The sequence below is a fragment of the Schistocerca gregaria genome, chromosome 1 (assembly GCF_023897955.1).
Source record: "Schistocerca gregaria isolate iqSchGreg1 chromosome 1, iqSchGreg1.2, whole genome shotgun sequence".
In the NCBI taxonomy this organism is placed as follows: Eukaryota; Metazoa; Arthropoda; class Insecta; order Orthoptera; family Acrididae; genus Schistocerca; species Schistocerca gregaria.
In genome coordinates, this window is record NC_064920.1 from 368,428,620 (window position 1) to 368,572,798 (window position 144,179).

Genomic DNA, 144,179 nt, shown 5'->3' on the forward strand with positions numbered 1-144,179 from the left:
GTTCCCAGAACCTCTGAAGATAGACGTTGACTCTGGATATTGTATCGCAGACACAGTCCCTTTGACTGTTCATAGATGTCACTAAAGCCTCCCAAAGATATAACAACCATGCATGAGCAGCGCCTACTAGAAGGAGGGCCCGCATCTCGTGGTCGTGCTGTAGCGTTCTCGCTTCCCACGCCCGGGTTCCCGGGTTCGATTCCTGGCGGGGTCAGGGATTTTCTCTGCCTCGTGATGGCTGGGTGTTGTGTGATGTCCTTAGGTTAGTTAGATTTAAGTAGTTCTAAGTTCTAGGGGACTGATGACCATAGATGTCAAGTCCCATAATGCTCAGAGCCATTTGAACCATTTTTTGTTAGACGGAGGGCGTCCGGCAGCCGATCAGTTCCAGTCGTTCCATCTGCAAGGTGTTACACAGCTCGTGTTGTCTGAAGTTCGACCATGCCTAGACGTTCAATACCGCGGTTCGTTCGAGTCCGCATTGTTATTTTGTACCAGGAATCGCCCTCGACAATGAAAGTGTCCAGGCGTCACGGAGTGAACCAAAGCGATGTTGTTCAATGTTGTTGGCAGTATCAAAATATGTGATACAGATTGCCGTGTCTTTTGACTGCATTGATTTTGAAGCTTACATGTTTTACACCGCTAATGGCCCGTACACATTAGTATGTGACATGAATTTCAGCTTGATATGTCTACCAGTTCCTGGGGAAATGGGTTCTGGAAAGTCGGACGGACAGACAGGCAGACAACCAAGTGAACCTATACATGCGCCCATAAGTATTCGGACATTCCCAAAACCATACGTTTTCCATATTAGGTGCACTGTGCTGCCACCTACTGCCAGGTACTCCATATCAGTGACGTCAGTAGTCGTTACACACCGCGGGAGAGCAGAATGGGGCACTCCGTGGAACTCACGGACTTCTAACGTGGTCAGGTGATTGGATGTCACTTGTGTCATATGTCTTTAGGCGAGATTTCCACACTCCTAAACATCCCTGGGTTCACTGTTTCCAATGCTATAGTAAAGTGGAAGTGTTAAGCGACACGTACAGCACAAAAGCATACAGGCCGACCTCGTCTGTTGACTGACAGTGACCGCCGACAGTTGAAGGGGATCGTATTGTGTAATAGGCAGACATCTATCCAGACCATCACACAGGAATTCCAATCTGCTTCAGGATCCACTGCAAGTAGTATGACAGTTAGGCGGGAGGTGAGGAAACTTGAATTTCATTGTCGACCGGCTGCTCATAAGCCACACATCACTCCAGTAAATGCCAAACGACACCTCATTTGGTGTAAAAAGCGTAAACATTGGACGACTGAACAGTGGAAAAACGTTGTGCGGAGTGACGAATCACGGTACACAATGCCTCGATCAGATGGCAGGGTGTGGCCATGGCGTATGCCCGGTGAATGTCATGTGTCAGCGAGTGTAGTGCAACAGTAAAACTTGGAGGTGGTGGTGTTATGGTGTGGTCGTGTTTTTCATGGAGGGGGCTTGCACCCCTTTCTGTTTTGCGAGGCACTGTCACAACACAGGGCTACACTGGTTTTTAAGCACCTTATTGCTTCTCACTGTCGAGGAGCAATTCGGGGATGACAGTTGCATGTTTCAACACGATCGAGCACCTGTTCACAGTGCACGGCCTGTGGCGGAGTGGTTACACGACAATAACACTGCTATAATGGAAGGCCAGCACAGAGTCCTGACCTGAATCCTACAGAACACTTTCGAATGTTATGGAACGCCGACTTCGCGCCAGGCCTCACCGACCGTCATCGATACCTCTCCTCATTGTAGCACTCCACGAAAAATGGGCTGCCATTACTGAAGGAATCTGATTGAACGTATGCCTACGAGAACGGAAGCTGTCATCAGGGCTAAGGGTGGGCCAACACCATACTGAGTTCCAGAATTGCCGATGGAGGCCTCCACGAACTTGTAAGCAATTTTCAGCCAGGTGTCCAGATACTTTTGATCACATAGTGTATAAGGATTCCATTTTTACCTATTGAATAAGGAAACCCTAACAAAAAGCTTTATGAGTTGTTGTATCTCATGTTGAATACCAGCTGTTTTGGTTCTAAATTTAAATAAATCTCAAGTTGTAATGATATTTTATGCAGTGATTTATTAATTTTGGTAAGTAGTACCCTCTGTCGCGAAATTTATTTTAGAAAACCATTTTATTAAGATATATTTCAACCCTCCGAAGAAGTTTTTTTATTTATTTTCATTATTTTTTCTTGTACATTGTTTTTTAGTTAAGTCACAACTTTCGTTGTATTTAATACGCTGTGTCACAGGGAATTCACGGAGTGAACAGCCTAACACGAAGGTAACGCGCCAGGCACGTGCTAGCGGCTTTTTGAACTCCCTCCTGATTGTGTACGATGGACAAGCCCGATACCGTTAGACACACACGCCTGCTCACAACGGTGGCGGAAGTTCGGTGCGTTGTTCCCTTTCACGCAGCGGCCCTAACTTTCCAGGAAACCGACACACTGATGACACGGTCAGATGTCGTTCGCCATTGCAGATCACGCATGCTGCTCTTCCGAACTGTATAGTTATGTAACGAACCTCTGAACAACTTGTTCCCACTTCCGCTCGTTGTGAATAGCAACGTAGCACGCTGATTTTAACGCGTGTAACACCAAGAACTGTCCTCTGGGTTCGTTAGCAACAGCTGACAACACAATTACGGAAGAGGAAGCAGAATTCTACGAATTTCCTCCTTTGTTTGAATTTTTTCTCAGTCTTCCGTGTACCTCAGCCACACTGACTTACAGGTGCTATTGCTGTATTCCTTTGTAGGTGTTTGCTCCTCATTTTCCTGGGTCTCTCAAAATGTAACTGATGTGTAGAAAATGATGTATCAGACATGAATATAACAGTTAAGGCTCCAGGTGCATCAGGGACTGAGGAACGAAGAACTTTACCACTAGAGGAAAAGAGACTGTGGTGTCTGCAGTAGAGTCAGCTGTTTCCCTCCGTCGGTTATTCGAGTCCTCCCGAGGGCAAAGGTGTGTGTCTTGTCCTTACATAAGTTAGTTTAAGTTAGATTAAATAGTGTGTAAGATTAGGGATCAATGACCTCAGCAGTTTGGTCCCATAGGATCTTACCACAAATTAAAAAAAAATTAAAAAAGCAGCGGTTAATAAACTGGTCAATGGAAAATGCTGAGGACGATACGTAACTAGACTCATCGAAAGACAGTTTGAATCATATATATTTATGGGGGCGTAAGTCAACCGATACACACTTGTGGGAAATTGCGAAAAACTGTTTAATTTGCATAATAATAAATTATGAGCCCCTTCAGTGGCACTGTTATACACGGAAGCGCCTAAGAAACTGGTATAGGCATGCGTATTCAAATGCGGAGATATGTAAACAGGCAGAATACAACGATTGGCAACGCCTAGATAAGAGGACAAGTGGGTGACGCAGTTGTTAGATCAGTTACAGCTGCTACAATGGCAGGTTACCGAAATTCAAGTGAGTTTGAACATGGTGTTACAATCGGCGCACGAGCTATAGGACACAGCATCTCCGAGGTAGCGATGATGTGGGGATTTTCCCGTACGACCATTCTACGAGTGTACCGTGAATATCAGGAATCCGGTGAAACATCAAATCTCGGAATCGCTGCTACCGAAAAAAGATCCTGCAAGAACGGGACCAACGACGAATGAAGAGAATCGTTCAACGTGACGGAAGTGCAGCCCTCCCGCAAATTGCTGCCAATTTCAGTGCTGGACCATCATTAAGTGTCAGCGCACGAACCATTCAACGAAACATCATCGATAGGGGCTTTCGGAGCAGAAGACCCACTCGTGTATCCTTGATGACTGCACGACACAAAGCTTTACGCCTCGCCTGGACCGAGTCTCGTTTCAAACTGTATCGAGCTGATGGGCGTGTACGGGTGTGGAGACAACCTCATGAATCCATGGACCCTGCATGTGACCAGAGTACTGTTCAAGTTGGTGGAGGCTCTGTAATGGTGTGGGGCGTGTGCAGTTGGAGTGACAAGGGACCCCTGACACGTCTAAATACCACTCTGACAGGTGACACGTACGTAAGGATCCTGTCTGATAATCTACATCCATTCATGTCCGTTTTGCATTCCGACGGACTTGGGCAGTTTCAGCAAGACGATGCGACACCCCATACGTCCAGAATTGCTGCAGGGTTCCTCCAGAAACACTCTTCTGAGTTAAAACGCATCCGCTGACCACTAAATTCCTCAGACATGAACATTATTGAGCATATCTGGAATGCCTTGGAACATGCTATTCAGAAGAGATCTCCACATCATCGTACTCTTACGGATTTATGGAGAGTTTTGCAGGATTCATGGTGTCAATTCCTTCCAGCACTACTTCAGACATTAGTCGAGTTCATGCCACGTCGTGCTGCGGGACTTCTGAGTGCTCGCGAGAGCCCTACACGATACTGGGCAGCTGTTGTTGCCTCTTCGGCGTATTATATAATGCAAATGTGATTGTGAGACAAGACAGGGGTTTTTTAAGTTATACACTCCTGGAAATGGAAAAAAGAACACATTGACACCGGTGTGTCAGACCCACCATACTTGCTCCGGACACTGCGAGAGGGCTGTACAAGCAATGATCACACGCACGGCACAGCGGACACACCAGGAACCGCGGTGTTGGCCGTCGAATGGCGCTAGCTGCGCACCATTTGTGCACCGCCGCCGTCAGTGTCAGCCAGTTTGCCGTGGCATACGGAGCTCCATCGCAGTCTTTAACACTGGTAGCATGCCGCGACAGCGTGGACGTGAACCGTATGTGCAGTTGACGGACTTTGAGCGAGGGCGTATAGTGGGCATGCGGGAGGCCGGGTGGACGTACCGCCGAATTGCTCAACACGTGGGGCGTGAGGCGTGAGGTCTCCACAGTACATCGATGTTCTCGCCAGTGGTAGGCGGAAGGTGCACGTGCCCGTCGAACTGGGACCGGACCGCAGCGACGCACGGATGCACGCCAAGACCGTAGGATCCTACGCAGTGCCGTAGGGGACCGCACCGCCACTTCCCAGCAAATTAGAGACATTGTTGCTCCTGGGGTATCGGCGAGGACCATTCGCAACCGTCTCCATGAAGCTGGGCTACGGTCCCGCACACCGTTAGGCCGTCTTCCGCTCACGCCCCAACATCTTGCAGCCCGCCTCCAGTGGTGTCGCGACAGGCGTGAATGGAGGGACGAATGGAGACGTGTCGTCTTCAGCGATGAGAGTCGCTTCTGCCTTGGTGCCAATGATGGTCGTATGCGTGTTTGGCGCCTTGCAGGTGAGCGCCACAATCAGGACTGCATACGACCGAGGCACACAGGGCCAACACCCGGCATCATGGTGTGGGGAGCGATCTCCTACACTGGCCGTACACCTCTGGTGATCGTCGAGGGGACACTGAATAGTGCACGGTACATCCAAACCGTCATCGAACCCATCGTTCTACCATTCCCAGACCGGCAAGGGAACTTGCTGTTCCAACAGGACAACGCACGTCCGCATGTATCCTGTGCCATCCAACGTGCTCTAGAAGGTGTAAGTCAACTACCCTGGCCAGCAAGATCTCCGGATCTGTCCCCCATTGTGCATGTTTGGGATTGGATGAAGCGTCGTCTCACGCGGTCTGCACGTCCAGCACGAACGCTGGTCCATCTGAGGCGCCAGGTGGAAATGGCATGGCTAGCCGTTCCACAGGACTACATCCAGCATCTCTACGATCGTCTCCATGGGAGAATAGCAGCCTGCATTGCTGCGAAAGGTGGATATACACTGTACTAGTGCCGACATTGTGCATGCTCTGTTGCCTGTGTCTATGTGCCTGTGGTTCTGTCAGTGTGATCATGTGATGTATCTGACCCCAGGAATGTGTCAATAAAGTTTCCCCTTCCTGGGACAATGAATTCACGGTGTTCTTATTTCAATTTCCAGGAGTGTATTTAAGTAATATGATTAATCGTTAAAAGATGGATACTGATGCCTTAAAAAAATGCATAATATTGTAAATCGAATATTCCTTGCTGTTCACATAAACGTTATATCGACTGCATACAATATAACATACACAGTTCTATATTTCACAATACTAATGCATCGTTCGTAGAGCTGTGGAACTACTATAGGCTATCGTAGACTATCATAAGTAAACGTAGAATACGATAAATTTTCTAGTAGACTTGGTCAGTCAATTTCGTTACCGCATTACCTGTATATTAAGTGTACTGCATACAGTTTGAGCGTTACCTCACTTTTATCGCTCAGTTCACGTTTTCGATCAGTCTTACTACACTTCACCTCAAAATTAAGGAATCACTTTTTCGAAACCGTGTAACTGTCACCCATTGTGATGCGTAAGTCTGAAACTTACCTCGAACTTGCCTACAACCTCCCTCTATAACGGCTCGGCGACGCTACAAACAGCAAGATGTCGAGACACAAGAAAGATCACCACTACTCAGAATCTCATGTGAACTGGAAGGTAGGTTAATTATGTCACATTCTCAACAAAATTCACCCCAGTTCTGCTCAATTTCATTGAGTTTTCCAAAATCAGTTAGGCACAGCAGAAATCTGCTGAGAGTGTGATTCTTATACTCTGTTGAGCAGCAGTCTGAGAATGGACGACGCTCGGTGTATCCTTCTGGTACACTCTTCGAAACACTCATTGTCTTGTAGATAATCGGTAGACACTACTGGGAACCTATAATGCAAAGCACATTTAACTGAGTGTGTAGCAAAGAGAACGTATAACACTCCAAACGATTGCAGCATACTGTTTACTTGTGGCAACTACTGGTACGTAGGAGTGCGAGTAGAAAGTATTAAATGATATGCAGCATCGTTGGCGCTGCTATCTGAACTTCATTTTCAGAGGGGAATGACATAGCTAATGCCTCTCTTCGCTTTTAATAGGGCATGAGTCATTGACTGATGCCCCTATAAAAACAATATTGCTTATCAGAATCCTATATAATGTGGTTGTCTTTGGTGCGTAAAACTAGCCAAGTGGACAGCTACTAACACATTTGCGGATATAAGGAGTGTGGAGGTCGCAGGATGGCATTACGTACCGTACAGCCGTTACGGCGCCTTCCATGACCACCCCACATAATGCCACCCCAAAACGCCAGGGAACCTCCACCTTGCTGCACTCGCTAGACAATGTGTCTACGGCGTTCAGCCTGATCGGGTTGCCTGTAAACACGTCTCCGACGATTGTCTGGTTGAAGGCACATGCGACACTCATAGGTGAAGAGGACGTGATGCCAATCCTGAGCGCTCCATTCAGCATGGTGTGGGGCCCATCTGTACCGCGCTGCACGGTATCGTGGTTGCAAAGATGGACCTCGCCATGGGCGTCGGGAGCGAAGTTACGCTTCATGCAGTTTATTGCGCACAGTTTCAGTCGTATCACGACGTTCTGTGGCTGCACGAAAAGCATTAATCAACATGGTAGCGTTGCTGCCAGGGATCCTCCAAGCCATAATCCATTGGTAGGGGTCATCCATTGCAGTAGTAGCCCATGGGCGGCCTGAGCGAGGCATGACATCGGCAGTTCCTACCACCAAGAACATTTTACTAAAAGCATTTATAAACACACATCACAAAAGGTTTGTATCACCCCGGTTCCCAGAACTCCTGAAGATACACGTTGACTGTCGATATTGTATCACAGACACAGTCCCTTTGACTGTTCAGAGACGTCACTAAACCCGGACTAAGATGTAATCAACCATGCATTAGCAGCGCCTATTAAACGGAGGGGGTCCAATAGCCGATCAGTTCCAGTCATTCCACCTGAAAGGAGGCACACGGCTCGTGTTGTCTGTAGTTCAACCATGCCTAGACGGTCAATACTGCGGTTCGATAGCGTCCGCATTGTTATTTTGTGCCAAGAAGGGCTCTCAACTAGTAAAGTGTCCAGGCGTCTCGGAGTGAACCAAGGCGATGTTGTTCGGACATGGAGGAGATACAGAGACGCAGGAACTGTTGATGACATGCCTCGCTCAGGCCGCCCAAGGGCTACTACAGCGGTGGATGACCGCTACCTACGGATTATGGCTCGGAGGAACCCTGACAGCAACGCCACCATGTTGAATAACACTTTTCGTGCAGCCACAGGACGTCGTGATACGACTCAATCTGTGAGCAATAAGCTGCATGATGCACAACTTCATTCCCGACGTCCGTGGCGAGGTCCATCTTTGCAACCACGACACCGTGCAGCGCGGTACAGATGGGCCCAACAACATGCCGAATGGAGCGCTCAGGATTGGCATCACATTCTCTTCACCTAAGAGTGTCGCATATGCCTTCAGCCAGACAATCGTCGGAGACGTGTTGGAGGCAACCCGGTCAGACTGACCGGCCGCGGTGGTCTAGCGGTTCTAGGCGCTCAGTCCGGAACCGCGCGACTGGTACGGTCGCAGGTTCGAATCCTGCGTCGGGCATGGATGTGCGTGATGTCCTTGGGTTAGTTAGGTTTAAGTAGTTCTAAGTTCTAGGGGACTGATGACCTCAGATGTTGAGTCCCATAGTGCTCAGAGCCATTTGAACCAACCCGGTCAGACTGAACGCCTTAGACACATTGTCCAGTGAGTACAGCAAAGTGGAGGCTCCCTGCTGTTTTGGAGTGGCATTATGTGGGGCCGACGTACTCCGCTAGTTGTCATCGAAGGCACCGGCACCGTAACTGCTGTACGATACGTGAATGCCATCCTCCGACCGACAACGCAGACATATCGGCAGCATATTGGCGCGGAATTCGTCTTCATGGACGACAATTCGCGCACCCGTCGTGCACATGTTCTGAGTGACGTCCTTCAGGATAACGACATCGCTCGACCAGAGTGATCAGCATGTTCCCCAGACATGAACCCTATCGAACATGCCTAGGATAGATTGAAAATGATTATTTATGAACGACGTGACCTACCAACCACTCGCCGAATCGCTGTTGAGGAGTGGGACAATCTGGACCAACAGTCCCTTGATGTATGTGTGGATAGTATGCCACGACCAATACAGGCATGCATCAATGCAAGAGGACGTGGTATTCGGTATTAGAGGTACCGGTGTGTACAGCATTCTAGACCACCACCTATGGAGGTATCGCTGTATGGCGGTACAACATGCAATGTGTGGTTTTCATGAGCAATGAAAAGGCGGAAATGATATTTATGTTTATCTCTATTCCAATTTTCTATACAGTTTCTGGAACTCACGGAACCGAGGTGATGCAAAACTTTCTTTGATGTGTGTATTTACATATATTAACGCTCATCTTTCTGTGGTGACATTCGGAACATAAAGTAGCACGAAAATTGCGGCTAATACTAGAAAATTACGAGCTGTGTTCAGGAAAGGTTATTTTCAGTTGCTCGCTTGTGACTGGCGGATGGATACACTTGCAGGCTGAATGGCTATACAAACCAATTCAGCCAGGAACAGGTGCCCTTTCACACACTGACTGCAGCTTCCTGCCACAACAAATTCAATATGGCTCGTGAATACACGAATAGAGCCCTCAAAGCTGGCAAGTGTGGCCGAGCAGTTCTAGGCGTTTTAGTCTGGAACCGTGAGACCGCTGCGATCGCAGGTTCGAATCCTGCCTCGCGCATGGATGCTTGTAATGTCCTTATGTTAGTTAGATTTAAGTAGTTCTAAGTTCTAGGGGACTGATGACCTCAGATGTTAAGCCCCATAGTGCTCAGAGCCATTTGAATCATTTTTAGAACCCTCAAACTACGGGAAGGTGAATAAAGAAAGATAGAAAGTAGAAGCCACCACACTTACACTGACTTTTTCGAAAGGAAACTGAAAGGATTGTAAGAAACAGCATTGCACCATTTACCTGCTCACATAGCCGTAGTCTGTAGATCAGTGTTGACAGTCGTGTTGTTAGTAAATGAGGAACTGTGAAAACCCCAGCTTCCTCTTCCCTTGCCCACCCCCCTCCAACCACCTGCCTCCCCCATCCTCTCTAAACCCAATCCTCTATCCACGCCTATAATAATTAATAATCGGCGGTCAACCGTAACAGCTAACATGTTTTCTCACAGTATTAATTTTTTTAAAGTTTGGTTTGAATGCACTGAACTATACAGACAACAGTTTGGTAGAGCTACAAAATCATGTATACAGATAAAATTTAAGATTTGATTACAGGGCCGACATAGGCATAATACTAATAATTAAAGAATATTGACGTGATATCGACTATAGGCAAAACAATATAAAAAGGAACTCAACAGAGTCTTGAAAGAGTACACCTGGAGATAACAGTGTTTATGTAGCAACAGATAGTACACCCAATTTCGGAAAAACGTGTTACTGCCCCATCTCAAATTAAAATGGGCTTTGCATATTTGAGTTCTTTCACGACACAAGAAAATAGAAGCACTTGCTGGAAGGACTACGTTCATTTTTCACAAGATTTTGCATTCAGCATTTTAACTGTGGTTCATAGAAACTACAGAAAATCAGCAAGTTGTTTACATTTCCTCCTCCTTTCCCCCGAAACTAGCAGAAAGGATTACTCTTAATACATATCCAATGTAAGTGGGTACCACCAATGTAGTTATCAGCTTTCTGCTCGACTGAAATTTTCTGTACCTCAGAGAGCTTCTAATTACTCGTTGGATCGCAAGCCATTATTGAGTTTTATGGCAGCATCAAAGCGCTAATGTTTTGCCCATTCTTCTTCGACCATTTTCCGTATCCATTACTTCAAATCGGAGGATTGTAGACTGACACTGACGTTCATTACACGCCAGCTGATCAACCCTATCATTGTAAACCATTCCGATATGAGCTCGGGCCCACAGAAGCAGGATTCTCATATCTCTTAATTTATGGTTGTGTACAAAGTAAACACGGGTAGAGAAAGACTAGAGGCGCAGCAGTTAATAGAGATTTGTGACAACAGAGTAGCCTATCGTCCACACTTTTTTAAATGTGTTAAACGACGTTTTTAGACTGTGAGAAGACAAAGCCAACTGAGACATTAAAGCAGCAACAGTAAATGAATAAATGTCATGATGTTCGCTGATGTCAAAAACATTTTACAAGAAAATGGAGGCGATGTGAAATAAGTGCGCTGTACTGCTTGGACCAGATATGCAAGAAGGACAGTTTTAATATTTCTCAGAGATTGACTAAGATTACTATTTAAAGAACGAGTACGTACCAAAACAGTTCTAAGTTGTTTTTGAGCATGTTTCCTGTTTCAGTTTCTTAGGTATCGACGTATGTTAACAGACCGAAAATGGCACCCATACGTCCATACATATCAGACATAGGTGGATGTATGTATGTTCCACATTTCCTCTAAATCTCTCCCGATTTGAACCAAACGCGCTACATATAACTCTTACTGTCTGGAAAGAATCACTTTGTGAATAAGTAGTAGTTCCTCTCAATGGGGTGGAGAATGGGAGTGAAAAAGTATCGTAGTTCTGGACGTGCAAATATTCAGACTAAATTCATCCAGTAATTGAGAATGAGAGCACTTAGTAACTTGTAACAAGCTTAACGTATAATTTCAAGCACTTAGGAGATTTTTTTCTCTCTGACACCCGCAACAAAATGTTAAAGGATAAACGTTTATCATTTACTGCATTTTCGCTGTACATCCAGTTAAACTGCTGCGTCACCCCTAATGTTTTAATTTATTACATCTTTACTATTAACTCTATTCACTACAAATTTCGTAGACAGTGTCCAAATAAGCTACTGGATATAGTTGCAAAATTATGCCATTGTACAACACACAGTTCAAGAGATATGGCGTCAAAAAAATTGAACTGCGTCATAACGCAGCTCCAGGGCCAAATTCGCTAAAAATAAAGGTGACATATGCCTAAATTATGTGAAATACATGTGAAAAACGCTTACACGATCAAAGCTGGAGGTGAAAAGCTCCTTGTAAACACCTGGATCGATTTCAACGAAACTTGGTACAAATATTACTTACTGTCTGGAAAGAAGTACTGCGAGGGTAAGAACCAGCAGCCTCCTATTGGGATTAGGGTAAAAGCGTGGAGAGAAAACGAGACAGAGAGGGAAAGGAGGAAACTACCACAGATACGAAGGAGGAAAAAATGTATAGAGGATGGGGCGGAGAAGATGGACAGAGACAGGAGAGGGGTGATGGACAGGATGAGAGGGGAAGAGGAGATGGACAGGCAGAGGGAAGAGGAAGAAATAAACAGAGAGAGCGGAGGAGAATATGGACAAGGAGAGAGAGCAACAGGAGATAGACAGGGAGTGGCGAGGGTTTAAGGTGATGAAGACGGCGAAGAAGAAGATGGGCTAATAGATAGAAATAAATCCATACCCGAGCATCACCGGCTTCTCAGCTAGTACAGAGTAAATTAAGGTTAGGAACTGCAAAATACAATACACAGAAGCACTTATTTTTATTTTACTGTCGCTTTTGATCACAGACTGACCCTTCTCAGGCCATAAAATACGTATTTAACCGTACGTTTCAGAATTGCAATAATTTATAAAATTCTTGAAATGCTGCGTTATGGTCATACAACTAATCATGTACTTTTGTCTACGATTCCAAAACATTGACACTCTTGGAACACCTCTACTGCCTTATCTAGCACTCGTATGTCTAAATTAGGATAGCCGTAGACAAGGCACAAGGGTTTTTCCAAGTATGTCAACAGTCTGCATTAGAAGACAGTAGTGCGTTATTAGTTACAACCTAAGTTACACTGCAATACAACATTTCAAGGTTTTGATCAATTGCTGGAATCTTGGAATGCACAGCTAAATATGTCTTTTATTGGCCAAAAATAGTCAATTTTCACAATCAAATAAATCAGCCTTGTGTTGCATGACTCTGTTCCCAACCGTTATTGAAGCTGTTCAACATCGCTTACACAAAATACAGTCGGGGTTGGTGGTGTAATGATAAAGAGCGAGCCTTCATCTCTCAGTGATGCGAAGATATGTCAGAAATGATTGGTAGTTCGAATTCTGCGTTAAGGTATAGACCTCTTTCCCCGGTAGCATTATGGGTTACTTAAAGGGCGAGCAAATCGCTGAAATGGCGTCAAATTGAAGGAACTTGCACACAGACGGCTGAATATCCCTCTTGGTCAATCATGTTGTACGAATTTACTTTTTTACACAAAATATATTGGAATAAATTAATAAATATCAGATTGTGAATGGTACATACATAGAATAATGGGCAACAAAGTGCGGAAAGAAACAAAAATAAAATTTCATAAATAATGATTAAACCTCTCTTGACATACGTTTCAGAGTCTTGGACAATAAGAAAGCAAGACTAAATGAGTATACAAGCCAGTAAAATGATATTTATAACATACACGAAAAAGTACCTGTCTGAGGGAGCAGAAAAAATTGCCTACATTTGCCAAAATGAAGACTAACAAAACAAGGAAATCGAGATGCCAGAAGACCACGGAAGAGATCGCTGGACTGAGACCAAAAAAGATGAGGGGCCCACTCCTTGAGGAGAATAAGAACAAGAAGGAGAAGATAAATTCTGACAGCGTTTAAACTAAGTTGATGTTCATATTAGAGGGAATGAAGGTGCAGATCAACTGGCAAAAATGGTGCAGTATCTACTGCTCACCTTCGTACCGCTGTCGTATAATGATTTTCGTAGTATACTCGCCACCCAAGCAAAAATGGAATTTACAGTGATTGTGAACATGGACCGAAATATCAAAGGCACATGGTACAGAGCAGTTCAGCAACACAGGCCACCATTCATTTCTCTACTTGGCGCTCATGCAGAACGAAATGGTTACTTCTATCATATAAGGAGCAGGGGCATGAACACTACTAATTAAACGATACCAAAATTAATACCGTCTCCAAGCTCTGATCCCTATCACTTGGAAGAGGTTATTGTATGAATAGTAATAGAATCTGATAAAGACAGTTTCCTAAGAGCAATTACCACAATTCAGCTGTATAGCTGTTGCTTCCATTATGCAACATGATAGTATCTGGTGAGACTAACAACAAACAAAAAAAATCATACAAAACTTGGGGTGATGTTGGTGGGTAGTGCAGTTCTCGATGAAGCAGGGGAGGACGCGAGGTGGGGGAGGGGGGGCTTTGAGGCAGGGGGCGATGGCCCTACTTTAAGACTATCGGGGCGCCTATGGAACATGGAGCAGGATTTCGGTTGACAACTCTGCTCTCTGGGATATGAAAAACGTGTGGAGGAGTTTATATTAGGGACTACGTTTAGCGCTGAAAAGACCGCTTTTCGACTATACCGGTTGTCTCCACGCTAATTTAACCTGGTTGTTAAAACCACTAAAAATAACCGGTCTCTTAAGTAATCGAGTTTCGATTTTTTATTCCTATTATTTTCTGTAATTGGACAAAGACTGAAAAATTTTGCCTACCTCAGTTTCAAAATTGAATCAAAATATTAAATTTAATAGGCAAATTAAGGAAAACTTAGTCCGTCCACCGTTCGCTGTTTTTTTCCAAAAGCAGTAAATGATCGAATATTACAAAAAAATCAACGGTATTCTCTTCAAGCTTCTAATTTTTTGAATCTCTGCTCAGTAATTACGTAATGTGGGATAATAGCACTATTTGGGCATTACGATTAGTCACTAGTTGAAGAACTCTGTTTTTCGTATTAATTTGTCCGTTCCCAAGAGCTGCAAGCAGATAAAGGCATAATTTGTAGGCACAGGAAGCAGATCAGCTACTTTCTATTTTTATTGTGTCCTTCCAATGAATTGCCGTCACCTTTTAAATGTAATACACTTTCCATAATTTCTTTCCTCTTTTATCATTTTATAGAAATAGCAAACAGATCTTTCATCTTCTAAAGCAAAGGAAGCATTGTACTTCAGTTTCTCACCAATTCGTAAAAATATATTTCCAGATTAGAGTTGGTGCCACTCTGTAATACATTGGATGTCAAGGGGCGACAGAGAGAAACTAGCATATAGACCAGGTTGGGACCAGTGTTGCATACTACACATACTCGCATGCCTTAAGCTACGACGAACGGCAACAGGAAGATAAGTTCTTATGCAATGTGTTTGTTGCTTGTTTCTGTCGGTATTGTTATTAAAATAGCGCAGATCGCTTTTTCCATTTTCTATAATAAAACTATATTTCAAACCAGTGCAAATTTTACAAATAAAATTTATTCAATATTTGAAAAACGTTTATGTAAAAACGAAAAAATTTTTCCTGCTGCTATGACTAACTAATATTTTGCGTTTTTACTCATTTATCAGTACAAAATAAAAAACACCTGTTATAACCGAGACCGATCAAATACCGCAGAATACAGGTTCTTCAGAACTAAAATGCCGGTATGGATTTTAACCGGACAGTTTTCCCCATCCCTAGTTTACAATGATAAGCCAGAGCGTTTAACCACTGCCCACCACGACGTTGGAAGCCGCCTGCTGGCGTTCCGGGCACGTGACGCGGTAACAAAAGTACGTAAGCGGAGCAGACACGGACGGGATGATATGGGCAGCAAATGGCGAAATCCATTGACATAAGCTACTTAGACGAAGGACAGATTATTATTACGCAAAGCCTGTGAACGAGTATATCTAAAACGGTGAAGTTCGTCGAATGTTCACGAGCTACTGTCGGGAAATAGGTAGAAGGGCAGTGAAACTACAACTAGGCGCTAAATGGTTGGACGTCCACGACTCTTCACCGAACGTGGTATTCGGTTGCATGTCTGCTCTGTAAAGGAAGACGGATGGTGATCTATGACATCTCTGCCGAAGAAGCACAATGCTGATGCACGTACAAGTGTTTCCTAGCTGAAACGTCCTTCGGATCTTCGGCCTTGGCTAACACTCAACGGTAGAGCAATGAGATTATTATTTCTTATGTCTCGGTATCGACGTTACAAAATAGAACATTTATGAACCAAACTCGCGAATTGTGCGAGATATTTACTTCACCAAATGTCGTAATTAAATCGTTTATAAACGATAGTTTATCAGTTGCTATTTAAATATTAATGATAAGTTCAAATTAGTTCCAGCGACACCATATTCCCTATAAACTGGATGTAATCTCAAATCAGCCATAACAGTGTTATTAATTCTTAACGTCAAGGAGTTTCTATATAAGCGCCGAGCGCTTCGGTCAAATAATATCGCAGCACGTTATCTCTACAAATAATATTGTAAAACTTAAATGCGTGAATTGACACGATATGCTGGTTTATTACACAATATTAGTCACTTTCTAACGGAGCCGTGAGGAAGAAGCTTTCCCAGGTGTTGGTGGGAATTATAAATTATATGTTTCGTAACTATCGCCAAGTTCTATAGTCCATTTGTTATTGCTAATGAAATTGTCTCTCTGTGTTCGCTTCCTAAATAGTGTTAACTTCAGATTATCTAATTAAAAGTCACATTTGTCTAATCTATGCAAGTAATCTATCTGAATTCTAAATAACGTAATATTTGAAGTCAAAATATCGTTTCACTGCGTCATAGTAGATCGCAATAATTAATTCTGAAAAAACAATCTAATTGCGCCTACATATACGAGAATTCAAAAGTATGACCTGCTTCGGCTAACTCTTGTAACGTAGTGACAATGGGTTCAATTATGCTTAGCCATTACTCACGAATCTCAAAGAGTACTCACACGGAGTATTCTTTGAGAACGTTGGTTCTACTTTGCTAATTTTAATTATAATGTTTTTGTGATTTACTATGATTTTGAATTTTTAGATTGATTTTACTGGAATCCTACCTTTCCTTCATATATTAATAAATTACAAAGTATTATGTTCCTGATTCAATTACTGGTTAATATCCAAATAATAGTGTTAACTGGAAATTTGTTTGCTTGTTCATTTTTCATGGAATTTGGAACTTGTTTTGGGGAAACCTTTGGGAATTTTGGAGCTAATTTTTTATTTTCATTTCTCGTCCGAGGAAGTGGCATTACAGAGCATACCGTTCATCGTACATTGTTGGACGTAGGGTTCCGCAGCAGACCACCCGTACGTGTTCACGTGTCAACTCAACGATATCGCCATTTACGATTGGAGTGGGTACAGAACCTACGGAACTCTACTGTCGATCGATGGAAATGTGTCGGCTCTTGGGATAAATCACATTTTTGTTGTACTAGGTCGATGGTCGTTGCCGCAAACGACGTAAATGTGCAGCGCGCCACGGACGAGGGCTGGTGTGAACAGTATTTTGCTATGTGAGACATTTTCCTGCGGTAACAGCTGCGACCCACCTGCACCCCTTCGCGCTTGATATTTTCCCCGAAGGCGATGTCATCTTTCAGCAGTATAATTGTCCATGTCTCGAGGCCAGAACCGTGCTACAGTGGTCTGAGAAGCGTTACGGTGAACCCGATGTAAATCCTATGAAACCCATTTGGATCGCTATCGGGCACCATCAGCGCATGCGGCCACTCCGCGCGGTTGACTTTGGATTAAGAAGAGAGTCTGAGAAAAGTAAGAGGCACACGAGTGTGTGTGTATGATAGTATAGAGGGCAGACAGCGCAGGTGAGGTGAGGTGAGGTGTGACTTTGTATTAAGAAGAGAGTCTGAGAAGAGTAAGAGGCACACGAGTGTGTGTGTGTATGATAGTATAGAGGGCAGACAGCGGAGGTGAGGTGAGGGACCGCTTGCACAACCAACCGGCCGCGCCCGGGCTGGCCCGGCGCCTTCACCTCGTGTTGTGCGCGGCCCGGGCCACTAACCGCCGATACCAGCCTCAGCAGGCCTTAGCCGCAGCGTGTGAGCCATCCCACGCCTGGCGGAGCGCTGTCAACAGCAGACCCGGGCGACCTGGCCCGCCGGCGGCTTTCGCGGAGTTCTATCAGGTGCGGCCGCACTCAGGCTGGACGCGCGCCACGTCACCTGCTGGCCGGCAAACGATCAGCATTTCGCACAGAGTGGCATTTGTTACAAGTCATCAGCCAGGGAATGCTGTTGTTGTCGTTGTCGTCTTCAGTCTGAAGACTGGTTTGATGCAGCTTGTGGCGTCCCCGCACTCCCACCGCGTCCTGATTTTGTCGACGCCGTAGAGCTGCTACTGCCATAGCTCTCGCAGTGGAGTTGAGACACGATGCGCGATGACGTAGGTCCCCGTTGGTGAACGGGCGAAAGGAATACAAACTCTTACGATGGATGCTTCTTCTGATCTAAGATTGAATGTTTCATTGCCCGGATATACAGTAGTTGTTAATCCTCTAACGGTAAGGTTGGGGATGGATCCGACCCCATCGAGTCTGTTTTGTTTATAACTCCCCACTCCCTTTTCTGAGAGCGCTGTGGTTCCAGTTACCCTTCCAGGCCGAGGAGACCATGTCAGTCTCGCGAGTGACCTGCAGCTTCCCTCTCTAACCGAAACCTACATTACCCGCGCTCGGGTTGGATCCGACCCCACCTTACTGTTTAAGTCACAGTTATCAGTTACTTTTGTGGGGAGGATTCAACCACATATTGATGTTTATATTACACCAAGTTTTGTTTTTCTTCTAGTATCTTACTAAAATTGCACATCAACTCCTCAGACCTCCTGAGGAGATATACAACGAGTTTTCCCGAGGAGGCTGAGTCAGAGGATGGAGACAATATAGATGCAGAAAACTGTTCAGAAACCGAGGATGATGTATTATCTAATACTGATGACGAGGATGATGTATTTCATTGTGCGGCAGGAGCAGTCGAGTTTGATAATTTTCAGTCAGATGTAGATGATAAGAGAAATTTTGAGCTAGGCTAAAAAATGGTTCAAATGGCTCTGACTACTATGGGAATTAACATCTTAGGTCATCAGTCCCCTAGAACTTAGAACTACTTAAACCTAACTAACCTAAAGACATCACACAACAACCAGCCATCACGACGCAGAGAAAATCCCTGACCCCGCCGGGAATCGAACCCGGGAGTGGGAAGCGAGAACGCTACCGCACGACCACGAGATGCGAGCAGCTAGGCAAAGACATAGAGACAATGTGGACCACAAACCCATCCATTCAAAATTAGTCATCTCCCTGGTCCACGTGGGGAAGCAAGGGGGGTTACTGGTGAATTGGAAATATTTATAGATTCAAAAATTATAGAAAAAATTGTTTTGTACACAAATCTTGAAATCGAGAAATCTAGGCATAAGTACAATACGCTCCAGTGGTTTCATTCACCAACAGAGAGTGCTGAAATAAAAGAGTTGATAGGCCTTCTCTTCATGAGTGGTGTTCTAAAAAATTCTATGCTCCGTGTAGATGAGATGTTCTCAGCAACCTATGGACCTCCGGTATTGATAATAAAACTTTTTCCCATTATTCACTTTTTATTTTACCCAGAAAAATCGATTTTTGGAGGGTGGTGTCTGATCCGACCCCACCTTACCGTTTATGTCAGGAAACTTCACCTTACCGTTGGAGGGTTAAATCTCATCCGCATCGTACACACCACCAATTGCGAGGAAACATTGTAATTATCAATCATCTCGTACGTTGTTGGTTGCTATGGAGTTGTTGAACCTGTATGAAGCGAGATCCACAGATACTCTTTGATCACGTCTGGGTGAACCTACGCCGTAATGTTAAAAAAACGCTCAAAAGTTCTCTTTTCAGTTAATGAAGTAGGTATTTTGGTATTCTGATTAAATTGTCACTGCTGAACAGTCGTTGGTCAACTATCATTGATTAAATCACTTAATAATGTAGTCCACACTTGATATTTCACTTGGAATGAACAGTTTATTGGCGTTTTTTTTAATTACTCTGAGCACTATGGGACTCAACTGCTGTGGTCATTAGTCCCCTAGAACTTAGAACTACTTAAACCTAACTAACCTAAGGACATTACACACATCCATGCCCGAGGTAGGATACGAACCTGCGACCGTAGCAGTCACACGGTTCCGGACTGCGCGCCTAGAACCGCGAGACAACCGCGGCCGGCAGTTTATTGTTCCTTGGCCACTAAATACTTTGTAACTTTCGTACCACACGCATACACGGCTGGTTGGTAAAATCAGTTCTATTAAAATTAAGTTTCTTGACAATTACGACAACTTGACTCTTCAGCGTTATTGTATTATCTTCGTGAAGTCGCGTAATTGTGTCCTACTCGAGACTAATTGATTGTTGTCCTTTGATGTGCTATCCACTGTTCTTTTAGTTCCAACTATTTCAAAGTCAAGTCCAATATTCACTAGTTTCGTCAATTAAGTTCAATTAACCCGTTATGCACGGTTAAAGGCGTCTATCAGTTCCTGTCTCTGCTTAGAAAATCAGTTTCAGAAGTTCGTGAATCACGTCACGGAAAAAAAACACTTCTGAACGCAAAACAATCTCGTCGCGTTCCGTACTCTCAATAACTAAGACAAGAACTGTTCTCGCACGTCCTTACAGGACGAGAGCCAGCAAGCGACTTCTTCTGTGAAAGAGCATTGTAGGCGCATTGAATTTCTTCGTTGCCCTTACAATTCTCTTCCACATAAAAGTTATCTCTGACCAACATCACCTTGGACTTAGCTTTCAAGATATTAATTGCAATTATCGCTTGGATATTTGTCCATTAATTAAATCTGAATTTTCTTCCTCCTCTTTTCACAACAAAAACTCTCAGTGATGTATAATGTTGTTGTTATCAAAACTTATTGGTGTTAGCTTATCGGCAAAGATGTCGTATTTGCCAAGATAACTCTTCCCTACTTCATATTATGATATTCTGTCTTAATTGACTTTAAGGGGGTCGTTGTGGTGTTATAAGCTCTCCTAGCTGTCCTGTCGTGTGAAAACCTCTTCACTTCCGAATAATTACTGCAACCTACGTCCTTCTGAATCTGCTTACTGCATTCATCTGTTGGTCGCCCTGTACGATTTCTACCTCCCACCCTTTCCTGCAGTATAAACTGCTGATCCTTTGATGCCTCAGAACGCGTCCTATCAACCCATCACTTCTTCTATTCACTTTTTTTACAACAAATTTCTTGTCTCCCCAATTCTGTTCAGTATCTCCACGTAAGTTACATGTCCTACTCATCTGATCTTCAGCATTCTTGTTCAGCATCGCGTTTCAAAGGGTTCTGTTCTCTCCTTGCCTGAACTGTATATCGTCCACGTTTCGGTTCCGCACAAGGCTACACTCCAGACAAATGCCTTCAGGAAAGACTTGCTGACATTTAAATCTGTATTCGCTGTTAACCCTGCATTGCTACTGGTGGGTCTCCCGTACCCTGACTTGTGTGAGCTATTCGTTTTCTGGAGGCTCACAACACTGCACACGAGCAGCGTTTCTTGTTGCTTCCACCTTACACAGCTGTGCCATATGCTCGTCAAGTGACGGCGGAAGTCCACTGTCTAGAAGTGTTTGTAGAGTGTTTGGGTCTGCCAGACTGACAGTAGCAAGTTGATAAGTTCTTGTTGGGGCTATAGGATACAGAGTAGCAATGATGGTATCGTTTAATTGGACCATATATTCCTGATAACTGCTGTGGCCGAGCGGTTCTAAACGCTTAAGTCCGGAACCGCGTTGCTGCTACGGTCGCAGGTTCGAATCTTCTCTTGGCCATTACTGTGTGTGATGTCCTTAGGTTAGTTATGTCCAAGTGGTTCTAAGTCTAGGGGACTGATGACCTCAGATGTTAAGTCCCATAGTGCTTACAGCCATTTGAATTTGATGGTGTCGCGTGGGATTAGCAGAGCGGTCTAAGGCGCTGCAGTCATGGACTGTGTGACTGGTCCCGGGGGAGGTTCGAGTCCTCCCTCGGGCATGGGGGTGTGTGTTTGTCCTTAGGATAATTTAGGTTAAGTAGTGTTTAAGCTTAGGGACTGATGACCTTAGCAGTTAAGTCCTATACAATTTCACATACATTTGAACAATTTGATAGTATCGTTTGTCCCAACACAAATACGTTTGTAGCACACAAACCGACCTCTAAAAAGATCTGTCGACAGACTGGCGGGGGTCGAACAGCATGACGATAGGAGTGTGAAGCACAGTACGGTGCCTAATAGAGGACGGTGCTATGGGTGTGAAGATAGAAAAACGCTATATATTTGTTAGAAATGCTCCAAGTTCGTGTGTCTCAAAAAACACTCATGTAGTGGTCTGGTGTGGTAAAACGACATGTGGAAACAGTACGTTCAAAAGACATTGTGGAGACTCTCCGTTTACTTACAACGTTTTCGAGCATGTTTTATACTCATTTGTTCATAGTTTGGTTTTCGTAGCCTTCATTGTTCTACTTCGTGTGCCATAACACACGACAGTCACATTGCGAAACAATTTTTGTCCTGTACGGTATGTAAATGTTAGAATCACTGTATAATTTCGTTACGTAATAATAAAGGACAACAATTTACTCAAACCTGAGGCAAAACGCGTTTGTTTACTTCATCTAGACAACATATGTGAATGTGAAACCCTTTTGTGCTCTTTATCCTTGCTGAATTCAAAAGGTCAGTATTTTTCTTTGAAATTGCGTCTAGCGTATTGTGCAAGCGTAGAGTATGAGGCATTTTACAGCTCCATTGTTAACACACTGCTGTGAGCGAATGGTGGTAAACGCATTGCCGGCACGGTAGCTCAGCGTGTCCGGTCGGAGGGTTAGCTGTCATCTGTAATAAAAAGAAACTGAGTGAATGGATCAACGATGAACTTGAACAAGTGCCAGGGAACGTCCGTCCCACACAAACACAAAGACCAATAACGAATAAAATGAGATAAAAAAGAAACGCTAAGACATTGACTAGTAATTCGTGGACACAGATTCGATTCCTGTAGAGTCCATTTTCTTTTTTTCTTTTTTTTTTATATGTCGCAATGATAACTGTTAATTGTAAAATTTAAATATTTTAAATAGTTTAATTAATGTACATAAAATTTATACATTCAGTTTGATTATGATTACTACCGTAGTAAATCAGAACGCTATACGCCACCATACTGGGGCATAATATAATGATTTTACAACAGCCACCACTGCAAAAGAGCGAAAGACGTAATACATTGTCGACGCGAATGCGCTGGAATAGTTAACTCAAGGTCTTCGTGGTGGCTTTAGCCTAAGAGATGTAGTACTGCAGCAGGCGAAGCTGGGAGTTCATAAGCTAAGGCGCAAACAGCTGCAGCAGGACCGGTCCTTATTTACGCGGCCAGTAAGGTCGGTCGGACGCGAACTGGCCGATAGCCAGACCATCGTGCTTGTCGTCGGTGGCGTCGTCGCGGGCAGTAATTTCGCCAGCGATTATTTTCGCTCTCTTCAGCGCCAGCGCGAAGAGGGAGGGGGAAAAAGGGAGAAGAGCGAGCTAGCCGGTTATAGACCTCAGAGCGCGAAAATGGTAGCGCCTGTTTCTATTTGCGACGTCGTAAACAATGATGGACCGTACCACCGCTAGTACTACGATCGTCGCGATGCGAAGATGCGGCTCGCAGCGCGTGCCATGTCGAGCAGATAAACAACTGGCTGCGTGAGGCGAGTCGGCGGTAAAAAATAGACGAGGAGGAGTAGGAGTAGGAGGAGGAGGAGGAGGAGGAGATGGAGATGGCAAGAATAGAATAGGCAGCGCGGAAGAGAGGAGAGTAATTTCTGGACCAAGGCCGGCGGCCGCGTGTTGCTTTGACGCACTCGCAGTTGGCAGATTTGTGAGCCCCCCCCCCCTCTAGCGCCGCTCGCAGTTCTTTGTTCTCGGAACACTTGACAAGTACCCTAGGCCTTCGGCACGGAGTCAGGAATTCCGTTTAACTTGGCACTTTAAAGAGTCACTGCCGTAGAGGCCTACGTCATTCTTTTGTTAATGGTTTGGCAAAAGGACCATTTCACGAAGAATAATTACGTCACATAATGAAAGAAACATTTGTTGTGACTTCTTCACAAATTATAAAACACGTTGTGTTACACAATCAAATTATGTAAATATAAGTCAACGATTTTGCGAGATGCATTGATGAGCTAAAACAGTATGAGCACCTCTTTAATAACTTGTTGGTCCATCTTGGGCGGCCTTGCTGCAGTCGATACAAAAAAAAAAAAAAAAAAAAAAAAAAAAAAAAAAAAAAAAAAAAAAAAAAGTTCAGATGTGTTAGAAATCTTACGGAACGTAACTGCTAAGGTCATCAGTCCCTAAGCTTACACACTACTTAACCTAAATTATCCTAAGGACAAACACATAGAACCATGCCCGAGGGAGGACTCGAACCTCCGATGGGACCGCAGTGGATACACCGGTTCCCGTCAGATTACCGTAGTTAAGCGCTGTCGGGCGTGGCCGGCACTTGGATGGGTGACCATCTGAGCCGCCATGCGCTGCTGCCACATTTCGGGGTTCACTCAGCCTCGTGATGCCAATTGAGGAGCTACTTGACCGAATAGTAGCGGCTCTAGTCAAAGAAAACTAGTATAACGACCGGGAGAGCGGTGTGCTGACCACACGCCCCTCCTATCCTCATCCTCAGTTAAGGATGACACGGCGGTCAGATGGTCCCGATGGGCCACCTGTGACCTGAAGACGGAGTGCTGCCATCTTGGGAACTCAATACGTCACCGATTCAGCGTATCATGGATTCGACAGTTTGTTTCTAGGTTTGTGGATATATGGCGCACCAGATATCCATGTGCAAATCGTGAAATTTCCCCAAACAGTGGGCCACTGATTCGTGTACTTAGTGACAGCGCCTGATAGCGACCCAAATAGGTTTCACTGGATTCATATCAAGCAAATATCGTGTCCAAGCCGCCAGTATGGGTGCACTATCTTGCTCCTCAAACCACTGCAGCACGGTTCTGGCTTTGAGACACGGACAATTGTCGTGCTGGAAGATGACATCGCCAGCGGTGAAGATATCAAGCATGAGAGGGTGCAGGTGGTCCACAGGTGTCAGCTTGTCTTAGATTACCATCACAGGTCGCATGCGAGCGCAACGGAATGTTTTCCACACCACAATACAGCTCCCAACAGCGTGCATTCTTGGCGATGTGCAGATTGAGAACTGCTGTTCGTTTGGATGACGGCGTTTATGGAGATGTCGAACCACTTTATTCATCCGACGAGACGACACGTTTCGATTCATCCACGATCCAGTCTCGACGATGCCGAGGCCACTGCACTCGTAATTGCGATGTCGTTGGGCCAACAATGGAACACATAGTGGTTGTCTGCTGCAGTGCCACGTGTTGAACAACGGACGATGAACGCTGTGGTCCGAAACACTTGCGCGTGCACCAGAATTCTACTCTTACAGCAGAGATGCCAGAGATCGCCACCTATCATGCATTACAGAGCAGGCAAGCCTCTAAATCACACGTTCTGTGAAGAGTCGTGGACTCAAGTCATTTATCGCCCAATGGTAGTTTCACTGTCGTTCTACCATATTCCATAGATGCTCACTACAATAGCACGTGAGCATTGCATCAGGTTCTCAGTTTTCGAGATACTAGTTCACAGGCTCTTCGTAATCATAATACTATCATTGTCAAAGCCGCTTTTGTCAGTAGATTCCCGCGTCCTCGCTAGAATGATTCCCCATCCGTCTTGTTCCACCAGGCGATATCTACCCACGCGCTGGGCAGTGCTCATAATGTTTTGGCTCGTCAGTTTATTTAGTCTACAAAGTACTTTAGTCTGACTGCACGATTGCAATAAAAGCTACAGATCAATGTGTACGTATAATTTGAAGTCCCCCAACGCGTTTGTCAGTCTGAACGTGAAGGCTGATCGCACAAATATGGGAACGTCACGGGAAATTCGTGGCTGAATACGTAGATGCTAAGCAATCCTGCAGGGTGCACTGTTATATTTGACCACGAACGGCACATCTGCAACGTCCTCAGTACGTTGCAACTGACAACGGTGATCTGAACAGTGTTCTGTGTAGTCGTGAGGGCATTATGCCGGAGATAAGTGAATTCGGACGTGGACAAACTACACTACTGGCCATTAAAATTGCTACACCAAGAAGAAATGCAGATGATAAACGGGTATTCATTGGACAAGTATATTATACTAGAACTGACACGTGATTACATTTTCACTCGATTTGGGTGCATAGATCCTGAGAAATCAGTACCCGTAAGAACCACCTCTGGCCGTAGTAACGGCCTTGATACGCCTGGGCATTGAGTCAAACAGAGCTTGCATGGCGTGTACAGGTACAGCTGCCCATGCAGCTTCAACACGATACCACAGTTCATCAAGAGTAGTGACTGGCGTATTGTAACGAGCCAGTTGCTCGACCACCATTGACCAGATGCTTTCAATTGGTGAAACATCTGGAGAATGTGCTGGCCACGGCAGTAGTGGAACATTTTATGTATCCAGAAAGGCCCCTCCAGGACCTGCAACATGCGGTCGTACATTATCCTGCTCAAATGTAGGGTTTCGCAGGCATCGAATGAAGGTAGAACCACGGGTCATAACACATCTGAAAAGTAACGTCCACTGTTCAAAGTACCGTCAATGTGAACAAGAGGTGACTGAGACGTGTAACCAATGGCACTCCATACCATCACGCCGGGTGATACGCCAGTATGGCAGTGACGAATACACGCTTCCAGTGTGCGTTCACCGCGATGTCGCCAAACACGGATGCGACCATCATGATGCTGTAAACAGAACCTGGATTCATCCGAAAAAATGACGTTTTGCCATTCGTGCACCCTGGTTCGTTGTAGAGTACACCATCGCAGGCGCTCATGTCTCTGATGCAACGTCAAGGGTAACCGCAGCCATGGTCTCCGAGCTGATAGTCCATGCTGCTGCAAACGTCGTCGAACTGTTCATGCAGATGGTTGTTGTCTTGAAAACGTCCCCATCTGTTGACTCAGGGATCGAGACGTGGCTGCATGATCCGTTACAGCCATGCGGATAAAGTGCCCGTCATCTCGACTGCTAGTGATACGAGGCCGTTGGGATCCAAGCGAGCAGCAATGTCGTGATACGATAAATCGCAATCGCGATAGGCTACAATCTACCTTTATCAAAGTCGGAATCGTAATGGTACGCATTTCTCCTCCGTATACGAGGCATCACAACAACGTTTCACCAGGCAGAGGCAGCGCCGGTAACTGCCGTTTGTGTATGAGAAATCGGTTGGAAACTTTCCTCATGTCACCACAGGGGCCAACCTTGTGTGAATGCTCTGAAAAGCTAATCATTTGCCCATCACAGCATCTTCTACCTGTCTGTTAAATTTCGCGTCTGTAGCACGTCTTCTTCGTGGTGTAGCAGTTTTAATGGCCAGTAGTGTAATAGTGCTCGTACGCTAGGTGTTTCCGTAACGAAGGTAGCCTAAGTGTTCGGTGTTTTAAGAGATTTATACTGCGTATTACTCGATCGAGTTACCCACTTCGATGACGCAAGTTGCAAACCCTCCTCCGCTAGAGAGCTCTACATTGTACCGTGCAACATGCGGTGTGTAATGTAACTACATCATGGTGAGTGAAACAGCACACTGTAATCAAGCTGCTAACCGTCCACACATGGAGCGTCCTCTCCTTTGACCTGATAATGCCACACCACACACGGCCGTTCCGACATCTGCCCAGTCCGACGCCTTGGGTTGACTTCATTCGTTTCAAAATCTTAAAGAATGCCGTCGAGGACATCACTTTGATTGTGATGAAGCGCTGCAAGCAGACGTGAGGTTGTGGTTCCGTCAATAAAGTCGAACATCTACAGCGACGTAATCAAGAAGCTGGTCTCTCGTTGGGTGAACTCTGTTCATCGCTATTACGTTGATAAATAAATATGTAGATATGGAGAATAAAAATATACAATGTTGATAATGTTGGTTTTGTTTAAAAAGGTTATTCACATAAAAAATTGAGAGGCGTGACGTTTCACCACGAACGGCACCTCTACAATGTCCGTAACACGTAGCAAACGTCAGTTGTGGTCAGTACAGTGTTGTATATAGTTGTGAGTGCATAACGTCACAGCGAAGTAAATTCGAACGTGGGCAAATTGTTAGTGCTCACATGGTGAGTGCTTTCATGCAGAGAGTAGCCGAAGTGTTCGGTGTTTCAAGAGTCATCCTGCCGAAGATTTATACTGCAGGCAGGGAAAGAGAAAAATCGTCATCCACTAAGTTGCAACGCAAAGTGTGCGTTGAGTGATCGCGACGAACGAAAAATAAGACGACGACAGCTGCAATAGTCGTTGCAGAATTGAATGTAGAACTCTCGAGTCCTATCAGCACGAAAACTACACGGAGGGAACTTCATAAGCAGGGAACCACAGGGCGAGCTAGAACTCTAAAACAACTTCTTAGAGATGCAAATACCTGCAGCAGGTAAACACGGTGTCGGAGCCACAAAACCTGGGCTATGGGGCAATGCTAGAGTGTCATCAGGTTGGATGAGTCTTGTTACACAGCATTTCCAACTTCTGGCCCCAAGAGTGAAACACAGTGAGAGCTCGACGATAATTTGGGTAGCCATATCGTCATCTTCCATGGGCCGCGTTGATACTGGTGCGGTGGTGGTGAATTCCTATAGGACCAAACTGCTGAGGTCATGGGTCTTCCTTTACAATTTCCCCCCCCCCCCCTCCCCGCCCCCATTTCCCTTCAGTGCTAAATTGGAAATCCCTTGATGCTCAGAATGGTTCCTACGAACAAATCCCTTGTTCTAGTCAGGTTGTGACACAAATTTCTTATCTCCCCAATTCTATTCATCATCTCCTCATTAGTTACACGATCTACGCCTCTATCTTCAGCATTCTTTCTGTACCACTACATTTCAAAATCTTCTATTCTCTTCTTGGCTGAACAGTTCATCGTCCATGTTTCACTTTCATACATGGCTACTGTAACATTACAGGACATATTGGGACATATTGAAGTATTCGATACTGTAGACTTTTAGGGGATGTCGATATAGATATGCAAAATGTAAAGGGAAACTTTGGTGATGTTTAAATATTGTACTGTGTCAATATTAGGACATTTTGCACAGAAAGAACAAAAATAGAATTAATGTAAATATATATTAGTGTTAGTAACCTATTTTCATTCAATTTTGTAATTATATTTCATTTTGTAAACGAAAGACTCACTGTTTGCTGTAGCTCTGATTAATTGTATAAATTATCAGTTTTGAGCTACATTATTTCGTATAATATGGACAAGATACTTTTAAAAACTCACCAGCTAAAGAGAAAGTCTGTAAATGAACTTTTAATGCACACTTCTGGAACTTTCTATGGAGAAATTCTATATTATGATCGCAAAAATACGAAAACTTGTGAAAACTGTTTCATAACCTAATTTCGAAAGACGATTTGTATCAAGAAATATTGCTAAAAAGATTTATTTACGTTTTGAAACACGATTTAAATCATATTACATATAAATAGTTGTTCTAAATCACTCAAGAAATATCCAGAATCAAATGTCAAGATATTTCTGGAAACATCGGTACAAATCTGGTGAAGGTTATCCAGAAGCTGGTAGAAAAATGTTATAAAATCTATTTGGAAATTATGCTTGTAAGAATTTATATGTACTGATCCTTTTACTTACTTTAATCTGTACTAAAAAGACCTTTTGCACGAAGCAGACACCTCCTAATGCAACGTTTTAATTTGGTTGAGGGAGCTGGGATCGCTATAAGTGCAAACAAATTGAAGTGGAACGTTTTAATTTGGTGTTGAGGAGCTGAAATGTTATACTACACTCTTTCAGAAAAGATTCCTAACACTTAAGTGTATGTTTAATATTAACAAATTTCTGTTCTTCAGAAACGATTTTCTTGGCATTGCCAGTCTACATTTTATATCCTCGTTGCTTTGGGCACCATCATTTATTTGGCTGCCCAAATAACGAAACTCATGTACTAATTCAAGTGCCTCCTTTCGCAATCTAATTCCGTCCGCATCACTTATATCCACCTTTCAAGACTGTCTGTAGCATCTACATCTACATTTATACTCCGGAAGCCACCCAACGTTGTGTGGCGGAGGGCACTTTACGTGCCACTGTCATTACTTCCCTTTTCTGTTCCAGTCGCTTATCGTTCACTGGAAGAACGACTGTCTGAAAGCCTCCGTGCGTGCTCGAATCTCTCTAATTTTACATTCGTGATCTCCTCGGGAGGTATAAGTAGGGGGAAGCAATATATTCGATACCTCATCCATAAACGCACTCTCTCGAAACCTGCCGAGCAAGCTACATCGCGATGCAGAGCGCCTCTCTTGCAGAGTCTGCCACTGGAGTTTGCTAAACATCTCCGTAACGCTATCACGGTTACGAAATAACCCTGTGACGAAACGCGCCGCTCTTCTTTGGATCTTCTCTACCTCCTCCGTCAACCCGGTCTGGTACGGATCCCATACTGCTGAGCAATACTCAAATACAGGTCGAACGAGTGTTTTGAAAGCCACCTCCTTTGTTGATTTACTACATTTTCTAAGGACTCTCCCAATGAATCTCAACCTGGTACCCGCCTTACCAACAATTAATTTTATATGATCATTCCACTTCAAATCGTTCCGCACGCATAGTCCCAGATATTTTACAGAAGTAACTGCTACCAGTGTTTGTTCCGCTATCATATAATCATACAATCAAGGATCCTTCTTTCTATGTATTCGCAATACATTACATTTGTCTGCGTTAAGGGTCAGCTGCCACTCCCTGCACCAAGTGCCTATCCGCTGCAGATCTTCCTGCATTTCGCTACAATTTTCTAATGCTGCAACTTCTCTGTATACTACAGCATCATCCGCGAAAAGCCGCATGGAACTTTCGACACTATCTACTAGGTCATTTATATATATTGTGAAAAGCAATGATCCCATAACACTCCCCTGTGGCACGCCAGAGGTTACTTTAACGTCTGTAGACGTCTGTCCATTGATGACAACATGCTGTGTTCTGTTTGCTAAAAACTCTTCAATCCAGCCACACAGCTTGTCTGATATTCCGTAGGCTCTTACTTTGTTTATCAGGCGACAGTGCGGAATTGTATTGAACGCCTTCCGGACTGCTCTTCCAAGTCCTTTTGCTGTCTCTGACAGAACTAGAAAGTCCGCGGCAAACCGCAAAGTTTTTCTTTCTGCTCCCAGAACTTTAATTCCTATTCCTAATTTTCTTTCGGTTTCATTTACTACTTGTTCAATGTACAGATTGAATAACATCGATGATAGATGACAACCCGGTCTCACTCCCTTCTCATCCATTCCTTCCCGCTCATACTCCTCAACTCTTGTGAATAGCCTCTTGCTCCCTGTGTTCTACCCGTGCTAACTTTAGAATTTCAAAGAGAATATATCCCAGTCAACATTGTCAAAAGCCTTTCGGTAACTTATCTTCTAAGATAAGTAGTAAGGTCAGTATTGCCTCGCGTGTTTATACACTTCTCCAGAATCCAAAACGATCTTCCCCAAGGTCGGCTTCTGCCACTTTTTTCATTCTTCTTCTGTAAAGATCTGGGATTAGTATTTTTAAACCACGACTTATTAAACGACAGTTCGGTAATATTCCCATCTCTCAGCATCTGCTCTCTTTGGGATTGGAATTATTACATTCTTTATGATCTCTGGGGATATGACGCCTGTCTCGTACACGTTTGACACCAGATGGAGGAGTTTTGTCATGGCTGGCTCTCCCGATGCTATCAGTAGTTCTGGCGGATTGTCGTTTACTCCCGGTGCCTTGTGTCGATTTAGGTCTTTCAATGCTCTTTCAGATTCTCCTTTCAGTATCGTATTTCCTCTCATCTTCATCTACGTCCTCTTCCATTCCTATGATACTGCAGTCAAGTTCATCTTCTTTGTATAGAATGTCTGTGTACTCCTTCCACCTTTCAGTTTTCCCTTCTCCGCTTAGGACTGGTTTCCCATGTGAGCGGAGCGTTTGATATAAAATACAGGTGGTTCTCTTTTCTTCAAGGCCTCTTTAATTTTAGTGTAGGCGGTATCTGTTCTTTTTTTGTGGTAAGTTCCTATGGGACCAAACTGCTGAGGTCATCGGTCGCTAGGCCTACACACTACTTAATCTAACTTAAAACTAACTTACGCTAAGGAACACACACACACACACACACATGCCAGAGGGAGGACTCGAACCTCCGACGGGGGAAGCCGCGCGAACCGTGGCAAGGCGCCCTCAGACCGCGTGGTTACGAAACGCGGCCCAGTTGTTACTCTGCAAGGCCGCATACCTATGACCATTTACGATCATCAGGTGCTTCCCATGGTACAATGTTTGCCCCCAATAGTGACACTATGTCCAAGACGGCAGGGCTAATGTTCATACAGGTTACATTGTCGAGAAGTCGTGTTTTGAGCACGAGGCTGAATTCCGCATCTCCCCTGGCCACCAAAATCACCAGATCTCAATGTTATTCAGCCTTTGTGATCCACTTTGGAGAGAAGATGCGTGAACTCCGTCTACCTTCATCATCGGTACTTGCACCCACCACTGAATTGTAGGTACAATTGTATATCAATCCCTTGAAAACCATAAAGGACTTGTATTTACCCATTGGCATACGACTGGAAGCTGTTCGAATCCAATGGATTTCTTACACTGTATTAGTCATGGTAATGTGTTGCGCTTGCGTGTTTCAGTACTTTGGCCCACGCCTTGTGTCTTGTTCTTGTTCTTCTTCTTCATATATCATAAATTGTAAAGTCCCTCCATAGCGTTTATCTGTCTACAGGTTAAGGCAGATCTCAGGAACTATTGAAGGGACCTTGATACGATTTTCACTAATAGATGGGCTAATCCATGAAAAAGGTTTGTCAGTATAATTTATTATCGCTACACCAGCCAAGTTGTCAGGATGTACACTCAAGCTCTTAAATTAAGGATAATTGCAGAATGTGGTGCCACACAACGTGGCACTACACAAAAGTGGCGCTAATAGCATAGGCACATAGGGAACGCACACGACACGGGTCCGTAAGTCTATGGTATTGGTGTTCAGTTGAGAAAACGCCACTATTTCCTGCGCATGTACCCCGACATCAATACGGGATATGATCACCGTGCACAGGTACATAGGCCGCACAACGGGTTGGCATACTCTGGATTAGGCGGTCGAGCAACTGCTGAGGTATAGCATCCCATTCTTGCACCAGTGCCTGTCGGAGCTCCTGAAGTGTCGTAGGGGTTTGAAGACGTGCAGCGATACGTCGATCGAGAGCATCCCAGACCCGCACGATGGCGTTTAGGTCTGGAAAATAGGCAGACCACTCCATTCGCCTGATATCTTCTGTTTCAAGGTACTCCTTCAAGATGGCAACTCGGTGGGGCCGTGTGCCTTATCATCCATTAGGAGGAAAGTGGGACCCACTGCACTCCTGGAAAGGTGGACGAACTAGTGCAAAATGACGTCCCGATACACCTGACCTGTTACAGTTCCCCTGTCAAAGATGTGCAGGGGTGTATGTGCACCAATCATAAATGCACCCCAGGCCATTAAACCCTTTCAAAAACATTATGGGGTTGGTATCTGTATCTGGTCCCTGGTTCACGCCAGATGAAAACCCGGCGAGAATCACTGTTCAGACTATACCTGGACTCGCCCGTGAACATAACCTGGGACCACTGTTCCAATGACCATGTACTGTGCTCTTGACACCAGGCTTTACGGGCTCACCTGTGACCAGGGGTCAGTGGAATGAACATTGCTGGTCTCCGTCTGTTCTGTCGTCTGTACTCTGTGTGTGTGGAGACAACTGTTCCAGTGGCAGCGGTAAGGCCCCGAGCAAAGCTACCTGCAGTACTCCGTGGCCGTCTGCGGGCACTGATGGTGAGACATCGGTCTTCTTGTGGTGTTGTACACTGTGGACGTCCCATACTGTAGCGCCTGGACACGTTTCCTGTCTGCTAGAATCGTTGCCCATAAGCTTTAGGTCACACTTTGTGGCACAAGGAGGGCCCGTGCTACGACCTGCTGCTTTTGAACAGCCTCCAGTCGCCCTAGTATTCTACCCCTCATAACGTCATCAAAATGTGTTCTTTAAGCCATTTTAAACACAGTCACGATTAGCACGTCTGAAAACGTCTGCACACTTACTCGCTGCACCGTACTCTGACATGCACCAGCCACCTCTGCATATGTGGATTGCTGCCAGTGCCACCGCGCGACGACCGTCGGTCAATTGCACCGCATAGTCATGTTCACATTTGCCACTTGAAGTAAAAATCTGAAACGCGATGATTTTTCTGTTATATAGTTATTGAGAAGCCGCATAAGCCACTGTAATTTACGTCAAGTTAGATAAGTAATTAAAGATTATTGAGGATCACTGTAGACCATTTTGATAGTTTTCTCTTTTGTGAAACTTAATTTTAAGCTAGATTATAGATGTGATACGGCATAGGTCATCCTTCGATCCATTGTAGAACTTGGAAACCCATTCAGGGAATATTCGTTCACATTTTTGTTGAACGCAGTTGGTTTTTATCATCCTGTATTAAAACACTTCCTTTTATCAATAGTGCAATTTATAAACAATGTTTTGTGAGTAGAATAAAATTTCCAATGGTAAACTTAACTGTCTTTTCGACGTTATTTTACCAGCTAACTAAAAATAGGAAAGCCTTGAACCGCTTGCACTAAATTTAGTTAGTATTAAGATTCTTTTACAGGGACTGCAGTGGAGCTGACGCTGAGATCATTAAGTATTTGGTTATATCATCGCTAGTCTCACTGAACTCTTCTGAATTCTACATGTCATGTGTGGTCTGGCGTCTCCTTACCAGCAACAGGTCCCAGGTTCAAACTAGTTAATTCCCTAAAAAACACGCTCAGAGCGTCGTTGCGCGAAAGTGGTAGGGAGACACGATATAGAACAAACAGACACCACCATGAATGTTTAGAATATATCAATGGGAAGTATGTGTAAATATTGCATCATTTTTGGTAGTTGGTTTTCACGTTCTTTGTCCCTAATAACAACTTGCCGCGGTATCCAATGTAGATGAATCAGTTGATGCAGCTCCTTTGCTCTGTTTAAACTTGTCAGCATATCGTGTGCCGTATGATTTACAGCTTCTCCTTCGGTTACCCTCACAAGAGACTGTACGACACTTATCGTATCAGTACGTATTAAGACTTCGTCACCTTGTAAATCGACTGTGTAAGAACAGCTTGATGAATGACAAGCATCTCCACACTTCATAGCGGAGCTTCTGCACGCAGTAAGGATTCTTCCCACCATGTTTAGTCATAAAAAATACGAATCCTGCTGCGACATACATTTTGGAATCATCCGTGTACAATGTGTACCACTCATGCCATTTACGATCCAGTTTTGACAGAGTAGAGCCTCTCAGTTCACTCGAACATTGAGCTCAGCCAAACAACCCTTTGTCGATACAAATTTTATGTAAAATGAAGTTCACTTTTACAGGATGTGCCTGCTAAGAGTCGTCAAGGGCATTTTCTCTAGTGTTTCAGCAGATATTTACAATTTCGGTTTTGCAAAAAATGGTTCAAATGGCTCTGAGCACTACGGGACTTAACTTCTGAGGTCATCAGTCCCCTAGAACTTAACAACTACTTAAACCTAACTAACCTAAGGACATCACACACATCCATGCCCGAGGCAGTATTCGAACCTGCGACCGTAGCGGTCGCGCGATTCCAGACAGTAGCGCCTAGAACTGCTCGGCCACCCCGGCCGGCTTCGGTTTTCAAAATATTACGCATTACTAGTTAGGAGATAAAACCTTCATGTCGAATTAATAAAATAAATGACTTTCTTAATTCAAAAATTTTGCCACATTTCACGCCTTCATAACAAATACATTAAAAATATGCTGCTCATTTTCTAAAACTGAGTGAGACGACGCAGTGCGAAAAGGAAATTAATTGTTTTCCGGAGGACCAGTACTGAAAACCTCCGTCTAACCATTTAGAATTAAGGGTGCCACAGTTTCCCTAAAACACTAGATACAAACCTAAGATTAGTTGTTTCGGAAAGGCCGCAGCAATTTCCATTGTCATCCCAGTTCGGTCTGAGCCTCTTCTTCCGTTATTCATTTTCAAAACATAAAAAACTATAAGATTAACTAATTATAGTCGAATAGTCAAATTGTTTTTGTAAGAAAAAACGGCAACAGTAATATGCACCGAAAATTTGCAAGATAAAAGGAATAAAGGCTGCGTAAATTCGGACTGAAAAATAATTTGAGATACAAAATAATAAGTCGGTGTTAAAATGCAGCATGTAAAGGAAAATTTAGACAACATACCTTTTAGGTTCTACGCCTGTCGATGGATACAGCGCAGTTTGTATGGGCTCTAACAATTTCAGTCTACTCCTTACTTCGAGAGTCGATAAATCGATTTTCTCGATAAATCGAACTCTTTGCCTAGTCCATGTCAAAGATTCCATAAATGGAAGAAATTCTGTGTGTTCTGGTTTCTCTGGGGCATAAACCTAAGCAATATTCACGACAGAACGCCCCACAGGTAACTGTTTCGTCATTCAACCTTCCGCGGTACTCCTATGTTTTCTGGACAATGCATAACTAACCACAATACATAAATCACTTGTAAGTACGACTTCATAGAAGTGCAAGTGTTCGACTTCCGCATAAAATACTCCGGTTACGGAGCTCGTGGAAAGTGAAATGGAAAAAAGAAAGAAAAGTAAAGGATGCAGAACAAGATTTAGAGATTTCATCGTCCATACTGACAACAATCCCGAAGCAGAAGGTAAGACTACTGGAAACGAATCATAAAACCGCCATCACACGGAAGGCGTTTCTCTCCGTTAAGCACGTCAGACGTGATTTAAATCGTGGTTGGTGCACGCTTAGAAACGAACTGCAGCATCACGTGGAACATAACGTGTTCCTCATCGTGATCTGCAACCGCACCGCTCTCCAGGGCCCCTGTCACGTGCACCTGTCACATAAATCACACACTTTCTTTATGGAAATGGACACGAGCGAAATTGTTACGTTAGCTTTATGTTTCTCGTGATGAAGGAAACGTCCGTTCATATGCTCGGTGCTGTGTGAGTTACAGTTCGAAAGCCGAACATCAGCTTCCAAATCAGCAAGGCGAGGACTCACGTACAGCACTAGCTAAAAACTTTGCTGCTGATGATGCCTAAAAAAAAAAAACGGAACATGTATATCACGATAAAATGAGGTATTATTCAGCTGTACATAGGCGAAACTAACGTGGCGATTATCGACATGAAATTTACCACCTTCCACATAATATAAAAAAACTGCAATTTCTGCAAGCTCTCTTGTACATAAAACCAAAACATTCATTTATATGCTGCAGTATTACTTTTTAATATTTTTTACTTTGACTAAGCGAACGCGCTGTTTGTGTGTGTGTGTGTGTGTGTGTGTGTGTGTGTGTGTGTGTGTGTGTGTGTGTGTGTGTGTGTGTGTGTGCGCGCGCGCGCGCGCCACTGCTCGGGCGGGCGTGTGTTAGAATTGCTACTGAATCAGGCTGTGTCGTAGAAAACAGTCTTGCAGTCTGTTGGTCCATATTCCCTGATATTTTCAGAAAATCTAACAAACTCGTGCCTGAGAAAAATCACTCTTACGTATACATAATATTGAATATTACTGAATATACTTATATGAATTTAAAATAAGGAAGTCCCCAAAACTACTAGCAAACGCTAAGATGGAAAAGGCAGGATGTGAGCGATGTATATGTGGTTCTACAGTTCCATGCTTCTTTCTATACACTATACTGCTGCAAGGCCCGCCAAGTACAAATGAAAAATTCGCCACAAATCATCGTTTCACGCCATCGGACTAAAGGACTCTCCACTTTGTTCCATTTGCCACCTCGTGGATGACGATGTCCATCAACTGACTTGTGCTGCCACCAGTGAATTCTGGAAATTTGCCCGACAGTTCGTTGCCTGTTACCTCCGCGTTCCGCCGGACTCGATTGACCCATGGACCTTTATCCATCCTGAGAATACTTATTTCCCCGCCACCAAAAATCATGCGATTGTATGGGTCAAGGGATGGACGATCACCTACATGTATAATGATGGCGACAAATCACGCCTTGATTTCTGGCAGTACTTACAAACCGCCCACAGTGAAGTCGAACACCGACCGCGCTACCGCGCCTTCTTCGCCGATTACCTACATGCGATCTTTACGTCCCCCCCGCTCAGTTGGATGGTGCCACACGCCACACGCCGACAGCACCCCCCCCCCCCCCCCCCTCGCCTGCTGACCCCTCGCGCTGCTTTCTACATTGTAACCCATAGTGTAGTACGCGCATGGACACGCGCCTCCTTTCTTTTATGCACTACACCAGATAAACACTGGTTTTTCCTTCACTCCACAGTATATTGCTTTACACCTCTTAGCTTCCATCAGCATTATTAGTTTTTTTTCCTACACCTTGTTCATACTAAAAAACTTGCTCACCTTGTACGAGTATCATATCTTGTGTTATTTTCGCCGGAAGGATGGCATTTCTGTTGTATTTAAGTTTGTACCAATAAAGATCTTTTGCTCATTTACCCTGTTGCTGGTGAAAAAAACATAATAAAAATAATAAAATAAAAAAGTTAGCTGTGCAAGCTAACGCACGGCTTTCCGGAGTCGGAAGGAGCGCCTGGTCCCCGGCACGAATCTGCCCGGCGGACTTGTGTGGAGGTCCGCCGACCTGGTCAGTCTGTGGATGGTGTTTAGGCGGTTTTCCATTTGCCTCGGCGAGTGCGGGCTGGTTCCCCTTATTGCTCCTCGGCTACACTATGTCAGCGATTGCTGCGCAAACAAGTTCTCCACGTACGCGTGCACCACCATTACTCTACTACGCAAACATAAGGGGGGGGGGGGGGGGGGGGTCCATCGGGGGCCGAACCGCACAATAACCCTAAAAATGTGGTTCGGTGTGGGGCGGCGGAGGGGTGAAGTGGACTGCGGTAGTCGTCGTGGGGTTGTGGACCACTGCGGCTGTGGCGGGGACGGTGTCTCTCCGTCGTTTCTATGCCCCCAGACGACTGTTCTTTTACGATATGATGTTGTGAAGACTTTAAGTGTCGATATGTCATTAACAAACATTTAATTACAACAAATCGTTATAAACACGACTCGTTTTTGATAAATGTTCAATGCGCCGTTGCTTTGAAAAGCATACTTCCACAAGAGGATAGTCATAATATGGGAAGAACCAAATACGAAAATTCTTTAACAACGAATGTAACATTTCCCGTCATTTTTTGGAAACAAATTATGGTAGAAAATGACACATTCTCCAGAGTATGTGAATGTACTGGTGCTCTGAAACAGCATGAATTAGTAGGGCGTAAATTATATCATAAAACTCACCAATTATGGCGTAAAAGTGAGAATAACATAATCCAATATGGCGTCTCCGAAACTCTGTGGCGTAGAATATGATCTTGCATCTCATTGACCACGTTCCTATCCACGATTCAAAAATCTGATTTGCGTTACTCACACTTTCATGAGACGGGAATGCCGTTGAACGTGAAACTCCTCACTGTAATGACACAAAACTTGACCAACTGCTATTTCACGGATGTTTTCACGTCGCGTGTGAGGAGGGCTGAAGGAGGAAGACAGCGTACTTGGAGAGGTGAAGTTAAGATCGCTTGAAGAATACTTATTGAAGTGGCTTAATGAATGTAGAGAGTAAAGCATACCTGTGCAGGGTATGTGCTTTAAAAAAAAGCCCTAGTCTTTCACCGTTAGTACCGGCATTGACAGATTCGCTGCAGCTGGGGAGTGGCTCACTTGCTTTAAAAGAGGGACATAACCCTGTTTTCCAGCTGATGTGTGGACAAAATGCGAGCGTTTATGACATAAACGGGTCAGCATTGAAAAATGAATGAAACTGAAGTTTCCTTTTGTATTCTTGGAAATGTATGTTTGCCTTTCGTTCGAAATATTGAAATAAAAAAATTAAACTTGTTAAAAATTACACTTTGAGTTCCAGCTGTACCTTTCTGCTTTCCATTTAAAAGAAACAGGCATGTTATTACTCTTTAGTACAATTTTTTAACTTATCCTCTGACGTAGACTTTATCCTGATTCCGCCTTGAAGAGTCTACATCTACGTGATTACTCTGCTATTCACAATGAAGTGCCTGGCAGAGGGTTCAGTGAACCACGTACAAGCTGTCTCTGTACCGTTCCACTTTCGAATGGCTCGCGTTAAATTCTCCCATCAGTTATTCGAAAGTTTTGGTATGTCTCTTCAACTGCGAATTACCAAGAGTCGACTACCCTGCAAATTTGCTGCTGCGGAAGTGCCTTAATAGCACCTACAGTAGCAATACTATTTACGGCATTAAACCATTGAGGGTAATCGACGCCACTAGTTCGCTCTTGTAATAGGATTTTGTCTTCACCCTTTACAGTTCAGATTGTAAATTCCAGTTTATAGGCCATAATACCAATCGAGATGCCCAAGCGATGACCGTTAATGCTTCCGCCAGAGCAAGGTCTGTTGTGCATCTATTCGGAGAGGAGAATGCGGCGTCCCATCGCCGTGTTTACGACAGAAGGCGTTGGCCGGGAAGCTGACCCCGCCATCTGGCATCGGACAGCGGGCCGATTCAGCCCGCACACAGCGCGCCTTGTCCCCAGTTATTGCTGGCAGGGCTGTTGCTGTTGGCCGAAGCTGAAGCCAGCTGAAGGAAGTCGGCAGCGCACGGCGCCAGGTCCATCCACCTGGCAACAAAATGGCATTTTCTGTGCGAAACAACTTTGCTGAATCAACAAGCAAAGGCTAGCAGTGCCTTCGGGAAAGCAATTTTATCCTAAAGAGCGTATAAACTAAGCACAGTAAAAGGGTTATTTCTGACCACAGCAGTTGGTGAAAAATGTTCCGGCTGTTGAACCGTGCCAGAGAAAATACCTTCGTTCTAGGTAATCAGCCATATTCGTGATTGTACGCACAACTACCGGAATGAATATTGTAGTTATATGAACATCTATTAGTGAACATTAATATGGTGTGTTGTCCACTCTTTCCTTTTATAACGGCTTGAACACCGCTGGGAACACTGCCATTAGGCTTCCTAATATCTACGGAAGAATGATAGCCCAACTGGAGAAGGTACTGATGATGGGCGCTGGGGTCTGAAGCGCAGTCCACCTTCTAAAAAATCCCCAAGGTGCTCGACCGGGTTCAAGTCGGGTTTCGGGGCTAGCCAATCGATTTCAGGAATGTTGTTTTCACAAACTATCGCCTCACTGGTGCTGTTTTATGACGGGGTGCATTGTTATGCTGATTCAAACAGTCATCGCCTCCGAACTGTTTTTCTACTCTTCGCAGGCTTTTTTTTCCGTCAGTATCGTTCTTCTGACTGGTTTGATACGGTCCGCCACGAATTCCTCTATTACAGCGCCATCTATCATAAAGCGAAAAAAGTGGTCCAACTAAAACATTCATATTTCTTTACGTACTAAAGGAATATGTAATAAAAAATGAGGGTTCCTATTTTTAAAAAAAACGCAGTTGATATCAGTTTGACCTATGGCAGCGCCATCTAGAGGGCCAACCATAGCGCCATCTGGTTTCACCCTTCAAGCTAGACGAGATTCGTTCTTTGTAGTCTGATGCTTATTTCGTGAGATATTTGGCCTGGTCACTATCAATGTACTACCCTGTATATAGATTGAGCCTATGCATTTCCATTTTCAGCTTTCCTAGTTTCCCTACCACGTTCAGGCTTCTGACATTCCACACCCCGATTATTAAATCTTTCTATCATGGTAACCTCCCCCTTGGCAGTCCCCTCCCAGAGATCCGAATGGGGGACTATTCCGGAATCTTTTGTCAATGGAGAGATCATCAAGACACTTACTCAACTACATACCACGTGTCCTGTCAATACACGTCACGTGTCTTTAACGTTACCCCTTCCATAGGATTACCACAGGGTACACCGTGATTCGCCACTACAAATCACTCGTTTCCAGTCATCCACAGACCAGTGACGTCACTCTTTACAATGTCTCAAGTGTCGATTGGTGACTCCATGGAGTGTTCTGTGGACCACGACCAAGTAGTGGATAGAATTGGGAGGAAAATCAGCATTGGCCGTATTTTGTTTTATTGTCAGCAAAATCGATTTTCGGTCACTTAGTGACCATCCTCAGTGCTCTAATATACAACTGAAATTGGTAGGCACTGGTATCAAGCTATAACCACAAGCTTAGAGCAATTTTGATTGTATATTACAGCACTGAGGATGGTCACTAAGTGACCGAAAATCGATTTTGCTGACAATAAAACAAAATAAGGTCAATGCTGATTTTCCTTCCAATTCTGTCTCAAGTGTCGCTTACCATGGGGTACAGAAACGTATGGCCTATGAGAAGCTGCCCAACCATTCTATCCCCCTTTTCTGTTTTACTCCGTACGCGCAGCCATTATGCTAGTTGGACTGATGGCAGCACTTTGGAACCCACGAGTCGCACATTCCGATAGCTTCTGCGATTTCTTACATCCATTCTCCGCAGTAGTCGAAGAATCCTGTCCGTCGGTATGTGAGGCCTACCTGGTCTTGATTTGGCAGCAGTTGTTCCTCCGTGTTTCCACTTCAAAATCACAACATCAACAGTCGTCTGGGGCAGCTTTAGAACGGTTGAAATGTCCCTGAAACGTTTCACTACGTTGACTAGTCAACGTTCGAAGTTTCTGAGCTCTCCTGGACGATCACTCTGCAGTTACTGCTTCGCAACTGAAAACTCCCGTCCTCCTTTTATACTGCTAGGTCCTCCTCTAGTGACATCTAGTGCTCAATACCGCATTGTATATGGGTGTCTGGAAGCTTTTCATTGGACAGTGTTTTAAAATTGAAGTGCGCTAAAGCCAAGATGATAATCCAAAAATTGCTACTCCCGACATTGCCCCACAGAAACAAACACGTTCAACATACATACATACATACATACATTTAATTCTTGCTTCATAGATCATGAATGCGACATTTCGTAATGATGTGGAACGTGTCCCTTTAAAATAAGTTTCGTTTACACAAAATAATATTTTTTTTTACATACTACTTCATATCTAAGAATTCATCTATTCAGTAGAAGGAGTTATCATTCAGAATATAATCTGTGCTTTCGGACATGTCCGAAAGAAGAGATACCATCGGTGACCATACAGCTCGTTAGAACGAAATTACAATGAAATGAATACTCTTAGCTGCATACAAGCGTAGATATAAAGTCAACGGGGACAGTTGAAAATGTGTGCCCTGACCGTGACTTGAACCCGGGATCTCCCGCTTACATGGCAGACGCTCTATCCATTTTTCCCCTCTGTTCATTTTGTCTGGTATTGTTCGTTGTGCTTGGTCTGTGCCGAAGTCACAAGACACCCGTTAACGTTGATAGTTGATTCCTCTACTCAGTTTTTTATTACAGAAGGCTCACCGGCCATTAGACCATCTTCTTCTAACTCTTACGAGAATCGGCAGTAAGGCCGAGAGTAATGAGTACGGGAGGAAGGGCACTATGAATATAGTGCGGTACAATAAGTTGCGAATGTGGGTCTCACGGGAGGCGTTCCAGAGATAAGTCCCCATTGTCGGACTATCCTCTGTGTCCTCGGTGGCTCAGATGGATAGAGCGTGTGCCATGTAAGCAGGAGATCCCTTGTTAGAGTCCCAGTCGGGGCACACATTTTCAACTGTCCCCATTGACTTATATCAACGCCTGTATGCAGCTAAGAGTATTCATTTCATTGTAATTTCAGTCTTGTAATACTATTTGGCAAATGACCAAAGATTTTTGTGGCAGCATATTTCACCCCTTTCTGTGCCACAGTGAGATTTAATCCAGAATAGTGAAGATAATCCTTTCTTCTAGTGTTGTAGCTATGCACTTCGCCGTTATTTTTGAATTGTGATGGGTTATTAATGACAAATTTCATAAGTTAATATATGTATTGCGAAGGTACTGTGAATATCCCGACTTCCTTAAATAAATGTCTGTAAGGTGATTTTGGGTGGGCTTCAGCAATTATTCTGATTGCACACTATTGTGCAAAGAATACTTTCTCTCTTAATGACGAATTGCCCCAAAATATGATGCCATATGAAAGTAGTGAATGAAAATAGACATAGTAGGCTAATTTACAGATACGTTCATCACCAAAATTTGCAATAACCCTAATAGCATATGTAGCTGAACCTAACCGTTTCAGCTGATCATCGATCTGTTTCTTCCAATTCAGATTCTCATCGGTGCACACACCGAGAAATTTTGAGTATTCTGCCTTGGCAACAGACTTCCGTTCATAGTTATATTTATCAATGGTGTTATACCATTTACTGTACAGAATTTTATAAACTGTGTTCGCTCAAAATTTAGTGAGTCTATTTGCAGAGAACCACTTAATAATTTTCTGAAAGACATTATTTGGAATTTCCTCAGCTGATTATTGCTTATTGGGTGTGCTTACTACACTTGTATCATCAGCAAAAAGAACTAGCTTTGCATCTTCATGAATACAGAATGGAAAATCATTAATATATATTAAGAAACAATAAGGGACCCAAGACTGAACCCTGTGGGACATGCAACCACTTGCAGACTATTACTCATGGTGCCACAAATGACTCAAGACGTTCTGCTTCTGAGGCAATCCTTGCTTCCTTTATCTTTTAGACAGCTTGCTGGATACTTGAATGCAGCTAGCACCTCTTGTTATTTGGAACTACGGTTCAATACTAGCAGCATAGTACTCCGAGCCGATAGTGGCTCCCTGGATTGGAGCCAAGTAGACCGTCTAAACCCGTGGCTCTGATGATTCTGCGACGATCTCGTATGTGCATTGTCGACTTCTGCTACCGGGTGGCCGATTTTAGAGTTCCCTCAATACGTCAGGCGTGGTCTACACAAGGAAGTGGCTGCTCACCACATGGGGGTTTTTAGGATAGAGGAAACCGCCCCTAAATACCTGGCACTGCAATCCGACAAATATCAGCCACGTTACTCTCGGAAGAGAACATTCATCCTTCCTGATCATCACGAGAAAATGTCGATGTGATACAGGAGCATCCACGATAAAGTCCCAAAAGTTAGTCTTGTTAGCTCCGATCTTACTGAAGCTGTGAGTAAATCCAGGCTAAGCCCTCGAAAGCGTGACGTATTTTTCGGTTTTTCTCTTATAATTTTCGAAGCGCATTCGTTGTACACAATTCAAGTTAGCGCCGATTTTTAATCACCGTTACAATATTTCATACGTTTATGTGTCTATATCTTCCGTTTAGTTTATTTGGGATATGATTTGCATTCGATGGTTTATATGGTCATGCATTATACAGAAGTATATATCATCTGAGTATAGTTTCGTTTACCAATGCATTTTCGATTTTTCCATATCTGAAATTATTTGCTTTCATTATAAGGTACTGTCCGTCAATTTAGAGTTATTTTTAGTTCGAGTGTTAGTGGCTTTGGTCACTACTCTGTAGCCAGTAGACGCTATTGCGGGCTGTTTATTACTCGTGCAAACAAAGTTGGCCGTCGGCGCGGTGGATGATGGGAGAGACTGTAAATAGGAAATACCTTTGCGGCCGCTCCCATCAGCCACCGCGCCGAGTGTCAACTTTGTTTGCGCGTATCCTATGTCGGCCATTACGGTTTTAACCAAGCAACCTGCTCGTTTGTTTCTCTTTCTCCAGTTTTTTTTCTTTTTTAGATTTGGGATTTCTTTGACTACCCAGCCTGTTTAACATGCGGGTGTAGTAGGTCTACGTGTCACGTTCATGACATGACCCGGAGTAGGATCTTATATAAATGACAAGATGCCGTACATATTTCTACAGTCCGATTAAAATTACTTGATAGCTGACGTCTGTCACTTGCCACATCGACAGCCGGATACCGATCAGTTTTTTAGCGACGCACAAACACGAGGAGTCGCTTCACAAGGGCTATTAATGTGTAACGCGGAGCAGTGTTGTAAGCTGCCGCCGCGAGGTAAGAGGGAAATGCGAGATAGTCCGTCGTCAGCCGATTTTGAGTCACCAATGACTGAACTGCGGTTTTGAACTCATGAATTTAGTTTCCTGTCCTACGCTACCTGCAATCTCGTGAAATGCGTTGTATGGGGAAAACGGCGATCAACAATGTGCGGCAGAACCAAAATCACGATTGCTTTGTTCAGGGCGATTAAGGCTAACCTCTACGAACAAACTCAAGGCAGAAAAATTTAGGTTTTAATGCTAAAAGCAAACTGTAATTTCTCGCTATCACTGGTTACCGGAAACTATCCTGACACTGGCTACCCGATTTGCTGCGTTAAAAACCGTTGAATGGACTGTGCGGCTGGTCCCGGCTGAGGTTTGAGTTCTCCCTCGGGCGTGGGAGTATCTGTTTGTCCTTAGGATAATGTAGGTTAAGTAGTGTGTAAGCTTAGGGATTGATGACCTTAGCAGTTAGACTTCAGACACATTTGAAAAAAAAAAAAAAAAAAAAAAAAAAAAAGAACGATGAGCAGGCCCAGTTGACACTTTATTGCAGTTTCCAGGCGACACAGGTAGATTCTAAAATAATTATAGGAAGAAAAAAATGGTTCAAATGGCTCTGAGCAATACGCGACTTAACATCTGTGGTCATCAGTCGCCTAGAACTTAGAACTAATTAAACCTAACTAACCTAAGGACATCACACACATCCATGCCCGAGGTAGGATTCGAACCTGCGACCGTAGCAGTCGCACGGTTCCGGTCTGAGCGCCGAGAACCGCTATAGGAAGAAAATAAGAGTAAATAAAATGTCAGTACGATTATGAAAATGACACGGCAACATATCAGAAATAACAAAAAATATCATTTAAACCAGTTAACTGAATAAAAATAATAAAGTCTTTTGATTAGATTTGTAAATAAAGAAACTCGGTGTATTTGACGAAATTCGAACATATAACCTTCTACGCGTCAGATTTAAGCACTAGACACGGCGCTACTCCACTCCATTGCGTAAGCATTGATGTGTTTATGACTCTGATGACACAGTCGCAATGATGAATTGCAGCCTTCAAGTCCGCCCCGATAGCTGAGCAGTCAGGGTGATGGGCTGCCGTCCTACGGGCCAGATTTCGATTCCCGGCTGGACAGGGGATTTTCTCTGCGCAGTGACTGGGTGTTGTGCTGTCCTCATCATCATTTCATCCCCATCCGGCGCGCATGTCGCCCAATGTGGCGTCGCACGTAATAAGACCTGCACCAAGGCGCCGGACCTGACCCGCAAGGGGCCTCCCGGCCAATAACGCCAAACGCTCATTTCAAATGTGCATCCTCACACAATGTTGTACGGAGCTTTTCTGATCCAAGACGATCTTTGTGATTATAACAACTCTGTACGTAGCATCTTGTACGGAAGGGTCCCGCAGTATTTGATTTGAGCTGCTTATGATATGTGTGTATGTCGTTAGCATGGTTGAGTGAGTGAGTAAGTGCGCGCGTGTGTGTATGTATGTGTGTGTGTGTGTGTGTGACAGACAAAGGATTCAGGATCGAAAATCATCAAGAATGAAAGATAGGAAAGGAATATAAAGTGAACGGACCAATTTTTATGTGGCAATTTGGCAGCGGCAAAAGTTCGGGGCTGACGTTACCGCTCTGATAGGAGGAAACCAGCTCAGACACGTGAGGTGTCAGCTATTAAGTAATTTTAATTTGACTATAGTTTGTTTCATTGTATATGTTGCTTGTATTTTTGCTTGTTCATTACTACTTGCATTTATGCTATGAAGACTAATATAAGGGTGATTAATATGTCACCTTTGTTTTCTGTTGGCACCTGATGATGAGGCTATACAGTTTTCTGTCGATTGAACATGAATTGGAAATCAAAAATAACTTGTGTTATACAACTGTATGGAGAAACTGACATCGTTGAAATGAACTACTGAACAACAGCTGATAAAAGCCCATGCAGATGTCCAACCAACAATGGACTCCGTAACAAGTAAACTTACAATGGAATTATTGATTCTTCAATCACTTGTCGAGATGCATCTGAGAGGCGCAACAAGTGCAGGGATGTGTATCTGCACTGTTGATCCGATATTAATCTTTCTTTTTACTTCTTTGCTTGAGGCAAAGTTGCAAGTCCACAAGTTCAGTCGTTTGATATCACGAGTAAAGCTGATTGATGGTAACATATCGATAAAAAATACGTTATAGATACAATGTGTTTATCTCATAAGCAAACAAATACACATACCCAGAGCTTTCATCAGGATGACGAGCACTTTCCCAACCCAGCGCTGTAACTACGGTGACAGCTTGAACTAACAACTGTAAATAGCAGATTTCTACTCTATTAATCAATTGTGACCAGGCAATGTTAGGTTGTGGAGGTGCGATCGGCATTGTTGTGTCGCAAACCGCAGTGGAGCAACATCAGTAGATCACGTGCTCAAGACATTCTCCAGAATGTTTTGAAGAATGAAAGTATGAGAAAAGTCTGCCCCCCTCCCTTGACTTCTACTGCCACTGACTGGAAAGAAACACGAACAATTCTTTTCTGGAAAAATGGTGACTTCTGACTAGACTTGGTGTTATCAATACCACAGAATGCCAAAGTGTAGATATCCATATGAAAGGCCAACTTTTTGATGACGTAACCGATATTCAAATTAATGTAACGCGCAAGCTGAACAACATGTCAAGCAAGGACTTTTCTGTATGAACTTCCCGAGCATTGTACTCACGTTGGGAGAAGACGATAGAGAAAACATTAAGCATTAAAGCCACCATCTTAACGGTTCTGTATTTTTTATTAGTCCAGTCTCCAAACGTTTTGGTATGACTTGGTATATTGTGTTCGAAGATTATGCGATAGCTACGAGAAAACGGCCTGTTGAGAAATAGCACGGTTTCAGAAAATATCGTTCTTGGGAAACACAACTGTCGCTTTATTCACACGAAATAATTAGTGCTGTCTACAGCGGACCTCAAACTGATCCGATATTTCTAGATTTTTCAGAAAGCTTTTAACACCGTTCTCACTAGCTCCTTCTAATCAAATTTCTTGCCTATCGAGTATCGTCTCCGTTGTGCGCGTAAATTCGCGATTCCTTGTCAGAAAGGTGACAGTTCGTAGTAACAGACGGAAAGTCATCAAGTACATAGGTGTCCAAAATTAAAGCAACAGAACAGTATAATCAGGTGATAGTAACATATGAACAGTATAAAGAATACAGAACGTAAGCAACTGCAACAAGCATAACGGTAGACAAAAATGTTCTCCGTTTTTTCCAAAGTAACCGATTTACACACACATTCCGACAACTGGTTAATGCGTTCAGTATGAGGTGTGACTACCTCCGGCAGCAACAGCAACACAGGCCTGACAAACGACGGGGCATGCTGTGAATGATGCCATGAATCTCATGTTGAGGCAATAACGCCGATTTTTCTTGCAGTGCTGTTACCAAGGCTTGGAGAGTGGTTGGTGGATGCCGACGTTATGCAACCCGTGTCCCTCGTGCATCCCAGACGTGCTCAGTGGGATTCAAATCGGGAGAACGGGCAGGCCACGCCATGCGTGTAATGTCTTCCGTTTCCAAGAAAATATCAGCCACGAATGCTCTATGAGGTCGAGACCTATTGTCCAACAATATGATGTATGGACCCACAGCACCTCGCAAGAACCGCACGTGAGGTTCTAAGACATCACGACACCTGACAGCAGTTCAACCTTGCCGATTTAACAGTACAATTTCATGAAGAGGTGTTCGAGTGGTCAGCATAATCCCTGCCCACACATTTGGGATCATCTTCGATATCAGTCTCTTTCAAGAATGGTTGGATCGCGAAATCGTGTTCCACATTCCCTCCATATGCGAATCCGTGGAGAATCTCTCTCCAGACCAAATCGGAGCTCCTCTGTGAAAAGAATATTGCCCCACTGCCCGGCTGTCCAGAAGGCATCGTGATGGCTCCACTCCAAACATTCCCTTCTGCGAAGACGCGTCAGAGACACACATACAGTTGGTCTCCGACAGGAAAGGCCACTCTTGCGAAGCCTTCTGTACACCGTTTGCTTCGCTATAACGAGTCTAGTGCATACTGCGAGTTTAGACGCCAGTTTCCGTGCAGTACTAAGGCGGCTCCGTTGTGCCCTTACAGCCAAGTAATAGTTCTCTCTTTGTGACGTTACACGTGGTCGGCCCCTCCTGGTCTTTGGGATACAGTTTCGATCGCTATAAACTGTCACCGCACCTGAAAAACAACAGAATGACTCACATTAAGCCATTGGGCCACATCAGTTTGGAGCCTGCTTCCGTACATCCCACGGCCCTCCACAGCAGAGAGCCTGGTAGGTGTCTTTTCTTAGCCATATTGCACCAACGGTGACTGTTACACAGCGATTGTGGATGTGAAACTACCCGGCAAACGCTATCCCGTTTTATAAGTGTCCTGATGTCATAGCTGGCGTGGTTGTCCTTTGACCGGAGCGCCATCTTCCGAGCAAGACACGGTCGTACGGATATCTGTTAACAGTATGTATGATTCTATCGTGAATTAGACACAGGACGGGGAAACAATGGTTTCTTGCTTTAATTTTGGACACCAGTGTATAAGGGAAGTGATACTAACACGTCGAATCAAAACACCTTTCAACCGCCTGTATCTCAAATAATCTTATTATCTGAGCAAACAGTTTCGACGCTACAGTACGCCATCTTCAGGCATCATGACCGACATGCAGGAAGAATACCACCTCTGGTCGGGGCCAGCATTCACTGACTCGTCGGCTAGTGACGATCGAAAGGATCGCTGTGTCCTAACTCTATGCGTATCAGTAACTGAATGTTGGGCGCTATTTTGACTGGACCAGAGATGGAAATCTTCCTACATGTCGGTCAGGGGCCTGAATATGGCGTAATGCAGCGCCGAAACTTGTCGCTCAAGGAAAATAACACTTGGAAATTTAGACGTCTAAAAGATGTTTTGTTCCGACATTTTAAACTGAACAGCCGCATTCCCGCAAACATCTGTATAAAGATGGATTTACAGAGAAGTTACATCTGGCGTTCGCCAAGGCTATGTGACAGGACCCCTGCTAGTTCTAATCTATACAAACGATTTAAGAGACAATCTGAGCGACTCTTTTAGATTATTATGGAAAAGATTATGCCATTTCCAGTCTAATAAAGTCATTCAAAGATCAAAACGAGTTGTGAAGTGATGTAGATAACATATCTGCATGGTGCGAAAAGTGGCAATTGACGTTTGACTTTAAAAAAAACTGTGATGTCACCCTCGTGAATACTAAAATTTCAGTTACACGATAAATCACACAAAATTAAAGGTTGCCAATTCAACTAGATACTAGAGATAACAATTACAGAAAACTTAAATTAGGACTGTCACGCAGAAAATGTGGCAGGGAAGGCGAAATAAAGACTGGGCTTTATTGTCAAAACAGTTAGAAGATGCGACGAATCCACTAAAGTGGCTGCCTACAATACGCTTGTCCGTCCTCTGCTAGAGTACTGCTGTACCATGTGTAATCCTTACCAGATAGGGTTGACGGAGGACAACTATAAGGTTCAAAGACAAGCCGCTGATTCTGTGTAATCGCGATGTGGGGTAGAGTGTCATGGAGTTGGGGTAGTAAGCGTTAAAACAAAGGCGTTTTTCGTTCGGGGGAAACATTTTCACGAAATTTCAGTCACCAGTTTTCTGCTTCTAATGACAAAATATTTTGCTGACTGCCACCTACATAGGGAAAAATTTCCGTTATAATAAAGTAAGAGAAATCCGGGCTCGCTCGGAAAGATTTAGGTGTTCGTTTTGCCCACGTGCTGTTTTTCGAGAGTGGGACGGTTGAGAAATGGTCTGAAAGTAGTTCTATGAAACCTCTGCCAAGCACGAAAGTGGGAGCCGCAATGTAAACATGTAGACGTAGATGTAGGTTTGGATGCCTGGCGCAAGAGCGCAACCGAAATGTTGGAAACTCTTGACTAGAAGGAAAGACGCTGTACACTTCTCTATGGCCTATTTAGAAAAGCACAAGAACTTTGGGACCACAAACAGAAGATTTTCCTCATCCGTCTCCACTTGTCTGTCGCGTAGAGATCGTTCGTACAAAATTAGGCGAAGAACAGTTCGCACAGATGCATACAACAAGCGGTCTTTTTCCCACGCTCCATCCGTGAAAGTATCAGGAAGAAATTTAAATTTAGGAGGGGGAAGTAATAAAGTGTTATTTATCGCGTAGAAAAAATGCAGTTAGTTGATCAACCTTTCGTTACTTGCAGGTACATGTCTGTCGCCCTGGTACATTTTGAAATTCGCGCGCCTCAATACTATAGCTCACTGCTCCTCGAACCAAAAACAAATGGCACAGTCCGTCGTCACTATAAAAAATTGCGACGTGTTTGACACAATAAAAAGTACCCTCTACCTCGAATTTTCAGTGATTATCAGAGTATACATGAGCAAACGGAAAATTATTTTAAGAACAAAATAGATTCCATTCTGTAGCTTGTACATGAAGTAGATCCTTCAGGCGTGTAGGCATAATTCAGCAGATAACTAGAATTATCAGCGAACATTTTTAAACCTCAGGTGCCAAAAAACCGTTCCAGAAAAATAATTTAGTTAGTTACAGTTTGATGCATGATCACGGTAAAAGTATAGACAAGTTTGAAAAATCGGAAATATATAAAACACACTGTTCATGCTTTGATGCAAATTGTACAGAACAGATCGGAAGAACATTTTCGACCAGTTACACGGAAGATGAAGACGCATCCAGTCTAAGAAGGCGAGACCACAACATTGGGATCATGGGTATTCTTCAGACATTGTACACCTTTAGTAGGAAGGCGTACTACGTAAGTAATTTGGAGAAAGTCAGAAGAGAAGTTTTACGCTTGAGTGATCTATCACTACCTTTGCATTGTGACCCTTATCGCGAGATGGCAGCACTCATGTGGTTAGCATTCAAGCTCCGTCATTGCTGGATCGAGTCGCGCTCATGATTTTTTTTTCAACACTTATTACATCGCTTCTCACATGTTACATTTGAAAGATTACACAATTAAAAGAAAAGTGTATTTGCGTGAACTTTCATTAACTTTCCAATGTTATTTCGTTGTCTGCTAATTTTTATTACCATAACAAAGATTATAACTATTGGCAAGTAAACGACCAAATATATAAAGTTTTCCTGAAAATGTATGTCTCTCGTGATTTCCGAAATCCCTTATACGTGCGTCGGGTAAGGTTCCGAGAACTGATTTGCATCGTACGCTTTGATCTGCAGACACACGTTTCAAGGACGAGGGACAGGCTTCGAAAGCCCAAGTGAAACATCGATACATAAAGGTATAAACAACTTTTTCAGTAATATAATGAGTTACAACATGCCAGAACAAGAGGGCCATGAACGATTAATCGTCGGATGCGCTTCCGACATTACAGGTTGTAGGATGATATTTTTCGTACAGACACGGAAAACATAAGTTAAAATTGCATCTTCTACATCGAATGACTACAGTTTTCCGTTATGCATAAGGGCTGTATAGAATTTATAAAGGAAAGCAAGCTCGTTGACAATTTGAAAAATACTCTTTCTTCCGGCAATTATAATGCAAACAGTGCGCAACGCAACATTTTCGTAAATATCAGTGCCAAAATTAGCCATGTATGAGTGAATGTATATTAATAGCATCTTCACGAGAAGCAATTTCTCGTTCGTTGTCAATCATATATGAACAACTCTGAAGGCCCCCCGTGCGGGTCCGGGGTAAGAATAGGCCCGAAGTATTCCTGCCTGTCGTAAGAGGCGACTAAAAGGGGTTTCAACCGTTTCTGCCTTCCATGTGATAGTCCCCCTTGGGGTTTGACCTCCATTTTTCAAAATTCTACAGAAGGACGAGCCTTTTGGGGAAGGACGCCTTACGTGGTGTATCACTGGTCCTCAGTGCACTAAGACCTTGGCACTCAGCATTGTAACGGCGTTGAATCCGCACCTGCTATTCCTCAAATTGGGCCTAAACGCCTGGTGGGTTGCACAAGTTACGCCCATAGTGCGTCCCCATCTGCACCTACGATCATGATGGACTTTCCATGGCACCCGAAATCCAGCACGGTAGGCAGCCCGTTGTGGTGGGGTCGTCATGCACCCTCTAGGTTGTAGCCCCCTGACAACACAGGGATCGTACTGCCGATACCTGAGCTGCACCCTCCCCACGCCGGCCAAGGAGTAGATGCCCGTCTCCTTGGGGATTCAGGACTCCCGGCAACAGTCATCGTGCCAGGTGGCCCTTGCTGAGGCTGGGTGGCGCCCGTGGGGAGAGCCCCTGGTCGGAGTGGGTGGTATCGGGGCGGACGTTTCGCAGATGAAACGTCAACATGTATCAGGTCGATCTGCCGCCGAGTCTTTTAAAAAGAAAGGCACTGTGTCTGGTTCTGGTTCTCCTGCTCTTTCCCCCTTGGCCACTCCCTGGGAGGAAGGACAGGCCCGCCGGCTTGGGGCGAAGTACTTCCCCCGCTATTTAGTCTGTTCTCGGACCGATGGGTGGACGTTCGCCACCTCCAAGCCCATGTTCTTTGTCCAGCACATCAGGGACATCTTCGGGGAAATCGAGGCTCTCAGTAAAATGCGTTCAGGGTCCGTTCTTATCAAGACCACCTCCGCCACACAGCCGTCAGCGCTCCAGGCGTGCGACCGACTAGGGGACATCCCAGTGTCCATTGTCCCGCATCTGGCACTGAATAGGACGCAGGGGGTTATTTTTCATCGGGACCTCCTGCTGCAATCTGATGAGGAGCTCAGGGCAAACCTGGAGCGCCGAGGCCTGCATTTCGTCCGGCGAGTCCAGCGCGGCCCCAAAGACCGTCGCATCGACACCGGGGCCTTTATCCTCGCCTTCGAGGGGGACGTTCTCCCAGAGAAGGTAAAGGTGATGTGCTACCGGTGCGACGTGCTACCTTACGTCCTGCCTCCTATGCGCTGCTTTCGGTGTTTGCGCTTCGGGCACATGTCGTCACGGTGTGAGGCTGAGCCCCTTTGTGGCGATTGTGGACGTCCTCTTCGTGAGCAACATACATCCACCCCACCACTGCGGTGTGTCAATTGTCCTGACCTCCACTCGCCTAGATCTTTAGACTGCCCCGCGTATCAGGAGGACAAGAAGATTCAAGAATTAAAAACTTTAGACCGTCTCTCTTATTCTGAGGCCAGGAAGAAGTATGACCGCCTCCATCCCGTGACGTTGACAACTTCGTTTGCCTCAGTCGTGTCCACTCCTACCACAGTATCCTCACCCCTATCCTGTCCCCCCTCCACCTCCTCACCCCATCCAGGGTCTATGCCTCCACCTCCCAAATCCCTCCCTTCCAAATCCTCCGCCCTCGCGGCCCCTGCCCCCTTGCCCCAGGGGCCACCCTTCCTCCTCCTCCCCCTCCGCCGCCTGAGAAGCGATCCTCTTCTCAGGCGTCCATCGGGGAAACGTTCCGGACCCTGGATTCCGAGATCCGGCGCTCCAAAACGGACCCCGCGCGTGTGGACCTTCTTCGGGTCCAGCCCACCATCCCCGTGCCTAATCAGACTTCCAAGAAGGCCTCCAAGAAGAAGTCTTTATCCCCCTCTCCACCCCGGCGCGTTTCGTCTGACGCTCCATCCGTGAGTCGCTGCTCCCGGCCGTCCTCAGTTTCTCCAGGACGCTCTGCTGCCAGGCGATCAGCTGGCCTGTCGTCGGCGAATGATGCTGCCCCTCCTACGCAACCCAGGAATGCGGCCGCAGCTGGCGACGATTCGATGGAACAGGATCCGACTACCGCCGGTTGTAGCGTTGTTCCCTCGAAACCTGGCCCTCCGCGGCCGTCGAGGTGACCAGCTCTTCACCCGTTTCGTTCCTCCTTTTTTCTGACTAGCGATGGCTTTGTTACATTGGAACATAAGAGGTATTCGATCTAATCGGGAGCAATTACAACTGCTCCTCCGCCTGCACTGTCCGCTCGTCCTTGGTCTCCAGGAAACCAAGTTGCGCCCAACTGACTGTATTGCTTTTACCCACTATACCTCGGAGCGGTCTGACCTCACCCCTGTGGACGGTATTCCAGCACATGGTGGGGTCATGTTGCTCGTTCGGGACGATGTCTATTACCATCCCATCCCATTGACCACCCCACTCCAAGCAATAGCTGTCCGTATTACTCTTTCTGCCTTTACTTTTTCTGTTTGTACTGTCTACACTCCATCGTCATCCGCAGTTAGTCGGGCTGACATGATGCACCTGATTGTTCAGCTTCCTCCGCCGTTTTTATTGTTTGGCGACTTCAATGCCCATCACCCCCTTTGGGGCTCTCCTGCATCCTGTCAGAGAGGCTCCCTCTTGGCGGATGTCTTCAACCATCTCAATCTTGTCTGCCTCAATAGTGGCGCCCCGACTTTCCTCTCGGACTCTACTCGTACCTACTCCCACTTGGACCTCTCGATCTGTTCTACCACTCTTGCCCGTCGGTTCGAGTGGTATGTCCTTTCTGACACCTATTCGAGCGACCATTTCCCCTGTGTCGTTCGTCTCCTGCACCACACCCCATATCCACGTCCTTCGAGCTGGAACATACCGAAAGCTGACTGGAGACTTTACTCCTCCCTGGCGACCTTTCCGGACCACGATTTTCTCGGTTGTGACTGTCAGGTCGAATACCTCACGGCTGTTATCATCAATGCCGCCGAACGTTCCCTTCCTCGTACTACCTCTTCTTCACGTCACGTTTCCGTCCCCTGGTGGAATGAGGCTTGTAAAGACGCTATCCGTGCTCGACGACGTGCTTTACGCACCTTTCGCCGCCATCCTACGTTGGCGAATTGTATTGGATACAAACGACTCCGAGCGCAATGCCGTAGAGTCATCAAAGACAGCAAAAAAGCTTGTTGGGCCTCTTTTACCAGCTCCTTTAACAGTTTTACTCCCTCTTCTGTCGTCTGGGGTGGCCTGCGCCGGCTGTCGGGCATTAAGGCCCACTCCTCGGTACCTGGCCTGACTTCAGGTAATGAGGTACTTGTTGATCCTGTGGATGTCTCCAACGCCTTCGGCCGCTTTTTCGCGGAGGTTTCAAGCTCCGCCCATTACCACCCTGCCTTCCTTCCCAGGAAAGAGGCAGAAGAGGCTCGGCGACCTTCCTTCCACTCGCTGAATCTGGAAAATTATAATGCGCCCTTTACTATGCGGGAACTCGAACGTGCACTTGCACTGTCCTGGTCCTCTGCTCCGGGGCCAGATGCCATTCACGTTCAGATGCTGACACACATTTCTCCGGCAGGCAAAAGCTTTCTTCTTCGTACCTACAATCGCGTCTGGACCGAAGGTCAAGTCCCCATGCGTTGGCGTGACGCCGTCGTTGTTCCTATATCCAAACCCGGGAAGGATAGACACCTTCCTTCTAGTTACCGCCCCATTTCTCTTACAAGCTGAGTCGGTAAGGTGATGGAGCGTATGGTTAACGCTCGGTTAGTTTGGATTCTTGAATCTCGACGGCTACTTACCAATGTTCAATGCGGCTTTCGTCGCCGCCGCTCCGCTGTTGACCACCTTGTGACCTTGTCGACATTCATTATGATCAACTTTTTGCGAAAGTGCCAAACGGTAGCCGTGTTCTTCGATTTGGAGAAGGCTTATGATACCTGTTGGAGAGGAGGTATCCTCCGCACTATGCACAGGTGGGGTCTACGTGGTCGCCTGCCCCTTTTTATTGATTCCTTTTTAACAGATCGAAAGTTTAAGGTACGTGTGGGTTCCGTATTGTCCGACGTCTTCCTCCAGGAGAACGGAGTGCCTCAGGGCTCCGTCTTGAGCGTAGCCCTTTTTGCCATAGCGATCAATCCAATTATGGATTGCATTCCACCTAATGTCTCAGGCTCTTTTTTTTGTCAATGACTTCGCGATCTACTGCAGTGCCCAGAGAACATGCCTCCAGGAGCGCTGCCTTCAGCGTTGTCTTGACAGCCTATACTCTTGGAGTGTGGTTAATGGCTTCTGGTTCTCTGAAGAGAAGACGGTTTGCATCAACTTTTGGCGATATAAAGAGTTCCTTCCGCCATCCTTACATCTCGGTCCTGTTGTTCTCCCATTCGTGGAAACAACTAAGTTTCTAGGGCTCACTCTGGACGGGAAACTTTGTTGGTCTCCGCACGTCTCTTATTTGGCTGCCTGTTGTGCACGTTCCCTTAATGTCATCAGAGTTCTTAGTGGTTCATCTTGGAGAGCGGATCGCACTGTCCTGCTTCGCTTGCATCGGTCCATAGTCCGATCAAAGCTGGATTATGGGAGCTTGTCTACTCGTCTGCTCGCCCATCCCTCTTACGCCGTCTCAGCTTCATCCACCATTGGGGGTTACGTCTTGCGACCAGAGCATTCTACACTAGTCCCGTCGAGAGCCTTTATGCTGAAGCTGCCGAATTACCATTGACCTACCGGCGTGGCGTACTGCTTTGTCGGTATGCCTGCTGGCTGTTGTCAATGCCCGACCACCCCTCTTATCAGTCCTTCTTCGCCGATTCTCTCGACCGTCAGTATCGGTTGTACGTGTCTGCCCTGCTGCCCCCTGGAGTCCGCTTTCGTCGCCTGCTTCGACAATTGGATTTTGCCCTCCCTACCACCTTTAGAGAGGGTGAGAGCCCGACACCACCTTGGCTCTGGGCTCCGGTTCATATTCATCTCGACCTCAGCTCGCTCCCGAAGGAGGGTACTCCGGCTGCAGTGTATTGCTCACAGTTTGTCGAACTTCGTGCGCGACTTGCCAGTCACACCTTTATTTACACTGATGCCCGCCGCCACCGCCATTCATCGTATGTACTCTGCTCTGATTCACTCAGTGCTCTTCAGAGCCTTGGAGCTCCATCTCCGGTCCATCCCTTGGTGCAACGGATCCAGCAGTCCCTCCATTCTTTTGCTGATGATGTCTCTCCTGTCAGCTTTCTGTGGGTTCCCGGCCATGTAGGAGTGCCTGGGAATGAGGCTGCTGATGCTGCAGCCAAGGCTGTAGTCCTCCTGCCTCAGCCAGCCTCCCATTGTGTCCCGTCATCTGACATTAGTGGGGTTGTTTGTAAGAGGCTTGTGTCATTGTGGTGGGATACTTGGTCATCACTTCAAGGAAACAAGCTCCGGGCCGTAAAACCGTTCCCAACTGCTTGGACATCCTCCTCCCGACTATCTCGGCGAGAAGAGGTCCTTCTGACCAGGTTGCGGATTGGGCATTGCCGGTTTAGCCACCGCTACCTGCTCTCCGGTGACCCAGCCTCGCAGTGCCCTTGTGGTCATGCATTGACAGTGCGCCATGTTTTATTGTCGTGTCCCCGTTTTAGTCAATCTCGTGTTGTCCTGTCTCTGCCATCTACTTTACAGGATATTTTAGCTAATGACGATCGAGCAGCTACTCGTGTTCTTCGTTTTATTAATTTGACTGGCTTGTCCAAAGACATCTAACTCTTTCACTTATTTTATCTGCATCTTTGTAAGAACTTTCTGGTGTTCCCCCCCCCCCCCCCCCCCTTGAGTTTTACTAACTTCTATGTGCTCTTACAGTTGTGACTGGGCACTAATGGACTCAGTAGTTGAGCGCCCTTAAACCCCAAACAAACAAACAAAAAAAAAACTCTGAAGGAGTTTGATAAGGATTTTGACTTGCCTATAGAAAAGGTGGGCACACACTATTTGTTGTAATAATAAAAATTAGTGGACAAATTACATTGGTAATTCAATAAACGTTTATGCAAATACACGTGTCTTTTCGTTATATTACCTTTCAAATGTAATATATATGAAATAATATAACTATTATTGCAAAAATATAAATAAAAAAATGATGATCGGGGTTCCATCTAGCGATCCACCGATTACGAAGCTCGTACTCTAACCGCATGACCGGCTGCCAGCTTGTTATCAAGGTCCCAACGCACCGGTACACCACTGACGCGCAAAAATTCTCATCCGATTTTCTGGAAGCCGTCTAAGCAGTACGCCTTACTACTTGCGCGTTATGTTGTGCTATTAAAAATGTACCAAGTTTGAAGTAAATACGTGATCCAAGCGTCGTGACCTCTCCTTGTACTTAACTACGACAATAAAACTGTTGCGAACCATGTATCCACTTAATATAATAGAAGATGACTTAGAAATCCCGCACACATAAAAGACGGCAGGAAAACTCGTCTTGCTGAAGAAATGGAAATTACCATCCCTGGAAAAGAACATAACAACATTTTTAACGCCCAAGTGAAAGATAACGGAACGATACTTATTAACGGCTTTTTAGACTTACTTAAAAACAAATACTTACTTGGAATACTTGTCTGAGGAAACAGCTAGAGGCTGACGATCGTAGACAACATGCAAGTAGCGTCTTTGGAGACCAGGAAATGTAGGGGAACAATAGAGGAGCATTGTTTTTGAGCCATTATCTGCTCTCACACAGTTGGACCACGAGCATGTCAGTTCACAACAAACACCGGACAACTGGAGAGGCGACAACTGTACACTTTTCGAGCCCACAACTAGGCAGGAGGTAGCGGCCTGTGCAGTGAGAGATGGGATGGCTACTGACACAAGTAGACGGTTTTAATGAAAGACAAAGGCCAACAGTCTAATGTGTTTTGGTTCTATTTTATTGCATGAACGCATCTAATGTGTTGGTAGGCTTTTTAGTGAATACGTAGGCCTGTCCGGCGTGATAACCGAGAATAATCTTCTCAGATCTGCAGCAGGATCAGGACGTTATCTTACACAATATTCTCGCGGTACACCTGGCCTCCATCTTCTTTATACGCTGCGGAAGGCCAACAGCGCGTGAGTAGGAAATCGTCGTAACAGCCCTCTAACGCAAGCACTGATGACTGAATCAAAGAACCGTTCTTTTTAATGACTAGTAAAACAGGGTTCCAAATCTTACTTATAGGTTAATCCTTGTCTCTGTTTCTAAGGTTGACCGATAGTCAAATTTCAATGGATGCTTTTAAAGGATAGTCCCAATAGTGAGATGCAGGGGCAATCATTTGCGTCTCTTCATACAACATTTTATGTCCCTCAGTATGACAGTGCTCTGCTACCGCAGATTTATGAATCTGAAACAAATGTGCCTGGCGCTGGTGCTCAATTCATCGGCCTTGAATAGTACGAATTGTTTGGCCAATATAAGCTTTCAAAATGGCTCTAAGCACTATGGGTTCAAAAAATGGCTCTGAGTACTATGGGACTTACCATCTATGGTCATCAATCCCCTAGAACTTAGAACTACTTAAACCTAACTAACCCAAGGACAGCACACAACACCCAGCCATCACGAGGCAGAGAAAATCCCTCATCCCGCCGGGAATCGAACCCGGGAACCCGGGCGTGGGAAGCGAGAACGCTACCGCACGACCACGAGCTGCGGACTATAAGCTTTCTCACAATGGCAAGGGATGTGTAGACATCGCGCTTTTGACAATTTCATGTCATCCTTTACTGAGCAAAGGAGCGCTCTAATCTTTGACTGGCGGAGCAAAAACACTTTTGATCTCATATCTTTTCAAAATTTTTCCTATTTTGGAATACATGCATCCAGAAAAAGGAAGGAAAATTGTCGATTTGCTTATGTGCTCTAATGGTTCCCGCGAAGGTCCAAACTGGAAAACACAACGAATTTGTTTGTCTGTATAGCCACTCTGGCTGAACACAATTTCAAGAGGCTGTAGCTCTCGTGTCAAGCTTCCTGCGTGTGAAATGGCATAAACTGCTCTTGCCAAAGTTCGCGTGACCACCGTGCATTGGAACGATGGATGACAACTCGGTGCAAGCAGGTAACGGTCCATGTGTACAAACGGAAGATTTCCCTCTCTTTCACCCTCCACCGTGAACATAGCGCTGGAATGAATGCACTTGAAATGATGCACTAAATGGTTAGGAGCGTTTCTCCCACGAGGCCATACTATGAACGTATCGTAGACGGACCTCCAAAAACAAGTAGGTTTTAAAAACGCCGTCCTCAGCGCTGTGTCTTGAAAATCTTCTATAAATAACTGGCGACTATTGAAGACAATGGGTACATCATAGCCACTCCGTCAGTTTGTACAAAAAAATTCCGGCAAGTTTGTGCAGCAGCATACTCACCTGAAGATAGCAGTCAGATGGATCGCGGAAATATTGAAATTACAATGAAATCCAGACCATTAGCTGCTTACAGGCGTTGATGAATGTCAACGGGGAGAGTTGAAAATGTGTGCCCCTCCCGGGACTCGAACCTGGGATCTCTGCTTACATGACAGACGCTCTATCCGAGTTTTTGTTGATTTCATTTAGTTCGGTATGTCTGGTTCTACTTGTTCGGGGCGGACGTTCCATGACGCTTGTTCAAGTTCATCGTTGTCCGCCCCCGGTAGCTGAGTGGGCAGCATGACAGAATGTCAATCCTAAGGGCCCGGGTTCGATGCCAGGCTGGGACGGAGATTTTCTCCGCTCAGGGACTGGGTGTTGTGTTGTCTTAATCATCATTTCATCCCCATAAACGTGCAAGTCGACGAAGAGGTGTCAAATCGAAAGACTTGCACCCGGCGATCCGTCTGCCCGACGGGAGGCCCTAGTAACACGGCATTTACATTTTTTTAAAGTTCATCGTTAATCCGTTCACCCAGTTTTCTTTTTTCATAAAGAGGGCAGTAACACTCTGACCGAACATGCTGAGCTACCGCGCCGGCCACTGAGCCATCGATGACAAGGAGGATAGTGGGATTGCAGGGGCTTACCTCTGGCACGCTCCCCGTGACACCCACATTTGTAGTGTCCCTGCCCAATATACTCTTTACTCGTTGCATTCAATCTACCAAATCCTGTAAAAAGTCTGAGCAATGTGAGTGCATGCTCATTGATGAAGATCATCGGCCGATAACCCTTACCCAAATGAACATGGTATCCGTCCTTTCGGACACGTCCGAAAGAACAGGTACTATCTTCATGCGTAAATATTGTGTCAATATGGCTTCATGATCCGGCTGCAGACCCAGGAAAAATATTATCAGGCTTTTTAGTGATTTAACCTCGAGAGCTAAGTTTAACAACCTGATGATGAAACCATTGTTTCTCGAAAAGCGTTGTTGTCTCGTGTATGACAGAAAACCGTTGAATGCTGTCAGTAATTAAAACTTTTACGTGGAATTATGTGGCAGTGTTTCGGATGTGGACGCGTTCGCAGGCGCGGCGCTGACACCTGAACGCCGCGAAGCCACACGTGGTTGTTTGGCCACGGCCGGCCTGCCACTGCTCAACGAGATTAGTGGGCCAGGAAGAAGGGGCCCGACTGCCCATGCATCACCCAGAAATACCGCCCGTGTTCACGCAGTTTAAAAGCGGTGGCCCATTAGTTGACCATCTGTTCGCCGTTGCCGAAACCGTCATGGATAATATCCATCAAGACGGAGTCACATGCTAGTGAAGCGCGGCGTTGAGTCCATTCACGTGTAAACATATGACAAACTGAACTAATTGTACACTACTGGCCATTAAAATTTCTACAACACGAAGATTACGTGCTACAGGCGCGAAATTTAACAGACAGGAAGAATATGCTATGATATGCAAATGATTAACTTTTCCGTGCATTCACACAAGGTTGGCGCCGGTGGCGACACCTACAACGTGCTGACATGAAGAAAGTTTCCAACCGATTTCTCATACACAGACAGCAGTTGGCCGGCGTTCCCTGGTGAAACGTTGTTGTGATGCCTCGTGTAAGGAGGAGGAAAGCGCACCATCACGTTTCCGACTTTGATAAAAGTCGGATTGTAGCCTATCGCGATTGCGGTTTATCGTATCGCAACATTGCTGCTCGCGCTGGTCGAGATCCAATGACTGTTAGCAGAATATGGAATCGGTGAGTTCAGGAGAGTAATAAGGAACGCCGTGCTGGATGCCAACGGCCTCGTATCACTAGTAGTCGAGATGACAGGCATCTTATCCGCATGGCTGTAACGGATCGTGCAGCCACGTCTCGATCCCTGAGCCAACAAGTGGGGACGTTTGCAAGACGACAACCATCTGCACGAGCAGTTCGACGACGTTTGCAGCAGCATGGACTACCAGCTCGGAGACCATGGCTGCGGTTACCCTTGACGCTGCATCACAGACAGGAGCGCCTGCGATGGTGTACTCAACGACGAGCAACGACGAACCTGCGTGCACGAATGGCAAAACGTCATTTTTTCGGATGAATCCAGGTTCTGTTTACAGCATCATGATGGTCGCATCCGTGTTTGGCTAGATCGCGGTGAACACACATTGGAAGGATGTATTCGTCATCGCCATACTGACGTATCAAACGGCGTGATGGTATGGGGTGCCATTGGTTATACGTCTCGGTCACGTCTTGTTCGCGTTGACGGCACTTTGAACAGTGGACGTTACATTTCAGATCTGTTACGACCCGTGGCTACACCCTTCATTCGATCCCTGCGCCCGCATCTCGTGGTCGTGCGGTAGCGTTCTCGCTTCCCACGCCCGGGTTCCCGGGTTCGATTCCCGGCGGGATCAGGGATTTTCTCTGCCTCGTGATGGCTGGGTGTTGTGTGCTGTCCTTAGGTTAGTTAGGTTTAAGTAGTTCTAAATTCTAGGGGACTGATGATTATGGATGTTAAGTCCCATAGTGCTCAGAGCCATTTTTCGATCCCTACGAAACCATGCGTTCCAGCAGGATAATGCACGACCGCATATTGGAGGTCCTGTACGGGCGTTTCTGGATACTGAAAATGTTCGACTGCTGCCCTTGCCAGCACATCCTCCAGATCTCTCACCAATTGAAAACGTCTGGTCTATGGTGGCCGAGCAACTGGCTCGTCACAATACGCCAGTCACCAGTCTTGATGAACTGTGGTATCCATCCAAGCTGTGTTTGGCTCACTGCCCAGGCGTATCAAGGCCGTTATTACGGCCAGAGGTGATTGTTGTGGGTACTGATTTTCTTTGTATCTGTGCACCCAATTTGCGTGAAAATGTAATCACATGTCAGTTCTAGTATAATGTATTTGTCCAATGAATACCCGTTTATCATCTGCATTTCTTCTTAGTGTAGCAATTTTAATGGCCAGTAGTGTAGTGTGCAGTTTTTCACGGCCCTTGATGACACACTTTTTAAAATTTAAGAGGCGTTCAAATGAAAACAAGATACGTCGAAAAAAGTAATGTTTTTTATTTTAAAAGTAATCGCCATAACAGTCAATACATTTATCCCGCTGTGAGAGAAGATGGTCAGTGCCTTCGTGTAAAATTGTTTGCGGTAGCCTTCGGAGCCATGATTGACCTAGCCGTGAAACTCTTCGGCCGAAGGAAGTCGAACTCCACGAATGTTTCTCTTCGGAGCTCCAGAAATATGGAAACAGCATGCGGAGAAATCTGGACTGTATAGAGGATGGGTATGGGCTTCCCAGAGAAACTTCTGCAGAGTAGTTGAAACAACCTTGGCAATATATGGATGGGCATTATCCTGCAACAGAATGATACCTTCCATCAACATTCGGCTTTTGGCCTTTTGGGCTTTTGGAGTTGATGTTGCGTTTTACTTTTTTCGAAGTATGTTAATTTTGGCACCGTGTTCCAGAAAGTCAATGCGCAGCGGGCTCTCACAGTAAAAGAAAAAGCTCGTCATTACTGGGTTAGTGCACAAGTTCTCAGCGTTTTATCCCAAGTTTAACAAATACAAACAGATACACATAACAGAGACTTTAATCATCAATATTATACTTGCCTTCACTCTTCACTGCAGTCTGCCGATTCTGGGGTAACTTTTCAATTCTGTAGCCAGTCTGCCGATTCTGAGGTAACTTTTCGATTCCGTAGCTACAGAGATCACGAAGTTTTGAGGTGAAGAACTGTTCGAGCCTTTTTCGGAGCGCATTTTCTTCCGGAAAGCAAGTTCCTTGAAGGTTGTTCGACAGAGAGCGGAAAAGGAAAAACTCTGTGGCCACAGCAGCAGACGAATGAGGTGGCTTCCGACCCAACTAGACTACAGTGCTTTTTGTCAGTCTACCAGAGTTGTGTCGTGGAGTTGCGTCACTTCACGCAGTCTTCCTGCTCACTGTTCTTGTATTGCGTCTGCAGGACGTCTCTGTTGTTGAGAATAAATTCAGCAGTGATGGTTACACCTCGGGGAATCAGTGCGTAGTACACCGTGAGTTCGCTCTTTCACCTGATCCACGACATCTTTTATGGATCGCGCAGGTCTTTGTATGGGAAATTGTAGCTTTTTTTGGGCTCGGCCATTCCTTTCTTTTCTGTATGTTAGCAAAGGGACATAATTTTAGCCGCGCGGTTAGAGGCGCCATGTCACGGATTGCGCGGGCCCTCCCGCCGGAGTCCTCATTCGGGATGGGTGTGTGTGGTGTTCTTAGCATAAGTTAGTTTAAGTAGGAGGTAAGTCTAGCGACCGATGACCTTAGCCGTTTGGTCCCACAGGAATTCACACACATCTGAACATTTTAGACCACCATTTCTCGTCCCTAGCAACGATACGGGATAGGAGTTGTCGACGTTGTATATGAGACAATTAATGTCGAGCAAACAGAGGTGAACATATGGCCACCAGCTGATTTTTGTGATTTTCGGCTAGAGCGTGTGGTACCCATACACCATATTTTTGAATCTTCCCTAATACATGAAAATGTCACACGATGGTGGGATGATCACTGTTCATCAGATTTGCCAGTTCTCGAGTACACTGACGCAAACCACTGTGGATTAATGCGTCTAAAAGATCTTTATCGAACAGGGAATGGTTACGTTAGCGTGGGGAGTTACTAATGATCCTCCTTAAAACGAGAAAGCCGGTTTCTTTCCGTGCTCTGTCCAGTGGCATTATCCCCATACACCGTACAAATGCTTGTGGCTGCCTCCGCTGCTGTCACCCCTCTAGTCAACTCAACAGAAGAACGTCAGAAATGTTCGTATTTCTCTGCTTCATTTTCTAGCGTTCACAGCTCCATTCACCATCTCCAGATGACGAAAAGTCAATAAATTAATTCAAATAGCGTTGGCCGGTGTGGCCGTGTGGTTCTAGGCGCTACAGTTTGGAGCCGAGCGACCGCTACGATCGCAGGGTCGAATCCTGCCTCGGATATGGATGTGTGTGATGCCCTTAGGTTAGTTAGGTTTAATTAGTTCTAAGTTCTGGGCGACTGATGACCTCAGAAGTTAAGTCGCATAGTGCTCAGAGCCATTTGATCCATTTTTTAAAATTCAAATAGCAATAGTGAGCTACAAATAGAAAATGAAAATCGATAAACAAACACGGATCAATTCCAATAGCAATATGCAAAACAAAAACGTTACGAAATTATACACCAACCGAATAATTTCACGGTCTTGGATTCGTTCAGTGGGGGTGTCACTTCATGCGCTTCCATTATTGGCTCTACGCATGTTTTCGGTTGAAAATTGATTTATCTTCCGCAACAGTATGGGACAGGAAACGATATTCTTCATCGTTATATCGTTCCAAGAGCTGCAGTGATGTCGACATTGTGTTCAACTCCTGCTACTCCGTCAGGCTGAGAGGAACCCACTGCGCACACATTTCCCGCAACTACAGACTCTCTGTCATGATGGCGTGAGCGGTACCGTGACTGAAGCCCAACGTGAACAGAATGTCTTCCTCTGTCCACCGTCCGCCGTCGGTCATTTCTGACGGCAGCATTCAACGCAGCAACGACAGAAGGGCTAGTGACACGATTTGCTGTTCTGGCGACTGGTGTATTTTAGCGACTCCTGAGTTTCTTCCCGAGATCGTTCATTCCACGAAAACACTCGCACACGTGACGGTCCGCGTTCACCATACACAGCAAGGCCTTTACTTTTACGAATGGTACAGTGGTGTCTCATTTCATTTTTCAGCCGCTTATACACTGAAGCGCCAGAGCAACTGGTTTAGGCATGGGTATTCAAATATAGTGCTATGTAAACAGGCAGAAGACGGCGCTGCGGTCGGCAACGCCTATATTAAGACAACAAGTGTCTGGCGCAGTTGTTAGATCCGATACTGCTGCTAAAACTGCAGGTCATCAAGATTTAAGTGAGTTTCAACGTAGTGTTATATTCGACGCACGAGCGATGCAACACAGCATCTCCAAAAATGATCAAATGTGTGTGAATTCCCAAGGGACCAAACGGCTAAAGTCATCGATCCCTAGACTTACACACTACTTAAACTAACTAATGCATAGATCAACACACACACACACCCATACCCGAGGGAGGACACGAACCTCCGGCGGGAGGGGCCAAGCAGACCGTGACAGGACGCCTCTAACCGCGCGGCGACTCCGCGCGCACAGTAACTCTGAGGTAGCGATGAAGTGGAGATTTTCCCGCACAACGGTTAATATCAGGAATCTGGTAAAACATAAAGTTTCTGATATCGCTGCGGCTGGAAAAAGATCCTGCGAAAACAGCAGAAGTCAACCCTTCAGCAAATTGCTGCAGATTTCAATGCTGGGCCATCAATAAGCGTGAGCCTGCGAACCATTTAACGAGACATCATCCGATCTGGGCTTTCGACCCGAAGGCCCACTCGTGGACCCTGGATCACTGCACAACACAAAGCTTTACACCTCGCCTGCGCCTGTCAACACCGACAGTGGATTATTGACGACTGGAAAAATGTTGCCAGGTCGGACGAGTCGCTTTTCAAATTGTATCTAGCGAATGAAGGTATGGAGACAACCTCATGACTCCATGGCCCTGCATGTCGGCAGGGGACTGTTCAAGCTGGTGGGGGCTCTGTGTAATGGTGTGGAGTGTGTGCAGTTGGAGCGATATGGAGCCCTTGATATGACTAGATACGACTCTGACAGGTGATACGTACGTAAGCATTCTGTCTATCACCTGCATCCATTCATGTCCATTATGCGTTCCGACGGACTTAGGCAATTCCAGCAGGACAATTCGGCACCCCAAACGTCCAGAATTGCTACAGTGTGGCTCCAGGAACACTCTTCTGAGTATAAACACTACCGCTGGCCAACCCCCCCCCCCCCCCACACACACACACACATAAGCAAAGCTGGGATGCCTTACGACGTGCTGTTCAGAAGACATTCCCCCCCCCCCTCCCCCATATGTATATAATGTGTGTGTGTGTGTGTGTGTGTGTGTGTGTGTGTGTGTGTGGGTGGGTGGGTGGGGTAGGTGTGTGTGTATATGTGTGAGAGAGAGAGAGAGGGAGAGAGAAAAAGAGAGAGAGAGAGAGAGAGACTGAGAGAGAGAGCTGGAAAGAGGCGTGGGGAAGGAAGCGAGAAATCAGGAGTTTTTATTTATTTTCCGATATTTGAGACTGTTTCATTGTTACGTTTTTAGGTGGCTAGGTGCCTTTGTATGTTTCACTGAGTGTTCCAAACGGTGTTTTATTGCACAGTGTTGTATTTTCATTCAGGACTCTCTTTCCTTGTTTTATTTCTTTTTGTATATGGTAGTTCTCCTCCATTGTGAGTTTTTGATTGAAACTGTTGCTTCCTCTGAGCATCTTAAGATCTGTCTCCGTGTATTTTGGATAGTGGTTTCCTTGTCTTAGATGATTTGCAAAAGTCGAGTGTGTTACTATTACTTCTTAGGCTCTGAGGTTTTCAGAGTAACTCGTCTTAAAATAAGTCTTTATACCCCATTGGCTACACCACACTGGTTCTGACGAAACATTCAAAGTTAGCGTCACAGTAAACACAAGACGTAACACCTCTCACTGAGTATGGAGTCAGAAGTGTATTCTGAGATCTCGTTTCGCCGCATTTTGTGGAAGTGTAAATGAGCTGAACTAGAGAGCGAAAAATTTTGTGAAAAACTGTTTGGAAACAGTTCATTGAGTACCAGCTGATCGAGACATCAATCAGAGGCAGCAATAGGACGAAAAATTCATGGCTAGTTTGCAGATTACATGTAAAAAAAAAAAGACAAAAGAAGGGCACAAAAACCAATATATAACAATGCACTTCATTTAGCGATGTAATTTTAAGGTGAGCGTATAAACAAAACGAAGCAAAATGCACATGTCATAATTCTTAGGAGTACAATAGATAAATTATTATAAATTTGACATTGTACTTTACAGAAATAAAAATTTGAGGCACAGAAGACGACACATACTTATCGAAACATGTCTGGATAAATATAAAAATAAAAAAATTAATTAATTGTGTTTGCACAAGGCTGATTTTCAAAACAACCCAATTTTGAAATCGAAAACACGGAAAAACATCAAGCGGAGCCTCTTACCTAAGTAAAATGAGATGTCGTCCATTAAACATCAAGCGGAGCCTCTTACCTAAGTAAAATGAGATGTCGTCCATTAACTTTTAGGATTTTATCGCACAGTAATCCATTTGAGGCGCTCAGAACCATAAAGCACATAATCGTCTATTGTGAGACTGTGTTATTTATTTATGTTTGCAAGCTCTGTTGATCTTTTGCTGGATCAAGTTTATCTTTGCTGTAGGCCCAAACTGTGTATATAAACATTCACGAAGAGCTGACTCACTGATTTCTCTGCTATTGACTTAAATGTGGGATCGACGATGGTGTGCTTTAGGCCCTTATGGTTCTCAGCGCCTCATTTGTGTTCTAGTTAAGTGACCATGTTGCCATGTTGGTAGACAGTACTGCGCGAATTAAATAATTTCCACGAACGGCAGTTCGTGTTTGGAGTTGGTTTTTTGGTGTGCAGGGACTGACTTGCATGCGCAGCGTCAACATGAACTCTGTTGAATCTGTTTTAAGTGCTAAATCACCGTGAGAAGTTAACCGCAAAGGAACTAGAGCCTTCCACACCAGGTCTGTTGACTGAGAAAGTCACGAAATCAAATACAAATGACTACAAGCGAACATTTAACAACGAAGTGTATAATGAGCGTGCCGGCCGCGGTGGTCTCGCGGTTCTAGACGCGCAGTCTGGAACCGTGCGACTGCTACGGTCGCAGGTTCGAATCCTGCCTCGGGCATGGATGTGTGTGATGTCCTTAGGTTAGTTAGGTTTAAGTAGTTCTAAGTCCTAGGGGACTGAGGACCACAGCAGTTGAGTCCCACAGTGCTCAGAGCCATTTTATAATGAGCGTAAGTTGTTGTATGGGTGCAACTTAAGAATGTCTAATTTTCAGCTCGGAATTTCATTGTTTAATTATTACCTTCTTGCACATTGTCTGAAAAAGCACAAAAATCCCCACTTCCAAGAAAGTGCGAAATGGAGAGTAGCGAAAGCTTAATTATTACTTCGTTCTTAATTATGTGCAAAACAACAAAATTCCACAAAACCAATTCTTTCTTTTTTTGAGGGAAGCTATGCATATTATTATTATTATTGTTATTATTATTATTATTATTATTACTGGTATTGGCTGTAGTTGCGTAAATATGTTGATAAGTGTAACTGTTATACAGCAGACGCTATTAAATTCACACTCTCATACTTAAATGAACATAAAAATTTGTGAACATTCAGAATGTATACTCACGAGACCACGAGACACCACTTTACACAAGTGCTCGATGGGAGTTACATCGGGGGGGGGGGGGGGGGGGGGCAGGCCAGCGAATTTGCTGAACATCTTTTCGTTCCACGATCACCTGCACTGTGTTCGATGCGATCGTGCATAAAAATGAAGTCAGGGCAGAATACAGCCCCAAAAAGGCGGATATGGGGAATGAGTACAGTGTCGTAATAACGATGCCGTGTTCAAATACTTGGCCAGTCTGCCCATGCAACATTATGCCTCCCCATGCCATAACACCTGGAACACCAGAACGATAATCAGTGTTCCTGGATACATTACGTGTTCCCACTTGTCGCCATATGAATGTACACTTCTGGAAATTGAAATAAGAACACCGTGAATTCATTGTCCCAGGAATGGGAAACTTTATTGACACATTCCTGGGGTCAGATACATCACATGATCACACTGACAGAACCACAGGCACATAGACACAGGCAACAGAGTATGCACAATATCGGCACTAGTACAGTGTATATCCACCTTTCGCAGCAATGCAGGCTGCTATTCTCCCATGGAGACGATCGTAGAGATGCTGGATGTAGTCCTGTGGAACGGCTTGCCATGCCATTTCCACCTGGCGCCTCAGTTGGACCAGCGTTCGTGCCTAACGTGCAGACCGCGTGAGACGACGCTTCATCCAGTCCCAAACATGCTCAATGGGGGTCAGATCCGGAGATCTTGTTGGCCAGGGTCGTTGACTTACACCTTCTAGAGCACGTTGGGTGGCACGGGATACATGCAGACGTGCATTGTCCTGTTGGAACAGCAAGTTCCCTTGCTGGTCTAGGAATGGTAGAACGATGGGTTCGATGACGGTTTGGATGTACAGTGCACTATTCAGTGTCCCCTCGACGATCACCAGAGGTGTACGGCCAGTGTAGGAGATCGCTCCCCACACCATGATGCCGGGTGTTGGCCCTGTGTGCCTCGGTCGTATGCAGTCCTGATTGTGGCGCTCACCTGCACGGCGCCAAACACGCATACGACCATCATTGGCACCAAGGCAGAAGCGACTCTCATCGCTGAAGACGACACGTCTCCATTCGTCCCTCCATTCACGCCTGTCGCGACACCACTGGAAGCGGGCTGCACGATGTTGGGGCGTGAGCGGAAGACGGCCTAACGGTGTGCGGGACCGTAGCCCAGCTTCATGGAGACGGTTGCGAATGGTCCTCGCCGATACCCAGGAGCAACAGTGTCCCTAATTTGCTGGGAAGTGGTGGTGCGGTCCCCTACGGCACTGCGTAGGATCCTACAGTCTTGGCGTGCATCCGTGCGTCGCTGCGGTCCGGTCCCAGGTCGACGGGCACGTGCACCTTCCGCCGACCACTGGCGACAACATCGATGTACTGTGGAGACCTCACGCTCCACGTGTTGAGCAATTCGGCGGTACGTCCACCCGGCCTCCCGCATGCCCACTATACGCCCTCGCTCAAAGTCCGTCAACTGCACATACGGTTCACGTCCACGCTGTCGCGGCATGCTACCAGTGTTAAAGACTGCGATGGAGCTCCGTATGCCACGGCAAACTGGCTGACACTGACGGCTGCGGTGCACAAATGCTGCGCAGCTAGCGCCATTCGACGGCCAACACCGCGGTTCCTGGTGTGTCCGCTGTGCCGTGCGTGTGATCATTGCTTGTACAGCCCTCTCGCAGTGTCCGGAGCAAGTATGGTGGGTCTGACACACCGGTGTCAATGTGTTCTTTTTTCCATTTCCAGGAGTGTATGTTCAAAATCTCTAATCAGACTGAAACTTCTGTCATCCGATAAGAGCACGCGAGGGCCGACTCCTCGTTGGCCCAGTCCTTACGGTCCTTGGCACCATCTATGCGGGCGTCAACCAAACACAACATACTGGTCGTCGGCCGAACAGGCAACCCACGTATAGTCTCCGTGCACCTATGGAGCGTGAGATTGCGTGCGTTGCTACCCTTTTAAATGCTGTTTCAGTTGCACTCGCTGGTTCCCTTATTGCCTGTTGTACAATCTAGCGGTCACTTGCTGCTCAAGTTGATCATGGTCGAACACCTCCTCTACTTCGGGCAGCAGTGCCTGTGTTTCCGATAGCTCCCCGTGCATGTCAAAAAATGCTGTGAGCAATACCACACTCTAGGCTCTACAGTCTGGAACCGCGTGGCCGCTACGGTCGCAGGTTCGAATCCTGCCTCGCGCATGGATGTGTGTGATGTCCTTAGGTTAGTTAGGTTTAAGTAGTTCTAAGTTCTAGTGGACAGATGACCTTAGAAGTCCCATAGTGTTCAGGGCCATTTGAACCAATACCACACTCTCGGGCGACACTCGTCACACTTCGTCCTTCTTCCACTTAACTGACGATTCTTCCCCGTCTGAAGTCATACGAATACTGTCTCTGGGCCAAATTGTAATGAAAAACATGAGGACAGTGCACCGTAGCTGCTCACTGATGGACACACGGTTCTTTTCCCGTTTCTCTATTTGCATCGTGTGTGCGGGGAGGGGAGGGGGGGGGGGGGGGAAGCATATAGTCACGTTGACCATACGCTGAATGACGTCCAACTTTATATGCACGACTCGGAGACCTCTGGCAACGTGCTACCACACTTCAATTTGTTTCCTCCGAGTAGTTAATATAGTACATTGACCAAAAGAACCAGAAGTAGGCCGCTGCAACCATGGCCGAAACGTTGGTTTTTCTCCAGCAGAAGTAGTTTTATACGTTATGAGCGGTACCACTCCCAGAAAACTACTTTTATGTCTACTATACTACATTACTTTATCCAGCTCGTCCTTAAGTATTACATAGCAGTGTAAATATCTGCGGCTGTGACAAAGTCTAAAGTTATCACCATGCAATTCAAATATTACGATATTTACCAGTTACTGGCCACATAGTCCATGGAATCTGTACTTTCCTCAGGGCATCTCAACAGAAAAAGAGCGAAAAGGAAAGGAAACAAGAGAGAGATGACTGGCTAGTCACGCGATCCCGTGAGTCCCACGATGGGCAGGTTGCCCTTGGACCTGCGCACTCTTGACCGACGATGTAAAGGAACCGAAGTGGGAAGAGAAAATCAAACCCAGACTAATTGCAGCGGTTACTGTTTCGTTCTCGATAATAGGGTGCTTTAGGGGTCAATTATTTTCGTGTTAGAAAGTTAAATTATAGGTAAGAGACAGACACAAAATTAACAGGTCAGTGTCACAATTTTGGCTTCCTGCGTATCGCAACGTTATATTTACTGACTAAAGTGCAATCAGAGGCACGAAACCGCTGTTGACATCTGCATTAAGTGACACGAAAGGGAGTATAAAAAGATATTCTCCTTCTCCTCGCACCATATTTTCCCTATACTGCAAATATGTAATATCTAGACATAAAATTGCGTATAAAGTTAGGTGAAACGATCACATTTAAAAAGGACAGGACAATGGCTTCGATTTCTGTAGAGAAATCTAGGATAGGATGGCTAAGGGGACCGTGGCATAAGACTCTAGACTTCCAGAGTGACTTACTTTTCGGTGATAGTTCACATTCAGAGTACATCGTATTACAGAAAAAAATCTATGTGATTCAGTGCTAATAAGATTGGTTGGTTGGTTGATTTGGGGACAGGGCATCAAACAGTGCGCCCATGGGTCCCATCGTTTAGGGAAGAATGGGGAAACAAGTCAGTCGTGTCCTCTCAAAGGAACCATGCCGGCATTTGCCTGAAACGATTTAGGGAAATCACAGGAATCCTAAATCAGGATGGTTAGACACGGGCTTGAACCGTCGTCGTCCCGAATGCGATTCCAGTGAGCTAACCACTGTGCCACCTCACTCGGTGCTAGGAAGAGAGAGAAATTTTATGATGCATGATGCTGAATCTACGAGTTGTGCCCAAAGAATGTGGTGAATAATTTTATTAGAAACAAAGTAATAAGCTTAAATGGACGTTGATTTGATATCCTTCAAAGTAATGTATTTAGCTAGCAATACACTTACCCCAGCGTTGATCCATGACTGGAAGCATTTGTGAAAGAGCGTTCAGCTGCTCTGTCGTGGCCGTCTCAGTGTCAGGAATGATTTTAAAACATTTTCCTTTAACCACGGTTTTCATTGTTGGGAAGAGCCTGAAGTCTCGCATCGTCCTAAATCGGGTAAGGCGGATGTGGACAGACATAAACTCGTGAATCAAAAGCGAGGTGTGGCAAAGCGCGTTGTCGTGATGAAGAAGGAAGCCATTGGCCCATTATTCTAGTCTCTTTATTCCTACATTATTTCGCAAACGTTGCAGTACGTCCTTGTAAAATTCGACGTTTACAGATTTTCCACTTGGAACGAACTCTGATCGAACTAAGCCCTCAATATAAAAAAAAGAGCTTTACTTTGAAATTCGATTTTGACTAACGCGTCTTTTTAGGGCTAGAAGATTCACTGATTTTCAATTGGGAACGCTGAATTTTCGTCTCAGGTTCATACGTATACACCCAAGTTTTATCTCCACTTAAATGGCTCAAACGGCTCTGAGCACTATGGGACTCAACTTCTGAGTCATCATTCCCCTAGAACTTAGAACTACTTAAACCTGACTAACCTAAGGACATCACATACATCCATGCCCGGGGCAGGATTCGAACCTGCGACCGTAGCGGTCGTGCGGTTCCAGACTGTAGCGCCGAGAACCTCTCGGCCACCCTGGCCGGCCATCTCCACTTAGGATTTCCTACATTATGTCTGTATCTGAATAAACACGATCCTTCGAGCCCGTGCCAACTGACACACGATTTCCCTTCTGTTTATCATTCAAAAGTCTGGGAACAAATTTTTCATCCAATCGTCTCACTTGCAAATTATCGGTTAAATGGGTTTGCACGAACCAGTACGAGATGCTACAGTTCTTCGGTAAGCTCTCTAATTGTTATTTACTTGTTTGAACAAACAATCTTTGCCACCTTTTCCACGTTTACTTTTGTTTTTGAGGTTAATGGATGTTCCGAAGGTTGCTCGTCTTCTACAGACTCATTTCTGCTGTCAAATCGCTCATACCGCTTGTGAACAGTCTTCGGAGTTACAGCATTATCGCCATATACAAATTTCAGCTGGCCATGTGTTCCCTCGGCACTCTTTTACAACTTGAAACGGAACTTGATGTTCACTAGTTGTTAGAAACCCAGGATGCGCGACACACACGGTAAACACAACCTCACTCTAGCATCTCTTTACGCTAACAAGTCAGAACGTCTTCCAACTATTTGCCTGTCTCAAGGGATCAGGCTATCGCATAAATTACATCGAATGTTTGCAGCGACAATAGTTGCTGCAAAAGAAATTCATTCAGCGTATTTTTTGCTCACGCCCCATATACATCGATGATTAAATAGAAAAGGGAAAATAAGGTCGAGTTTAAAGTCGCCTCGGCAAAGTCAGAAACGGTACTCTAGGTCAGGTGAAGAAGAAAGCCGAGAGGTAACGAAATCGACCGTGACCGTACTGCAAGAACAGTCCCGGAATTTGCCTGACATGATTTGAGGAAACCACTGAAAATCTCACGGGGATTTCTCCCGCATTTCTGGCATATACGACAGCAGGGGCTCAGTCGCTGCTCCACCTCGATCGGCATCCGCTCGGTACCCAAGGTTCGTGTCAGTTGCCTAATTTTTTCTCAAGTAATTGGATGTCAAATCTCCACTCGGCTATTGAGATTTAGATTGTCTGTGATTTCTCTAACTCGCTTGAGGTGAACGCGCGGAAAGTTCATTTGAAAGGGTTCGGACGATTTCGTTCACCATCGTTCTTTCCAGTCTGAACTAGTCCACCGTCTCTAGCAACTTCGTCGTCGGCGTTAAACCCTGATCTTGCAACCTTCCATCTCATTTACTGCCACTCCGGGATTTTTCATTTGTAAGTACGCGACCGAGACAGACACAGCAACAGGGAAGTAACCGCTTTTGTGACATTTACGAGCCGGCCGCTATGGCCGAGCGATTCTAGGCGCTTCAGTCTGGAACCGCGCGACCGCTACGGACGCAGGTTCCAATCCTGCCTCGGGCATGGATTTTTGTGATGTCCTTAGGTTAGTTAGGTTTAAGTAGTTATAAGTTCTAGGGGACTGATGACCTCAGCAGTTAAGTCCCATAGTGCTCAGAGCCATTTGAACCATTTTTGACATTTACGAGTTTCTAACCAGGAGCTAATTTTATTATATCATCTGTGTGCTTTAATAGTTTAGTTTCTTGAGTATCTGCGTGTAAATTTGATATCTAATAGCCACAGTTCTCGCGTTTTCGTTTGCGTGTGAAAGTGAACCGATTTTGTGACATTGCAAGTTCCTAATCATGGACGAATTATTTAGTATCACCTGAATGCTTCGGTAGTTAGGTTTTTGAATATCTGCGTATTATTAGACACAGTTCCTGCGTTTTCGTCAGGATCTACAGTAGAGCTGCGTAGCACGTGCCGATAGTCCGTTTTATCTGCATAGTTTAGTTTTCCAATGTCTTTAGTATGGACAATGACTGCGATTGTTGTGTGCGGATGCGAGCCGAGTTGGTGACACTTCGCTCTCACCTTCAGGCTATGATGGCTTCGGTTACACAGCTTGAGGCTGCAGTGGATGGGCACCACTTTGGTGGGCCGGCCGTGGGGAATCCATGGGACGTCCAGCACGTCCGAGTCCTCCGATCGGTCCTCACAGGAGGCAACCCAGTTACTGCTCGCAATGAGGTTGACCCCTCACCTGTGGTCGAGTGGGAGGTCGCCCTGGGGCGAAGCAGGCGGCGAAAGACTTCACAGGCGGCCGCGCGTAAGGCCACCTCGGTTTGCCTGACAAACAGGTTACAGGTGCTGTCTGTGGCTGACACTGTCGCTGAGCCGGATGCTGTCGCCTGTACTGTTTCAGAGGAAACCATTCAGCCTGCAATATCCGGGCAACCACAGAGGGTGGGATTATTGGTAGTTGAGAGCTCCAACGTTAGGCGCGTTATGGGGCCCCTTAAGAACTTGGCAGACAGGAAGGGAAAGAAAACTATTGTGCACTCCGTATGCATACCGGGTGTAGTCATTCCAGATGTGGAAACGGTCTTCCCGGATTCCATGAAGAGCACAAGGTGCAGCCAACTGCAGGTGGTTGCTCAGTTCGGTACCAATGATGTGTGTCACTTTGGATCAGAAGAGATTCTCTCCGGTTTCTAGCGGCTAACAGAAGTGGTAAAGGCTGCGAGTCTTGCTTCCAAGATGAAACCAGAGCTGACCATTTGCAGCATAGTCGACAGGACTGATTGCGGACCTGTGGTACAGAGCCGAGTGGAGGGTCTGAATCAGAGGCTCAGACGGTTCTGCGAACGTGTAGGCTGCAGATTGCTCGACTTGCGCCATAGGGTGGTTGGGTTTCGGGTTCCGCTGAATAGGTCAGGAATCCACTATACGCAGGAGACGGCTACATGGGTAGTAGCGGCTGTGTGGCGTGGACTGGGAGGTTTTTTTTATGTTAGAGGGTCTCTGGAAAACACAAGATGGGCTTTAGGCAAAAAGGGTGCAGGCCGAACACAGGAAGAACGTAGATACAGGCGCCATTGGTATAACAGTTGTAAATTGCCGTAGCTGTGTTCGGAAAGTACCAGAGATCCAAGCGCTAATAGAAAAACTCTGATGCTCAAATAGTTATAGGCACTGAAATGTGGCTAAAGCCGGGTATAAGCTCAGGCGTAATTTTTGCGAAGAACCTAACGGTGTTCCGAAAGGATAGGCTAAACATGGTTGGCGGTGGCGTGTTTGTTGCTGTTAGAAGTAGTTTAAGTTGTCACGAAATTGAAGTAGATACTTCCTGTGAGTTAGTATGGGCAGAGGTCATTGGTGGCAACCGGAATAAAATAATAATAGGATCCTTTTACCGACTTCCCAATTCAGATGATAAAGTTGCTAAAAGATTCACAGAAAACTTGAGTTTGATTTCAAACACTACCCGACTCGTACGATAATAATTGGTGGGATGCTTTAATTTACCCTGGATATGTTGTCGAAAACACAGGTTTAATTCCGGAGGTATGCATAAAATATCATCCGAAATTGTGCTAACCGCATTCTCTGAAAATTATTTGGAGTAGTTAGTTCTTGAGCTCACGCGAATAGTAAACACTTGTGAAAACACACTTGACGTCTTAGCAACAAATAATCCTGAGTTAATAACGAGCATCAAAACCGATACAAGGATTACTGAACACAGGGTTGTCGTAGCGAGATTGAATATTGTATTCCCCAAATTCTCGAAAAATAAGCAAAAAATATACCTATTCAAAACAGCAGATAAAAATTCACTTGACGCCTTCCTGAGAGACAATCTCGACTCATTCCAAGTTAATAACACAAGTGCATACCAGAAGTACCTTAAACTCAAAGAAATAGTATCGGTACCAATTGAGATATTTATACCAAATAAATTAACAAACGACGGAGCTCATCCTCCTTGGTACACAAAACGGGTTAGAAGACTGTTGCGGAAACAACGAAACATACATGCCACATTTAAACATACGCAAAATCCCCGAGATTGGCGATCTTTTACAGATGCTCGAAATTTAGCGCGGACTTCAATGCGAGATCCTTATAAGCTTCCACAACGAAACTTTGTCTCGATACCTGGCAGAAAATCGAAAGTGATTCTGCTCGTATCCGAAGTATGTTAGCGGCAAGAAACAACCAATGCCTTCTCTGCACGATAGCAATGGAGACACTATCGGAGACAGTGCTGCCAAAGCAGAGTTACTAAACACAGCGTTCCGAAATCCCTTGACAATAGAAAACGAAGTAAATATTCCAAAATTCAAGTCGAGAACAGCTGCCAACATGAGTAAAATAGAAGTAAATATCCTCGGAGAAGTGAAGCAACTTAAACAACTTAATAGAAGCAGGTCTTTTGGCCCAGACTGTATACCAATTAGGTTCGCTTTAGGGTATGCTGATGCATTAGCTCCATACTTGACAATCATATGCAACCGTTCGCTCAACGAAAGATCCGTACCCAAAGGCTGAAAAGTTGCACAGGTCACACTAATATTTAAGAAAGGTAGTAGGAGTAATTCATTTAATTACAGACCAATATCATTAACGTCGATATGACAAGGAATTTCTGATCGAGCCCGTATTTCTGGATTTCCGGAAGGCTTTTGACACTGTACCACACAAGCGGCTCGTAGTGAAATTTCGTGCTTATGGAATATCGTCTCAGTTATGTGACTGGATCTGTGACTTCTTCTCAGAGAGGTCACAGTCCGTAGTAATTGACGGAAAGTCATCGAGTAACACAGAAATAATTTCTTGCGTTCCCCATGGTAGTGTTATAGGCCCTTTGCTGTTCCTTATCTATATAAACGTTTTTAAGACAATCTGAGCAGCTGTCCTAGGTTGTTTGCAGATGGGCCTGTCATTCATCGACTAATAAAGTCATCAGAAGATCAAAACAAATTGCAAAACGATTTAGAAAAGATATCTGAAAGGTGCGAAAATTGGCAGTTGACCCTAAATAACGAAAAGTATGAGTTCATCCACACGAGTGCTAAAAGGAATTCGTTAAACTTCGGTTACACGATAAATCAGTCTAATCTAAAAGCAGTAAATTCAACTAAATACCTGGATCTTACAATTACGAACAACTTAAATTTGAAGGAACACACAGAAAATGTTGTGGGGAAGGCTAACCAAAGACGGCGTTTTGTTGGCAGGACACCTATAAAATGTAACAGACCTACTAAGGAGATTGCCTACACTACGCTTGTCCGTTCTCTTTTAGAATACTGCTGCACGGTGTGGGATCCTTACCAGATAGGACTGGCGGAGTACACCGAAGAAGTTCAAAGAAGGGCAGCACGTTTTGTATTATGGCGAAATGTGGGAGAGAGTGTCACAGAAATGATGCAGGATTTGGGCTGGACATCATTAAAAGAAAGGCGTTTTTCGTTGCGACGGAATCTTCTCACGAAATTCCAACCACCAACTTCCTCTTCCGAATGCGAAAATATTTTGTTGACACCGGCCTACATAGGGAGGAACAATGAAAATAAGGGAAATCAGATCTCGTACGGTAAGATATAGGTGTTCGTTCATTCCGCGCGCTATACGAGATTGGAACAATAGAGAATTGTGAAGGTGGTTCAATGAACCCTCTGCCAGGCACTTGAATGTGATTTGCAGAGTATCCATGTAGATGTAGATGTAACAGCTACTGCCACTGGCGGACTACGTCAGTCTGTTAAGACGTGGAAGTGAACTGAGCAGCGGGCAGGCACCAGCGGCGCCAGAGCTGGGCGTCAGCTGTCCGCCGTGGCGGCCGGCGACCCCGCAGTGGGCGACAGATCACTGAACCCGGTAACCGAGATCGTCTGGCAACGGTGCGCGACGCGATTCGGCCCATCTTAAAAGCAAATGGCCGGCGGCACGGCAGTTTAAAATACATAAGCTAGTGGCGACCGACATGGTGGCGTAACGCCGGTATCAAAAGGAGCGGGCACCTTCATGTGTCTTTATGTCCCTTCCGGGTTCGTCGAATAGTGTCCCACAAGAAGACAGTGCCGTTTCGGACGGCTAATGAAGCTTCGATGACCTACAGGCTTCCTGAAAAGTAAGAGGGGTGGATAGTAAAGGGTTTACCGTTCGTCAATGAAGACGTCTATAGAGACAGAGATTCAAACGATTTGCATCAAACGACTACGCGTGATAGATTACACGATGGGGAACAACTCTTGCTGTAGGCAGATTGGTCGCCGGCCGCTGAGGCCGAGAGGTTGTAGGCGCTTCACTCCGCGCTGCTGCTACGGTCGCAGGTTCGAATCCTGCCTCGGCCATGGATGTGTGTTATGTCCTTAGGTTAGTTCGGTTTAAGTAATTGTAGGGGACTGATGACCTCAAATGTTAAGGCCCATATTGCTTAGAGCCATTTGAAATGACACAAATTGGTTGCTGACGCTAAGCGTCCTTACATCGAATTTGTCGGCCTTGGGAAGACGAGATATCACCGAATTAGCGGGGTCTGATAAGCAGGTGTGTTTATGTGCGTACTACCTACCACAATAAATCGATAGGGTGATTTTCAGCAAGGAGACCTTAGGAATGAGTGTCTCTAAGCAGAGAAGAGTATTTTAGACGTGAATCAGGAACTCGCCCGACCCCTTTCATGTTTATACGAAGGACATTCCGTAAGCAATGCAACACATTTTTTTTCTGAATACAGATAGGTTTTATTCAAAACTCCAATACACCTCATCATTCTCCACTCTCTTGGCTCTAAAACTCTATTTTTTGACATTCTCTCCGCTCAGTGTGATGGCGTTAATCACTTTACTAGGAGACCTGTATGCCCGCATTATACCACTTTACATCTCGAAGTCGGAACTAACGTCTTTATGTATCAGTAACCTGCCTGCCCATCATCTACGTAATGCTGCCCACGCAGTGCATTCTTCATTGGGCCAGACAGGTGGAACTCGGGAGGTTTGAGATCCGCGCTGTAGGGTGAATGAGGAACGACATTCCAATGAAGATTTCTGACCTCCTCTTGGACGTTTTGTCATGGAGAAGGAAAAGTTCGTTTGCATTTTTGTGCCGACGATCAAGCTGAAGTTGTTCCTTCAACTTCCTGAGGGTAACACACAAGTTTCAAAACTGGTCGTTGCACCATGAGAGAGGACTCAAACATAATAACTCCTTCACAGTCCCTGAAGAACAGCGCCATTACCGGCTGCGCCTTTTAACTACTTCTTCTGAGAGGTGGTGTGCTGCCACTCCATGAATTGCCGCTTTGTTTCCGGTTGTAAGAGATGAAACCAGCGAGGTATTTGGTTGTGACGTGACGATCACCTCGAGTGAGTGTGTCCGCACGTTCCAACGTTGCAGCAGCTACAGTTGTGTGCGGCCGGCCGGCACAGGTGGAGACTGGACAGGTTTCTGCGGCCTTGTTACGATGATGAAAGACGCTTCGCCAACGACTCACCGTGCTTTTGTTCACTGCTAGGTCTCCGTAGACATTTTGCAAGCGCCTGTGAATATGTGCGAGCCTCTGATTTTCCGCCAAAAGAAATTCAGTGACAAGTCTATACTTGGAAAACACCTACGATACAGAGCTATTGGAATTTCATTAAGTATAGGGGCTGAAACGGAAATATTCCCCGAGGTCCTCCAACAAATTCCGCTTTTCTTCAGCCGAAACTGGCCGAGAAAAAAATCCTTTCTTTACTTATTGAATGCTCCTCGTAGAAAAAAAATCCGTTTCAGTAGCCTGTAATTTCTTAATTTATGACACGACCTATTTCGAAGCTTAAAGCTTTATCTTTATGTGCCACTAACTGCTACTGAAGTACAAGTGCTGTAGGATTTAAACACGAAATGAAAGGCAAAATCGTGAAAAGTGTTGCAATCACAAAATTACAAAAACATAAATTTAAGAGGCTACATTGAGGAAGGGAGGGCTCATTGCCACGTGGAGCAGATGGCTGGGTTATAATCAATACAGACTGCATACGCATGCTGAAGAGTACCTACATCCTTCAGACTGTCATGGCGTCAGTATTAAAATGCGCTTAGCTTCGCTGGAAAAAGTCAGCGAACGTTTTGTATCTATGAAAAATGGTTGCTCATAATATCTAACATAAGAATTTTGAAACATGGTTTAGGTGGTAGTAGTGTTTCGAATAAAACATTTCATATAATCTCTCTAGAAGACGAATGGATAGCTTTGAGAGAAGAAATAGTATAGTGAGAAGAGAATCGTGTAGGTAAAAAGATATGGCCTAGTAGAAATCCTTGGATAACACAGCAGATACTAGATTTAAATTATGAAAGGAAAATATATAAAAATACAGGCAATGAAGTAGGGAAAGGGAATACAAACATCTAAAATATATTATCGCTGAGCGTGGTAGCCGCGCTGTCTCAGGCGCCTTGCCATGGTTCGTGCGGTTAGATTAAGTGTGTATAAGCCTAGGGACCGATGATCTCAACAGTTTGGACCCACAGGTACTTACCACAGAAAAAAGAGATTGACAGGAAGTGCATAACGGCTAATCAGGAATGGCTAGATAAGAGATGTAAGGATTTAGAAGCATATTTCGTTAGCGGAAATACAGATACCGCCTACACGAAAATTAAAGAGGCCCTTGGAGAAAAGAGAACCACCTATATTTTATGTCGAATGCTCACATGCAAAACAAGTCCTAGGAGGAGAAGTGAAAACTGAAATGTGGAAGGAGTATGTAGAGGATCTATAAAAGGAAGATGAACTTGACGGCAGCATTATAGGAATGGAAGAGGACGTAGATGTAGATGAGATGGGAGGTACGATACTGCGAGGAGAATCTGAGAGAGCATTGAAAGACCTAAATCGAAACAATGCACCGGGAGTACAAGACATTCCGCCAGAACTACTGACAGCATTGGGAGAGCCAGCCATGACAGCCGGCCGCGGTGACCTAACGGTTCAGGCGCTCAGTCCGGAACCGCGCGACTGCTACGGTCGCAGGTTCGAATCCTGCCTCGGGCATGGATGTGTGTAATGTCCTTAGGTTAGTTAGGTTTAAGTAGTTCTAAGTTCTAGGGGACTGATGACCACAGATGTTAAGTCCCATAGTGCTCAGAGCCATTTGAACCAGCCATAACAAAACTCCTCCATCTGGTGTGCAACATGTATGAGACAGGCGACATACCCCCAGACATCAAAAAGAATGTAATAATTCCAATCCCAAAGAGAGCTGATGCTGAGAGGTGTGAATATTACCGAACTGTCGTTCAATAAGTCGTGGTTTAAAAATACTAATCCCAGTTCTTTACAGTAGACTGAAAGAACTGCTAGAAGCTGACCTTGGGGAATATCGCTTTGGATTCCGGAGAAGTGAAGGAACACGCGAGGCAATAATGACCTTACTACTTATCTTAGAAGATAAGTTAACGAAAGGCTTTTGACAATGTTGACTGGAATATTCTCTTTGAAATTCTAAGGATAGCTGGGTTAGAAAACAGGGAGCGAAAGACTATTTACAATTTGTACAGAAACCAAATGGCAGTCATAAGAGTTGAGGAGTGTGAAAGGGAAGGAGTGGTTGAGAAGGGACTGAAACAGGGTTGTCAGCTATCACCGATGTTATTCAATCTGTACATGGAACAAGAAGTAAATGAAACCGAAGGAAAATTATTAGGATTGCATTGGATTGTTTGGGGGGGGGGGGGGGGCCGAGACCAGACAGCGAGGTCATCGGTCTCATCGGATTAGGGAAGGAAGTCAGCCGTGCCCTTTCAGAGGCACCATCCCGCCCTTTACCTGGAGCGGTTAAGGGAAATCACAGAAAACCTAAATCAGGATAGCCGGACGCGGGATTGAATCATCGTCGTCCTGAATGCGAGTCAAGTGTGGAAAATTAGGAGTAGTAATCAAAGTTCAGGGAGAAGAAATAAAAACTTTGCGGTTTGCCGAGGACTTTCTAATTCTGTCAGAGACAGGAAAAAAGACTTGGAAGAGCAGTTGAACGTTACAGACAGTGTCTTGATAGGTGGATATAAGTGATGTCGAGGGAAGTAGATTGTGAAACGAGGCACTTAAACTAGTAGATGAGTTTCGTTATTTGGACAGCCACATAACTGATGATGCCCGAGGCAAAGCGAATGTAAAATGTAGGCTGGCAACGGAAAGAAAATCGTTTCTGAAGAACAGTAATTTGTTAGTATCAAACATACACTTATGTGTTAGGAATCTTTTCGGAAAGTGTATTTAAGGAGTGTAGCCGTGTATGGAAGTGAAACATGGACGGTAAACAGTTCAGACAAGAAGCTTTTGAAATGTAGTGGTACAGGAAGAATGCTGAAGATAGAGTGGTAGATCACGTAATTAATGAGGAGATAATGAATAGAATTGGGCAGAAAGATATTTGTGGCACAGCCTGACTAGAACAAGGCATTTGCTCGTAGGAACCATTCCGAGCATCCGGGAATTTCCAATTTAGTACTGGAGGGAAATGGAGGGAGGGGGGGGGGCAATTGTAAAGGAAGGCCAAGAGGTGAATACAGTAAGCATATTCAGAAGGATGTACGTTGCAGACTGATACAGGATAGAGTATCATGGATAGCTGCAGCAAACCAGTCTTCGAACTGAAGACCACCACCAGCACAGCAACAACAAAAGGTAAAACACGATGTGGCGACTTTTTATCGGTTACAGATATACAGCTCTTAGAATGTAAACGAAACTTATACTCACAGGAGGAAGTAAGCAAAGGAAAACGATCTACTTTAAAACTTATTTTGGTAACTTCCACCTCCTTTCGAATTCCATTCACAAACTACGCGTAGCTCTTCCGCGGTATTCTCGGCGTTATTTTATGAGGGAATAACTATTCGTAATCCAAACTATCAGTTCATCACTTCTGTTTTCTATGTAGAATTCACAATTGAATCTTACCATCAAGGAAGAATCTGAAGGCACCCTCATGGCCAAGAAACGAGACCATTCCTACAAGTCCATCTTCCGGGGAGTGTTGAGTATAGATGACGCGCCACGTGAGTTGCTGAACACGCAGCGGCCCTTTCATGCTGGAATATACCCATCCTCGCAGTCAAAGTAACCTCTCCCGCTAACGTTGCGTGCTCGTTTTCAAGAGATCCTCGGTGACGGTGCCCAGTAAGACGATGCGCTGCGACAACAGGCCCATTCAACTGATGTCTATCTTAACACGCCACACATTTACAAAAATGGTTCAAATGGCTCTGAGCACTATGGGACTTAACTTCTGAGGTCATCAGTCCCCTAGAACTTAGAACTACTTAAACCCAACTAACCTAAGGACATAACACACATCCATGCCCGAGGCAGGATTGGAACCTGTCACTGTAGCGCCTAGAACCGCTCAGCCACCCCGGTCGGCAGCTGTTCTTCGTTGAACTCTTCCGATGTACTCCGTCAGTCCTATCTGGTAAGGATCTCACACCGCGCAGCAGTATTCTAAAACAGGACGGACAAGCGTAGTGTAGGCAGTCGCCTTAGTAGATCTGTTACATTTTCTAAGTGTCCTGCCAACAAAACGCAGTCTTTGGTTAGCCTTCTCCACAACATTTTCTATGTCTTCCTTCCAATTTAAGTAATTAAGTAGTTGTAATACCTAGGTATGTAGTTGGATTTACGGCTTTTAGATTCGACTGATTTATCGTGTGTTGGTCAGACTGTCCCATTCCTCAACGGCGATTCGGTGTAGATCCCTCAGATTGGTTGGTGGGTCACGTCGTCCGTAAACAGCCCTTTTCAGTCTATCCCAGGCTTGTCCGATAGAGTTCAAATGGCTCTGAGCACTATGGGACTTAACTGCTGACGTCATCAGTCCCCTAGAAATTAGAACTACGTATACCAAACCAACCTAAGGACATCGCACACATCCATTTCCGAGGCAAGATTCGAACCTGCGACCGTAGCGGTCACGCGGTTCCAGACTGTAGCGCCTAGAACAGCTCGGCCACCTCGGTTGGCCACACATTTACAGAGAAGTGTTCTTTAAAACGCATTCTCCGGGCGTGCGTGTTTTCGTCGGACTACCTCTCTGTGTTGTTAGTATTAGTATTATGGGAATGAGGGAAAGTGCCTTGGTCTGCCAACAGTACGAATTATTCGAGATTCTCAGTTAACGACAAAATTCCAGTCGCTTACCTTAATCTCCTTCTCACAGGTGTTGAATCCGCTGATAGGTAAGTATAGGGGCCGTGCATACGTAATGTCCGCCATACTCTTGTGCGTGGAACACCGACACATGCAGAAAATCTGCATGTGGTTGTTGAAAAAGTGTGCTCGACAAACTAAATAATGCGTTCTACTTTATTCACACCCTGTTCAAGTGCACGTTCAGAGCAGATATGACTGGTGGACACAGTGTCAGTCTCGCGCAGTTTAGTGTAAAACCCACTGGTACTCTGTGATTAGGAAACCGTCTACCGTGTTTTCTACAAGCAGCGAAAGCGATTCCGTTACGAAACCCGTGCACAGTTACCAAAGCGGCGTACTCACAGTTTGTAAATATTCATGGCACTGTTATACGATACTGTACAATTTGCCATCAAATCACTTCAATTACATACTCAAGAACTATGTCATAACCTGAGCTTCAAAATAACAATGACATCCGGTAAAGAACACCATAGCAAATGGAGCAGCAAAACGAAAGTTAAAAACCTATCTATGTAACTGGGTGTATCCTTGTAGCCTTAAAAAATTGGGCACATGGTACATGGAATGTTTTATTCGAGTTAGTCTATGCCACCACCTGTAAAATATTTAGTATTCCTCCTGAAATACCCTACAGAGGCGGATATCAGACTCTGTTCAGAAAATATTGGGAATCACAAGACGGTCGTACTTATTTCAAAGAAACCATTAAATTGATTCAGGAAAGCCATGGAAAATTGAAATATGTGTCGCCGGTCGAGTATTTGAAATCCAGTCGCCCGAATGGAAGTCTGCACCTGAAGTACTGCGGTATCTCGCTCGATTTATTTTAGCAAACTTGATCGTTTTTCGAAAGCGATGGTAAAGTTCTTCGTCGATGCTAAATCACATGACCAGGAACGATTCAACACAATTCGTTACATGTGTTATTTTATTTTTTATTTAACTAAGTCTGGTTAGGGCTTCAGGCCCTTGCTTACATCGGCCCAAGGCTTCACACATACAGTATCTTTTTTACATCGCACTTTCCTAAGAAATAATTTTAATACAATGAATAGTACTAAAATGATTTCAGTGTCTGAAGTGGCAATTTCAGTAGGTAATACTGACTACGAGCTCATAAAATTAATACTGACAGTATTTATACTACTGCAGCTACTGTCCGGCCGGTCGCAGGTTCGAATCCTGCCTCGGGCATGGATGTGTGTGATGTCCTTAGGTTAGTTAGGTTTAAGTAGTTCTAAGTTCTAAGGGACTGATGACCTCAGATATTAAGTCCCATAGTGCTCAGAGCCCTTTGAACCAATTTTTCAGCTACTGCCGCTAATAATGACAATAATAACAATCGTGATAGTGAAATATATAAAAAAATATAAGTGTACAAAATAAATATTTCTTACATAGTGAGTTCTGGAGAACGAAATTGATAGAAACTGCGCTAGCAAAGAATACTGGGAAAAGAAGAAGATCCGATTGAAAAAATGGATGTACAACGGTAACGACTGCGTACAGGGACAATGGTGATGCTTATTGTTGCTTTAGTACATATGTCGCTAACTGTGTTTTGAGACTAGAGATATTATTCAGTTCTCTAATATAAGCCGAGAGGAGTCGAGTTCCTGTTACTGAGAAGGGCTTCGAGAAAGTGAACGAACGATGGAGTGGACAGAAAGAATTTTGCTCTCGATGGAAACTGGTATTTCTCCCATGTTCAGATAAGAGCGTTAAGGACGAGAAGAGATATGAGAGAGTTTTCATTGGTAAGTGAGTAGAGAAGACAAAGGGTACGGAAATATCTGCGCTTGTCTGCATGCAGGCAGGATAGCGTTGCATATGATGGTGAAATATGATCAACGAATCGAACCTCACAGATGTGACGAACACTGGTTTCATAACCGGTTCCAGGCGACCTGAAAAATGCTTTGCAGGATAACATCGCTCTAATGAATGATTGTAAGCGTTTGTACAAGTTTCTTTTTCAGATCAGGAGGAAATAGCTTTTTACATTTTTGTAAGGCATTGAGAGATGTTAATGCCTTCTTGCACACTGCTGTTACTTGCTCAGTCCATTTTATATTTTCATCTATGATTATTCCTAGACTCTTTGCTGAAAGAGAGAAATTGATATTTGTTTCCATTTTGGTTAAAAATGATAGGGCTTCCCGATATTTGTGGCTAATGAGCCTAGAATAACCAACGAGTTCCGATTGGGTTTTGGATGGGTTGAATATTAATCCTATTCTCCTGCGCCCTTTTGATAGTGCACACGGGTCTCTATTGAGATTTTCGACAGCTCTCTTCAGGTTTATTGTGTCTGCACTTACGTCCAACGGGAGGACGTCAGCGTACTTGTGGTATTTGTAGTAGAACAAACCTGATGACACATCATTCACGAACAATGAAACAATGAAGACCTAATACCGAATCCTGGAGGACTCCTGATACTGCCTGTCTTCATTGTGACTTTCTGGTGCCGGCTTTAACGTACTGCTGACTGGCAAGACGTGAGGTACGAGTGGAGTCATTACACTACACATGGCGATAAATTTAGGCTGTTGAGTTTGGCAAGTCGACAGCGTAAAAGGCTTTACTGAAGTCTAAGAAGCACATGATAGTTACCTTTGTGCATCCGTGGCAAGCTTCTGGCCATCTAATAACTTTATTAAGGTAAATTTTGTTCTACGATATTTGCGGTAACTGACTAGAATTCGTCTTGCAGGTTGTTTGTAGGTAAGTAGTTTGTTAGCTGGTCGTGGACTAGACATTGTAAAGCCTTGGGCAGTACAGGAAGAATGCAATAGGATGGTAATCGGAGGGTGCTGTGATAACGTCCTTGTTAGGCAATGCCTTAAGTAGTTTCTGTTTCGAGGCCTCAGGGGAAATATTTAAGGTTAAGTAGGTATTGAAGATACCTATTATAGTGGGCCGTAGAGGGTCAATAATAAGCTTCTTTGTTTGGACTGCGATGCCATCATATCCAATAGATGTTGATTTGATACGTATGATGCCTTATTCGATGGTACTGCATGAAACGTAGTAGGTACGGACGTGGAGAACACATGGCTCGATGCTCTTGACAGGATGTTGGAACGACTTCCGCCCATTCCGATTTGACTTTTACATGATTTCCCAGAACACTAAAGACAAATGCCGAGACCGTTTCTTCGAAAAGAACACGGACGATTTTCTTTTCCCATTCTTTTGCATTACGATTTTGTGTTGCTTCTCTAATGAGGTTTCTGTCGACGGGATGTTATACTTAATCTTCCTTTCTTTCCTCTTTCATTGCACAAAAACAGTTAACAATTTTCAAAGAACAATAATAGATTTTTATTCTGAAATTTCTTATCATTGCTAATTAAAAAACAGATGGGTGGAAAAATCGAAAATATATGTTATGATTGGTCCAGATGCAAGTTCGAATTCTACGATATAAAGTGCAAACATTACACTATCCAAAAAGATGGCGATGTGGTGTAAAAATGCTCTCGTGTTGTCTTCCATTTAAACCAAACAACACAGAGAAAAACCGACAAAGCTTTAACACCAAAACCGTCAGTTTCCGAGAGAATACGATGATGCACGAAAAACGGACGCTTCGTTTTCTTTCGTTTTCGTTATCGATTTGGTGCCTCTAGGCAGCGGTATTTTACCACTCAACTTTATTGGCGCTCAGGCCTTCGGACAGGAATTGCTTTTACTTCGCTTTCTTACTGCCACGCTTTCGAAGCCGACAAGAAAAATGCTGTTGAGAATCGGTGATTCGATACGCTATTGTTCGCTTCGCACCAACTCGCCAGGCGTCGGCAGTACCCTGGTGTAAACATGTGTAAGAATCGCCTAATAAGAGCAGCTGGTGCCTCCTTTTTCCACACCAGTATTATTTCTTGATACTCGTTAGAACTTCCAGCTCTGCCGAGACATTTAAGTGTGTAGAACATTTAAGAAAAAAAAATGGAAATGCGTGATAAGGTCTTATGGGACCAAACTGCCACGGTCCCTAAACATACACACTACTTAATCTAACTTAAACTAAATTATGCTAAGGACGACACACACACACACACACACACACACACACACACACACACACACACACACGTCCGAGGGATGACTGGTACTCCGAAGGGGGGAGCTGCACGGACAGTGACATGACGCCTGAGACCGCACGGCTACCTCGGGCGGCAAAATTTAAGAGATACAGCTATGTCGTATTTATACAAACACTGTTGCTGCCTCCCACACGGTAACAGCTAAAGTCATGAACAACGGGGAGAAAGGCAAGCACACACTCCCTCCAAAAAGTGTCGAGTGAAACAGTGCTGTGGTTAAGAAACTGGAATCATAATCGGAAGCACGGGGATTCAAACACACGTTCGGCCATCCTGACTGAGATTTTCTACAATTTCCCTAAATTCCTTACAGATGTTTTCTTTGGTTTCCCTACATTGTTCAGGGGAATGGTGGGATAGTTCTTTTAACTAGACTTAGCGCCTTATTCCTCCCCCTTGCCGTCTGACTGACGTCGTGTCCCCTCTCTACTGACTTCCATTTCCACATAATGCTAATAAAGCAACTTAATTATTTTATTTCACCAAGCAAGATTACATCTGTCAGGAAGTTCTTAGCGAGTCAAAATTACAATGAACAATGTATTAGTAATACTTGTACTACTATTTATAACAATAATTATTATTATTGTTATTATTATGATAATAATTATGACCATGAAAATATGTATAGTGATGAAAATGTGTAATTTCATAAATGACAGTCTTATTATCATTAAGCAATTTCTTCATTACGGTAGTGTCGGACGTGAGTAGTGACATGTGACAACAGTGCAAAAGGAATGGCTGCGGAGAAGAACGTGAAGTATTTGACATTGATCGTGACTGGGCCAAATATCTCACGAAATAAGCGTCTACCGAAAAAACTACAAAGAACGAATCTTGTCTAGCTTGAAGAGGGAAACCAGATGGCGCTATGGTTGGCCCGCTAGATGGCGCTGCCATAGGTCAAACGGATATCAACTGCCTCTTTTTAAATAGGAACACCCATTTTCTATTAGATATTCGTGTAGTACGTAAAGAAATATGAATGTTTTAGCTGGACCATTTTCTTCGCTTTGTGATACATGGTGCTGTAATAGTCACAAACATATGGCTCACAATTTTAGACTTACAGTTGGTAACAGGGAGGTTTTTTAAATTAAAATACAGAACGTAAGTACGTTTATATATTTTATTTCGAATGTTCCAATGTGATACATGTACCTTTGTGGACTTATCACTTCTGAGAACGCATGTTGTTACAGTGCGATTACCTGTAAATACCACATTAATGCAGTAAATGCTCAAAAGGATGTCCTTCAACCTCAATGCATTTGGCAATAAGTGTAACGACATTCCTCTCAACAGCGACTAATTCGCCTTCCGTGATGTTCGCACATGGATTCACAATCAGCTTACGCATGTTGTCAGGCGTTGTCGGTGGATCACGATAGCAAATACCCTTCAGCTTTCCCCACAGAAAGAAATCAGGGGACGTCAGACCCGGTGAACGTGCGGGCCATGGTATGGTGCTTCGACGACCAATCCACCTGTCATGAAATTTGCTATTCAATACCTCTTCAACGGCAAGTGAGCTATGTGCCGAACATCCATCATGTTGGAAGTACATCGCCATTCTGTCATTCAATGAAACATCTTGTAGTAACATCGGTAGAACATTACCTAGGAAATCAGCTTACATTGCACCATTTAGATTGCCATCGATAAAATGGGGGCCACAATGCCGCGCCATACATTAACCCGCCAAGGTCGCTGATGTTCCACTTGTCGCAGCCATCGTGGATTTTCCGTTGCCATAAAATGCATATTATGGCGGTTTACGTCACCGCTCTTGGTGAATGACGTTTCGTTGCTAAATAGAACGCGTGCAAAAAATCTGTCATCGTCCCGTAATTTATCTTGTGCCCATTGGCAGAACTGTATACGACGTTTAAAGTCGTCGCCATGCAATTCTTGGTGCATGGAAATATGGTACGGGTGCATTCGATGTTGATGTAGCATTCTCAACACCGACGTTTCTGAGATTCCCAATTCTCGCGCAATTTGTCTGCTACTGATGTGCTGATTAGCCGCGACAGCAGCTGAAAAATCTACTTGGGCATCATAATTTGTTGCAGGTCGTGGTTGACGTTTCACACGTGGCTGAACACTTCCTGTTTCGTTAAATAACGTAACTATCCGGCGAACGGTCCGGACACTTGGATGATGTCGTCCAGGATACCGAGCAGCATACATAGCACACGCCCGTTGGGCATTTTGATGACAATAGCCATACATCAACACGATATCGACCTTTTACGCAATTGGTAAACGGTCCATTTTAACACGGGTAATGTATTACGAAGCAAATACAGTCCGCATTAACGGAATGTTACCTGATACCACGTACTTACACGTTTGTGACTATCACAGCGCCATCTATCACAAAGCGAAAAAAGTGGTCCAACTAAAACATTCATATTTCTTTAGGTACTACACGAATATGTAATAAAAAATGGAGGTTCCTATTTAAAAAAACGCAGTTGATATCCGTTTGACCTATAGCAGTGCCACCTAGCGGACCAACCAAAGCGCCATCTGGTTTCGCCCTTCAAGCTACAAGAGTTTCGTTCTTTGTAGTTTTTTCGTTTGATGCTTATTTCGTGAGATATTTGGCCCGGTCACTATCACTGGACCACCCTGTATAATGAGGTAACGTCAGCAGATTCGATGGAAAGAAGAAACCTGAAATTGACAGGAACGAGAAAATCATAGATTGCTTACAATGTGACAGAGGTAATGATTCCCTATCGAACAGAAAAAAGCCAGTTGTGGTATAGCAAGGAGGCAGCTACACTGATGATAAAAAATGAAGCTTTAGTATCATCTTCAGTGCAAAGTGGTTGTTGATACAGTCTACAGAGTAATTTACTCCATAGTCGTATGACAGTAATAGAAAAGGAAGTGTAGAGAGATTTAGTGTTATGCAAATGTACATCCAAGATTATGGACGTATCCGATTTGGTATTGCAGTTATGGAATTGTAATAGGCATATGATACACTATGTGTTTAAAAGTATCCGGACACCTTGATGAAAATGACATACAAGTTTGTGGCGCCCTTCATCGGTAATGCTGGTATTCAATATGGTGTTGGCCCACCCTTAGCCTCGATGACAGCTTCCACTCTCACAGGCATACGTTCAATCAGGTGCTGGACGGTTTCTTGGGGAATGTTTCAAATGGCTGTGAGCACTATGGGACTCAACTGCTGTGGTCATTAGTCCCCTAGAACTTAGAACTACTTAAACCCAACTAACCTAAGGACATCACACACATCCATGCCCGAGGCAGGATTCGAACCTGCGACCATAGCAATCGCACGGTTCCGGACCGCGCGCCTAGAACCGCGAGACCACCGCGGCCGGCTCTTGGGGAATGGCAGCCCATGCTTCACGGAGTGCTACACTGGGGAAAGGTATCGATGTCGGTCGGTGGGGCCTGGTACAAAGTCTGCGTTCCAAAACATCCCAGACGTGTTCTATAGGATTCAGGTCAGGACTCAGTGCAGGCCAGTTCATTACAGTGGTGTTATTGTCGTGTGACCACTCCGCCACAGGCCGTGGGTTATGAATAGGTGCTCGATCGTGTTGAAAAATGCAATCGCAATCCCCGAATTGCTCTTCAACAGTGGGAAGCAAGAAGGTGCTTAAAACATCAACAAGGGGTGCAAGCTCCCTCCATGAAAAACACGACCACACCATAACACCACCGCCTCTGAATTTTACTGTTGGCACCAAATACGCTGGAAGATGACGTTCACCGGGAAATCGCCATACCCATACCCAGCCATCGGATCGCCACATTTTGGACCGTGATTCGTCACTCCACACAACGTTTTCCCATTGTTCAACCGTTCAATGTTTACGTTCCTTACACCAAGCGAGGCGTCAACTTGGCATTTACCAGCGTGATCTGTGGCTTAATAGCAGCCACTCAACCATGAAATCCAAGTTTTATCATTTCCCACCTAACTTTCATAGTGGTTGTACTGAATCCTGATGCAGTTTGGAATTCGTGTGTGATTGTATGCTTAGATGTCTGCCTATTACACATTACGACCCTCTTCTACTGTCAGCGGTCACTGTCAGTCAACAGACGAGGTCTGCCTGTACGCTTTTGTGTTGTACGTGTCCCTTCACGATTGCACTTCACTATCACACCGGTAACAGTGGACGCGGGGATTTTTAGGAGTGTGGAAATCTCGCGTACAGACGTATGGCACAAGTGACACCCAATCATCTGACTACTTTCGAAGTCTGTGAATTCCGCGGAGCGCCCCCCTCTCATAGCTCACGACGTCTAATGACTACTGAGGTCGCTGATATGGAGTACCTAGCAGTAGGTGGCAGCACAGTGCACCTCATATGAAAAAGTATGTTGTTGAGAGTGTCCGGATACTTTTGATCACATAGTGTTTGTGAGTAAGAAACCGACGAATTAAACAGAGCACGTGACAATCACGCCACCTATACGTCGCATCCAGTCTGAGTACAGAAAGAACTGGTATGATCAAACAACCAAATATTGCACACATACCTTACCTCAGCGTTCATCTACATCGTAGAAGTGAAGACGTGGCTGGACTGGAGACTAGACTGTATTTGTTTAATCTGAGGTGGAAATATTTTACTAAATTTTTGCATTACTTGAGACACTTGAGATAAATGTGCGAGAATGGAGGCAAACGTTTCTTCCGCTAGACTGGTGGAGGATAAGAGCGTTGCGCTTCAGTGTAAACTGCAGCTAATGACTTTGTCATAGAAGAAACAGTGTCTTATTTACTTGTTGCTATATGGAGTATACAAATATAGAATATATGCAATATGGTTTTTGCTGTTATTTTTCCATTTAAGTAGTGTTCAGCCGCTGTTGGAGCGTGGGAAGTCTCTTGACGTTAAATACGAACTGAACTGTGCTCAACACCTTGTTATTTATTCGCCATAACATTTACCAATGAAGATCCCAGGACAACAGTCTTCATCTCTCTTACAAGCGTGTTAATATCAACGCTGTGCGTTTCTTTTTCCTTTTAATTTCTCTCTCTCCATACTCGTCGACATATTTTTTGGTAACAGCGAACATCCTGTAATTCTACAGTTATTTCGACGAATACGCTCTCTCTGATTCCTTCATACGTAGATGGAGGTCCTGCAAAAAAGACATGTGTTATTGGCGTGCCATTGTAACACTACCCATTATTAATATATTGCAAGAGGGATTTAACGACAAAAACAAAAGACGTTTCTTTCGAACTGGAAAAGTCTTCACCCAACTGATGGGCAAGCATGCTCATATCACAATCGAACGACGTTTGAACGCACAGTTAAATCACTGTGGTGTCGCCAATGTCTACTGTGCGATACAATACAATACAATACAATACAATACGAGGTGCATTCAAGTTCTAAGGCCTCCGATTTTTTTTCTAATTAACTACTCATCCGAAATCGATGAAACTGGCGTTACTTGTCGATGTAATCGCCCTGCAGACGTACAAATTTTTCACAATGCTGACGCCATGATTCCATGCAGCGGCGAAGGCTTCTTTAGGAGTCTGTTTTGACCACTGGAAAATCGCTGAGGCAATAGCAGCACGGCTGGTGAATGTGCGGCCACGGAGAGTGTCTTTCATTGTTGGAAAAAGCCAAAAGTCACTAGGAGCCTGGTCAGGTCAGTATGGAGCATGAGGAATCACTTCAAAGTTGTTATCACGAAGAAACTGTTGGGTAACGTTAGCTCGCGGATGCGTTGTCTTGGTAAAACAGCACACGCGCAGCCTTTCCCGGACGTTTTTGTTGGAGTACAGGAAGGAATTTGTTCTTCAAAACATTTTCGTAGGATCCACCTGTTACCGTAGTGCCCAATGGGTAAGGTTTACGCCCTCGCTGTCCCGGAACATGGACACCATCATTTTTTCAGCACTGGCGGTTACCCGAAATTTTTTTGGTGGCGGTGAATCTGTGTGCTTCCATTGAGCTGACTGGCGCTTTGCTTCTGGATTGAAAAATGGCATCCACATCTCATCCATTGTCACAACCGACGAAAAGAAAGTCCCATTCATGCTGTCGTTGCGCGTCAACATTGCTTGGCAACATGCCACATGGGCAGCCATGTGGTCGTCCGTCAGCATTCGTGGCACCCACCTGGATGGCACTTTTCGCATTTTCAGGTCGTCATGCAGGATTGTGTGCACAGATCCCACAGACATGCCAACTCTGGAGGTGATACATTCAACAGTCATTCGGCGATCCCCCAAAACAATTATCTCCACTTTCTCGATCATGTCGTCAGACCGGCTTGTGCGAGCCCGAGGTTGTTTCGGTTTGTTGTCACACGATGTTCTGCCTTCATTAAACTGTCGCACCCACGAACGCACTTTCGACACATCCATAACTCCATCAGCACATGTCTCCTTCAACTGTCGATGAATTTCAATTGGTTTCACACCACGCAAATTCAGAAAAAGGATGATTGCACGCTGTTCAAGTAAGGAAAACGTCGCCATTTTAAGTATTTAAAACAGTTCTCATTCTCGCCGCTGGCGGTAAAATTCCATCTGCCGTACGGTGCTGCCATCTCTGGGACATATTGACAATGAACGCGGCCTCATTTTAAAACAATGCGCATGTTTTTACCTCTTTCCAGTCCCGTGAAAAAAAAATCGAAGGCCTTAGAACTTGAATGCACCTCGTATAAAGTATTATCACGCATCCTCACTCTAGGTGACGTATGACACCCGACTAGTAGCGCGAGGTGACGACACGGGATTTTCCGTGTCCTAATTTCGTTCTCGGATGATACGCGGGCTCATTGGGATGGCAGCGATGTGTACCAACAGATTACACGCTTCAGAGAGGGCGAAAGGTCGGAAGAGGTGTTGTGTTGACAGAGAATGTTGACAGATGACTCGCGCTTTGTTGGGGCTGGAACCACATTCACCTGACTTCTATCTGGTACTTGTCATTCATAGCATGATAGCGTAACATGCGTAATAATCTTCTCACTCTTAGTCATCACGAAGCAGCTACAGCAGCCAACCATGTAGTCCAAAACTGGCACATACATAGCGAAATGCAGAACAGCCCAACTGTACACCACACAGAAATGAAGAGGAAAACTTCCACGTCAGTTAGAGCGACGTGAAGAACATTTTCAGAGCACGTTAAAGTTAATAACGAACGTCTTGTAGAGGTCTCTTCAGGGACCTTGAAACTCTCACGTCTACGTGGGAAAACGTATACTTCCTAATGGAGCTTGTGGTAAGTAAGAAGAGTGAACACCTGTGTTTCGTTCGTAACCACAATAGAAGTACATGTAAGTTGTTTATAATGCATCCTTGACTGGGGTTCAGAAAGCAGTTTCATATTCAGGTGCTAAATCCTCCAAAAGATTGCCAACAGACATGAGGCAGGAATCTGGAAATTCCCAAATATTCAAACCAGAGTAAAATGGTATCTCACTAGGCACTCTTTCTATAATTACCAGGAATTTTGACCTTAGAGATATCGATTGAAATGAATGTTCAAATTAAATATATTTTTAACATTTCTAGTGTATTGATGGCTCATGGTGTTCTGTGTATAGCTACGTTCATAATACGCTTAATTTGAAGCATTAGATAGCTGCTGAGGAATGTAAGACGAATAGCAGTGGCGTTCTTGAAAGTAACAATTTTTCCTGCCAATTAATCTGCAAGTAATTACTGTAATTATGAAAGCGAATAGATCAGCACTGGTCATAATTTGTTGTTAATACCCTGTGCAGAAACTGGCGGAGTTATTGTATAATTTGACTCGCTGCACATCTCTGAACGTTGTTCTCTGAATTGACCTGCTGCTAATGCGATGGTATGATGTGTCCATAGCTTCGTGGGCCTGCCAAGTGCCTTGTATTGTTAAGCGTTCCAACGAAATGGGTGTCACATTTACGGCATTATACACGTGTGGTTCTGTCCTTCACATTTCTGTCTCATCGATCTCATTTACGTTGCAAATAGTTTTTCAGAGCTGTCCGACTTTGCGGTCAGGTCCACATCGACATTCAACTTCCTGAATCAAGTTCTTATTCTTACACCAAGTTGTACTTTTTTATTTGAAACAAACTCTTAATTTCATTTACCGTTAGCTTATTTTCATCTGTAGGGCATTATCAAACAGCATCTCAGAAAAATGTATGCTGTACACTTTCATTTCGACACCTACATTAACATTCTCAGAAATCCACTGTTATGAGAATGGCGGAGAATATTTCCCACTGTACCATCTATTATGGCTTCTTACAATTACATTCACGTATGGAACGTAAGAACAACCGTTTTTATCTCCTGTGTGTACGCTGTTGTTAACAGGAGGTTTTAGAATATTCCTAAACGCATCACTTAACGTTGATTCTTGAAATTTTGTAAATAAACTTTGGCAGGGTAGTATACTAGTTGATGTCTGAGTATCTCCGTGGGCTCTCCCAGGGGTCAAACTTGTGACTATTCGTGATGGCCTTGTTGGAATGCTCAGTAACCCCTGTTAGTCGTATTTGAGTCTCACAATTTTACCAATATTGTAGAATGGGCCAGAGGAGTGTTCCGTGAGCAATCTCCTTTGTAGACTGATGAATCGAAGTCTCCCACTGTTTTGCCTATTACTGAGCTTATGTCAACGTTCCATTGCATATCTCAACAAATTGTTGAATTCAGATTTGTGTGAGATGAGTGATTGCTTTATTTTCCCATTCATCAACCAGGCACAGTTCCCTGTTATACTGTTTCAGATGTTGTGCAGTTGTAGCCTATGTATTTTTGGTACAAACTAGCCTTCAGGCTTACGTCTTTTAGTGTTTTGTGTGGAAATAAGTGAGAGAGTGTTCCAGGGAGGATGCGGAATACATTTTACACTGATCAGCGAGAATATTATTACCACCTATCTAATGCTGGTATGTCCATCTTTTACACGGATAACAGCGGCGATGCGTTGTGGCATGCAACCAGTGAGGCTTTCGTAGATAGCTGGCACAACATCTGCTTACGTCATATCAAAAATGGTTCAAATGGCTCTGAGCACTATGGGACTTAACATCTATGGTCATCAGTCCCCTAGAACTTAGAACTACTTAAACCTAACCAACCTAAGGACATCACACAACACCCAGCCATCACGAGGCAGAGAAAATCCCTGACCCCGCCGGGAATCGAACCCGGGAACCCGGGCGTGGGAAGCGAGAACGCTACCGCACAACCACAAGATGCGGGCAACGTCATATCATTCCCGTAAATTCCGGGGAGGGAGGCGATGAGCTCTGACGACACTTTGTCACATCCCAGATGTGTTCGATCGGGTTCAGATCTGTAGAGCTAGGGGGGGGGGGGGGGCAGCACATCAACTGGAGCTCGCCACTGTGTTCCTCGGACCACTCAGTCGCACTCCTGGCCTTGTGATATGGTGCATTATCTTGTTGAAAAATGCCCCTGCCGTCGGGAAATACGATCGTCAGAAGGGGTTTAGGTGGTCTGAAAGTAGTGAACGATACTCCTTGGCTCTCATCGTGCCTTACACGTGCTCCACTGGACCTATGGATGGCCACGTCAGTGTTCCCTAGAGCATGATTGAGCCGCCGCCAGCTTGTCTCCGTCCCGCAGTGCAGCTGTCAAAGAGGTTTTCCCCTGGAAGACAACGGATTCGCGCCCTCCCATCGACATGATGAAGAAGGCAGCGAGATTCATCAGACCATGCAACACTCTGGTAGTGCCTCAACGTCCAGTCGTCGGGTGCTGAGCTCCATCTTTAGGAGTGTTCGGTGCACTGTGTGTTCAAACGCACTTGTACTCTGCCCAGCAATAAAGTCTGTTGTTAGTTCCACCCCAGTTCGCCGCCTGTCCTGTTTTGCCAATCTGCACAGCCGACGACGTCCGACATATATAATGTGAGGTGGCCACCCAAACCCGCTATATCTGGATGTGGTTTCACTTTGATTTCGCCACCACAACACTCCTCGGTCACCCGAAAAGTCCTGCAGTCTCTGAATTACTCGTGCTGAGCCTCTGTGCCATCACAATCTGCCCTCGGTGAGATAGATCGTGCGCCTTCCTCATTGTACACACGTTCAGCACGCTCAGTGATATTAGATGCACCGTCCATGTGTCATACTAGCAGTCATAACTCGCCAGGTGGCGCTGCTATCTCCTGGTCTGGTTTATATTGATAGTAGGTTGGTGGTCATAATTTTCTGGCTGATCAGTGTATGTTTTACCTTTTGGAGAGTGCTTTTCACAAAACAGAACCCCATACGTATCCCATTAGTAAAGCGGGGGCACTGATTAACTCGGTGATGAGCGCTATATGCATAACACCACCACCTGATTCCAATAGCGACTCGCAGATTTTGCAGCCATAGGATACGCGTTTTCGTTTTGCAAAAGGCACAACATGTCTCTGGACGTTTAAGGGACGTCAAATGGGCCGACTTAGAGAAGGAGAGGCACCACAGGACATTTTTAATTTCCACTGTCTATACTTTTAAAAATAAATTAATAAAACTTTGTCGGCATGACGAGAAAGGATTCAGGATTCACACTCATAGCAGTGGAAGTTCAAGAACATAACAAAATAAATTTTTTGTTCATGTGAAATTTTTTCACTTTGCATTTGTTGCTCTAGGTACACTTTTGTTCATCAGTAAGAGAGATTCTTCGATGAATTTTGCACACCCTACAAACAATACGTACAGGTGTGTGTGAGATCCTGCAATTTATTGAATATATGAAAAAATCAATGAGCTGTTACATTTTTAAACTTCACGGTTAGAAAAAACTGAAATTTTATAGTTAATTCTATCAATTTTTATACATTTTTAATAGATTCGGAAAATTCTAGACTTTCATCCACCTGTAAGAATGGTTTGTATGTTCTGGAAAATTCATCGAAGAATCTCTCTTACTTATGAAGAAAAGTGAACCTATAGCAACAAATGCAGCCAATAGTACGTGAGAAAATGATGAAAAAAATTATTTTGTTATTTTTTTGAACTTCCACAGCTACATCTGTGAATCCTGAATCCTTCTTGGTCATGCTGACGAAGTTTAATGAATTTATTTGTAAAAGTATAGACATTAGAAATTAAAATGTTCTGTGGTGCCTCTACTGCTCCAAGTCAGCCAGTTTGTCGTCTTACCCCCTTAAAGCGAGTTTCCAATTGACATCAATTTGAAATCTTACGACGTTCTGGTAGTGTAGGACATATCATCATATATTCTCAACAAATGGCGCTGTATGGTACGTACAGAGATACTAGTTTCTATATCCAGAACGAAAAAGTGCGAGTCATATTCGAGTCTTGTCACTATAGTAGCATACAGACATTGAGTGATATGTTGATATATTCCGCTCTGTTGTGTGAATCAAAACATGCGTCCGATGTATGTTTTGTGTAACGTTGCTCATTAATGACCAGTGGTGCAAAACTGCCATATTTTATGAACTGAAATACGGCTACATGCAGGAAAAAATTTTTCGTACAAGAAATTCCTCCAAAAGCTGGGCTTTTTTACCGTAAATGCTCCTGAGTTTGCCTCCAGGAAGGAACTGATTGGAACGAGATTATCTTGAACCTCCTCACATTCGCTGTGGATCGCACGTCTCGCTTCTTCCTTTTAGGTCACTTCTAGATTTCCTGCACTCCTTTTTTTTTCCACTCCGTCCGCATCCAAAACAGCACGTTACGGCTTGCGTAGAAAGAAGTGCGGTTTCGTCCTCGCTGAGTGAGTCGCGCACCGCCGCCGACGTAAATGAGGTGGCGAGCTGTCGCTGTCGAGCTGAAACGGGAAGACACGGCCAGCGCGGCTCGTCCGGCCCAATTTGGACGCGAGGAGACAGCAAAGCGGCCGCCTGCCGCCAGCTGCACTGTCCCGCTGCCGTAGCGACGCAAACACCGACTCCGTACGCATACATCGGCTCCGCTCGCGCGGCTTGCGACAGGGGCGTAGCTGAAATGCTAAGCAGTCCGTCTGACGATGGCCTTCTACGGTGGCGACAAATGACGTTGCAGACCTACCGTGAGGGAGTCATCGAAAATGTCACGTCTACCCTTTCGCGGAAAGCGGTTTAATGGAGCGTCAACAGTGGCGGCAATGGGCAGCTGTCCTGCCAACGCATGCGTACTCCGCAAATCACTCTGAAATGTGTCGCAGGTGGGTACTTTCGACGGCACCGCTCTACATCTAAAGCGCAGTATCTCGACGTGGTATGGACTTCAAACATTGTTGGAAGTTCCCTGCAGAAATATTAAGCCACGCATCCTCTATAGCCGTCCGTAATTGCGAAAGTGTGCGCGGTGCAGGAGGTTTTGCACGAAGTAACCTCTCTATTATATCCAATAAATATTCGATAGGATTCATGTCGGGCGTATGAGTCGCAAAATCATTCGCTCGAATTGGCAGAAGTAAAGTGAGGACGGGGCGTGAGTCGTGCTTGGGTAGCTCAGATGGTAGAGCACTTGCCCGCGAAAGACAAAGGTCCCGAGTTCGATCTTGGTCCGGCACACAGTTTTAATCTCCCAGGAAGTTTCATATCAGCGCACACTCCGCTACAGAGTGAAAATCTCATTCTGGCCTCCATGTTGCCGAACACTTCCATTTATAGGGAACGATTGCTTCAGTTGGACCGAAGCACACACTCCATTCCATATAAACACAGCCCACAACATTATGAGGCCACCACGACCCTGCACAGTTCCTTGTTGACAACCTGGGCCCATGGCTTCGTGGGGTCTGTGACACACTCGAACACTATCAGCTCTTACCAACTGAAATCAGGACTCATTTCACCAAGCCACGGTTTTCCAGTCGTCTAAGGTCCAACTGATATGGTTACGAGCCCAGAAGAGGCGCTGTAAGCGATGTTGTGCTCTTGGTTAAAGCACTCACATCGGTTATGTGCTGCCACAGCACATAAACGGCACATTTCGCCGCACTCACCTAAGAGATGTGATCGTCATACGTCCCACATTCACGCGGCTATTTCATGCAGTGTTTCTTGTATGTTAGTATTGACAGCTCTAGGCAAATTCCGCTGCTCTCGCCCGTTCAATGTGGTCCGTTGACCACTGTGTTGCCCGTGGTGTGAGGTAATGCCTGAAATTTAATATTCCAGGCACACAGTTGACATTTACGATCTCGGATATTGGATTGCCTAACGAATTCGAAAGTGGAATGTCCCACCCGTCTAGCTGCAACTACCATTCTGTTAATTAGCGTCGTGCGGCCGTTATCACGTCAGAAACCTTTTGATATGAATTATCTGATCACAAATGATAACTCCGCCAATGCAGCGCCTTCTTATGCGTTGTGTACATGATACTATCGCGATCTGTATAATAGGGTAATCCCAAAAGTAAGGTCTCGTTTCTTTTATAAGTACATAGACCTGTTTATTTCTACAATGGTTTACATCAGTTTACAGCTTGAACATTTAGCTACTTTTCGACACAATCACCATTTCTGTCGATAGACGGTGTGACAGTTTTTGTACGCCCATGTCATACCAGCTCGCCGCCAGCTCCGCGGCTTTGGCGAAGAAGGATGCCTCCACTGGCGTGATTGTTGCTTGGTCCCAGGTGTAAAGTGGTAGTCCCAGGTTTCGTCGCCCGTGACAATACAGTCCAGAAAGTTGTCCTATTCGGCTGCAAGGCGGTGAAGAAATACGCGGAAAGCATCAACTCGTTGCCGCATGTGGTCCTCAGTCAGCATGCGTGGCACCCATCTTGGGCACACCTTCCGGTAGTTCAATGTTTCCGTTAAAATCCTGTGAGCGGTGCTTCGGGAAACCTCAGGAACCAACGTGCAGGGATCATCCAGGGTGATCCGCCGGTCTTCACGCATGCTTTGCTCAACCTTCAACACTGTCTTCTCAGAAACTTATGGTCTCCTGCTCGTTTGTTCGTCGTTAATTTCGGTCCGACCAGCTGCAAACTCTCTACACCACTTACGAAAATTTTTGGCATCCATGCACAACTCACCATACACTTCCGCCAGTTGGCGATGAATTTCAATCGGCACAGTGCCCTTTGCGTTCAAAAACCGAATAACTGCGCGCGATTCGCACTTGGCAGTAACATCCAACGGGAGCTCCATTCTCAACGGCTTCCAAGCCAGGACTGAGTGTCTCAGTGCGGCGTGCGCATGTTTACACACAGCGCGTGAAGCACTCTTCGTAACAGTGTGACCAACTGACACACAGAGTTCTGTACTTATAAAAACATAGACCTTACTTCTGGGATTACCCTCGTATGTGCATCTCTCTATCCCCTGGCCTGTGTCACCTCAGTGTGTACCAGTGACAGCCAAGAACTCCGCTCGTGCACGCATGCGAATCTCTCTGGCCCGAGTCGACACTTACACCTCTACCATACCATGCGGCTTTCTTTGCTATTTCATATTTCTCAACAACGCAGATCACAAACAAAACATTTTTGAAGTGATATTTAATTATTTTTCCCTTGCTGAAGACGAAATAAAATTTAAATCTGGCACAAACTGTCGGCATACGGACAGATGCAGATCGTTTTCCAGATTTTTGTCACTCAGTTTGCCACGTAATCGTCACTTATTTAGTTTCACTATCGAAAAAGCATTCCACACGCATATGCTGAATTGATATCAGGTTTGCAACCGCAAACCTAGAAACTCTTCTCGAGGAAAACAACATAGAACTCCTTGTCAGTTGTAGCGTAAGATAATTTGTCTTTTAGGTGGGAATTACACTGCAGAGATACCAATTCCATCTCCAGATGCATAGCGGCACTTTCAAGTGAAATGGCAAACAGTCTCGAAAACATCTCAGAAACTGGTGTAAGATTAGCGCTGTCTTGAAACATTTAGAAGAAAATTGTTTAGAAAAGTATTCCTGTAATTCTTCGACGCCACAATGAATTGCTCATAATCTGAATTTTCCTTAACGCCAGTGAGCTTCGGCAAATGGACTGTATTCCTTGTCAAAGTTGTTCCTTCGCAATGAGATTTTCTTTTTAACTGCATCTACTTTCCCCTAAACTCGTAAATAAGCTGCTCCTTACATTGCGGTTTCTTACTGAGCGCACTCTGAAGCCAGTTCTGTTTAAAATGTGAGGTCTGCAGTTCATTCCGGATCTTGTAATTTTCTTCTTTGCCATTCTTTTTCCTTGAGAAATTCAACGGTATCGGCTCTCAAATCGAAAACTTGTTCCAGGCATGTCCTTTGACTTAAGCAACGTACTTTCCAGTAATATATTCTTATACGAAAAAGAAACGACACATCACGAAGCAATTATCCGAATGGGATGGAACTCGCTAATGTGATGTGCATATACAGACACTCAAATGACTATAATCTCAAAGAAACTGAATGATTTATTCAAGAGAAAAAGCTTCACAAAGTGAGCAATTCACTAGCGCGTTGTTCCACTTACGGTCCTTACGCAAGCAGATTTTCGGCTTAGCATTGACTGATAGACTAGTTGGACACCCTCCTGAGGGATATCATGCCAAATTCTGTTCAGTTGGTGCGTCAGATCGTCCATATCCCGAGATCATTGGAAGGCGCTGGCCATAATGCTCTTAACGTTGTAACCTCCCAACAGTTTACTGCCGTAATCTGGCAATAAAAATGTGACTCAAATATAACCCTTCAATAATTAATTGACTCTGAATCTAAACAGGTAAATCTGGACTTCAGCAATTTTGCGTCATGGCCCTGAAAAGTCATTCTGAATAAACTGAAGATTCTTACCTCAATGATGTCGCCGGATAACGCGTATATATTTGCTCCTATAAGAAATTTTTCTGGCACAGCCCAGTGAAATGCTGGCCACTAGATTTTGTTATGTTTTAAAAAACACCTGATTTTTCTTTAGATAATTGACATGCCTGTGGATAGGAGAAATGAGTAAAAACTTTAAAGTCAGATGAATGACTGTCAAAAGTTATCTTTGTAAGAAAATTATTATTGAAAAATTATTGAAAATTATTTACATGTGACTTTGATATAGCAATAGCACAAAATGAGCTGTTGCACATTACATATGCGCGCGGCAATAAATAATAATAATTTTTGCTTTTACCTTATATTACATCGCTCAGTCACCGCCATCGTTCTCCACGACCGGCCTTGGTAATTCCATACAGGACACAAGTGCTCTCTGTGAGCTATACAACTATACAACTAGACAACTGCTCTCTAAGAGCGACCTGACCCAACCGCCCGACTGAAAACTACCTCAACTACTGCTGCTGCCGACACTGCTCTCTGGTCTGTGATTCTATTGTAGCTTACATACCGCAAGCAGCGCGGGGGGCAATCCATCGCAGTTACATTTGCTCGTGTGCGATAGCAATAAATTCCTTAGCCATGGACCTCTTACAACGTTCTCAATTGGGGAGAGATCCGGCGACCCTGCTGGCCAAGGTAGTGTTTGTCAAGCACGAACATAAGCAGCAGAAACTCTCGCCGTGTGGGGGCGGGAATTATCTTGCTGAAGTGTGAGCCCAGGATGGTTGAAGCGCAGCAAAACGTTGCTCAGAATATCGTTGACGTTTCGTTGTGCTGTTTGAGTGCCTCGGATGGCAACCAAAGGGAGTCTGCCATGAAAAGAAATGGCACCCCAAACCATCACTAATGGTTGTCGGGCCGGATGGCAGGGGACAGGTTGGTACCCCACCGCTGTTCAAGGCGTCACCAGACAATTGTTTGCTGGTCATCAGGTTTAAGTTCGATGATTGTATTGCATTGTATGTTAACCGGGGACCTAGAAACGACGGAGAGCCTCCATACCCGCCACAGCCGCAGTTGTCCACAACCCCACGACGACTACCGCAGTCCACTTCACCCCTCCGCCGCCCCACACCGAACCCAGGGTTATTGTGCGATTCGGCCCCCGGTGGACTCCCCCCCCCCCCCCCCCCCCCAGGGAACGTCTCACACCAAACGAGTGTAACCCCTATGTTTGCGTGGTAGGGTAATGGTGGTGTACGCGTATGTGGAGAATTTGTCTGCGAAACAATCGCCGACATAGTGTAGCTGAGGCGGAAGAAGGGGAACCAGCCCGCATTCGCCGAGGGAGATGGAAAACCGCCTAAAAACCAACCACAGACTGGCGACTCATCGAACCTCGACACAAGTTCGCCAGGCGGATTCGTGGCGTGGACCAAGAGCTCCTTCTCACTCCGGAAAGCCGTGCGTTAGACCGCTCAGCAAGTTAGAAGATAATTCTGCTCTACTCAATGAGAATCCAGGCCGACGACGTGTCTGGATCAGGCACATTCAGCCTGCCAATGTAAGCATTTTCCCAGCTGCAACACTCTCTGTAGTTGGTCAGGCTGGAAGTCCATTCACGTGGGCTAGCCCTGAAGAAAGCAACTGACATGTGTCCTGTGTTAAACATAGTTTGTAATTTATAAAACTTCCCGTCATTTTCGACTTTCTTACTTTTTGCAACCTTATTTTTCAAAAGTTACTTCAGAAATTTGAAAACTGAGATATATACAAATTGACTGGCTGACAAAAAACGTGAAACACCCAGAAGTCACGGCCGTACGTTAGTGTAAGTTTGCATACGTACACACCTTTGGCGAATGTATACATCATGATGGTTGTAATTTTCTGTGACATATAAAAAGGTCACAAAAATGCATTTGTGTTGTTTGTGTTTCGTTTTGTTACCGGTTCGGATAAGCTATTGGGGTGGGCAAATTTTTAGAAATATCGATAATTATTTACAAATATGGATACAATGATGTCGATGCTATTGAGCCAAAAGCATCGATGTATTGGAATACCTGTATTCGGCCCATCCCTACGCGTGAGAAGCCTCGGGACTGAAATATTTCTGACATGTGCGCATGAAATATTGTACTAACAATAAACATTTCAGACAACAAGAGCCCATTTTGGATTAGATAGAAATACACTTTTGTGTGTAACTTTGCCGAGTCTACGTTAGTTTTACAGTGCGTCTATCTTTTCGTTATTCAGGCAGTTAGGGCGTAAGGAGGGCGCACATTCTGCCTCATAGTAAGGAGCAGGGAGTGGTAGTTTCCACCATTCTCATACAGTGCTGTCATCAAAAGTGTTCGTTTTGCACTTCGTACCTGTCGTTTGCAATTGTAGACATGATATGCGGAAGTAACAAACTTCCATGAATATGCCGTAGAGATACATTCGTCTTGAAATCTGGTGTTTATTTGTAGTACTGACAGATTGAAAAGATTGGCAGTAGCTGGAATGGGCAAGAAATCTGGCGATGAGACTTTTAGTGTCTATGAGCCAAGAAAAGAAAAACAATAAAAAGTATTACTATCGATTCGCAGTAATTAATATCAATTAATCAAAATATCGTTAATTTTGGTATTGCAGAAATATGTCTACATTGTTACGAAAAAGTATCGATATTGGCGGTATATGTCATGAAAAGTACCGATTTTCGATATATCAATGATTATTGCGCAGCGCTTTAAGGCATAAATGGGACGTGAACAACATTAGATGTTGTGCGATCACTATGAAGGACATGGAGACGCAGCGTAGTCGTGTGATGATGATGATGATGATGATGATGATGATGATGATGATGATGATGATGGTGATGATCGGTTTGTGGGGCGCTCAACTGCACGGTCATCAGCGCCCGTACAAAGTCCGAATTTCTATATAGCCCATTTTTTTCCACCGTCCAGTCGAGACACTGTCACGAATGAAGATGATGATGATGATGATGATGATGATGATGATGATGATGATCGTGATGGTGATGATGGTGAAATGATAACACAAACACTCAGCATCCGGGCAGAGAAAATACCCAAGTTGGCCGGGAATCAAACCCGGGACCCCGTGATCCAGAGGCAGCAACGCTAGCTAATAGACCACGAGCTGAGGACTGCGTACTGGTGTGAGGCAGCGTTATCAGCACCTGGTAATTTGAAACGGGACTCACTGTGAATCTCTATTTCGCCTGCTACTCTAATCGTGCAGTATCCATGTATCAGCGTTCAGATGTGACTGACAGTGGCCCGATGTTGGACTGCATGGGGAAAGTGGGGGCAAGGTTACTGTCGACCACATCTGACCACCACGTATTGTGCACCAGGCAGTTCGCCACACCTTCACATCTGCGCCCGCCATCAGAGAGCGAGTAATAGACTCCCTGTAGCGTTGTGTGTTTTCCCGTACCACTCGTCGGAGACTGGCAGCGGCCTGACCAGGGAATTACCGCCCCGAGCATAGGCTGCCGTGTACACTGCAACACAAATCGCAGCGAGCAGAGTGATGATGAACCGTCTACTTGATGTTGAGCTACTGCTCGTCACTGTGGTAAAAATTGAGATAATTAACTATGAAGATTGAGTTTTTCTAAACATAAAGTTTAAAACGTAACAGGTCATTCATTTTTTCATAAATTAAATAGATTCTAGAGTTTCAGACACCTGTAAGCATGGTTTGTATGCTGTGCAAAATTCGTCGAATAGTCTCTCTTACTTATGAAGAAAAGTGTACCTATAGCAACAAATGCAGCCAATAGTAACTGAAAAAATGATGAAATTTCACATGTAAAAAAAATTATTTTGTTATGTTTTTGAACTTCCGCTGCTACGAATGTGAATCCTGAATCCTTCCTGGTCATGCCGACAAAGTATTATGAATTTACTTGTAAAAGCATAGACAGTGGAAATTAAAACGTCCTGTGGTGCCTATCCTGCTCCAAGTCGGCCCGTTTGACGTCCTACCCCCCTTAAGGACCACCTAGGAAAGTTGTGGTCCAGCTTTGCAATTACTGAAGTAACATTAGTCCCTCTTTCAGTCCGTGAAGGTTAATTTCATTTCTTCCACCCCTTCTGGCTTCTTCACAATTTTTGTCTGGCAGTGTATAAACGTTTTACTGAATTTCGCGGGGGGTGGGGGGGGGGGGGGGGAAGAGGTGGGAGGAAGAAGGGAGCGATGTTCAAAACCCTCATGACGTCTTTCCCCTCCTCCCCCTCCACCTACCTGGTGTCTAAGCAGGATCTTTTAAACTTTCTTGTTTGTAATAATAGTGAAGTCACGTATGTCTCTCTCTCTCTCTCTCTCTCTCTCTCTCTCTCTCTCTCTCTCTGTATCCTCAGAAAAGCACCGTATTAGTTTTTTTCGCAACTTATATGTCACACCACTAGTGAGCCGCTTCGTCTCGTGGAGTATAAGGCTGCCGGCTCCTCCTTAAGGCCTACAATACAGGATGCGGCGCACCTGCCTTAAGACAGCTGGCGCGTGCAGAAATCGACTGCAGCTGACCGTGATGCGGCAAGCGTGCTAACTCCACCTGCGGCACGTGGCCGAAACAAGTCTGCGAAGGCTGCGCAGCTGCAACAAGTAACGCGAACGAAAGTATCCGGTGCCGGACGCTTACCTCTGCTTCCAAATGAGGGAAGTCTTCCTTTTAAATGTCCATCCCGAAGGCCGAACTCTGCCGTATTTTGTTTCAGGAGGATACCTACCAGTGGAAAATGAACTCACTGAGCCCTGTGAGTGACGTATTGCAGAGCTATAAATGTACATGGTTATAATCTCGTAGTCCAACACATACGGATACTTATTTATGTACAGTGTGGTCCGTAGAACAGAGTTCCAGGGTACAAAGAAATACAGCAGACGGAAGGCAAAACAGTATTAACCTGACTGTAGCAGATGTTGAAAGAGAACACCATTCATCTCTTGACACTTTTGGTCCCTCTTCAACAAGTTTGTGAAGGCGGGTCGGAGGACTGCTGGAATTGCTGCATTCTCATCCGAAACGTTCTGCTACAGTTCTTGAAGACTATGAAGGTTGTTGCGATACATCTTAGACTTGAGCGCTCGCCACACAATATAATCTCTCACTGGCACTTCAGGTGACCTGCGTGGCCTGCTGGGGACGCAGCTAGGCTGACCTCTGCTAACAACCCTGTCAGGCGTGAAGATTGTGTAAATGTGCTCCCAGATTCGGCCGACTGCTTGGGCAGAGACTCTATCCTGTTGGAAGTAACTGGAAGTTTTTTCTTCCACCGTTAATGCTGTCACAGACTGTTTCAAAATGTTCGCAATGTAACGCGCCGAAGTCAGCGTCTGATGAAAGAAGTTGGGACCAGTAATGCGACAGACACTGCACACCTCACCCCAATCTTTTGATCTGTCAAGAAGCCGTGATTCTGTGAGTTGACATAACCACTTAGGTGAAACTAGGCTTCATCAGACATAAAGAACAGATTCGTGTCCAAGCCATTCACTGTTGTCTCAGTGAACAACTACTCATAAAACTGGGGACACCGAGGCGCATCTGCACGCTTTGATGCATGAACAACAGACAACCGGTATGGATGCATGTGCAGGTCCAGGTGGAGTATTGCTCCGCATGATCGACGTGATATGCCGGTCTCTTGCGACAGACGTTGGGTTGCTTTGGAAGGACTCTGAACTGCAGCCACGTACTCTGGGGTGCGGGCACGTTTCGGAATGTTTTTGACATGTTCAAAGCCCGCATCTCGTGGTCGTGCGGTAGCGGTCGCGCTTCCCACGCCTTGGTTCCCTGGTTCGATTCCCGGCGGGGTCAGGGATTTTCTCTGCCTCGTGATGGCTGGGTGTTGTGTGATGTCCTTAGGTTAGTTAGGTTTCAGTAGTTCTAAGTTCTAGGGGACTGATGACCTAAGATGTTAAGTCCCATAGTGCTCAGAGCCATTTGAACCATTTTTTTTGACATGTCAAAGCAGATCCTGTCTGACGTCATTTTTGGACTGAGCGTTGCATGGCACTGTTTGCTAGCACTTTAAACACCATAAAACTTCTCAGCAAACAACTGACCACACCGTTTCCACGACTTTGTTGGCACGTAACTTTCCACAACGAACACCCGCCGTTCCATTCTGAGTACCATCGTTCCCATTGCACTGCTCCACTGACACTGTCACAGCCCGCACTACGCTATGAACCGGTGTGGATCACATGGTGTTTACGTGGTTTATGCGACACGTGGTGTGGCTATGTGCATATATTCATGTTCAATGTATCCACACGTCCAGCCCACTTTTATTTGCCCCGCCCTCTATGTGCTGTTATATCTCTGGTTTGCCACCTAGAAATAAATACAGCCTATATAACTGCTACTACCATCATATAAATGAGAATAAAAGAAAAATACAGGGCGTCCACAATGAGACTCCAACATTTGAACTCATAAAATCTGAGAGGAAAAACAATTTATTGTCGAAAAAATACAAGGAAATCATACAGCAGCTCATCAAGTTTTCATACACAGGTGGACGGTTCAGTACACTTGAACATGGGCGCCACGGTTAGCGCGAAGAATATCAATCAAGTCTATAATAGATTTCGTGCCATGTGTTGCGGAGCATCTGTTCTGTGACATAGTTGATGACAATTCTTATACGCTGTTTCAAGTCTCGCAGGTCCTTTATTGGTGTAGCGTATACCCGGTCGTTCACATAACACCACAAGAAAAAATCATGGGGGGTTATGTCGGGCGAACGTGGCAGCCAAGGAATTGGACCTCCACGGCCAATCCATCGTTGCAGGAATGTGTCATTTAAAAATGTTAGGACATCAAGGCTCCAATGGGGTTGTGCACAGTCCTGTTGAAACATCACATTTGGCTGCAGGTCTGTTATATGTGGCACGGCAAATGTTCCATGTCCAGGTAGATGGCTCCATGCACAGTCGGCTCCTGAAGGAAAAACGGCCCAACAGTGCGATTTATCATCAAACCACACCACACATTAACTTTCGGACTGTCTCGCATGTGTTCCCTAGGTGCATGTGGATTTTCGGACCCCCATATGCGCACATTGTGACGATTGACAGCCCCTGGCACGTGAAAGGTAAACATCACGCGTGGTAAAAATGTTTCGTCCGCGGCAATGCGATCTGACATGACACATGCAAATTCTTCTCGCCTTGGTCGATCATCAGGCTTGATCCCTTGCACAACCCGCACTTTATATGCGTACAAACGTAATCGCTGATGAAGCACCCTGTGCACTGTTGAACGTTTCATACGATGTTCTCGTGCTGCCTGTCGCACTGACTTCTGTGAACTTTGTTCCAATGACCGCCGCACTTGTTCCACATGACGATCGCTGATCCCAGGCTTACCACCACCATGCCCTTTCGCAACACCCCCAGTAGCCAAAAACTGATCACACCACTTCTCTATAGTCTTGAACGCCGGGGGCGCTTTGTTGTAAACTCGATGAAAGTTTCTTTGCACTTGGGTCGCCAATTTTGTCTGTGCATACCACCAGACCACTTGTGCACGCTCCTTCATATCCTCCATTTTGCCAAAACAATTGATTGCAGCTCCACTACGGCCACTTGGCGTACAAATTTGCACACCATAAACTTGTTGAGTTGCTCTGTCTGCCGCTTCAGGATTCACAGGTCCACCATCTGAAATGAGAAAGATATAGGATATTAAAATGTTGGAGTCTCACTGTGCACGCCCTGTACATTAATTACACAACGAAATAAATTGTAGCCATATAAACCTGATGACCTTACTAAAGACTCTAAAACTCCCCTTAAAAACTTCTAGGACTTGTAGAGGGTACTGGTTTGGAACCATTTGAAAACATGGTGGTAACTTCTGCAAGTATTTTATTAGGCGTGGCCCAGGTACATCATTTGTTTTACATTTCTACTCATTAATAATCAGTGAAATAAAATCAGTTCTCCCAAACACTGTTGTTTACAGTTAAACCGTTTTGAGCTTCTGAAAGGAGGGTTAGTATTCTGGTTCACTGCAAGTAAAATTCGAAGTGGCGACCACCAAGTTCGGTGCATACATTGTAACTACGAATTGTGTTGTGGTACACACGCTCTGTGACCCCTGGTGTCTCTGCAGTCTATCCTGCAGCGGGCACAACTCGTGCCTGCAGAGCTTCTTCCGTCTCCACAGGAGTCTCATAAATTACTCTCTTTATTCGACCCCAGAGGAAAAAGTCCGATGGAGTCAAATCCGGTGATTGTTATTAACCGCAGCAGTTGCATGTACCACAATTGCACTGCGTGCACATGTGGAAGAGAAGCGGGGCAAAAAGAGGAAACGTACCTTACTGAAGCCGTGGGTTTTACCACGAGACGATAAAAGCATTCAACAAAACTTGTTACATGAGCTTGTAGTGGAGGACGTCAAGTCGTACATAAATTACTTAAGAATGGATGAGCATACATTTCAGCATTTGCTCAGTGAAGTTGCAAGGAAGCAGCGAAATATTGACTGTTGGAAGAATCTCTTTTCCAGTCGAGCGGTCTGAAAAAACAACGTACCCACACAAACTTAGAGCAGAAGACAGACTTTTGACCGAATGACCAGAGTGCAATTTCCTAGTGTCACTCTCTTTGCCATAACCATAAACAGTATAATGTCTACGGTAAGGAGCACTGTACAATGCTGACTATAATTATTTATGGACCATTTTGTAGTTTTCTGTTCTTCTTACAATACTGCAACAGCGACTAGTCAGTTGCAACTTACATTGCTGAAGTTACTACAGCGAACAGCAAAGAAGTGTTTTCCGTTTTTTGCTGACACGTGTCTGTGTATGTGTTCACTATAGATCTCGTCCTATTTTTAATTTACCTGACTTGCTCATGGGGGCAGCATTCTATATTTTAAAGACTCGGTGAAGTTTCTGGGTCTCATTTTTTATTCCAAATTCTCGTTGTTACCTGAAGGTCGGAAGGTACTGAAAATCTTGAAGAGACCTAGCCATATGTCTTGTGGTACGGATGGGGCACGTTTGTTCCAGTGTTGTAGAGCTTTCGAGCAGTTGCGGTTGGACTATGGGTGCACAGTACACTGATCAGAGAGATATCCTTGCCTGAGCCGGTGGTCGTGACCGAGCGGTTCTAGGCGCTTCAGTCTGGGACCGCTCGACTGCTAGGGTCGCAGGTTCGAATCCTGCCTCGGGCATGGATGTGTGTGCCGTCCTTAGGTTACTTAGGTTTAAGTAGCTCTAAGTTCTAGGGACTGATGACCTCAGGTGTTGTCCCATAGTGCTCAGAGCCATTGAACCCTTGCCTGCAGCTCGTTGACTCTATCCACAGTGAGGGGATCAAGCTGGCCATTGGTGCTTACAGGACGAACCCCATAACCAGTCTCTGTGTTCGGGCTGGAGAACCACCACTCACCACCCGATGGCAAATGGCAACTCCCCTTGGGAGTGTCAGGAATGGAAGTTCGTCGCTGCTCCAAATTCACTCACATACGATACTGCTGCTTGCCCGACTCTGGAGCGCATTTTCCCTAATCGTCCACGAGCAGCAAGGCCATTTCCGATCTGCGTGAAGCGTGTGCCGGTGTCATTTGGTGTGGAACAAATACAACCTCAAACCCAGAGTTTTAACCTACTACTCCGATGGGGGCTCTGTTGTTTTCCCTGATAACTGTCCTCAAGATCCAACTGCATCAAGACTTTACTATCGACGAGCGGGATTATTCACAACCTTACGGACACTGGAGGAGATGAGATGTGTTGCGAGTGCTAAATACGTCTATTTTTGAACTTCCTGACTGTCCTTCATTCGTACAACGCTTGTACTCAGCGGATAAAGCAATCCAGAATATCCAGGACGCCCTTGACCACCCATAAAGGCTGAGGAAGTAGGCCTCCTTCTGCTGGATGCCAGAGCACATACATATTACGGGGACCGAAATGGCGGCTGTAGCAGTCAAGCAGGCGTACCATCTTCCTAAATGCAGGTGTACCAACGTTTTAAATGCTGTCCATCGCTGTTGAGCTACAGTCATGCGTCGATGGGCAGAAGAGTGGCTAGAAGTGACCGACAATAAACTGCTTCTAGTAAACTCGACGACACGGCCGTGGCGTACCTCTTTGCAGTCGCGGAGGTCCTTCCGATTCGTCTTCGCATAGGACACAGCCCTATGACGCTTGGTTCTCTTGTGCCCGCGAAAGAATCTTCTCATGTGTGGTACTTCTAGCGTGCAAATCACGGTAAGCCTTATTTTAGTGATTGTATTTCGTCAACTTTTGTAACTACCTGTCTAATTAGTTTTTTTATTAAACACTCACCTACTGCATTTTCCCTGACAAAGACAACTCAAACTTAACCTATTCATTTATTACCCACAATGTACAAGCCCAACGCAATCTGACCGCTATACATTGGCTACATGACTACCAATAATTGACACAAAACAATGGCCCTGAATCACAAGAAATCCTAACAATAATACAAATCCAGAAAACATGAAATTAAAGAAATATGAAACAGCCTCCTACTCTGTTAATTGTTGTTGAACAGCAAACGCTGTTTCCAGAATGAGATTTTCACTCTGCAGCAGAGTGTGCGCTGATGTGAAACTTCCTGGCAGATTAAAACCGGACCGAGACTCGAACTCGGGACCTTTGCCTTTCGCACGCAAGTGCTCTACCAACCAAAGGCAAAGGTCCCGAGTTCGAGTCTCGCTCCGGCAGACAGATTTAATCTGCCAGGAAGTTTCACATCCGCGCACACTCCGCTACAGAGTGAAATTTCATTCTGCAAACATATCCCAGGTTGTGGCTAAGCCATGTCTCCGCAATATCCTTTCTTCCAGGAGTGCTAGTTCTGCAAGGTTCGCAGGACAGCTTCTGTGAAGTTTGGAAGATAGGAGACGAGATACTGGTACAAGTAAAGCTGTGAGAACGGGGCGTGAGTCGTGATGGGTAGCTCACATGACGCCGGCACGGTAGCTCAGCCTGTTCGGTCAGAGGGTTAGCTGCTCCCTGTAATAAATAAAAAAAATTAAAAAAACTGAGTTCATCGATCAACAACGAACTCAAACGTATGCCTTACGACGTCCGCCCCGAGGAGATTCAACGAACAAAAATGAAAAAATGAGGTTAAAAAAAAAAAAAAAAGAAAGGTGGTAGAGCACTTGCCTGCGAAAGGCAAAGGTCCCGAGTTTGAGTCTTGGTCCTTCACACAGTTTTAATTTACCAGGAAGTTTCAGCAAACATTGTATTTAGAAAATTTTACCTTATTCATGTCACGTCCATTTTCAAAAATTATATAGTTGTCAATAATTCCACTACCCAAACATTATCACCAACACCCTACATTTCCTTACGTATTTTCTTATAAACACATCATTTCATCTCACTTTACAATGCACGTCCATACACTTCTCTATCCACTCGGTAACTGCTAGTCCGTACAACCGCAGAGTCTCTTGCCGAGGACGGAGACCGCTGTCAGCGATGTTAACTCAGTCTATAGCGCTGCCAACATACAAACATGTTACTTACACCTCTACTTTAAATGAGAGTGACACGAATTTGGTACGTCTTTTTAGGTTTTGTGTAGTGTCCGACGAGCTCCCTAAAATTGACGTTTCGAATACGTTATCAGGGTGCAGATTCCCTATTGTCTTACTCTTTTATCGCATTTTCTACGTTTTAATCACGTTCGTTCCTGCTCATTTTCGGTTAGGCGCTATTAACCTCGTCGTTGAGTGCCCCTACAACACACACACACCCACACACACACACACACACACACACACACACACACACACACACACACACCCCTTGTATTTCCATTTGTCAAGCAAATGGACGAATTCCATTTACGCGGCATCTGTGGTGTACGCTAGTACACGAGAGTCGCCGGCCGGTGTGGCCCAGCGGTTCTAGGCGCTATAGTCTGGAACCGCGTGACCGCTACGGTCGCAGGCTCGAATCCTGCCTCGCGCATGGAAGTGTGTGATGTCCTTAGCTTAGTTAGGTTTAAGTAGTTCTAAGTTCTAGGGGACAGCTGTTACGTCCCATAGCCATTTTTGAACACGAGAGTCAAAATTCAGTTTAGTGTTTGAAAGGTCTCTGTTGGATTCTTTAATGTTAATTTCTTAAATCTGTTGTCATTTACGGCATAAATTCCTCTTCTACATTTACTGTGGTGTTTCTGACTATTTGGGAGGAGACTGAGCAGTGAAACGTGTTACTTTTACACATAAACAAGAATGATCTGTCACACTACTACACTTTAAAACACAGTTTATATGTAATTCATGTCACACAGTCTCATGCGGAACTTACATCCGCTTCCTTTTATATACTGTATATGATAAGATACTGTCATCCCCCTTCCCTTCTGTGTGAGAGGATGAATGAGAAAATGTATTTCTAGTTGCATGCTTGAGGGTAGCAGACAAGCCTGTCTGCTAGAGAACAGTAGGACCAACGTCGGAACAGGTAGCTACGCAAAGAGGTTTCTATTGTTAGTATGGTCCTGTCCATCCCTTGTCATGTTGGTATAGGGAGCTACCACTCTGGTCACTTCCGTTTGTATTTTGTGTAGCACGCTCGGTAGGATCTCAGGTCAGTCTGTCCGCGGCGAGCGTCTGAAGTGGTAAGATCTCCGGCTAAGCGCGTGTCTGCTAAGTCCGCAGGACAATGGATTTCTTAAGTTCAGCCTAACTGAAAATTTAATCACATTTATTTCAGGTTTAGCTTTAAAATATCTAATGTTATCTTAAATTGCAACGCAGAGTATTTCGATTGTGAAGTTCAGAATATCTTCCGCTGGTTGCTTTGTCACTACTTTGTGAGTAAAGTGGAACCACGTATTGATCAGTAACTCTAACTAAGATCATCAATCTTAAATGCGAATGTGCGTGAGATTATAACGTCTCGTCCTGACAATATTTTTCAATATAGCAACTTTTCTTTATGTTCAACCCACGTGGGCTGTACTTTGTGAGACCAGTACCACGTGCTTATACAATTGTTTGACCCATCAGGTTAATAGTAAGACAATAGTAACCAGTTCGAGGTTTTTCATTTGTAAATTGCTTTTTGATCTAATTTATTTTAATTATCAAAATTATTGTGGGATTACACTCTTTGTGTAAAACAAGCTGACCACGTGAAGCATGTGGTGTAATCATCAAAGTAGCCCTCAGCTATTCTTTTTCGGGAAGATTTCACAGAGAGTTAGTATGAATTTTGTATACCAGTGTGTGGTAATTACATGACGGACAGGACTGCGCTACGAACGTAACTTCTTTGGGTGAAAATTGAATCGGTTGGTTGTGGTTAATTTCCTCTTGCATAAGTTTCAACGTTCTTCGTGTGTTATTTTATGAATGCAGTGTTGTATGCAGTCTCCCAATCTTGGCTCCATATTTGATGTGTTCCGTAAGATTACAAACTCACATTTTCACAATCCTAAATAAAGCACCAATTTAGTTATGAATCAAGTTTAATACGCTGAAATTTCAGTGATCAATGTTAGAATAAATTTCCAAATATAAACTGATTTATTTCTTTTTATTTAAATTATCTTATATATATCACCGGTGGTCGTATGACTATTAAAAGATTATAATTAATGTTAGTCTGGTTGGGAATTTGGTAAGCTAGACTGGATACGTGGTGAAACAGTTGCGCAGTAATGAAAGCTTAACTTCTCTAGACAGCTCACAGCTTTTAAACCGCTTTTATTGTCTATCAGCACCGCTTACACCTCAAATTAAAGCAACAACATTACATGTTACGTTTTGTATAAAATCATGTTTATGCAAATGATACACTGTGACACGTTTTTGAACTGACGTTGAGGAGAGGAGTGGATTATCGAATAAAAAATTAAGGGTGCTATTTAAAAAAAAGACGTATTGCTGATTTTAAGTTCGTAACGAACAAAGTTACAAGAAAGGCAGTCATGCTGGCTAATGTTCCCTTGGGACAAACAAGAGTTTGGTGGAGTCAAGATAAATGATACACTGCGTGTAGTGGAATAAAAAAGGGTGATGTAATAGGAAGTACCCTCTGCCTCACACTTCATAGCGATTGGCAGGGGACACACGTGGACGTTCCCCAGTACACAGCAGCTACAGCCTTCTGCGCATCTGGAGCGACTCGAGCAGAAATAATCCGCGCAGTGTACTAACTTGGGGTGCCAACGACCTGCTGAATAACAAACACACGGGAGGTAACAGTACTCCTTCAGCGCAGAAGCCGCGTCCTACTCCTGGCATAAACAGAGTGGCGCCGTTGGCGCTCGCGATCCACCGCGAACTGGCTCTGCCAGAGATGAGAGGAGCCGCCCCGTGACTGATGGCTGTGGCCACTTGCCCAGAGACATTATGGTGCGACCCGGTAGATCTGCCCGCGAGACTAAAAGCCGTCGCCCCGGGTCCGCACGACGGCGCGCGCGAACCAGCTGCGACGAAGTGGGAGCGCCCGAGTAAACCAGGTACCAGCAACCAGAACTAGGCGCATTGCGCCAGGGCTTAAACAGCAGGGAAGAAATGCGTTTGGGGCACATCGCCCTGCCCACCTGCTTTTGAGTCCCACTGAAAATCAAAACAAATTGTTCCTTACGCGCACGAGAGTCTAAATCCGATAGGCGGTGCTCCGAATAATTATAAAACTGTTGCGGAACACGTCCAAAAACGCTACAAGTCAGGAGAAGCCGATGCGCGACTTCAACCAGGATGTTTGGAGCCGATATATTCCAGAACGGATGTCCCCAAGTACATGGTAGGAATAAACAAGTAGTCCTAGCTGTATCCAAATAGAAATCTAAGTCCAGAGCGAAGTATTGAACAATGTACTACGTCTGTGTCCTCGGAGTCTTTCGCGACGGCATACATGAATAAAACGTTCTCGGTTTTCCAGCCGCGTCAATTCGAATAAAATGCTCGAGCTTTCGATGGCCATCTCCTCCATCATCGCCAGGAGTTCACTGACTGCCGGGGCTTTTACGGTCTCTCGCTTATATAGGCATGATGACATCATCAGCAGCCAATCAGATCGATCCGATGTGGCACGCGCCCGTAAGTCGACCCGGGCAGCTCGTGGCAGCACCGGTGACGTCAGGTGGCGCCATGGGCGGCGCCACGTTTGGAACTGCCGCTCCCGCGTAGCGCATCTGTCTCTGCTTTCTTTCGATGTCCAACGCCCGTCCGCATGCCCTGCTGAGTGTGTATCCCTGGTTTCTGTTGAAATTGTTGTTTAAGCTAATCTCGGCAACTCATGCTTCTACATATTGGGACTCCGTTATAAAGGAAGCGGCCGAGATTCGCTTAAACAACAACAATTTCAACAGAGACCAGGGATACACACTTAGCAAGGCACGGGGACCGGCGTTGGACATCGAAAGAAAGCAGAGACAGATGCGTGACGCGGGAGCGGCAGTTTCAAACTTGGCGCCTGTCCCTGCCAGGTTCGCAGTGAGAGCTTCTGTAAAGACGAGGTACTGGCAGAAGTACAGCTGTGAGGACGGGCGTGAGTCGTGCTTGGTAGAGCACTTGACCGCGAAAGGCAAAGGTTCGAGTCTCGGTCCGGCACACAGTTTTAATCTGCCAGGAAGTTTCATATCAGCGCACACTCCGCTGCAGAGTGATAATCTCATTAAGGTAGTAATACTTCTCCGCGGTCAGGCCCAGAGTACCGCGGTGCCGATCGGCCGCCGAGTCACCCTTTGCCACCTGGCGTCGTTGGGGTGCGGTATGGGGGGACGTAGGGTCAGCACACCACTCTCCCAACCGTTGTTGGCTTTTCCGGCGTTTAAGATGCTACTTCAAAGCAGCCCCTCAATTACCGTTACGAGAGTGACAGTAGCCCTTTAGATTCCTCCCTCGAAAGAAAAATCCCTGCCGCCGTTGGATAAGCAGCTGCAGCAGCAAGTCGTATACTCCTAGCTCACTCATTTGTTACATAGTTTAATTCTTAATTTCTTTGCGTGTTTTTGGTACTTGCATTGTTTAAGTCATAAATTTCGAGCGTATTATAGTATTTGAGAGTTGTAGCATCGCGTTTTAGTACCTCAATAGTGTAAAATCGCGTAGTCTCAGTGTGTCAGCAGTGCGCAGGTAGCAGCATTACTGCATTTACTAGGCAATCTTGTATCTTAATAACCGTTTAAATTTTGTGTCGATTTGTTTGCGCTCTCTGTAGATTAGTTCAGACGTTCTTTGCACAACAGTTTTTAGCATGGATAGGGACTGCAACTGCTGTGTTCGGATGCAGGCTGAGTTGGCATCCCTTCGCTCCCAGTTTCAGGCAGTGTTGGCTTCGGTCACACAGCTTGAGGCTGTTGCCAATGGGCATCACTGTGGGGATCCGGATGAGGGTTTGTCGGGGACGGCCAGCTCGTCCCACGCATCCCCCGATCGGACTAAGACTGTGGTTGCCCTGGATACTACCCGCATTGAGGCTGATCCCTCACCTGTGGTAGAGTGGGAGGTCGTCTCAAGGTGTGTCAGGGGGCGAAAGACATTCCAGAGGGCTGAACGGAAGGCCTCTCCAGTTTGTCTGACGAACCGGTTTCAGGCTCTGTCTAAGGCTGATACTGATCTTCGGCCTGACATGGCTGCTCGTCTTGTTCCAGAGGTTGCCCCTCAGTCTGCAAGATCCGGGCGGTCCCAGAGGGTGGGCTTACTGGTAGTTGGGAGCTCCAACGTCAGGAGCGTAATGGGGCCCTTAGGGATATGGCAGCAAGAGATGGGGAAAAAAAACCAATGTGCACTCCGTGTGCATACCGGGGGAAGTCATTCCAGACGTGGAAAGGGTCCTTCCGGATGCCATGAAGGGTACAGGGTGCACCCATCTGCAGGTGGTCGCTCATTTCGGCACCAATGATGTGTGTCGCTATGCATCGGAGGAAATCCTCTCTGGCTTCCGGCGGCTATCTGATTTGGTGAAGACTGCCAGTCTCGCTAGCGGGATGAAAGCAGAGCTCACCATCTGCAGCATCGTCGACAGGACTGACTGCGGACCTTTGGTACAGAGCCCAGTAGAGGGTCTGAATCAGAGGCTGAGACGGTTCTGCGACCGTGTGGGCTGCAGATTCCTCGACTTGCGCCTTAGGGTGGTGGGGTTTCGGGTTCCGCTGGATAGGTCAGGAGTCCACTACACGCAACAAGCGGCTACACGGGTAGCAGGGGTTGTGTGGCGTGGGCTGGGCGGTTTTTTTAGGTTAGATGGCCTCGGGCAAGTACAGAAAGCTCAACAGCCTCAACAGGTGCGGGGCAAAGTCAAGACATGCGAAGACGAAGCAGCAATCGGTATTGTAATTGTAAACTTTCGAAGCTGCGTTGGTAAAGTACTGGAACTTCAAGCGCTGATAGAAAGCACCGAAGCTGAAATAGTTATAGCTACAGAAAGCTGGCTGAAGCCAGAGATGAATTCTGCCGAAATTTTTACAAAGGTACAGACGGTGTTTAGAAAGGACAGATTGCATGCAACCGGTGGTGGAGTGTTCGTCGCTGTTAGTAGTAGTTTATCCTGTAGTGAAGTAGAAGTGGATAGTTCCTGTGAATTAATATGGGTGGAGGTTACACTCAACAACCGAGCTAGGTTAATAATTGGCTCCTTTTACCCACCTCCCGACTCAGCAACATTAGTGGCAGAACAACTGAGAGAAAATGTGGAATACATTTCACATAAATTTTCTCAGCATGTTATAGTCTTAGGTGGAGATTTCAATTTACCAGATATAGACTGGGACATTCAGATGTTTAGGACAGGTGGTAGGGACAGAGCATTGAGAGACATTACAATGAGTGCACTATCCGAAAATTACCTCGAGCAATTAAACAGAGAACCGGCTAGTGGAGATAAAATCTTGGACCTACTGATAACAAACAGACCCGAACTTTTCGACTCTATATGTGCAGAACAGGGAATCAGTGATCATAAGGCCATTGCAGCATCCTTGAATATGGAAGTTAATATGAATATAAAAAAAAGGGAGGAGGGTTCATCTGTTTAGCAAGAGTAATAGAAGGCAGATTTCAGACTACCTAACAGATCAAAACGAAAATTTCTGTTCCGACACTTACAATGTTTAGTGTTTATGGAAAAAGTTCAAGGCAATCGTAAAATGCGTTTTAGACAGGTACGTACCGAGTAAAACTGTGAGGGACGGGAAAAACCCACCGTGGTACAACAACAAAGTTAGGAAACTACTGCGAAAGCAAAGAGAGCTTCACTCCAAGTTTAAACGCAGCCAAAACCTCTCAGACAAACAGAAGCTAAATGATGTCAAAGTTAGCGTAAGGAGGGCTATGCGTGAAGCGTTCAGTGAATTCGAAAGTAAAATTCTATGTACCGACTTGACAGAAAATCCTAGGAAGTTCTGGTCTTACGTTAAATCAGTAAGTGGTTTGAAACAGCATATCCAGACACTCCGGGATGATGATGGCAATGAAACAGCGGATGACACGCGTAAAGCTGAAATACTAAACACCTTTTTCCAAAGCTGTTTCACAGAGGAAGACCGCACTTTCTCTAAATCCTCGCACTAACGAAGAAATGGCTGACATGGAAATAAGTGTCCAAGGAATAGAAAAGCAACTGGAATCACTCAAGAGAGGGAAGTCCACTGGACCTGACGGGATACCAATTCGATTCTACACAGAGTACGCGAAAGAACTTGCCCCCCTTCTAACAGCCGTGTACCGCAAGTCTCTAGAGGAACGGAAGGTTCCAAATGATTGGAAAAGAGCACAGGTAGCCCAGTCTTCAAGAAGGGTCGTCGAACAGATGCGCAAAACTGTAGACCTATATCTCTGACGTCGATCAGTTGTAGAATTTTAGAACATGTTTTTTGCTCGAGTATCATGTCGTTTTTGGGAACAAAGAATCTACTCTGTAGGAATCAACATGGATTCCGGAAACAGCGATCGTGTGAGACCCAACTCGCTTTATTTGTTCATGAGACCCAGAAAATATTAGATACAGGCTCCCAGGTAGATTCTATTTTCCTTGGCTTCCGGAAGGCGTTCAATACAGTTCCGCACTGTCGACTGGTAAACAAAGTAAGAGCCTACGGAATACCAGACTAGCTGTGTGGCTGGATTGAAGAGATTTTTGCAAACAGAACACAGCATGTTGTTATCAATGGAGAGACGTCTACAGACGTTAAAGTAACCTCTGGCGTGCCACAGGGGAGTGTTACGGGACCACTGCTTTACACATGCTGTAGTATACTGAGAAGTTGCAGCGTTAGAAAACTGTAGCGAAATGCAGGAAGATCTGCAGCGGATAGGCACTTGGTGCAGGGAGTGGCAAGTGACCCTTAACATAGACAAATGTAATGTATTGCGAATACATAGAAAGAAGGATCCTTTATTGTATGATTATATGATAGCGGAACAAACACTGATAGCAGTTACTTCTGTAATTTAACTGGGAGTATGCGTGCGGAAAGATTTGAAGTGGAATGATCATATAAAATTAATTGTGGGTAAGGCGGGTATCAGGTTGAGATTCATTGGGAGAGTCCTTAGAAAATGTAGTCCATCAACAAAGGAGGTGGCTTACAAAACACTCGTTGTACCTATACTTGAGTATTGCTCATCAGTGTGGGATCCGTACCAGATCGGGTTGACGGAGGAGATAGAGAAGATCCAAAGAAGAGCGGCGCGTTTCCTCACAGGGTTATTTGGAAACCGTGGTAGCGTAACGGAGATGTTTAACAAACTCAAGTGGCAGACTCTGCAAGAGAGGCGCTCTGCAACGCGGTGTAGCTTACTCGCCAGGTTTCGGGAGGGTGCGTTTCTGGATGAGGTATCGAATATATTGCTTCCCCCTACTTATACCTCCCGAGGAGATCACGAATGTAGAATTGGAGAGATTCGAGCACGCACGGAGGCTTTCAGATAGTCGTTCTTCCCTCGAACCATACGCGACTGGAACAGGAAAGGGAGGTAATGACAGTGGCATGTAAAGTGCCCTCCGCCACACACCGTTGGGTGGCTTGCGGAGTATAAATGTAGATGTAGACGTAGATGTAAATGTAGAAACGGGAACTGAACCCGGGTTAACAGCTAAGCTACGAATGCGGACTTGGATGACACCTTACAGAGGAAAATGTCAAATTCCGATCAGTTATCACCAAACCCAGTTTGGCTGAAACTTTCCACGCTGCCTGGTGAGGGCTACACTCCTTTGTTTAACATTTCGGCAATGGGAGAGAGAGATGTGGTTGCTTGTTATGTTATGCCTCGCAAACGAATTACCTCCGTTGGCGTGCTTTATGTTCTGCACACGACCACGCGCGCAAGAAATTTATGCCGACTCGTGAAACGGCTGCTTTCACAGAGCAGGACGGGTGCGCTCACCGCTTTGTAGTCAGTCCTGCAGCTGGTCCGCAATGTACGACTTCCTATTTACCAGGTATGCCAGGCGTCGGGCCGGCAGTAAAGGCACCACCCTGCCTGCTCCCGGTGACTAAGTATGCGATCCCCGGGAGGCCAGCTGTGAGGTGAGGTTCAGTGGCCGGCGCGTGGGCGGTGCTGGGCGGCGCCGTGTTTACCCCGCCGAGGTGCGGCCTGCCGGCCCGCCGTGCGCCGGATTCCACTCTGCTCCGAAATAGCCCTCGCGGACCCGCAGCTGGCCATTGAGCGGCGCTCTTTATCGCCACACGTGAGCCCGTTGACAAACTGAATTACGCTGAAGAGCCAAAGAAACTTGTACCCCTGCCTCATATTGCGTAGGGCCCCCGCGACCACGCAGAAGTTCCGCATGACTCGACTAGTATCTGAAGTGTTGCTGGAGGGAATTGACACCATGAATCCTGCAGGGCTGCCACCTGCCAGAGTAATATCTAGACGTATCAGGAGTCCCAGCCGACCGGTGTGGTCGAGCGGTTCTAGACGCTTCATTCTGGAACCACGCGACCACTATGGTCGATGGTTCGAATCGTACCTCGGGCATGGATGTGTGTGATGTCCTTAGGTTGGTTAGATTTAAGTAGTTCTAAGTTGTAGGGGACTGATGACCTCAGATGTTAAGTATCATATTGCTCAGAGCCATTTGAACCAATTTTCAGGGGTCCCATATCACTCCAACTGCACACGCCTCACGCCATTACAGAGCCTCCACCAGCTTGAATATCCCGGCCTGACATGCAGGGTCCATGTATTCATCATGCTGTCACCATAACCGTACACGTCCATCCGCTCGATACAATTTGAAACGAGACTCGTGCGACCATGCAACAAGTTTCCAGTCATCAAAAGTCCAATGACGGTGTACGAGGGGGTGGAGATCTCTTCTGAACAGCACGTTGCAAGATATACGCAATATAATGTTCATGTTTGGGGAGTTTGGTGGGCAGCGCAAGTGTTTAAATTCAGAAGAGTGTTCATGGAACCCATCTGTAGCAGGTATGGACGTGTGCGGTGTCGCATTGTCCTGCTGGAATTGCCCAAGTCAGTCGGAGTGCACAGTGGACATGAATGGATGCAGGTGATCAGACAGGATACTCTCGTACGTTCCACCTGTCATAGTCATATCTACTATCAGGGGTCCCATATCAATCCAACTGCACACGCCTCACACCATCACAGAGCCTCCACCAGCTTGAACAGTCACCTCCTGACATGCAGGGTCCATAGATTCATCAGGCTGTCTCCATACCCGTTCACGTCCATCCGCTCGATGCAATTTGAAACGAGACTCCTCCAAGCAGACAACATGTTTCCAGTCATTAACAGTCCAAAGTGGGTTTTGACGGAGGCAGACGAGGCGTTAAGTTTTGTATCGTTCTGTCATCAGTGGTACACGAGTGGTCCTTCGGATCCGAAAGCCCATATCGATGATGTTTCGTTGACTGGTTCGCACTTGTTGATAGCTCAACATTGAAATCTGCAGGAATTGGAAAGGCTGCACATCTGTCACGTTGAACGGTTCTCTGCAGTCGTTGTTGGTCCCGTTCTTGCAGGATCCTTTCCCGGTCGCAGCGATGTCAGAAATTTTATGTTTCACCCGATTCCTCATATTCACGGTAAACGCGTGAAATGATCGTATGGGAAAATCGCCACTTCATTGCTACCTCGGAGATGCTGTGTCCCGTCGCTCGTGTCCCGACTGTAACATCACGTTCAAACTCACTTAAATCTTGATAACCTGCCATTGTAGCAGCAGCAAGCGATCTGATAACTGCTCCAGACGCTTGTTGTCTTATATAGGCGTTGCCGACCGCAGCGCCGCATTCTGTACCAGCTTCTTTGGCCCTTCAGTGTAGTTTCCACTCTTTAACTTCGGGAACATTTAGGGGAAAGTGTCATCACACACTCAGAGTTGTGAACAAATGCCGCGCGGGATTAGCCGAGCGGTCTGGGCCACTGCAGTTACGGTCTGTGCGGCTGGTCCCGGCGGAGGTTCGAGTCGTCCCTCGGGCATGGGTGTGTGTGTTTGTCCTTAGAATAATTTAGGTTAAGTAGTGTGTAAGCTTAGGGACTGATGACCTTTGCAGTTAAGTCCCATAAGATTTCGCACACATTTGAACTTTTTTTGTGAACAAATCAACATTCCTAACAAGCTCCTGATATGACAACCTCGACGCCTTTCATTAAAAGAAAAATTCAGACTTCCATCCATTGGTTTCTCCACAGAAAGTGCGTTGATTTCTCCATAGGAAGTGCAAAAGCCTGAGTACGAAGCTTGAATCTTTATTTCTTATTTCCTAAAAGTATCTGATTCGGCACCATATCTATACCTTTTATCGGGTGTGGTGTCGTATCGAGCTCAGGTTAAATTTTCTATGGGGTTGCAGAGTCACCGACATACGTGTTTTGTCCACCCCTGTAAAACATGAATGAAGACTGTAGATCACATCAAACACTACAGACTGGTTCAAACGTAAATTATTTCTTTACAGTAGGCACATATTATTCATAGCAGGTGGTTATGATTAGAAGTGCAGGTCTTCACGGAGATAAAATGGTTCAAATGGCTCTGAGCACTATGGGACTTAACTTCTGAGGTCATTAGTCCCCTAGAACTTAGAACTACCTAAACCTAAGGACATCACACACATCCATGCCCGATGCAGGATTCGAGCCTACGCCGGTAGCAGTCGCGCGGTTCCAGACAAGCGCCTAGAACCGCTCGACCACTCCTTCCACGGAGATAGACTGTAATTATCGTATGGCAACAAACTTGGTATATGTGCTAGTGTGGAAGCAATTTACGCTGGAAAAAATATTTAGTTCCGGTTTTGGCCATCAGGTGGTAATCTGGCGCTCCGAACTGAAAAAGACGTGTATAAATGTTTCCATATGTCATGGATTAGAAAAACGTCAAACAAGTGAGAAAGGCATTTTTGATTATATTACTAACCATCTTCCATGAAAACAGTAGTTTGCACGCAGTTGTGCTCTTGCAATGGAACAACGTGCTGTTCAAGAAGTTACCTATAACGTGCAGACATCACGGTACAACTGACAGGCCCACTGGATGTATTCTCGCCAAAGAAGAACGGATCGAGAATAAAGCTGCTTGATAATCCATAACACCCAGTCACATACGCCGAGTGCAATCTCCCTTCGTCCACAACACGCTGTTTAACGGTACTCCAGGTGCGGCAGTTCTGTTTTTCCACAGCCTCCTGTAGTGTAAAATAAGCTTGCCTCACTCCACAGAATATTGCCTGGCCATACTTCCTCAAGTTCGATACGCGTCAGAAACCGAAACGCAAATTCTGAACGTTGCTGCAGATCACGCCCTTTCTAGTGCTGCACCGTCTGGTTCTTGTACGGGTAGCAGTGTAAAATAGACAGCAAAACTTTTCGTAACGTTAACCATGGGATGGCCAACTCTCGTGCAATTGCGCCCATCAGTAGCAGTACCCTGGGAACGTATGTCATGGTGAGTTATACAGCAACAGCAACCACGAAGGAGCTAACACCGGGATTAGGCCTCTCCTGTGACGTTTTAGTCGGCGATACTTTCTCAACGCAGGATTGTAATTACTGCCGTTCATGTCAGATGACAGCGTGGGTATAGTACCGTCATACGAACTGCGTACAGCGCGCTATTCGCTCCTGGTGGCTTCACGTGGAACTATTTTTTTTTTTCCACCGCAAATCGGTTCCGTAATTCGTGCATTGGCGTATGTACCAAGCTTCGCCGACATAAGATAAATACAGCACACTGCAGTTTAATCATAACCACCTGGTACATAACTAGTACTGGATTACAATATTCACCAGCAGTCAGAATAGCAATAGCGTCGTGTTACTTTCGTAATACGTCGCTGCGCTCTCTTCTGTAAGCTCAGCGTGGTATCAGACTAGCTTGGTTGTAATCTGAGGTCGGGAGCTCTGAGTGCGATGGCTTAAAAAGACGCGGGATACAGTCACAACCACAGGCAGCGAGCCGCGCGGGATTAGCCGAGCGGTCTCAGGCGCTGCAGTCATGGACTGTGCGGCTGGTCCCGGCGGAGGTTCGAGTCCTCCCTCGGGCATGGGCGTCTGTGTTTGTCCTTAGGATAATTTAGGTTAAGTAGTGTGTAAGCTTAGGGACTGATGACCTTAGCAGTTAAGTCCCATAAGAATTCACACACATTTGAACAGACAGCGAGGTGACACGAATCCAGTGTCCTCTGACGACGTGTGTAGCGCGGTGCCTCTACAGCAGTGTTTCGTGGCGTCCGATTTGAAGACTTGAGCGGCTCGCGACGCGCCGTGTGCCGTCGACGAAGACAACGCCGATGCCGCAATGTGTTCAGTATTTTCAGGTGCGCCCCATGGTAGTGTGTTGGAATACTTGGTGTTATGTTGTGTACTAATGATCCTGCAGACAATGTTACGAGCAACCTCACACTTTTGTAGGGACCCCCGTCCCCAAATCAATCAACATACTTTTCGTACATGATGCGGTCATATATCAAAGAAGATTGTTGACCAAACACTTTCGCGAACCATCCTGGAATATTGCTGGAGTCTGTGGGACCTGTGCCATATAGGACTAACAGGTGACGTTGAAGGTATGCAGAGAAGGGCAACACGAATAGTCCCACGTTTGCTCGGCCCAAGGGAGAGTGTCAAGGAGATGCTAAAGAAACTGAACTGAGAGACTATCGGAGATAGACGCAGACTCTCCCGCAAAAGGCTTCTTACGTTGTTCCAAGACTCATTTTAAGTCATGGATCTAGGAATATACTGAAGCCCTCTATTTATCGCCCCCACAGTGTTGTGAGGATAAGCTAAATACAGCTCACACAGAGGCATTCTTCCCGCGCTCCTTATGTGATCGGAACAGGAAGAAGCCGTGATAACTGGTACAATGGGAATTAACCTCTTCCATGCACTTGATAACTGGTTACAGAGAATGGATGTAGATTTAGATGTAGATGAATTACGTAACGAGAGTTGTTAGTTAATTAACATTCTTAACTAGTAACTGATACAAGTACCTCTAGAAGTTACACTGTAACGAACGTTCAGACGCCCGTCCATTGTTTTCCCCATGTACAGTCCGTTAATTTAGTAGCCTCATATAGCTCATCGATTTGTAGGAACAGTTGTTCACGAAACCAACGATTTTTTTTTTTTTTTTGCAAGCCTTAAGCTATCAGTGGCCAATTCATTCAGTGTCAGACTATAAATCCCACGGTCAGGTCCCAAAACGGTCCTAGAAATCCTGCTGTCATTGCTTCCTTCGTTTCTTTTTCTGGCAGCGACTTGTACATACCAAAAATTGCGGACTTCCACCGTGGTTTGGATTCCGTGTTTAACTGTTGCTCCCCCTATAACTGGCTGCTTAATGGTAGAAATGGGTATTATTAGTAAATAACTGCGATGTTTAGACCAACTTTGTTTGAGGACACCTTATCTACAATTTTAGTTATTGTTTTACATTGGGAATGTGTATGACGAAACAAGACACGGAAATCTATAAATCTGGCTGGCAACCACGTACACACTAACATCATTCAGTTGGAGATGACAGTCTACCAATATCCGATAACGTACCGAGGGGCCTGGGTAACCCTATCATATATCACAACGACAAGCAAAAACTAATTTCCATATACTAATTATCATTTGAAATATGTTCACATTTCAAATATTTGAATAAAAAAAACACTCACCATGACACAAAGTTACTGAAACATGTTAGGGTTATGTGAAATAACAGTGTTTAGGACAACAGGCGGACCTTATGTCCATGTGGAGCAATTACAGCTGATGCTCTGAGTCACATACGTAATGCATCACTAACTCAAGGTATTTTCCAAGATAGGTTAAAATATGCCATGGTCAGACCTCTCTACAAAAAAGGGGGACACCACAGATGTCAATAATTATCGGTCAGTATCCTTGCTTACAGCATTTTCAAAAATCTTCGAGAAAATAATGTACTCAAGAGTGGTTAGCCATCTCAAAAGTAATGGGGTACTTAGTAAATCACAGTTCGGATTTCAAAACTGCCATTCCACTGAGACAGCAATAAACAGTTTCACAGTCCACAAAATAGAGCCTTTAAATAGTAAAATGTCACCAATAGGAATTTTCTGTGACTTGTCCAAAGCATTTGACTGTGTGAACCATGACATTATGTTACAGAAATTACAATTCTATGGTATAAATGGAATATCATATGAGTGGTGTAAGTCCTACCTACAGAACAGGAAACAAAAAGTTCTTTATATTGATCAAGTAATTTAAATAAGATTGCCACTTGATTTAACTGGAGTGAAATTGCATTAGGTTTTCCACAGGGTTCAATCATTGGTCCTTTTCTGTTCTTGATATGTGTGAACGACCTCCTTTCTTATCTGAAACAAGAAGCTGAACTGACACTGTCTTGCTGATGATACCAACATCATTATTAATCCAATAAAAAAACTCCAACTGAAAATGATACAAATAAGGTTGTTGGAAAAGTCATTGATTTTCTGCAAATGGGCTTCCTCTAAACTTTGAAAAAACACAGTACATTCAATTTTCTGCTGCAAAAAGTACAGTTCCTTCAATAAATATAACAGATCAACAGGAGTCAGTAGACAGGGTAGAGCATACAAAGTTTTTGGATGTGCGTATTGACGAGAATCTTAATTGGAAAATTCATATTTTGGATCTTCTGAAGCGACTAAATTCAGCAACTTTTGCAATCAGAATAATTGCCAGTTTTGCGGATACAGAAATTAGTAAGCTAAAATCCTTCGCATACTTTCACTCTCTGATGTCATACAGAACAATATTTTGGGGTAACTCAACATGTAGACTAAAAGTATTCACTGCTCAAAAGAAAGTGGTTAGAATAATATGTGAGGGTTCATAGTCGCACGTCTTGTATGCATCTTTTTAAAAGATTGGGAATTCTTACAACAGCCTCACAGTACATATACTCACTAATGGAATTTGTGTTCAACAACATCGACCAATTTAAAAACAACAGTGACATTCATGATTATAATACCAGCCTATCTTTGGCCTAGAAATGAGTAAAATATGCTGCTATAAAATTTTTTGACAAAATACCATATGAAATAAAATTTCTGACAGACAGTAGTAATAGCTTCAAAAATGAACTGAAGTCATAACTCCTTGACAACTCCTTCTATACCATAGACGAATTCTTGAACAGGAATAAATAAATCTATTAATATAGTATATGCATGTTGTGCCATTTAAGAAAATGGGGTAAATAATGAAAATATTAATATTTCACACTGTACTATAATATAAAAAATGTTGTTTCAAATGTGCATTTCTTGTGCACTTGACACGTACCACATCGTAACGGCTTCCGAACCGTGCGATTGATCAATGGAAGATGCAACCAACTAACCAACTAACTTAATTTTATATGCCAGCATGGCGAGTGCAAGGGCAGCAAAACCAAATGATGAATAATAATTTTTGGTGTTAATCCACAGTAATTTTGAATCTTGTTGATAACTCTTCAAGGAATTACGAAATTTAACTGCACGTTCACAATATGTATATTCGCTAGTGAAATATGTTATAAACAGTCCATCTCAGATAGAGAAGAATAGCGGTGTCCATACCTACGAGACTGGAATAAAAGTTCCTCCCTAGTAAACATTACTTAAGCTGCCTTGGTTCAGAAAATATTTTAGGTTAGATTTAAAACTTGGTTTAGTATCTGTCAGCAACAATATTTTTGACTACTTGCTCCTAAAAGCATTTCTTCTGGACAACTCCGTAGATGAATTTTTATTTGAAAACTGGTCGCCTATGAAAAAAACCCAAGTTTTAAGTATAGCTGCACGACTAGGACTGGAATATAATCTGTTCATTGATGTTGAATTCAGGCCAATGTTCCTTTTAGGAATTTCTAACTGGCCAGCATGTGGCCACGCATTGAAACTACCGTGCATACAAGTTAAGGTACCATATATAAAAATATCTTAATTACATGCTGTATATAAAATGATTTTTATGTTCAATAGCTTACTGAGGAGACTGTCATTTATAATTTAATCTGCGTGGCACAGTTTATAGCGCCTTGGAGGCAGACTCTGTGGGAGATACACTCAACGTCTCCTGACACCCCAACAGATCTATATTACCATCACCATATTCTTTGAAATATTCCGGGTGAAAGTGACAGTTTTTGAAAATGTTAGCAACTGGAAATGAAACATGGAAATACCTTCAAAAAAGATTTTAGCGTTCTGATTTAATATCTTTCACTTCGTCATGTACACATATCCTGTAAACTGCCCTATTTCACATCATTCCGATGATCATATTTTTCATATGATGTATAGAGCCTGTCACTAACTAACTAATTTTCATATCATTTCGTCGTTGCCATCCTTTAAGTATTTAAATAGTCTTGCTGGACCAGAAGTAAAGCTATAATTTATTTCTGCTTCTTCTTTCCCTTGTGTATCTGTCCACATGTAAGGAGAGCTATTCTCCAGTACTCCTAGTGCAAATATTACCAAAATCTCTCCGCATTTCGTTATAGTCATTCGCCGATGTCACTCTCGCGTTGGCAGAAGCACCGCCAGCAGTCTCAGAGCACTGCTGACACCGTCTATAAATCGTTGATGAGTGTATTGGCGGCACCACACGCATTCGTGGATCATTCCGGATGTTACGTCTGTTTCTTACAAACTTTCTCGCCAAGCATAAGTTGTTGGGCTGTACCTTAACAGTTGTCGGAAAAGTGATGTAAGGTGAACGTGGCGTAGAACATTACTCTAGTAACTCTCACCGCATTACACTTCCTTCCCACCGGAGAGAAATTGTAAAATAGTTACTCGCTTTCTTGGAAGAGCTCCTGCAGCCGATTTACGTCCTATTGTTAATGAGGTGGAAAAATTACAGGCTCCTCGGTATCCGAACACGTGACCTCCGTAGCTGAGAGCAACCGTATTTTCCGCGGGCAGTGGATAGGCGTTACGTGTCCGCGGGGGAATGTTAACGAGTTGGAGTTGACTCGACTCGCTTTCTGTACTCTGAGTCACCGCCGCCACCGCCCGCGACTGCCGCATGTGGCCCAAACGTCTTTCAGCTCCGTGTTCTAGCCATAAATATACGGCTACAAATTGCTGCGGTTCCTGTTGTATACACATGTGCTCTAATACTGAACAGATCACTACATTTATCACCAGCGAGAGAAAACTTCTGAGCTCGATGAAATAAATAGGCTGAAAATGGTTCCATTTCCTCTCCCACCAAACCACCTCTACAACTACGCTAGTATATCCGCTCGTACTATAAATGACGAAGTGAAAGATATTAAATCAGAACGCTAACAGAATAGTTCTAAAACCTTTTTTGAAGGTATTTCCATGTTTCATTTCCAGTTGCTCACATTTTCAAAAACTGCCACTTTCACCCGGAATATTTCAAAGAATATGGTGATGGTAATATAGACCTGTTGGGGTGTCAGGAGACCATGAGTGTATCTCCACGAGGGTCTGCCTCCAAGGCGCTATAAACTGTGCCACGCAGATCAAATTATAAATGACAATCTCCTCAGTAAGCTATTGAACATAAAAATCATTTTATAAACAGCATGTAATTAAGATATTTTTATATATGGTACCTTAACTTGTATGAACGGTAGTTTGTTGCTCCTTTTTTCTCATTGTCAAACAGTCTTCCCACATATCAAACTGTACGACCTGATGTTTTCTGCATGGTCATACACCGAGAAGAAATGCAGATGATTAACGGGTATTCATTGGACAAATACATGATACTAGAAGTGAAATGTGATTACATTTTCACGCAATTTGGGTGCATAGATCCTGAGAAATCAGTACCCAGAACAACCACCTCTGGCCATAATAACGGCCTTGATACGCCTGGGCATTGAGTCAAACAGAGCTTGGATGGGGTGTACAGGTACAGCTGCACATGCAGCTTCAACACGATACCACAGGTCAGCAAGAGTAGTGACTGACGTATTGTGACGAGCCAGTTGATCGGCCACCATTGACGAGACGTTCTCAATTGGTGAGAGATCTGGAGAATGTGCTGGCCAGGGCAGCAGTCGAACATTTTCTGTACCCAGAAAGGTCCGTGCAGGACCAGCAACTTGCGGTCGTGCATTATCCTGCTGAAATGTAGGGTTTCGCAGGGTTCGAATAAAGGGTAGAGCCACGGGTCGTACCACATCTGAAATGTAACGTCCACTGTTCAAAGTGCCGTCAATGCGAACAAGAGGTGACCGCGACGTGTAACCAATGGCACCCATACCATCACGCCGGGTGATACGCCAGTATGGCGATGACGAATACACGCTTCCAATGTGCGTTCACCGCGATGTCGCCAAACACAGATGCGACCATCATGATGCTGTAAACAGAACCTGGATTCATCCGAAAAAATGACGTTATGCCATTCGTGCACCCAGGTTTGTCGTTGAATACACCATCGTAGGCGCTCCTGCCTGTGATGCAGCGTCAAGGGTAACCACAGCCACGGTCTCTGAGCTGATAGTCCATGCTGCTGCAAACGTCCTCGAACTGTTCGTGCAGATGGTTGTTGTATTGCAAACGCCCCATCTGTTGACTCAAGGATCGAGACGTGGCTGCCCGATCCGTTACAGCCATATGGATAAGATGCCTGTCATTTCGACTGCTAGTGATACGAGACCGTCGGGATCCAGCACGGCGTTCCGTATTACCCTCCTGAACCCACCGATTCCATATTCTGGTAACAGTCATTGGTTGTCGACCAATGCGAGCAGCAATGTCGCGATACGATAAACCGCAATCGCGATAGGCTACAATCCGACTTTTATCAAAGTCGGAAACGTGATGGTGCGCATTCCTCCTCCTTACACGAGGCATCACAACAACGTTTCACCAGGGAACGCCGGCCAACTGTTGTCTGTGTATGAGAAATCGGTTGGAAACTTTCTTCATGTCAGCACGTTGTAGGTGTCGCCACCGGCGCCAACCTCGTGTGAATGCTCTGAAAAACTAATCATTTGCAATATCACAGCATCGTCTTCCTGTCGGTTAAATTTCGCGTCTGCAGCACGTCATCTTAGTGGTGTAGCAATTTTAATGGTCAGTAGTGTATGTCAGACTAACCGTTGTACGTCTATACATCAACGCTTCAGTACCTGATTTGCTACCCCGTGGAAAATAAGCATTAATGGCTTACTCTTGTCACACATACTATGAGGTACTAACCAACCGATAAACAGACTACTTGTAATAGCTACAATTATTAGTCTGCAAATGATGCAAATAGTGTTGTAACGTTGTTCAATACACCGCCCTCAGTCGCCAACAGAAATATCTACACTTACAACAGTTTCACCCTGTATAAGCTCTTATTTTTGTTTATCTATGATTGGAGAAAAACAATACGGGTTTGTACATGTTTCCTAATGCAGACATTAGGATTGTTACCTTCAAACTACAGTGATATCCAACATTAAAGCAACAAATCACTACTTCTCCGACCTGTGTCTAATTAATGATACAATCATACAGACTGTCAACAGACGTCCGTACGATCTTGTTCCGATGGCATTCGGTCAATGGACAACCACGCCAACGATGACGTCAGGGCATCTATCAAACGGGGTAACGTTTGCCGGAAAGTCACACATCGACACTCGCTTTTTACATAGTCGTAGACGGACAGAGAAGACCCCTTCCAGACTCTGCGCGGTGTAGGGCCATAGGAAGAATGCAAGCAGGTCATTCGCAAACTGATGTGGCCCGATGACTTAATGTGAATTGTTCTGTTGTTTCTCGGATGTGGCGACAGTTTATAGAGACCGAAACTGAATCCCGAAGACCAGAGCAAGGACGACCACGTGTGACAGCAAAAAGAGAGGGGACTTCTCTGTAAGGGGACTGCAATGGTTCTTTATTTACGTGACCATTACGGCACTCCAACCCCAGCTCGATACCAGCAATATCGTACTACTTTTCTGCGAAGTAACAGACATATTTTCGTGACAATATTCACCTTTGGTTTTATTAATGTATAGGTACTCCGATGTATGGATATATTACAGTGATATGGTTCCTGTGTGTATTCATTTCTGTGAGACTGTCATAATCTTTGACTTACTTGTAACGGTTTGGCGCGAATGCGCACAGAGCAGTCTTTGTTTCACTTTGCAGAAGTTAAGTTGTTATTTCGCTTTGTAAAAGAATAGTCAAGTCTTGTGTTGGTTTAAAGTGGAAATTAAATATATTAAGATTGCCACAAAACTGTTTTCTTGATGATGTGACAATTAAGTAGTAGTATATGTGAATTTACAAGAAGTTTAATAAAAATGTGGATCGTGGACACCAAGTCAAAAATTATTTCTACCATACCATTTTTCTGATCTGGGATTGTTTGACCATTAAAAATTTCCTGAAAAACGCATTAGTTAGGTCTTCAAATATTGCTAAAATACAGATCTGGACCTTCTAGCAGGCAAAGTGGATCCACCCTAGAATCAACAAGATGAGCCATAACAACTTCGACGAAATCTACGTGGAAATCCATTCAAGGTAAGTGCCAAAATTAATGACTTTTTTACAGTGACTTAAATTATTTCCATTCTGACGATACCACCCAAAGTCAATAACTTTGTTGTTGCCCGATAAAGCGAACATATGCTGCGTGAGAGACATTATTAATCTGATTTCTAACCTACTTTGCAAGTGTGGTATTGTTAGAGGACGACGGTACCGCCTGGCTACTGCACGGTAACAAGCATCTGATCTCGCAGCATCCACTGAACGTGTTGTATGGAGGCAAATGATACGAAAGAGAAGGCTTCGTCAGAGTGGCTTTTATTGTCGTCAGAGTGGCTGCTGTGTGTGTACCGCTGACGCGTTTTCACAGCAGGGAACCTCTAGAGTGGAGCCGTCAACATGCCACCTGGATGGTCTAACAGTGCGCCAATGTTTCACAGATGAGACCCGATTTGATCTGGAGAGCGATTTTTCGACAGATCTGCATCTGGAGGGAGAACAAAATTTCAGGACCCAAACATTGTGGAAAGATGCAGAAATTGAGGAGGGACGGTTTGGGCAGGGATTATGTTGACCACTCGAACGCCTTTTCATAAAATTGTATGCGAGAATCGGCAAGGTTTAACGGCCGTCAGATATCGTGACAAGATCTTGGGACCTCATGTGCCGTTGTTGCGAGGTGTTGAGGGTCCTGACTTCGTACTGATGGACGTTAATGCTCGACCTTATAGAGCACCGGTTGTTGATATTTTCTTGGTAACGGAAGATATTGCAAACAAGGTGGTCTGCTCGCTCTCTCCATTTGAATCCCATGGAGCATGTCCGGGATGCACTAGGGAAACGGGTTGCGTCACATCACCGTCCACCAACCACCCTCAAAGACTTGCGAGCAGCTCTGTAGGACGAATAGGCGTCATTGCCTGAATATGAGACTGATAACATCATTCACGGCATGTCCAGCGTTGATAGGATTGTATTGCTGCCACAGATGTCATACCTCATACTGAGCATGTTGACCAGTTGTCGGAATGTCTTTGCAAATCAGTTAAGTTAGGAAAAGCGAAGAATATTTTTGTCTACCGTTATGCGTGTCGCAAATGTTTACGTTATGTAGTCTTTACATTGTTTCTACTTTACTATCATTTGTTTATGCTGTTTTGTGGCAAAATAAACGCAAACTTGCAAAATTTCTGTTTGTTACTTTAATTTTGGACACCAGTGCACTTTTAATGATGTATCACCACGTTAGTGGTTTGTTTTCTAATTCTAGCATATGTGAAATTTAGATTCATACACAGTGAAAATTTTAAAGTGTAGTACGATAAATTTCAACTTATGGTCATTGCGGAATGTTTTAATTCTTCTGTTCCTTTTTTCTTTTACTTTGATAGTATATGTTTGCGCACAGAGAATGTCATTTGCAATCTGAGTGGCATTCGTTATTTTAGGTCAAAAACAAATTTCGTTAACAGCAGGCAGCTGTACTAAAGAAGAGATGCTCTACGAAAAAGCACAACCTTTTATCGAAGCACTGACATTTACGGAATAGAAGGTACTTTAACGAACATAAGCATGAAATTAAACAAAACAACATTTAAAATTGGCGTTTCCGTCGTCTAACTTCGACGTTTCGGGCGTTTTATAGTTAAAAACAAACGCACTGACTATGATGAGATATCGCCGAAACAAGTTCGGGCATAACCAAAATGTTGGCATTAAAACGGAACATGTTACACTTTATAAAATAAGTAACATTAACTGTCATGGTTTCTACATCATCCAAGCAGCACGGTAGCTATTCATATGGGCAAAGTGGGGACTATGTATTTCCCGTTGCTGCTACAAATAAAATTACACGTAAACTACAAGCTATGAGTGATCTGACAGATTTAATTGTATCTCGTCGTTGACAAATTTACGGAAATGATCTATTTTTTTTTCATGTGGGCAGATGGATGCTAACCAATCCTGGTTGTAACATTTTTATATTAGTAAGCATCCTTATTTTTCACGGTGAGCAGGATGGACCGTTGTAAAGCTCTCCTTTCTTTTCTTCCAAATCACAGCGTTTTGGCAGCAACGGAACGTGTTCCCAACAGGGAATATTTAGTGTTTATGTACCCCTCCTGTGTTACGGCTAAGCTGGGGAATAAAGTTGTGTGCCCTATCTGTCTGCACGACTTGCAGATAAGGTTACATGGGTTTTCACTTGTTAAAAGTAAACTGTTTGTGTGCTGTATTTTTGAGGCAGGAATACGGGGAGGAAGCAGCCTCAGATTTAACTAGGTAGCTGATAATACGCTACACCTAAGAAAAAAGAAAAAAACGGTATTTATCTTTAATTCTTTAAATGCACCTCGTTTATAACTTCACACACATTGTTCTTGCCACCCTCCTTCGCCTACCGTTTATCCTGCAACAAAACAGTACGGTTTTCTTTATCGATTTTTCAGCTATTATCAGATGATCGAAACGTCAATGTACTCCATTATTTTGCAACATAAATTGTACATAGTATTACATTTATTTGTTAGGTCTGGTGTTCTACTGGTTGTAGCCATAACTACGTCTACAAAATGGAGCGCGAAATAACTGTTACCATGTATTAACAATTTTATGAACATTACGGCAAGAACCATGGCCATTACCGAGGTGAAATGACTTGTATCCCTCAACGATACAGATAGCTGTAACGCAGGTCCAACTGCAACGAAGGGGTAACTGCGGGGAGGCAGATAAACTTGTGGTTCCTGAAGATGGACAGCAGGCTTCTCAATAGTTGCTGTGCCAACAGTACGGATGATTGATTGATCTGGCCTTGTAACGTCAGTCAACATGGCCTTGGTACGCAGATACTTTTTTTTTTTTTTTTTCTTCACTTGCTGCTTTATATTTAATGACCCACCGCCTAATTTCTTATGGTGGGTCTTATATAGCCTCTTGGCCGCTGTGGCTGGGTCCGGGGTCCGGAGTGGCTGATTGTGCCATCACCCCGGCTCCCGTCCCCACCCACACCGTTGCCCGTGTCCCGCCACGTGGAGGCGGGCTTTCTATGGTTCTTATCTTTTTTTTTTGTTATTGTGCAGCATATTAAAATCTTAAAACTAATATAAAATATAAAATAAGAAGGATACAGACAGACAGACAAGTGTACGAAAGAATTAAGAAAATAATAATACAAAAACTTAATAATTAATAGGATGTTTGGAAGAAG